At 38.0% G+C, this 129606-nt stretch overlaps 1 protein-coding gene across 2 annotated transcripts; it reads left to right on the top strand.

Annotated features, from left to right (window-relative positions):
- Positions 1-30729: 30729 nt before the first annotated feature.
- Positions 30730-104896, top strand: LOC105212196 (tyrosine-protein kinase RYK). 2 transcript variants are annotated; one of them, XM_054234194.1, is made up of 11 exons: positions 30730-32244; positions 55353-56995; positions 73320-73447; positions 73746-73944; positions 74095-74263; positions 74390-74550; positions 75086-75234; positions 98191-98585; positions 98653-98793; positions 98891-99187; positions 99700-104896. In XM_054234194.1, the coding sequence occupies exons 2-11, from the start codon at positions 56881-56883 to the stop codon at positions 99809-99811; spliced, it is 1866 nt and encodes a 621-aa protein (XP_054090169.1). In that variant the 5' UTR covers positions 30730-32244; positions 55353-56880; the 3' UTR covers positions 99812-104896. The 2 variants fall into 2 exon arrangements, with proteins under 2 accessions (XP_054090169.1, XP_054090168.1); XM_054234193.1 differs by having other exon boundaries at positions 30731-32244; positions 73707-73944.
- Positions 104897-129606: the final 24710 nt, after the last annotated feature.

Here is a 129606-nt window from a genome sequence, read left to right as displayed (position 1 = left end):
TTTCTTGTCTTTCGATTGAATTGTTATGAATTTTAAAATATATATATATATTTGAAATTGTTTTGGGGTTCTCATAAGTAGACTAGGATCCCTTTGTTCCAAGGCGGATAGGCAAAAAGAAATAACTATGAATTGAAAAAGTTGAAGCAGTTTCTGGCAAAGTGAGTTCCAAGTATTCAAAACCGTTAACAGTTTGAACTAATATGGAGTTGGTTAAAATTTATATAGTAACACTTTACTCCGTGGTATAAATACAGTACATCCAGACCTGAGTTCTGTTTGTATGGTTGTTGTGAAAAAGTGCAAAATATGGCATCAGTCAAAAGCTACCACAGCAGCCAACGGAAGTTGGAGCTGAGACATGAATGGAAGACTAACAACCACCACAGCAGCAGCAGCAGCAACAGCAACAGAACTTAAACGTGCGACGACCGAACGACAAGCTGAACCGCGCCGGAATGGTCTGTTGACTCGCCTGCTCAGCAACAGTGACGGCAAATAAATTGCATTTCTAGCAAATTCATCCAACATGTTGCTCGATCACATTTTAAAATGTGCAGCCGCTCTGCGCGCGTGCTTGTGTAGGTGCAAAGCAACAACAATCAAAACTACAACATTGATCATTCTGCTGACGGCAACTAGCTTTTTGCCGTTGCTCACGGGTTGCGGAATTAATATGGCGTGAATGCGGCGCAAAGTAGCTCACTTGGAAGTACATAAGTTAGGAACCGTAACAACAACAACAACATCCACACTGTGTGGGTAGTGGAGAGAGAGTTGTACGGCAACGCAACAAATGTTGTAGCGCAAAAATTAGCTATGTATTGTTGCACGCCGTAGGTGAAGCAACATTCTGCCACTCGCAATGCAACGTCAATGCCAAGCAGCAGGCGCGCAACTTTCAAACACTAACGGCAGGGAATTTCATAATATATTTTACCGTAATTCTAAATTTTGTTTTTTTTTTTGTATTTTCAGTTTTTGATGATGATGTTCTAAAATACGTGGTAATTTGAGGGAGCGTTAAAAGTTATTTTGAAGTTTTTCCGAAAGAGAATAATTGAGCTGCAGCATCGTGGCTGAACGGTGAGCGGCGATGAGGCGGAAAGTTGTTGAAACTACTCGCTTTTTTGTTTAACAAGCACACAGAGGCAACTAAAATAAGATTGGCTTAGGTAAACTAGGTCGCCATTAGCATTTTCATGAGTGGTGTTGAATGGGGGGACCAGGTGCGAGTGTGCGTATACCAAATGTTTCGCACTGTTTTTGCATTAAATTTCGTCGCTTTAAGAGAACGGTTGCAAGTTAAGTTGATGCAGGAAGTTGCCACCCATTGTAATTTTCGCTTTTATAAGGCTATGGCACTGAGATATCGGGTTAGGCTTGCTGTTTGGTTATAAGGATTTTTTATATACTTTCGTAGCACAACATTGAGTAGTATTTTGTGAAAATAGTTTCATTCCACATTGCGTAATACAAAGTGAAATAACTGTTTTACGAATGTTCCTAATCAATGTCAATACTTCGACAAGCCTGGTAGTGTTTAGATCCAAGACAAGTATTGTCAGATTCGTCGAACAATTTGAGAAGCTCTTTCTAGCTTCGAAAAATAGGTATCCGCATTTGAAGAGCCAATTCTTGAAAGGCTTTCAATTCTCTATAGAGCGACTAAAACTATGAGAAATTCGAATAGAACTCGAGTCCTTAACCCGGGTCTTATGTAGTAAGTAAATGTCATACAATCCCAATTTTGACGGTACAACTGAGAATAGCTGAGATTTATTCAAGGAGCTTATTTATAGTAATCAAAATCAAATATTTTTTAATATTTTTGTCTCATATATCCTTTTCATACTTAAGACACTGCTTAATTTGCCCTTATATTTACATAACATTGTTACAAGCTTTGCAGCAACACTCTAAGCCAATTAGAGCAATTCCTAGTAATAACTCGTTGTCATTCAGTTCAAGCATAAAATCTGTAGAACTCATCTCTGTAAGTACTTAGCTGAGATTGGATGTGTTGTTGCAATAAATAAAACGACTCACTTCTAGCTAATGTCATAACGCTTTCAAAGTAGTTGGAAACGACAAAAAAGAACAATAAAAGGGGCAAAATATAAATAGACACCAGGGGAATGGGGACCTCAGCAGACTGCCGAAGGAGTACACCGATGTGGAAATGCTATAAAAAGGCGCCACCACATCTACTATTTGTCGAGAAACGAATGAGTTATGCAAAAGGGACTCAATGTGTATGTATGGTTGTCGGCATAAGTTTGGGGCGATCTAATGGCGCTGCGAATAAAAATTGTAGTCTTCAACGTCAACACTTTCACCGCCTTTCCACTTTGCTTAATGTGCATTGGGGCACAAAAAAATGCAAATAACAAATAATAAAAACAAAAACCTGCAAACAAATGTACAAAATTAAGCGCCAGCAAACAGGCTAACTACGAACGTATGCAGCCATGCAGTGCATTTCAACCCTTCCGACGCACATACAAAGCCATCCATTAAAGGCGGCACGCAAACGTGCCCGAAACTTGCGCTGTCACTCGCCGTCGCACTAACTCACTTACTCGCTCGCTCAAAGGCGCGCTCAGTCCGTCGGTTACTCATATGAGCTCACTCACGAATTTCGTACAACCAAATTAAGTTGTTATACTCGGGAAAAAAATATGCAAATTGTTTTTGCTTCATGTCAGACATAAACTTTTTATGACCAAGTGACATGTAAGCCTGCGAAAGCATCACCAGGCAGCCGCCTTGCCATCGCCGACACCATCGCTGCCGTCGGCACAGCCAGCCATAACTATCGCACAGCCATCAGTGACTGTCCCAGCTTGTTGTTGTACATGGAGCGAACATCAGCGTGCACACACACATGCTGCTCCCTTCGAAAGCGCCAGTGTGTGCGCAGTAGTAAACGGCCTTTCTCCCTGCTGCGCTGCTTATTACCCTTTCTCTTGTTTTTAAGCGCTGCTTTACAACTCTGACTCCTGCCTGAACGTTTTTGCCATGGTTGCCCATGTCATTGTCGTTGTCGCCGGCACTTTGTCTGGCGCCAATCGTGTAAGTTCGTAGCACTTTGGAAGCTTGTGCCCCGCACGGCCAGTCAACAGTACATGATTTTCAAGCGCGCACAGTTGCATTTAAAGCGGGAGTTGCAACAATTTGTAATTTCGTTAGCTATGCTGTCCATTAAAACCGAAAGCCAAAAGCTTTTGGTGGGCAGTTTGACTGACAGGCCGCTATTGAGCGCATGGTAAGCAGCGCAAGGAGTGCGCGGCATGTGACACTTCACATGAAACACTTCAACGCGCCAACATTGACAACAACAACTGCGATACAGCGTTTGAGCGCGAAAAAGACGCTCGCGGGCGCTGTGGTGATTTTTGCACTTACATTAAGACATTTTATACGCTCTATCGCGCCACCAATTTTAGCGCTTGCCTGCCTGTTTGCTTGCTTTTAAACGCTTTGCGGCCCTCGCATGCGCTCGATTGACGCGCAACTCCTACGTGTACTTAAGTACAAGGTATGTGTCATATCATTATTTTTGTATACTGTTTTGTGGCTTTTTCGATTGTTGCGCGTCGGTTGGTTACGTTCGTGCGAAGCGCGTCCTGCGACGTACGATATTTCATATGCGCGACATGTGCGAAAATGTTAAAACACAAAATATAAATTAAGTTATTGAAGCAACGCTCACAATGCTCAAGCGCGAGTGCAACTAATAAATGGGGCCACATGCAATTCACTCTGCTCAATACGCTTTACTATATATTTAGTTAGTTGGCGTACATGAAATTGTTAGGCGCACACTCGTTCACACTCACTCACTCACACACACTCGCATTGTGGACGAGTGTATGCGGCAATTTCCTGTGCTGCTTTTTGTATGAGAACACGTAATCAAATTAAGCAATTATTACTGCTCCGTTTGTGCAGCGACTCTGTTAATGACTACATCAGCGACAACTAAAACAACAAGAACAACAACAGTAACAAACTACATATTGTACGCGAAAGTCAACACTGCAAACATTGTTGTCCTGCGGCGTTGAGACGTGCTCGCCACCATTCCAACCGGCGTTCAAACAACCACAGGCGATTTGAGGCGGCGTTGTATTGGCCAACAAACCGAATAACTGGCGGGCACAGAGGTGTTGAAAGCTCTTTGCCTATTGTTGTCGTTGTTGCAGTTGTAGTTTTAGTTGTTGTCGCGGTAGGCGGTCATCACCATTTCGAAATCAAAGCACTTGCTATTTAAAGTTACACTGTGTAACTAACTAAATTGACTCGACCGTCGTTGACGTCTGCGACGCTGTCGCCGTTGTCGTGATGTGAAATTGTGGAGGCGTGACCTGTGTGCTGCAACTACAATGCTTAAGCAAACACAATACTGCGAATGCACAAGTGGACGGACAAATATTCAAACTGGTCATGCATATGCATAGAACTGGACAGTGTTGGACAAGTAAATAGAACTCCCTCTTTGCAAGAATAGATGTCAGGGTTATGCGGGCGCCAGAGAGCTAATATAGATGAGTCCTTCGATTTCTGATCATTTTTTATGAAAAGGGTGGTTCAGAAATTATTCAGTTAAAACCAGTCCCGATGAGAGCTATGAATCTACAAGCTTGTGCAGCGACATGAGGCATGGAAAGATTGGACAACGAAAGATTAAAGTTCCAAGACACTTTTTGTTGAAAAAGTTGGTGATTAAATAAAAAATTTCACTAGTAAAACATTATTGGTAATAGTCTTCATAGATAGGCAATAGAAGGGAATTTAATTAACCAGAGTACTCAATTGAAGGAAATTGACTTTAGAATGGAACGTTCATTCAATAGTTTGTTGTTACAGTATGCTAGATATTAATCCAATTAATCCTCGAATATAATATCGTAAACCATCTAATGAGTACATAAGTTTTTGAACACTTCTGTAAAACGAAGAAGAGAGGAAAATATGTCCCCGTTTTGTTCAGATCCAAATATCTTAGTTCCATCTTACAATATCGGTTTCAAAATCACTAAACCCTTTAGAAACCCACAGTATTTGGATGCCCACCACTGTACAAATGTATGTACTGCACACAAACACAAGTTATTGCAACTTGTAGGCGCCCATAACGTAATGGGACACGCTCATCGGCTACAACGCTGACATCGCGTGCCGATTTGCTTGCAAATGACGTGTCGAGGTGGTATAAATGCAACTAGGGTGCGACATGCTCTTATTATTATGTAGAACAACGTTTTGTTGCTCTGTCACTCGTTTTTGTTGTTGCATCGCAATGCCTATTGTGTCCTGCACTCAATTCTATATTTTTTCATATCTGTCCTTTGTATTGTTACCGTTGTTTATTCTTTTTGTCGCGGCAGAGGTGTATGCATTTACAATTAGTGTCAGCAGCAGTCTCTTTGCAGTTTGATGACGAAGCGCGACGTGACTGCTGTGATTGTTGTAGAAATTGAGTGCTAGTTTCTGGTAACTACATTCAGTCGGACATGCAAAAACAAACAGTTCAATATATATTTATTTATATGTTTTTAGGAAACATTCAGTTTAAATATGACGCTAAAGAAAGTATTTAATAATTTCAAGTCTAGATTGTGAATTCCAGTCTTGATCACTCTTCGAATGTGCTGTGAAAACAATAATATCGATTTTAAGCACAAAGTCATCAAATAATATTTTTTTTGCGGATTTTCGAGGTTGACTCTCGCGTTATGAACTATAATCTGCCGTGATTGGTGTCATACTGCCATTCCTTCTTTCATTTAATGTCTCTTGACAATTAACTTTCACAAAGATCGCTTCAATATGATGTTACTGCTGTTGTAGCGGTATAAAATATTCCCCACATATATCTGAGTAATGCTGCCGGTTTAACAGTCCTTAGTTGGATAAGAATTCGGGTCCGTTTCTTTTACATAGAACTATGACAGTCGTGGGGTTTCAATATGATAAACATCGAGTTACTTCAGGATCACCATGAATTATGTTGTGATATAACATTTTTAGACTATTTTCTCTGGAGCTATTAAAGGTCTTTTTCGGCCCAACGTCATAACATTACTCATGTTTGAGTGTTTTGGATTTACTGTAGCTCTTTTAAGAAAACACTTCTCATAAGTGGCAAGGCCATTCAGAGGTGGCAAACAACTGCTAAAACTTCCAGTTAATACCTTAAAACTAAAGTACGTATTTCAGAAACAAGGAAGCACCTGGACAAAAACAAAATACTAAAAAATATAGTCCACATACATACGATATTCATATCCAATCTTTAATTCAGTGCGATAAATTATTTTCCGCTTATGCTGGAATATTTTCACACTAAACGCATGAAATCTCAGCACTTCGCCACACCCACGGGGACGCATTCATATTTTTTAACCACTTGCAACTTTAATTGTTCGTCCTGTATAACTAGTTCCCAGTTCCCAACTAAATGCATATGTAAGCTTCAATGTTAGTTGTACTAATGAAACAACAACAAATACTAGTACAATACTGTACAACATAGTGTTGAACCCGTTCAAAGTGGGAACTACAAAAATTTCAATTGTGTTAGGTTGGTTTGGAATGCGAGGAATTTCGGGTGAAATGAATCGGTGTAGAGAGTGGATTACGGCAACAAACAGAAACAAAACAACAGCAGCGCATAGCAATGACAATAACAAAATAAAATAACAACAACAATAGCGAAGAAAGAGCAGCAATGAATATCGCCAATGAAAACCACAAACAAATGTTTTGTCTTGTAAACAAGGAAAACAACGAAGGTTTTTCATTTCCGTTTTCATTTTTTGTTTATTTAGTTTGGGAGTCGTATTATTAGTGGGTCAGTCAGGTGTTGGTTGGGGGCGGAACAAACACTTTAATGCGTTCTCCAAACCAAAAAACCCCGAATTGGGTGCGTCCGGTGTGTGTTGGGGCAGGACGGACGGATGGTGCTGGCGCTGTTTTCTATGAATTAAACGCTGTGGCTATAAAATTTCCATAATGAACATTGACCACGCAGCTGAACGGTAAAACGGTTGACAATGACTTTCCCACTGACCTAATGAGCCATTAAGAAAATTCATTAGGGTTAATAGCCACCAGCGAACGCCAAGTGAACGAAAGTCCACAGTCGCTGCCGTCCAAACTGCTATGCCTTCTGCAAGCTTAGCAAAGCGACTACAACAAACACGATAAACCATTATTTATCGGCGAAGTTTAGTGGCGAATACAGCGCGCTAAGAAATAAATGATAATATTAATAACAACAACAATACAATTTGACACAATTCACAATCAATATATTAATATCCCTTATAGATTAGTGCTCCCATGTAGATGTTCGGTAATTTCCGCTGCGCCATTCGTCATTCGAGAACCTCTTAACTACTTGTTCCACGTCATGGCTCTCAATACAGGTGACACGCTACTCCTACGGCGCCCGACTCGTAAATTTCGCGTAACTGTAGCCTGTACCCATGCATCCTTTATGGCTTGCTTCCGTCTTTCTTTCCTTCCTTCTTTTCTGTTGCCCGCCAATACCCTTGATTCCGTCAATAAATTTCCTTTTTATGGCATCAGCATTATTTTTGACGTGTTTTATTTTCCATCGTCGAATATTTGATGTTCACGCAGACGGGCGTGTGTCCCTCTGCTATTCCGCTTGTTTTACATGCACCAAATCCACTTTGCGGTTGAAATCGCCAAGCGCATTTACAGTGGAGCTCAACTTAAGGCTCTGTTGTGCACGCACTCCCTCTGTGTTTCTGTTATTGTTGTACTTTTCACTATCCATTGCTGTTGTTGCGTTCGCAAAGCGCGTTAAACCGAACGCAACAGCCAGCGTGTTAATGTTCGCATACAATTTGGCGACAACGTTTTATCATTGTTGGTCGAAACGCTACGCTCGTTCATTATCACGTGGCTGGGCATGCCGCTGCAGCGACCTTTCCCAATTCGTGCTGGGATTACACCCTTATGCCAAAATGTTTTGGGGAATGTATGAAGTATGGAATACATGATATGTTGCCGCAAGACCTGTGTGAGGCACCCAGTGTAATATGCGCTGGAAAAGTTGTCGTTGTTAATAGCAATAAAAGTGTGTTACTATATGATCAAAGATGGTCAACATTTTCTATAGGTTAGGTTAGGTTATATGGTTGTTTCCCAGAGTCTTTTGTTTCCCTAGATAAAATATTAAAACTCCACTTATATATTCGCTAGTTCGCAGTTCGGTTGTTCTAGAAAGAGATATCCAACAAATCTTTGTCTTGATATCGCAAAGGCGGGACATTCCAAAAGAAAGTGATGAGATGATTCTACCTCGTCCTCTTCCAGGCAGCTTCTATAGAACAATCTAACAAAATCATGATCATAAAGGGTGATTTTTTAAGAGCTTGATAACTTTTTTTAAAAAAAAAACGCATAAAATCTCATCGGTTCTTTATTTGAAACGTTAGATTGGTTCATGACATTTACTTTTTGAAGATAATTTCATTTAAATGTTGACCGCGGCTGCGTCTTAGGTGGTCCATTCGGAAAGTCCAATTTTGGGCAACTTTTTCGAGCATTTCGGCCGGAATAGCCCGAATTTCTTCGGAAATGTTGTCTTCCAAAGCTGGAATAGTTGCTGGCTTATTTCTGTAGACTTTAGACTTGACGTAGCCCCACAAAAAATAGTCTAAAGGCGTTAAATCGCATGATCTTGGTGGCCAACTTACGGGTCCATTTCTTGAGATGAATTGTTCTCCGAAGTTTTCCCTCAAAATGGCCATAGAATCGCGAGCTGTGTGGCATGTAGCGCCATCTTGTTGAAACCACATGTCAACCAAGTTCAGTTCTTCCATTTTTGGCAACAAAAAGTTTGTTAGCATCGAACGATAGCGATCGCCATTCACCGTAACGTTGCGTCCAACAGCATCTTTGAAAAAATACGGTCCAATGATTCCACCAGCGTACAAACCACACCAAACAGTGCATTTTTCGGGATGCATGGGCAGTTCTTGAACGGCTTCTGGTTGCTCTTCACCCCAAATGCGGCAATTTTGCTTATTTACGTAGCCATTCAACCAGAAATGAGCCTCATCGCTGAACAAAATTTGTCGATAAAAAAGCGGATTTCACATTTCGAACCGAACACTGATTTTGGTAATAAAATTCAATGATTTGCAAGCGTTGCTCGTTAGTAAGTCTATTCATGATGAAATGTCAAAGCATACTGAGCATCTTTCTCTTTGACACCATGTCTGAAATCCCACGTGATCTGTCAAATACTAATGCATGAAAATCCTAACCTCAAAAAAATCACCCGTTATTACTGAGAGAGTTGCTCATATTTTAAATTTCTTCTAATGGCTGATGATCGCATAATCTCGATAATATATTATGTATTTCCAGTTTGGATAGAACTAAAAAGATTTTAGTATAAAGACCTGATATAGTTCGCTTACAAAATCAAAGCAAATTACGATATGCTAGTATTCGGTTCGTTATGGCAGCTTAAAACATGAAATAGTACTTCGCACTTAACTATCTAACGACCACGTACGACCCGAAATTCCTCACCAATGATCAGGGTTTTTTCATCAACAACAACTTGAGACGACTGCCTAGACCGAAATTATCGATCCTTTATCAAAGTTATCAATTTCATAGGTTTTAGAATTTACGGATATATATGTAAGCTTATTAAAGGTCAAATCTAAGTGATTTGAGATGTTTTAACGTTAGAATACAGGCCACAATTTGAAATATTAGAATGCGTTTCCAAATTGGTAATAGTTCTTCGATAAATACGACTAAAGCTCCGCGTATATTTGTGTAGGGTTCTATATTTTCGAATAACAGAAATACGATAAGTCACTTAACGAAACTCATTTCATACGAGAGCAATATTTTTTAGAGTTTTAGATGGCCTAATCCAATATGCCACTTTCAGTCTGATTATATAACTTCTTTAACAAATGTTGGCTACATTTTTGTGATCCATATCTTTTTTTCACAATATTATTTTATTCTCACATCCTTTAAATCAGCTACTGAGGACCTCAATATCAACCACAAAGCGGATTACCATACCGAAAAACGTTGTCCAACATCGAAGCACTCCAAACTTGAGCCAATCATACGCACACGACAAAATATATTGAACTGAAAGCCATATATTCACACTCGAACTGTACCACTACACCGGCAAGGCTATCAGGTCTCAGTGCAGCGACCCGTCAGGATGCTCCGGCAACACTGCCAGCGTTGGGAGACAGTTGAAGCACCTAGCTTTGGGTATCAATAACGTTATCAATAAAAAAACATGCACTACCCCATGGTGTACCTGTTGCTAGGTGGCCATGGCACTCACTGCCACTCGCGGCACCCATTCGACCGTTAACCCGCCTTTGTGACGTGAGGCATACACGTTTCCATTTCGGACGCACCCCCCTTGAAGGGAGTGTCAAGGATGTCGCTGTTCGACATATTTTTGTTATTCGATACTTGAGTTCGATTTGTTGCGGCAGTGACAAAATAGTGGCAAGAGAAGGAGGTATTGGTTGCATGTAGGTTGGAGTGGGACATGCGTGCAGTTGCGGATATGGGCATGTTGCTTATAGAGACGTGCTTGCCTGTTGTTGGCGTTGTTGCAGCACAAAATATTTATATCGACTACAGTTACATGACAAACCCACTTCCTACCTCTACGCTCCTTCACTTTTCTCACTTTTACTCATTGTTTTTTTATTGGTAGTTGTCTTAACTCGTCTCGATTTCGGCTAACAACCACTCAAATCACTCAGCATATGACATTTCAGCTATAATTTCGTAAGCTAGCATCAATGAAAACGACAACAGCAAATGAAACGGAAAGTCGGAAAAAATGTAATTTGGTTATAAATTCTACAAGGGGTGTTAGAGGAAGTGAATGGGTGGTCACCGTCCATCATACACACACACAAGCAAACAAATAAATACACTCTGACACGGGCGTTGTTGACAAATGTGGCGCAAGTTGCCGTTGAGTGACAAGCTATGTGCTTTTGCCCATGTGAGTGTGCTTACCTGTAAACACGTCCCGCACGTTCATCCATCTGGCGCTTCGTTAAGCCGAGCCCAATCTAATAGATTCGCCAGGCAATGCGATTTGGGGTCGAAATTCGTGCCGTCACTATCCCCAGCCCACACGCCTCGCACTTAAAGCGCAGCATTTTCTTTTCACTCTCAACAATATGCCTTCCGAAGTTTCCACACGTCCATGTCCATGCTGTGAGCCTGTGTGTCCATTTGACTGACTGATTGCCTGCCTGTGTGATTAACGCGAATATTGAACCCAGCGCAGTAAACCAACAAGGTAGACCGTTAACGGTGACCAGGTTGAAGTACAGTGTGGCGACTAGGGCTGACTTGTGGTTAAAAAATATGATTTAATGAATATACTGGTTTAATATTAGTGAACCATAGATGAATTTACTGTAGCCATTGACACCCCTGAACTTAACTCCAGAGGTCAAAATCTAACTCTAAAGTTCGGTATGCTCAAAGAAAATCCGACATCCGAGCATCTACTAAGCCACTTCATCAAGTTCATCAACTTTGCCACTACGTGATCCACCCAGGATTATAATCGTAAATAATTACGTTTTACTGATCGCTGGAATCAAGGTATAGATGTTTCTTGGCTTGGAACACTAGGTACTGGATGCAGTAATCTCCTCCTTTTTGAGTACATAAATAATTTTCTAATGCACTTTTTCGGGCAGTGTCACGAAAAGAAGAAAAATCGGTTATTTTAGTAACTGGACCCACTGTGTACGAACAAGCAATACAAAATACTCACTGCCTTAATTTCTGTTTGACGAAGGGCTACTTCAGATGCATTTTGTGCGACTTCTAGTAAATCGATTTATCATGTGCTCCCCAGAGAACCAGAAGAGTAAATCCATGTACAAATATAGCATGCAATATGATTGAAACTAAATGCGGTAAAGCACCAATAGCCGGTATTTAAGCCACTAACCAACTAACTAACTGACGCAGGCAGTAATACGACACTTGCTCCACCGCCTCATACCACCCAAAAGACGGAAACAGCCTACCGTGATAGGCTGGCTAAAACATTTAAAGCCGCTGGAGTACCGGTGTCTGACGGTTCGGTTGGGCCGATGAAAACCCATCAGTGGTGATTAGCCAACATTTTAGCATTTTCGATTACAGAATTTTTCCTTTTTCAATTTGTGTTTCATTTATATTTACTGCTTGTCGTGTGGAGACTCAACTCACTTTGTCACTTGGACACTCAATCTTCCATTCTTTTACTTTTTGCTGTCATAATTTTTTGCAATTTCCTGCTTGATATTTGTACTCTCTTCATTCTATTGCGTCATCGTGTTGTTGTTGTTGTTGTTGTGCTGTATTAAAAATAAAACCACAGACATATTTTCCAACTCATTTACTGCTCCTATGAAGCATCTAAAATGCAAATATCATTTTATTACCGAAGAGCTACCCACAGACACATCATCGCATAATAACAATGGTTGAAAGGAGGAACAGCAGCCGTAAAGAATGACTCTCGTTGTATTCGCTTGAGTGTGTGAGCGCTTAACGGGAAGGAAAGGATAATAAGCACGCATACAAACAATGTGAAAATGTGGGAAGACTGACAGCAGCCGCCGTGAGATAATTATTTGCTGCCACTGCTGAGTTGGCTGTGCATTGCAGCTGACTGCAGTGTGGTTGTTTGTGGCTGTGACGAACGGTGTGGGTGACAAGTGAAAACTGTGTGTGAAAAGTGTCACAGCGAAAACACAAAACCTTTTTAAGGATTAGTAGTTACACGCAGAAAAAATTTTGTAGTTGGCTTGGAAATTATGTGGAACTCTACTACTATGGGTATATTGAGGGATGTACGCTAGATAAGGGAATGAAAATAAGCACTTTGGAGATGCACTATATCCAAATAGCTATTCAGAGACAGTAGCATAGCGAGCCAGTTCTGTATAGCGGTTGGTTCTAAGATGATTCCAGAAAAATTAGCTCATATTTTTAATTTCTAAATTCTCAAAAGAGTTCCAAAAAACCGAGAGTTCTCCCAAATGGGTATTTCTGACCTACTCAATTACTATTTAATACTTCATAAAATATATGAGATTAGATTAAGTTCTAGTTGATGTTGGAATTTAATACTTCAGACACCATTAACTTAGAATTCCCTCCGAAAGAAATCTTCGAAAAGGGTAAAAAACTAATTTTCGATTATTCGAGGAAATATTGCTCCATTTTGAATGAAAAAATTAGAAAAGTTTTCACGTAATTAATCAATGCGCACATGTTTACAGTGAATATAATTAATCATCATTTCTCACAATTTCGCATTAGCAACATTATCAGCATCGTAGTTGGGTAGAATCTATGACAAAATATTTTTCGTTCAATGTATACTCGTATAATGCCTTAAAAGAATTATAACAATAAAGTATGCGAGCAGGGAATCCACAACTAGTGTGAGTATGAGTGTGTATGACGCTCGCCAACGAGAGTATATTAAGATCGAATGCTAATAAAGTTGTGTCGTCATCTCCCCGTCGCTAACCATTTCCACGCGGGATGGAAGTAAAAATTACTACACACACACGTGCATACGATAAAGAGATGATATAGTTCACTGTTCTACACTAACAATGTCTTTCTGTATATATAAGGTATCTCGTATGTTGGAAGTTGTTGGGGACTCTAACTCGTGAATTTATCAGTACTCGCATGCTTGACTATATGAGTGTGGGTTTGTGAGGGGGTGTGAGTGAGCAATGGGTGATATGGCGCCAACTTGCATAATTCAATTACATCCGATGTAGACTCATAAAACTAAATTAAAGGAAAACAAAGCGTCACGCTTCATTTATTTTTATGCGCCCGCAAAGCGAGCTTCCTATGTACTGCAGCCAGGCGACAGGCGGAGTCGGCATTGACAAATAGCAGCCAGCAGGCAGAAGCTAACCGGCCCCCTTGCTAGGAGCAGACGGCGCACCGACACACCCACACTCGCTCACAGATCAGGCATCAACGAAATTGACAGACACAGCAGAAACAGAAGCAGAAGCGGCGAAACTTATACATATATTATGGATGAGGAGCTGGAGGGCAAAGGACGAAGAGGAGGAGTGCCGTTTGTAAAGAAGGCGTCAGCCAGCCAACCAGCCAGACATCATGCCGGCGGAGCAATAGGAGTCAGCCAGCAGCTGCAATGTCTGAGGAAAAAAGTCAAATAATGGCAACGGAATAATAAACTGAAAACAAAAACAAACAGGACAAGGACCTAAGTGCAGCAGTTAAGGAGTACAACTCATATGTGAGTGTGAAAACACATATAACTATTAAATGAGTATGTTTGTGCGCGATATTGCGGGAGCGTGCCGTGAGCGTGCCAATACTCATACCTAACAGCCTCATTGCTGCCATTTGGGGCATTGAGTATGACATTCGATGGTGTCTTTATAAGTTAATAGGTTAGGCGATTGGGTGGAGTGAGATAAGATTACTCAAACTTTGGCAGTAAGTATCATTCTTGTTGACACCCGACGTTGCTGCTAAACATGAAACTCTCACACAGTCAGAACCACACACACAAGCATTACAAATGCATTGATATTGGCGAAAACAGAACGCGACACAACGCGACTTTCGATGTTTGGCAGTTTTGCCGCCGCATCGGCCTTAAATGGCTGACATTGACTGAGCCAACTGTGAGTACCCGAACTTCGGTCGTATTTTCGCACAAACCCACAGCATAGTTGCGGGAAAGAAGCGCATGGGTATGACGTTAAGTTGCCGCTTAAAAAGATTAAAAATTCGAAATTTATTTAAAAGCCAACAAGGGGCTGGAGCGGGGCAATTGCCGCGAAAGCAGCTTAATAAAAAAACCGCGAACGTCTCTGTTGCTGACGACGTTTGAAAATTGCAAAGTGACGCGAGTCGCGATAATAAAGCGGATTTTTATGTGGCTTCAAAAATTCTTCATTACAACAACGACTAAGGGGAATTATGAGTATATCTATAGAATATAGCTTACAACAACAAAATGTGCGAAAATGGTTTTATCGCCAACCCAAGAACAACAAAAAGTTTATATTTCAAATACATATCATTTTGGTTATAAGAATTATAAATCTAACCAATGGTACTTGAATTTCATCACAAAAAAACAAAAACCTCTTAGTTAAAACACAATCTCATGTCAGAGAGTGCCAGAAATATCACACAGTCACTCGTACATATAGTATGTGTACGAATACTAGTGGGCGACTATCTTAGAGTCCTACTCGTCCACACTTCCAGATGATTATCAAATTAAACCACATAGTGGGAGAAACTTAGTTCCTTTCTACTTCCAGATCACTGCATCGCCTATTCAATCAGAAATGTTAAACATAAAAAATCAGTAAATTTACCAATAGATAGATCTTTTATAGATATTGGATGAAACCATATGACGAGGTGAATTTATCTCACAATTTTCTCGTTAGGTTGCACATATGTATGTAGAAGACTCTAACTTCTTCAATTTACAATCATAAGAATCATAAAACCTATGGATATATGTTATGCAGATACGAAGGAGGAGGATTTGTAATCTTTGTAGATATCTCAGCCCTTTGCAAGTTTTACATATTCGCTATTCATTTCCTATTTGAGGCTTTTCATAATCTTAGCATTACTACAAACGATAGATCAGAGGAAGGTATTGATATATGTTCGTTGAAAATTTACCAAAATTGGAACAACACATACATACTTTACTTAGAACACAATCCTCCGAAAATCCTCTACTTCGATCCTTTCACAAAAATTTCAAAAATAACGGTAATTTACCATTTTTTAAATATTTATTCACGCAGCAGTCCCCATTCGACTGGCATGCTAGCGCTGTCGAAACACTTCCCAAACTCGATTTTTGTGAGCGTTTGACAAACGAAAATCGCCAAACTCATAACCTCGTCGAACCTTAGCGACGCCTACAGACAAAAAAAAACAATGTCAACATAATAAAAAAATATATTAAATTTTAGGGTTTCCGTTAACTCACCACGCCACTCACCAGATGGTAAGCGATACCTAGACCAAACGTATAAGCATAGAAACACTAGATGCATTTTCAAATCGATGAAACCAACAAAGTTTATAGAGGTCTGCTAACAGAAACTAAGCTAAGGGATCATATAAGCAGTCCATACCAGGTGAATTTATCATGTAATATTATTGCATTTGGTGATTTGAGGAATCTTTTCGGTTGGATATGCTGTACCAAGTCGAGTGAATCCAGTCGTGATGTAACGAAGCATGGACTGAGTTACCCATCCAACACTTACAAATAAACCTCTAGCAATAATAAGAAATAATAATTTATTACAAATGTTACAAATATTAGCTACCTGCTTTTACATCTTCTTCTCCACCAAAAAAATCTTGAGCAGTTAAAGAAAAAATATGCTACTTAACGGCTTTTGATGAGTTTCCTCCGAAGTTATGCGACGAAAGTTCCACGAGCGCGCACAAAAACTATTTAGAGACGCAACGCAGTAAAAGTTCAATTCAATTATGCATTATTTCCTTTTATGGGCACACATACTCGCCATAAACTCGAGAAGAAAATAATAAAAAATGCGCGTATGCGCTTTGTGAATGCTCAGTCAATAAAAACGAACGAGTTGACGACATATGACAAATGCCATTACTGGACAATGTGAGCAATTGAGTTGGGAAGCAATTGACGTCCGCCCACCGATACAATGGCGAATACCACCACAAGCATATGCGAGTATGTGCGCTCAAGCATTTCTGAAATTCTTAGATATTTGACTAGAAGTTATTAAAGTAGAAGCGCACTTGCAAACACACATTCATTTCGCGAACTCGAGTCTGTGTTTTGTGTGCGCGTTGTTGCCGCCATCAATGCGGATGCGATTTCTGCAAACTCATGCGCATTAAGTCGCAGATGACAAGGCGCGAAAAGTTGGCACATAAAGACGCCTACTAGAGAAACGGACTCGCTAACAGACTAAGAGACTAAAGGACGGACTGTCCGGCGGGCCGACGTACAATGACTGTCGACTCGCGGTCGGTTGTTGCGAGCGACGAATTTGAATGTATGCCAAGAGTAAAGTGTTGGCGCATTATTATCTTTAGAACTTCATAAGTCGGGGCGATGCTCCTTTACCAGAGATGCTGGCTCTACCAATCCGCAGACTTTGTCTACTCGACTACGATGCGACTTCGGCTAGCTGACAGGCCATAACAAGCGCGACAAGCTGTGCCAAACGGCAAGAGGCAAGCGTCAAGTAACAACAATAATAATAATAACAGTGAAGACACATACACACAGGCAGATGTGGCATACAACATCCAGAGTTGATTACACGCAAGCTGAGCGCAAAGAAAGCGAAAAGTAATATTGTTAGCGTGCGCACTTAAATAACGGTATAAAATTATAATTTGTGTAAAAAATGGAAAAATTCTTTCGCAGGCGATGGAAAGTTAATTTTGTGATATGCAATATGAGTTTTGGCTCATGCTCACGCTCACGAGAGCGTGCGTATGCGTGTGTGCTTGCACGCTTGTGTGGTGCTAAAATTTAATTTGTTTGTGCGTCGATTGTGCGTTTGTTCAAATGTGTGCGCTGCGCATGTTTGCCATATCATTTTTGGCTTTATCACGCTCTGGCACCATTGCCAGCAATTATAATTTTCAACAAGCGAACAACAACAACAATGATGGAGCGCGCCGCGATAATTGGAAAATCGTTGCTGCACCACCAACGAAGCAACTCATTTTGGCGCACCGCCAACAAACAAATAAAATTATCAACGAACTTGTGATAGCAGTCAGCGGGGTAAAGTATCTGCGCGGCAATTCAGCTGCGTGTGATCAATGTTCAACGAGTTAGTGTGACCCAAGGCGACAGTCATCTAGTCGTTGTAGGCAGGATAGAGCCACCGGAAACATACAACTGCCACTCATTCTTGTAAAAAGTCGGAGTACATAAATTCTATAAAATTAATGTTACAAGAATATCTATATATATGTATATGTGGCAATTATCAGTTGCATTTCTCAGCAGCCGTTGCCAAACTGTTGATGAACAACCAAAGACAGTGTCTGCCTAAGCAAGCCATAAACAGTTTTTCAACATGTGTGCGAAAATACCGTAATTAATGCTCACAAGTAGGAAGAAATTTGTAAGCAAGACATATATACATATGTACGAGGTGTGTTCAAAAAACAACGGGAATTTTCGTTAATTGAAAAAATTACAAATTTTGTCGCCTTCGAAATAGTCTCCTTTCGATATTTTGTTCTTATGCCAGCGCTTCTACCAATCGTCGCAACACTTTTCAAACTCATTATTCACTACAAATTTTGTAGATATTTCCGATTAAACATTCTTAGTAAGTGACAACCCTATTCGAAAATATTTAAATATTGCTCAGAGTTTGGCTTTGGCATCGTATATTCTACTCATTTTCTAATTGCCACAGAATTAACATCCAATACGAATACAACTATTGATCCCATACGTATACATATATTTATACCCTATACAAAAACATTCAAAAGTTTTACTCATTAATACTCATTGAAGTGAAAATAAATGTGTGTTCGTGTCAATTTTGCTAATTGTAATTGTTTTCTATTTTATTTCATTGGCATAGAAGCGAAATATTCAAAACATATTTTTGCTAACGCCCATTGTAATGACAGCGTCGCATTATGTAATCTCATTACAACAAAAACAAAAACGATAATTTCCAAAAATTCATATACTACTAATTATCACATGACATGGCTGCGCATAGCACTGCTTTATAATTAGTAAACATGTGTTTCTGCTATTCGAGTGAATAAGCAAATATGAAAAATGCAAAATGTGATTTTGTTGCAAATATAGACAATTCTACATTTTTGCGAAGCTCATACAATGTTTGGGTAATTAGTGAGTCTCTTTTTTTGTAGGGGAATGTCAAATGCAGATGCTCCGACAAAGAATGAAAACTATTAATTGACATTCACATTCAAGACGAGAGATAATCATAGTTGGAAGCTCAGTTATTACAAAAGAACACAACAAAAAAAAAATAAATTACAACAATGTGTGAATTTTAAGAAGGAGATTCCATAGCGGGCACACTCATTTCCTCGAATATTTTCCCTATAAGGCCGACATCTTAACACAAACCGTTTGCCTAAATATACCTCAAGCTTCTCAATAATTTGTTAATCAAAAATAAATGCAGATATCGGAATAAAATAAAAGTACAATTTGGTCGTGGTCAATGACCCTTGACAGGAGTTTCTTAACCTTTTGGCCGATGCCAAATACCCTTGACAGGAGTTTGTTTACCTTTTTGCCGAAGTCAATGACCTTTGGCCGGGGTTTGTTTAACTTTTAGGTGAGGTCAATGACCTTTGGATTGGGTTTTTTGACATTTTGGTCTAGGTTTATTATAATTATGGATTGTATATTGAATTGAATTGTTTAATTACTATTTCAATAGAGTTTTATATTTAAATATATTTGTGATAAAGGCTTTCTTTGGGGTAATTTCGATTTTTGTGCGAAGATAAGGAAATATTGGTGAACAGTTGGACTTTCGGGATCCCGAAATTTCGGGATTATGGTATGCCGATTGTTAAAAATGAAGAAAAGAAAAATATTTACTATTTAAGTGAGTAATTTCAATGTTTGTACGATGGTAAGAAACAGTTTTATTAACAGTAATATTTTTGGGATCCCGAAATTTCGGGATTATGAACTTCAAATGCATTCAATATATATTTCTACCATCAATTCCATCAAAATTTCTTATTTTCAGGCATATGTATGAAGAACAAAGTACATTTCTAAATTGCAGAAATGACAAACAGTGAACTTAAGCAACTGCGCATAAGTTAGAGATAAGTCTCTAATTTACTTCCATTTACAAGCAATCAAGATAACTTCAAACTCTACTCTCATCTCTAACATATGCGCACACATTAATGCCGTAAGTGCAGTTATTGTGATATTTTTTCACTTCAAACACAATTGCATTATCCTCGAAAGCCTTAAAGGCACTCAGGATTAAACGATTATGCTGCAGTATTTCACGGTTTTTCTGCATCCATACAACGCTACAAAGCAAACATTGGCCAGCAACGGAAAAAAGAGAGCAAGGCAAAGCAAAGATAAAGAGTATTCATTGAAAAAACATTTGCGAAATTAAGTAGACAAACGTTGGCTGTGAAAATCTCCGCAGGAAATGCACAAATGCCAAGTGAATGGTCCTGAAAGGACACAAACGCGCGCCGACATTTATTCCCGCAATCGCTTGAGCGTAAAAGACGTTGATATTACATAAGAAGTTATCGTACACAAAGAGAAAATCTCAAATTAATAATTCATAGTGTGTGCTTTGGGGCTGTGATTGTGTGTCCGTGGAGCAGCGCCACTCTACAATTATAAGTGCTCTATGCCGCTGAAAGGTTTTCTTTTGCGTCGCTGCTACTCTGCTTCCTCCCCTCCTTCCTCGGTGCGCCCTGCAAGCGGTCGAACGTTTTGGCCGTTATTGCAGTCGGAAATTATCACGCAGACACTGTTATTCCAACAAACAATGTTGCAGGCATATATGCGTGTATGTGTGAGTGTGTTTGTGTAGACGATGGAGCGCGCCAGCTGGCCGCCTCATTATAAGCATGTCCGAACAACTTGTAAGTGCTCGCCCCACACTCAACGCTCCCACCGCCGCTGTTAACTGTTGCTGCCGTTGTTATTTTGCCAGCATGATTGTCCTTCGTATTATGTTTTCGTTATTCTCTGTCTGTTGTGCACTTTTTTGTTGTCCTCTTTTATGTTCAGCTTTTTGTTGCATTCCACTTGTGTACGTACATATCTTGTTGTTGTTGTGCATGTATGTTGGGGAGCGTTTTGTTAACCAATGTCCATTGTTCTGTGTCGTTTTATAATGACGAAATATGGCAAGCTGTTGCCCTAGACTCCAATGTGTTTAACAGGGCAGCGCTTCAGTGGGCCAAGTGTGAAGTAAAATTATTCATGTAACGGTCAACCCTCAAAGCTCAGATTAAGATAAAATAATAAAGCTTATAGTTTAAAGAAATGTAGCTTTCCGGTTATACAACTGGAACGAAATACGAAGTTTTGCTCAAAAAATGTGAAAATCGAAAAAGACCGTACCAGCAAATTGAGCCTTTCTCTTGATGAATTAATTTTAATTTCCAATTTTAGGAGTTTTCTGGTTTGACAAATGATTGTCATTCCAAGTGTAACCTCTATATTAGAGATCTGCTATAGGACCTAACCTAATTATAACTTTCATATCAGATTACATAATTTGAAAAGGAAAACTAACATATTTTGTTGTGAAATACAGGAAGAGAAAAATAAAACCAGAATTTAAGTTACTAGTGTCCAATATCAACCGAAATTATTTGAGGAAAAATATTCGATAACATTAAGTGAAAGTGAAAGAACTAGACGAGCTTTTAAAATATAAGCTTGAGGACTTTTGATATATTTTTTTTAATAATTTGTTTTTTATAATTTACTATGAAATTTTTTAGCTTTATCCCACTGTATAACAAGGGAATGCTAACCCACGTTTCCAGACCTCCTCCGCGGTCAGTATCTAGTACAGTTATTTGGTTGGCCTGCTGCTACGTGTCGTGTCTGGCCAGCTTGGGCAATTTGTTTACCGGCTTCTGTTTTTCAACTTATCGCCGCTGCTCCCCGCCCGCCGCCATTGCACTTTCCGCACGTACATTTCTTCTATGTTTTCTTCTTTTTTCGGAGGCAAGGAACTGTGTTCTTTTACACACTTCTAAGGCTTGTGTGGACACCACTTGCAAGATAATAGCTCTACTTATAGGTTGTTCTATACAAATTCACATACAAAGAAGTGCTGTGAGTGCCCACTCAGCTACAAATAGAGCGAGATTTGGTCACGTGTCCGTTTTGTTTACATTGCGCATTAAAGGATTTCATTTCTTCTTCTGCCGGCGACGCCAATGTAAGTGTGATAGTGCGAAAAAGTGCGCACGGGGAATTGCAGATGTGACAACAATGCTTGGCATTATTTCGATTACAAATATGTAGGCTAAGTGTTCGCATTTACTTCTCCGTTTTCGTCGTATAGTCGGTAATACCCCGTGATTCTGATTGCATTGCGCGATTGTTGCAGTTAAGTGCATTTGAGGTATTACCAATAATTAGACATTGGTTCGAAACTCATTAATTTGAGTGGGGTACTGGACCCAATTTTTTCAGACTTGGAATTTGCAAGTTTTATAATTTTAATTAGTTTTGGAACACTTTTAAAAGTATTGCTTTTTGTTTTCATAAATATTCATTGTTGCCAACCCAAATATTTTACTTACAACTATAAGTAACAAGTTAGCTTTAATTCAACAATAGTGAAGCAATAGTTTATTAAAAATAAAAATAAAATAATGCGATTAAGGTTGCCGCTGTAGAAAAAATATTTGTTTTTTGGTGGATCTTAATAAATGTATCATTAACTTATTTATCCAAATTCCATCTGGTTTTAACTAGTTCCTAAGTAGCTACAAAATATACAGTAATAAAGTGGGTTTTATAAAATTTTCCAATTATTTTCCGCAGGACAAGAGTAAATATACATGCATGCACTTATAATAAAATATTTATTTTAAAGACGACAGGACAATGCTCTGGCTACCCTTTATTTTTTTTTTTTTGTGTTTTTTATAAGTCAACAAAATTTCAACCATCACAAGCGAATAAGCGGACGATGAGTTGTAGAATGTGCAGCATAGACATAGCGCGGATTCTTCGGGTATGGCTGGCGTAAGATTTGGTGTAAATTTTCACACTTGCGTGTCTTGCCGCCTGCCACACGAGCACACAAACGCCAGCCAATGCAGCGGAGACTCCTATTACTAGTTATACCCGAACTATGCAATGCAATCTGAGCCGCTGGCAGGCGTAAGCGTATGTGCAAACATAACAACTACAGCAACAATAACAATGACAAAGGCGTCAGCTTACAAATGCGAAAGTAAATAACAACAACGTGTCTACTTTCCATTAATATTTCCAAACACTTATTTGCACACCAACAAGAAAACGTAGATGGTTGGGAGAGGATGTGGCAATAGGTAGCAGCACGGGATGAGAAACAGGAGTTGCAGCGGTCAGGTGTTGTTGTTCTGACGCTTGATAAGCCTGCTGCACCGGAAGGGATCATTAAGTGGGTGTGAAAAGTGTACCGCATCACACGGCGCCCACACCACGGTCACATTGCATATATAACACTCGTGCCACAAATTTTCTCACTCATCGTCCATTTGTACTCGTTTTGCAGTTAATATGTTTGGGTGGCTGAGCGCAGATTAGTGGCCTGTTATCACGAAAAAAATGCACTGCCACATGGTTGCTGTTGTTGTTGTTGTATATGTTGTAAGTTCGCAAAAAGCATACACGGATTAACACATACATATATACACTCACTACTACCGCAGACTAACCCCAATCCACCCACAGTAGTTCATATTTGCTCAGAAGTATTTAATTTTTCACACCCTGTAATGGTTTGATAGAGTTGCTAGCAAGCTGCCACAGACAACTTGGCGATATGAGACGGGCAACTTGTTAGGGTTGCACTGCTGCACGTCATTGCGGCTGATTAGCAGCGACTAAGCAAGGCATCATCTCAAATACAGAGTGAGCGAGGCACGGTGGTTTATTTTGAAAGGTGAGATGGGGAAAATAATATTCGAACGAATTGTATAAATTTTGCCGAGTAGACTTGTGATTTTCAATGAGGCAATATTTTTTTAGGATTCGGTCTTTTCGGCAAAAAAGTAGCCGAAAATTGAGCATCTTATATATAACATAGCCTTACGCGCACTACAATTTGGTTTCGCGCCGAAATGTAGGCAACATTTTTCATTACATGCCATATATAATAGTACACTCTTCGACGTAAATACTAATTCCTTTGTTGTGTAGATGATTAGAGTAAACAAACGCGATCGTGTTCAGAAAGCAAAATTTATAATTTTTTTTCAATAGAATAGATTTTATAAAACTAATTACTTTCCTTCAAACACTGTAACCGAACATCAATAACTTAGTTTCGTGTGCTATCTCTAATATTCCTGCATATGCACGTAGCATTTACCGCCACTACTTGCATAATTGCCTTACTGTTGTTGTTGTAGTTGTTGCTATTGTTAGCAGATGACGACTTTCATTGATTGCACACGCGAGCAAATCGCAATTTTATCGCCACCAATTACCTCAGCGTGGGCGGATAACCCAACGACCCACAGACCCACTCACAGCATTAAACACACATACAAATTTGTTTAATACATATGTAAATAGTCGACATGATTATTCCATATTTAAATGTATGTACATATTTGCAATTCCTGCAACCGGCTAACACGTGCGTGAATTGTAAACAAAATACTTGGCAGTGCACAGCCCCCGGGCGCAATGGATATCCCCTGACACACATATATTCTTATCGCTCATTACATAGTTCAGCTTTATTTCCTGTAGTGTTTTCTATAGAAAAGTTCATATATTTTTCTGCTTTATCCTCACCTTATGCCTACCACCACTATTTTGTGCACAAATGGATTTTATATGATTGCAAATCTATACGATATATATTTTATAAATGCATATATGTCTGAGTGTATGAGTTCATGCGCCATTGTTTATTTGAACTGCACTTGTCGCACTTCTCACCCTCGTCATTGGCACACCACCACCATTCACAGAACAATCTGTTGATGTCAACATTGCAAAGCCCAATACTCAATCAAAATCTGTTCAACTACCGGCTCACCAATGATGAACATATTTGTATGTATGTTTGTATGTGTGTTTCCTTGTTCTTTTCATGTTGTTGCTGGTGTTGTTTATGCTGTGCGCAGTGCATGGCGTGAGTTTCAACGCCAAGTATATCATCGCCAGCAACCACCCCCTCCCACTTCGCAGTGTGACATCTGAAGTGCTTATGTACGCTCGGCTTTTCCGATTTATTGCGTGCAAATCAATAATGAAGCGGCAAGTAGATGAGCAAACAGCAACACGAGTAAATAGCGCTTAAGAAGTAAAAGGAATTGGTTCAGATTAAAAATATTTCACTCGGAAATTGAAAGTGTGAAATTACTTTCAAAGTGGATAAAGAAGGGATGTGGGTTAGTCGTAACTAGGCCAGTCGTGTGCTTTAATGTTCAATTTCCTGACGTGATTTCTGAAGTGGGTTTTTATTGTTTACGATATTTCTGCGAAGAGTTTTAGTGTTTTAATACTCTATAATTGACTGACTAATCTAAATAAGGCAATATCGAAATAGCGAGGGAAATTTTACCTCGAAAATACCTGGTTGTTGGCATATACATACATATTGTGTGTAGATCAGCTTTTCAAGACCTTGACTATGTGAGTACCATCGATGGTTGTTATACAAATTTGATTCTGACTAACTTAGTTAGTCGAGTTTCTTCTGGATTATGTGTAGAAAAAAATTAAAATTAAAATAATCGGGTTCCAAAGGTCTAATAGATCAAGTTTCTTCTGGTTTTTGTCGAGATGGAGAGTTCTACCAAAAATTTATCGGGTTCCAAAGGTCTGATAGATCAAGTTTCTTCTATTGGTTTTTAGGATGAGAGAGTTCCACCAAAAATGAATCGAGTCTCATTGGTCTGATAGATAAAGTCCCGTTTGGAGATTTGGAAATTATTACAATTTTATCGATTTCCGAATCAGTTTTAAAAACGCACTTAAGGATTGATAATTACAATTAATTATATACATAAATAAAATATATGTATTTAATATTTACAAATTAAATATTTAAAGCTGAAGTGTTTCACCGAAAAATTCACTTAGCTATCAAAGCTTTCCACTCAACTTTAGCGAATTAAAAACAATCGTTTTTATTACTTATCCCGTTAGTTTGCATAAACATGCTTTAATAAGTGAATGTTGGTATCTGAAAAATGTGCAAAAACTCACATTTCCATTTTTTATGGAATAAATTAATCGAAGCATACTGCTATGTCCATTATGATGACGCGGCAACAACTTTTGTGCATTTCACTCTTGCAAAAACAAAATGGCGAAAATATTAAACGTCATTCATAATAAAAATAATAATCTGCAGCATATTTTAATAATAGCTGCACTTTTGTTTAAAAAAAAAAACAATTGATCTTTAGCTATTAGCCTTAACCTATATTTATATATTTTTCATTTTTTTAATTTTGTTAGAATTGAATGTACACTATTATAGTACTGAGTATTCTCAAACATTATGAAACTATCGTTAGGACCTAGTTTCCTTTAAAGTTTCCTACTTAGTTTTATAAACTAGGAGTACTTTAAATAATCGATGTGGTGAGTAGGACAGCTGTAGACATCTGTTCAAAGTATTGTAATCTCTTGATGTAATATGGGTGTGATCTATATTGTGCTCTCTTAACCTCAACCTTAAAAAAAGACAAAACAAAATTTTAAATTATGTTTCAATATATTTTATTGAGAAAAGCTATTTAATATTGAAAACCATTTTCCAAACTTCAAAATCGATTAAAATACAATAATTATATTCTAGTCACAGTTTATACGAGAAGAAACTTAAAATAGATTTTAGCCAAAGTGTAATATTTATTTTCTACAAATCCGTATGCACAGTATGATTAGAAAGTTACACAAACCCTTGTCACAGAAAAAAAAATTCATTTATTACGGTCTTGTAATCCCTTGGAAAATACACTTGACGACTTATAAATACGCTTTTAATTTGGACGGCATAAATTTAAAATAAAAATAGCAAAAAAGAAAAATAGACCGTACAAATGAGCGCCAAACTGATTTACGAAGAGCCGAAAAAAGGTATTAAAAACCCAGCACGGATTTAACACATTCCAAATAATCAACCTTATTCGTTGCTATTTGCATTTTTTTTTGTTTTTACTTTCCGAAAAGCAAATTATAACAACTTCGGCGGACAACATGTCCGGCCGCTCATCTCAGCTGGTGTAGGCTGCTGCCTAATATGCGACAGATTTTAATTTTGCGGAGGAGGAGACAGGGTCAGATGTGGAGCAGATTTTATGCTCGAAGGAGCTGTTAGCAATGCTATTTGTTTTTACGCTCTATTGGTTTTATGCTATAACGGGTTTTTCTGAATTTTTGTTGTTTTTGTAGCACACACCAATCGACCGACCGACTGCTGCTTCTGCTGCTGACACGCTGCTAAATTAATTAAACTTCTTCAATTTTAATTTAGTACTTCTCGACACCGGTAACGCAGCAGCGCACCATACTGCCCACGGTAGCGGTGAGAGCAAAGCAACAACTACAACAACAGTAACATCATGCATACAAAAAAAAGTACAAAATAACGGTTGCTATAGCGCAAACTTAATGATAAGAACAACATGAGAATGTAACAGAAATTAAAAAGAGAAATAATCACTTAAGAAGTTAAAAGTGTTGATTGGAAACGAAGCGTGGAGAAGGCGACGGGGGCTAAATGCGTAGCACGCAAATGCAAAAAATGGAGTGAGCGATCGATGCGACGAGTTACAGCAGTAAACTTTTTTTTTTGGAACCCTGACCCTCATTGCCAATTTGCCCAGACCCCAACACACAGAATTCTGGCACCGAAGTTATTTCATTAAAATTTTAATTGACGGACATTTTCCGGCAAATCAACTCAAGCGAACGTGCGACAGTCGCAAAGGCGATAAGTGTGGTACAAGAGCTGCTGAAAGCCAGCCAGCCAATAGCAGTAGTGCAAAGAGAAAATTAGAGGCAATGGACGGTGGAAAAGTTTTCGTCACCAATTTTCAAGGAAATTGCCAGTTTTGATGTACTTTTTTTTCCTTTCAACTTGTTTCACTTTTTTTGTTTAGTGCATAATTTTTTATTTCGAATTACTCGCAGGGTTGTGCTGAAAAATTGTCACTAATAATATATGGTTTTGAAAAATTCACTAAAAAGTCAGCGGAGGCCGATGGGAAGGAAATGTAAAGTGCCAGCAGAAGAAAAGCAAAAGTGATTTAGATGAAATGAATGAATATTTACGAGCTCGCCGCGCTAAGAAAGTAGCTGACAGAGCAAAACGATTTCGTGTAGTTACAACCATTCGGAACTTAAAAGGCGGCATGCAAGCGTAGACAAGCTGATTAAAGAACTGAAGGACATTAACATGTGCAGGAGTGTCAACTGAGTCATTTAGCAGAAAACTGACTGAGGTGCGCTATGTAGCGCAGTAAGGAATAAAATAGTTTGAATATTGTTAGGGCGGCGGCATTAAGCAAACTTGCAACACGGTTGGTAAACACAAAGGTGGTGCGCTGCAGAGTAGAGTAGGTGTTTGACAAGACAGCAAGCAAGGAAATATCTGATAATAATATTGCGCGACCACAATGAACTCACAAAGACAGCTGCTAAAAAGCACATACGCGCCTTCCTCCGTGCACCAGAAATCTATAGACGACTGCATGACATAGCATTTGCGGAAAGTACTTAAAAATTACTTGCGGTTACTTGCCACCTGCAATAGTCAAGCGCCAAGTGCTATGCATTCGTCGCGCACAAAACTCTCACCATATAAAACCGTAAGAAGCACGCCTTTTACCGAGGCACGCACGCCAGTCCGCCGTCGGCAACGCGCCTTGCCCCAGGCACTCAAACTGGTCGCACTGCATAAATACAAAGCGAAGAAGCAACAGCAGCAACAATGAAGTCCCTCCGCGAACCCTCAATCCCTTAAAACACCTGCAACCCAATGGAATAATAAAAGCGAATGAAAAAAATCTCCGAGGAAAATCAACAAAAGCTCCAAACAATAGCAAAAAATGCGCAACAGTTGCATTTATGGAGCGTCAACAACAAAAGCAACAATAACCAGCAGCAGTTACGTCAACAGCGCTGCTACCAAGCTGAGTTCAGTACTCAACACAAGTTTGCTCAACTATCGGCGGATTCTTGCTGCTATTGTTGGGGTTTGTCGACAGCTGTAAATGTTGAACCGAAATGAGCAAAGTGAAAACCATGGAAGCGTAACGTTGCATTAGATTGGCTTATAAGTGTGTGTGTGAGTATGTAGCGATAAGAGTCACTGTGGAGCAAGGCAGTCTCTCCTATCAAGAGCATTGCCAGCTGTAACACTTGGTTGATAGCAACGCCAAACACCGCAAAGCTAACACAAACAAATTGTTAATTATGAGGTTAGACTGGATAGACTTATTGGGTTATCTAGTAATGAATAACCTCAGCTGAATTGTAAATGTTTCCTGCGTGTGATAGAGAGTATAATACTTTAGGCTTTTAAGTATTGTATAAATAGCTCATAAAGTGTCTTATCGGACAGCGATCCCACTAAATTAAGCCACTACATGTTAATTGATTCGAAGAACATCTCTCGAAGTTTTTACGAAACCAATAAATCCCAATAAAATCTTCCAAAACATGTGTTCAATAGTATGTTATAATATTCTACCAGAAGGCAGTGGTAACCCCTGATTTACTTTATTAAAACGAAATAAACGGCATGTGATTTTTATACATCCTTCTGTTATGAGTAGGAGTAAAAAGAGAAAATAATTGTTGTTTAAAGACAGATCTTCACAAAGAATAGAATTACAATGTCGCTTAAGGATAATCTCATCCCTGGGCTTTTTGAGCACTAAAAAACAACAGTATTTTTGAGAAGATTAACGAAATATCAATATCAATGTTTCGCATATTTAACTGTCTTCAGCAGAATTCATTTAAAAACAAAGAATTAGAAAGGACCACTCCAATCATTTCGAGGAAAAGATAAAGCAAACACCAAGAATATTGGTAAAGACTGAAGACGAAAATATAAGTACACTAGAATAAGATACAATATGAGAAACAGAAAAACCAACTACACAAGTGATAACACCGTAAGAATTAACACATTTACGTATTTAGTTTATGAATCCACAATAGTAGTCTCTCCACTGCCGACTTCTCGGAAGTCAACTGCAGCGCTGTGAAGCAGCAGGCATTCGACCACATTGCAGGCGTCAGATGCAACCCGAGAAAATAGTGGCAACAGCAGCTTCAGCAGCTTATATTGGTCAGCAAATGGGCACATGCTGACTGTCGGTGACGGCTCAACTGACTAGCCAACAGCATAACGCCGCCACAGACGTGCCAATTGACAACACTTTCGACCGAATGAGAGCTTTGCTGGCAGCAACAAACGAAGATTCGTAAGTATATATTAGTGTGCTTGTAAGGCCCATTAATGTCCTAGTGACATGCGTCCTGCAGTCGCCATATGCGCGTCGCACACTCTATGTCCGTGTGGGTGTACGAGCTGTTATAGATTCAAAGGAATGCCAAACAAATACTATGTGCTCTTTGTTGTCCTTTATGTTTAGCTCATTTGTATTGTGTGCTCTCGCCAAAATGGCAAACCGTGACTCTCTGTTTGTGCAGAGACCGGCGTGCGCGGCGCATGTGCCCACACGAGGCGCAGGAGAAATGTTATTAGTTTAGCGTCTACGCTTCCTGGGGTGTTAGAGAACGCGCGACGGGCGACGATACACTGTGGTGGCTTTCCTTATGTAAACAATTTGTGTGAAAGCCAAAACTCAACATTTTGTAAATGGATATCCTGTCGAGCTGTTAGCCTTCTCAGTTCGGTTTCAGTCGTTCTTTAGCAATCGCGTTGAGCGGTAGACGGTGCGCTGGTGAACCAAAAGCGCAACACGGTAGAAAGTAGCTAACCGCTAAAGCAAGCAAATGAACAAGAGGAAGAAAACGTTGTGTGTTTGTAACTGAGTGACAGAAAACGAAGAAGAATAAGAGAACGCAACAAAAGTGCCGATGTTTCCACAACTCCAAATATCAACACTCCACACTAATGTTACTATGCTGAATCTCTAACTTCATGCGCTGCTCTTTTCAGTCCGTAGATAATCTTCCCAGTCCTAAAACAAATTCTTTAATTTCCGGTCGCACGTTCGCCACTCGTCTCGAGGCGGTTTGAAGTGGACGCTGTAACAAACGCGTACATAGTCGGTGCGCGTGTGTGTTTTGTTTATCCGCGTCGCGTCGTGCCGCTCCCGCAAGCCTGCCTATTCAGCGGTTTCACTTAGTGACGTGTATTCTTCGCAACGCTGTTGCTGTCAGTGTCAGCATTGGTAAACCTTTGTGTACGCGTTGTGTTTTCAAAATCCTATTACAAAAACAAACAATCAACGGCTTAACGCAAAATAATAAAAAAGTGAGAATAAAAAGTAACAGCGAACGCTGGACGCGGATCCAACCTTGGTATCCTTAAGTCATACAAATTGCAATTAAACGGAGCAAAAAATTTAATCCTCTTAAAGTGTTTATGCTCAAGTTAAAGTATTATTGTAAAAAGTACAGATAAGTGTATATTCGTAGTCATTACGTAAAACGCATACGAAAAGCGCTGCGCTGTAATCAGAATCCGCGTTGCCGAACAAGTGCTTTGTAACTATACCTGTCCGAAAGTGTAGCCAACAAAGCGCGCTGCTATCACGCGAGCATATTAAGCAGTTGTCAAGCGCGCACACCATTACTAACACAAAAACTGCACAACAACAACGACAGTATACTACAAACCAATCTCACTAACTATTTTCTAACTAACGACGCGCAGGAATCCGCGTAAAGCGCGCGCCTTCATTAGCAACGCGCGACCGTGTTACGCGTAAGCAAAGTGGCGGAGGCGTCGCTGCTCACGCCTCATTAAAGTGTCATAAAAAGTTTCTGTTGTCATACTGTTACTGTGGTTTTAACCACAACAATAACAAAAGTGATAACAAATGCGCGAAGCAAGAAAAACGAAAAGTTGACGCCGCGCGCTAACAATAGTAGATTATTAAAAGGATTAGAAGAGTGCTGAAAGTCTGCGCGCACAATGCTTTGGTCGCGCGGCATGCAAAATGACACTAACAAGCAGCGGATGCCTTTGTTTCTACCAACTACGTTGAAATTGTACAATTGTGAGTGTGCGTGTTGATGGCGTCGCGCTAGAACAGGCGTCGGTCGCAACGCAAAGGAGCGTCGCTAAGGCTAGTTGAAATATTATCCTGTGCTAAAATGCTAAAAGTGCAAAATCACCGGGATAAGTGTGCTTAAGCGACAGCAACATTATAATAACAACAACAACAAAAGTGAGTAGATACAAAGTAAAAAAGAATTCCTTTAACTATATTGCGCGTACGTCGCTGCCTTAACTTAACCAAACCCCAAACGTGCAACTCTCAAGTCTTCATATCTTTTGTGTGTGCGCCTCCGCTTTCAACAGTTACTTTGTTACGTTAATCCTTAGGTCCCAGTTATACAGTTATTGTGTCTGTCTGTGCGCGCTGTGAACAAAAGAACGTAGCGCCACGCAGCCACATATACACATGTAAAAATCTACTAGAATTCAAGTGTGTGAAATCGTGCGCGTTTGATTTTGTAAGTGCGAATGTTTGTATGTGTATGTAGGTGTTGGTGATATATTGTGCATATATAATAAAATATTTGGTGCCGCACTTGGCCTTTGCGTGCGTAAGCCTATCCACGAACCAACTTGCCATCTCAGCCGCTTGGCTAGTGATACGTGTAAATTGTGAGCGTGTCAAATTACCAAAAAGGATATATACACATATTATTTATACAGTTATTTGCACATGTATGCGGTTTATGCGGAATGCTTTTGTCGCAAGATATCATTTCACACCAATTTCGGTCGAGAGCAGCTCTTCGGCGACGCGCCAACATCGCTTCAGTTAAATTATATTCAAGCGGGCGTCCACAGTAGAAGTTATCCGAATAGTACAGACCAAAACAGAAGGTTAGCGAGTCAAACGTGTCAACCAGGCAGTTAGCTAGTCTAGTGCGTAAGCTGCTCAGCCACCCAACGGTGCTCATGCTCGAGCTGGCGACCGCAACACCATTTAAGCTGATTGCATTTTGATAAGTAAGGATTTAATGTGTTTTTCATAAACAGCTTGCGCCAGTTTCACTTTTCCTTTTGATGTTACGTGTATACACTGTTATGTGTTGGTAGCGCCCTGCTTTGCATATATATTACCATACTCATTCTATGATATTCATACTTATATCAACAATATCTCATATAACTTAATGTATGTACCCAAAAGCGACTTAAATGTTCAACCCATCGGCATTAGTAACATTTGAGAACTTCCTTTATATGTTTTTATTTCTACTCCTTCATACCTTTAATAATCCTTTCCACTTTGAACTCCTCACACCATGTGAAATGTGACTCCTTGAAGTCGTCAGGTTAGATTAAAATTAAGAAGAATTACCGCTGAGCTTTTCAAATTGGATTTTGCCATTAAAAGGTATCTAGTTTTTTCCATTATTCTCTAAATTAAATAAGAGTGCTTCATAAGTAAGTTGACAAAGTAGGGTTATTGAATTAATCAGAAGTAATCAAGGTTTTATTATTTTAGAAGTTGATTAACCGGTTTATTCTATATAATTATTTACTTTTAGTAAGTTCTTCAAAACTGTCTCCTATTTTAAGAAAAAGAAGTTGTGGTATATGTGTTGTGGAATATTAAAAAAAAAATATTTTTATGTGTAATTTTATTTAGCAAAATGTGGTTTGTATTAATTTTTATGCATTAAGCATGGTCTATGAAAATTTGTATAAAGATTTTTGTATATAAAATGGAGTAAATAAAATTATCAGCACAAAAATAGACACAAAAATATGTATATGCTTTTCCTACTTAATGACAGCTTCGTGACTTTTCTAACAGAAAGAGTTATGATTTGTTTTTATTTGTATAAATCCATTTAAATCTACAAAATACATATGCACAGAAATACTTTTGATAGACACTTTGGCCTAGTTTCCTTTTACAAGTAATATATACAGTAGATTGAAGTATATTTACAAGAAGATCTCCCACTGACAAGAGTTTCAAGTTCATCTTCCAAAATTGAATGTTGCAATATTGGTTAAGCTTTTTCTTATAAAAATATATTTTATAATTTTTAACTATTTACTGAAAGCAAACTTTAATAGTAAATATCCAAGAGCAAAGAGGAATTGTTGAGGAATTATATAAAGGATACAGCGCTAAGTTGATATATCTTATCATATATTAAAATACAAATTGTTAAAAAAGCTCTGATTAAACCTAAACTCTCGATTTTGAAGATCTTTATCGTTACTTTCCATTCTGACGGCTTATTCATTGGTTATAAAAACCACAGCGCTGCTTGTCGCTCCATACTATATCTCGTGATTTAAAAATTCGATAAAAAACAAGAGCGAGTTTTTTAGATGGTTGCTCAGAAAACACACATATTCAATTTTGAATTCTTCTAAAATTAGTTATCATATTAGGGTGCCATAGATCTATACCTACAAGCCTAGATAGAGGTTTGCTTGTCAGTTATATTTATCATTCCGGCGTACATTGCTTTTGAAGAAGGAAAAAATTACACAAAAATTTTAAATTACTTTTCGAGCTAGGCTAGACCGGGCGCGAATGATTTGTGATAACTCGCAGGTTATACATAAAATGTAAAATAAATACTAGCAAAATAATTCGCTTAACTAAAATGCTCCCGAAATGCCTTTCACTTGAGAGTAATATTGCAATAATAATTTTGGTATTAGGTGGTAACTCTTCTGAAAATGCATCTATATATCTCGGGATACTGTAATATTTAATATATTTTATTAAACTAATTGAATTCAAAATGTTAAACAGGTGGCCACTATGCACAAACATATGCTCTAACTTTTATTTGCTTTGGTAATCTAAGCTCCGTTATTTATAGTTTTTTTTTACATATACTTATTTACAAAGGGGTGGCAATCCAGTGATTTTATTATTTAACAATTCTAGTATTACGCTAAACAATATGTGACGAAATTTTGTTCCGCTACACGATTTCGTTGCACTTAACTACAGCGCATTACATTAACACTTGATTTATGTCATAATACAGTATATAAGTATTAATGAAATGTCATGATACTATACTCATATACCACCACGCTTTATTAACCCGAAAATTAACTTAATTTACTTCCTTTCGATTTATTATCCTTTTACTTTTAATCTGCGACCTATTTATTTCACTGCCTTTGACCAGACGCTTGCTTAATGCAAACAACAACAACTGCGCTGCACTTCAGTCCATACCAAAAATGAGCCACAGAGATTTACATATTTATCTGCCTTTATTTACATAGATAAATATGTGCACAGACAGACAGAGGGGCAAACAAGCTTGTTTGCTTTAATGCTCGTATAACAATTTCAAAAACGCCTGCCGCCCCTTGAACCCACTGCAGCGTTATCAAATACTTTGCCAAGTATGTATAACTTAGAATGCTTCACACACACACAGATCCATAGGTATATGAGTATATATAAAACAGGCACTACGACATATGCGCTTACACGCTAAATGAGAGCGCCATTTTAATATACCTCGCCACACTCGAGCTGCGGCATTTACGCGCCGATAAATATGCTCGACCAAGCCACGCCACACCATGCTCAACTAGCACGCTTCACACGCTCGCTAACGAAGCGAGCACTAAGTAAATATTTCCTACAATAATGTCCTTTCACAGCATATTTACATTTGCGTGACTATACGCTAGCAGAAACACACAATATCTATGTGATTACGCGTGATTACGTCAATGTTAACTGTGTTTGATCGCCAAGCTTTCTCTAAAGTGAAATAAATTTCTCAGTTCCAAGAAAAAATGCGAACACGCGCGCCATCGCCACAAATGCTTCCTCCACTTCTCTGGCTTCTTCCGCACCGTTAGCGCTGAAAAGTGCGCCACTAATTGAAATCAGTGAATGGAACCAAAATGGACAAAAATTTAGATTTACGGTCGGTCACTTACGGCGCACTTATGGGCAAAACCGTTAAGGCGAACCGTAAAAAGTGTGGTGGGCAACAAAAACAAAAATGTGCTGATCCTGTCGACGTCAACGCGTCTAATAGCTAACAGCTGATATCAACTTGATGGACATCCCCCAAAAATATTTTAGCCAACATTTCAATGCTCACCAGCTCACTCACGCTCGTTGGCCATTTAAACCAGGCGAATACTCGTACATCAAATGGCCAAAACACAGCTACAACAAATACACTCTCTGTATATAAAGAACTGAACAGTCACCTCCCCCCTTCCCTTTTGTTGTCATACCATTCAGTGCATACGAGCGCTCATTTCCATTTGAACATAGTATTTAGTCATATCGCATAATTAAAACACAATCTTATCGCTGTTAGCACTCAGTGAGTGTGTCCGCAGGTCCACAGGTTTTCAGCTCTGTGCCAGGCCATTGCGTTGCGCTTGCGTGTAAAGGTGTGTGTGTGCTGGTTGAAAGCAAAACCATATAATTTTGTTTCACAATTAGAAGGTGGTTGGTCAAATGCACCGGAAAGTACAAACAAACATGCATATATACTCACTTTTATATAGTATATTAGAAGATTGCCATTAACAATAATAGTAATTGTAGTGCATTTTTACTAAGTTTAGACAATTATACTAAAAATCAATAACTGACTCTTCTTTGGTTTAAATTCTTCTAAGATTCATACTTTATTTGTCAACGACTTATTAAGCCACTGACTACTGAAGTTTTATTCACAGATTATGATTCTATCGTCTATGTTTAAGGAATTGAACTAAAATGTAACAGTAATTTACTACTATTTTATATATAAATGAAATGTGAAGAAAAACGCAATGTTAAATATTCTAACTATGTTTTCTGACATTCTGTAACACTTAACTCAATTTTCAATTCTATCTGGTAAAATAAAAAATTTCAAGACCCCAGATAGTGTGCCTCATACAGTAGAAAAAAGTAAAAAGTAAAGGCAAGATACTAAGTCGGTCACTGATTAAATTCAATAAAATGTTTCATAAAATATTTTTATAAAATGTTCTTAACATATATTATTTAAAGCAATCCTTATATACCATCCACACAAGCAATTTATATATGTAATATTTATTGCTAAGCTCACTTCCCATTGCTCTCCTTCATTAGAATAAGAATAGCTTTAGGAATATTCAAAGCAACAAACGACTTTAAACAATGGAGATTTCCGTCATAACTGCCTTACCCGTCATCATGCCAAGTGACAGCGTTGGCATATTTATTCGTTTATTCACTCCTCGTCGAAGATAAGGCCCATTCAAGAGCGCAGCCCAATCCCATTCGATGTGATTTATGTGGCCATAAACGAGTAAAATGAATAACAACAGTGGGCTCGTGAAGCATATTTAATAATATAAAATCTTTATCGTTGCTCGTGCTGGAAATCTGCTAAGTGAGTGTGTTTATAAAAACTTGAAGTGGCCACTAAAAATGAGTGGAAGTGTCCAAACTGGAGGACAACAAAAACTGCCACACCACGACCACCGAGTGCCATTGAGAAACCAGCTATGAAATAAAGCCATCCAAAACGCCTAAATGTATGCAACGCGTTGTCCACAATTTATATATTTGTATTCGCATTGTATATTTACCACGCACGTTTGTGTATGTGTCCTTGTGCGTGTTTGTCATTTATAAGGATCTATTTATTATTGTGTTCGTCCTGGCAGAGCACACTCATTCCGAAATTACGCCGATGGCGATGTTATCGACGACAACAAAAACGCTCCTACAATCAAAACAACAACAATGGCGTTGACAATTACTCACCCAGTCGCAATAACAAAGCCATTTATTTATTTCGCCTAACACAAATTTGCCATTATGATTATCATATCTCATCCACAAGCAGGCAGCGTGCAAGCCAGGCAGACAGCAGGAGCAGCAGTAAACGGGTCTAAAGAGCGCGAGGACTATGACACCCACCAATCAGGCTGGTAGGCAACCCATTTGTATAGGTGCACACACACTCACACGCACAGGCATCGATGGCAACACAGGCGTAATTCACATTTCCGCTTGTGGCATTGTTTTTGCAGCGAAATGGTGTTGTTTCAGCCGGAGCTTATGGAAAACAAAAAAAATCGCATGCGAGATGACTTTGAAAATATGGCCTCGTTATCAATGCGTTGCGTCTGCTCAGCAGTCGTTGGCAGCGAACGTGTTGTTTGTTATTGTTCATGTGGAACGTGATGTTTCCAAAACATCGGTGAGAGAGTGCGTGAGTGGGTGTATTTACCTGCGCTCTAGCGCTAGCAACTAGTAGTCTGAAGCAAATATTGAGGCAGCGTTGAGATTGTGAGTTGTTCAGGTGAAATAAATTTACATTTTTCAAGAGTTGTTTGTATGTATGTTTGTGCGTGCTTATAGAGGAGGCTGCAAGGATTTTATTACATTTTGTGCGTCTACTTTGCCTTTTACGCACGCACTTGCAGACAGGCAGACATAATGTGTATATTTAAGTATTCATAATTTTATTAAATCTTCCCTCTTCATCTGTGCCAATGAGGTACCGAAAGCGGTGCTTTAAAGAGACACCTACACTATAATGGATGTATGTATGTATATACATATAACAGTACTCAGTAGCTTGGAAAAGGATTAAGTGGAATATCATAAATAATTTATTTTGTATATTAAAAAACCGTTAGCGTGGAGATTCTAAATCGATTAAGTTTAGATTATAACACCTGTCTCATTGCATTATAAGTTTATTTGAATACTTAAGAGGCATGATCAAAACATGCAATAATCTTTTCGACGACAATTAGTTTCTCTTAACAAGAACAGATGTGGAATTATATCTGACTAAAGACTGTCAACGCGGTAATTTTCTCAATTATATATCACAACAATTTAAGCCAAGGATCGTGGGTTCAAATCTGTGCGGATGTAAGATCTTAAATTTTTTACTTTTTTTCACAAGAAAATATTATTATTTCATCACTAGACATTAAGCCGTTATCAATGAGGCACTTAGATTGGTTTGTCATTTCATAATGAACAGACTTACTTCGGAAAACCGTCTATTGCTTATATTCGGCCCCAATTGCTTGGGGCATCACGGCTGGAATTTATTCTCTTCATCTCTTGTTAACGTGTTAATAAAATGTTTCAAAACTAACCTAAAAGCTGTCTCGATAGTGAAAAATGATGTATTGAAAAAATTTAAATCTACAAGTAGACCATGTTCCCAACCTAACTAGTTATCATAATTCCGTACCTATACCACTCCTAACCTTCTTAAAATTACTTCCGAAAAGTTTCATTCAACCCACATTTGAAGAACTAGTATCATTATCAGTTTAATAGTGGTCCAAGAAACAAGTGTTCGAACAATACCCCAATGCTTCATTTCAATAAAAATAGGATACATCTCAAAAGAATAATGACGTCTCTTTTGGGAGTTTGGCGATACATACATTCCACAAACTCAAGTGTAGAGCGTATTCAACTTCGACGATTATAAAATGGTCAGAGAGATGATAATACAGCACAGCAAAGACATATACAGAAAACATACACATTTAATTACAATCTCTGTACGAAAAATGGCAACAAATCAACATTCATTACAGGCCTCGGTCGCCTACAATGACAATGATTATGGCCACCATATCGAATGGGTTATAAATTCGAAAGTATCACTTGTGCAATATCATTGTCATTACGAACGCCCCTACTGTCATATTACAACAGCATAACGGCACAACAGATAAATAATTTTAAACTGTCCTGCACAAAATTGTTTCGGACTTAAAATCTGTCTCCCACAACAGTTACAGCGCCGCGGGGCTGTCCATATCAGTTTCACATCAACTCCAATTTAAACATCAACATTGTTGCTCATACGACCCAACGTCCACTTGCAACAAAAATCGTTTCGTTACGAACTCAGCCAGCATGGACCGATGTGACCGCAGAAGCTTATGTACTTGCAGCAGTGATACACTTCCCTACCTGCTACATGGGAATACAGACACCCACACCGTACCGCCTACTGCACCGTTATGGAGTTGAAAGTTCAAATTTCATTTTAATAATAAACGCTATAAATTTCATATTATGGCGCATTGTTCTGTTATGTGCTCTGTTCATGTGACGCCGGTATCTCTCCAGCTTTCGCTGTTCGGTGCTCTGTCAGCAGTAGCCTGCATGCAGTCGAGACTACCGCTCCGTGCGGTTTTGTCGTGTGGCAAGTCACTGCCTCTTTCGTCGCCGCCGTAACCCCTGTCGGCCTTTACATTCGTAACGGTATAAAACTGAAAAATTGAAATTGTCGAATCTCAACTGCGTCGCAACGAAACGGCTTAACGCACTTTTGCCTAACGACCAACGGTGCTGAAATAACGGTATAACAGTGATCGGTAGGCAGCCCTCCCGCATGCTTTTCACTGTTACACACACCGAAGTTTAAAAAAATAAAATATCCTACCATGTAATATTCGGTCATTCCGCATTCCCGCACCGCGTAACCGGCTCCCTAATTCACCCATTCGTTCGTCGGTCGTTGATTCATTCATTCGTACGCTCCCCGCATTAATGTTTATGCTAATGGCGACAGGCAGTGTGCTCCGTGCATGCACCGTAATTGCTGCCGCCCCCTCGACGCGGTAGGAGTTCAGTGAATCTGTTTCTGCCAACTTTTTTCATGCGGCAAAAAGAACGTTTCAAATTGTTCCCTCTAAATGACAATTTACACCGCTGTGTTTCTAGTTTTTTGCGCCATTTCGTTTTTTCTGTTTAGCAAAACAATTTTGACGAAAGTTGAAGATTTATTATGTGCAAATATTTTCACAGTCATCACCTGCAGAGTGTGCTAGTGCTTATTAATTTCTTGATGCTGGTCGTTATCGCTATGCTGGCCGAGGGGAATGGTGATGGACATTCCGTAGGTCATTTTAGGGTCAATGCTATGTAGCATTAAGAAGCTTGTTGGCAGGGAGAGCGATAGCGAAAAAGATGAATGTAAACTTATTCATAGCACTTCAAACTAAATTTCCTTAAAATTAATTTATTTTATTTATTCAATGAGCTGAGATTTCAATTGTTTATGCCCTGAATGCAGTACAAGTACAAGGACAATAAATAGTTATGTTATGTACTAAAGCCACTTGGGTCAAACTTTATAGTTTCAAACGTTAAAAGTAAAGCAATAGTTAGACAATTTTGGGAAACTTTTTTTTGTTTTCTTAAAAATATTATATGTATATCTTTGTTTCTGAATAGATTGAATCCCAGTTAAAATAGTTTAACTGATCGAAAGAGTATCTCTTCATAAATTAGCAAATAGCTTGGAGTAATCTTCAATTTGTATGTAGTATATCATATATAGTAAGTAGCTTCCATGATAGATTGAAAGACCTCCTCCTTTAGTCATTTATATATTTTACAAGAATTCCGATCAAAATTCTGAAACAGCTTTATACACTTCTCTAAAGTAAACACTCACTCTCTCTCACTCCTACGTTCTATAAAGACTCTCTGGTTTCCTGATCCTGAAATGATGATATTGAGCTGAGTAAATGAAGCCTAATTAGATCGATATCTTTCTCGTTTACTTAAAACACTTAAACCTCTTCTTGAACATAGCATTCAGTTGAAAGGACTTCCGGGGCTAGTTACATGCTTGCTATCAATACGCTTTTGAGTTTATTCTGTATGTATGGTACAACGGATGCTCCTTATTTCATCTCAGCTACCTTTTAGTTTCACGAAAATGCAATACAATTTATTTCAATGAAGTTTGGAGAATTCTTAGTTTAAATTGCGCACTTAACATTCAATTTTCTGACTTTCTACTTAATACAATAAACGAAGGCACACACACATATGCGCCTGCAACATCGCCACAAGTTGGTCCCTTGTTGTTTGGTATATCATGCCATTCGCGCGGAATTCACTTTAGAACTACAATGCCATTATTTTCTGCAACAAAGTAGAGCACAACAACAACATGTTGCTATTGATTATTCTTATTCTTCAACTTCTTCCTCTTCTTTAGTTCCAACAGCGTTTATTACCAGGTGAAGGTGCTGGTGAAAATATCTTTTTGTTGTCCTTTCCTTTTTTGTAATATAAGGACTATTTATTGTTGTTGTTTTCTTGGTGGTGATCAATTGTCGCTGCTACTGTTTTCTCAGGCGATACAAAATGGCAAACGGAAACGAATGCCTTACTTTACAGTTTCTCAATGCCGCGACAATGTAGACTCCATTCAATGCGCTCCTTGCAACATGCGCCGCCACATTGCGGCCACCTGATAGAAGAACAAAACCCACGTAAACAAAAACAACAACAAGAAGCAACAAACTAGTTTCCATGCAACGCAACGAGTTGGCCTACAACATGCTCCCCCCGTCCGCCACACACACGGCTCTGCCAAGTTAAATTATTCATTTCTTCTTTGGAACAAAGTGTTCGATGCTCAAATGAATTTGTCATTTTAAATTTGCCGGCGAGCAGCGCTCCAACAACGGGGCTTGCAGCGGAAATGCTGGCGGAAGATCATACAAAGAATACAGCTCTGAAAACAACAAGGCATGGCAGGGGCAGCGACATTAAGTTACTGGGAGCAGTACAAAAAATTATGCACTCAAACCTGCTGCTGCTAAGTTGCGAGCGAAGCGACAAAAAACGGAAATGACAGGAAGTGCAAACGGAAGCACAAAAAAGTGTTCAACAACCCGGTGAACGAGCAATCGAACTGCCAGGCGACCCAGCGACCAACACAAAACGGGAGTACAAAGTGGAAGCATTGAGTCCTACAATGTGGTGTGAGCAAGAGCTGTGGGACAAGCTTATTCAACGCTTCCCATTTTCTACAGCATACTACTAGGGTCTGGTGCTATTTTTTTTTCCACAACACTCGACATGGACGCGCCTCACTTAGCTGGTTTCTGCCCAATATTTACAAATTTATTTCAACTCTTCTCTTTACGACCCTCTCGCGGTGAGTTCGTTTTCTATTTGTTTGGTGGCTGGACGCTGTGCTTTGCCCGCAAGCCTTAGCGTGTTATTGTTGGGCCAGCTGTTGCGAGCGCTGGTTAACCTAACGACAGATATCCACATACTGTGTACATAGCCACGTATTTATCTGCCTATCGGCTGCCAAACTCCATTTGTGCGCAATAATTTTATTGTGATTTTAAGGTTGGTGAGCGCAGTAAAAAACTCGAATCCATTTTAAATTTCGAGTTAACTGTAAAAATATACAATTTAAATATTGAGTTTAACCAGTTTTTTTAAGCGCGATCTGCTACATAATGGCATCAAAAACGATTTAATTATTGTAAAATATTTTCCAACGGTTATCGGCAATTTAGGGCACGTAAACGATATGAATACGGAATGTGTAATTTTTAAATTGAATCAAATTGGTGAGCTTTGTTATCGTCCAATAAGATGATATAGATGGATCTCGCTTCAAAAAAGTGGATAATCGAAGGCATAGGGTAGATCTCTATCATGTACCCTGATCTTTATATTTCCAATAGATATTCTGAATCCATACTGCATCTATCGAAATTCTTTAATTGAGATCCAAAAATAACGAGCTTTAAAAAATCGGGTCTTCATTCTAATTCCAAGCTAGTCTGATATTTGTCTCGTTTTCCGCTTCTATAATTCTCTAAATATAGGGTGCAATAGGTGTATTGGAAACACTCCTCAATCATGTTTTCATTCTCGGCAGATCATAAGCAACACTTGTTGTTGGATTCATGACATAAAACTGAACTCCTAAATAATCGAGAATCATCATAAATTTTGATCTAATATCTATACGATTCTTAAGTAAAGCAGAAGAAATTAGACGAACGGACGAACTCAAGGAATTCTTTCAAGGTCCTTGAATTCTTACAGATAAAATACTTGCATGGTAGAACCTAAACAAGAACTCGATGCTATGGGAGCTTAATTTGTGAAATACGTGCTCCTAAAAAATCAGGTCAACCTGTTTGAACGAGAAAAATTTTAGTAATAGAACAGCGAAAAAACTTTCTTTGACCCACTTAAATATGAAAGTGAAATATTACAACAACGTTTTTTTGTAGTTTTCATATATGCACACATACATAAACACAAACACTTCGTACAGTACTTTAATAAAATCCGTCACAATTCTACGGTTCTGAGCTAAATGGTGCCTACTTAGCGGCAAGCGCACACACTTACACCTACATACATGCACAACAACGGCTGGAGAAGTATAGTTATTTCTTAATATGAGCGGCGCTTTATAAATTCATATATTGTGTAGGCAACCTATTTACGCTTGCAGCCCTTGAATGTTTGTGTATGTGAATGAATGTTGCGCCAAGTTGCGGAAGTTGCAAGCAAAAGAAAACTTCAAGGAGCAACTTTTGCCTCACTAAAGTATATGTTTGTAGTTCCTAGTAGCGCTCAGCGTCCAGGAACCAGTGCTGCAATGCTATATCACACTCACACTAGTCTCGGCGCTCACACAGAACTTTTAAAATGGGGGTAAGAAGAGCATTTGTCCCAATAACACCCGAATTTTGGTCGTTCATTGTTCGCTGTTCGCTTTCATTATACTTTACTTGTGTTCTTCAAGTAACTTTTTGCGAATTTCTGTCACTTCCGTTACCACATCCTCTGTAACCATTTTGCAGCAACTTTGACTTTTCTATGCAACACTTTGCTACTTCATTCTTCTTACTTTTGCCGCCGCTGTAGGGCTTATTGCCTTCGCTTTTCGTATTCCGCCATCTCCTGCTTCGTCGTCTATTTCTTATTCTGCTGCTGCTGCAAAGCCTCCTTCAGCTTTGCTATTTGCTCGCAATTGAATTACTACGGCATGAAAGCCAATTTTATAATTGAAACGCTTTCATTGCTTTGGGGCAAAGTCTATTTTAATTTACTCTGCAACATTCCCCTCTCCTCCCTTTTAATGGCACTTACAAATACGCACACATATACATATATGTGTGTATGTATGCATATGCTACAAATTATTGTTTGAGTTGCAGGCATTTCGGAAATAAGTATGAACCGTTAGCAACATGTAGCGCTCGCATCCAAACACTTCGTACCACAGCAAAGCCAGTCGGCCTGTCAGCTTGCCGGCGCGCCAAGCAAGCACAGTATGTTGTCAGCAGCAGCAGTCAGCGTCAGCGTCAAAGTCATCGACATGTCTGCTGTCCCATCGTTAAATCGTAATCGTCATTCTCGGCAATCCAATACGAGTCACACACAAACAAGCCGACACACACATATTTCACAAAACCTCACTCTCACTCGAAATTTATTGAGTTTTTCTGTTGTCTCAAACTCACTTCCGTTCTGCTTCCGGCCTGCCCTTTGCTCTACCAGCTCTCACCCAACAGCATTAAATGTTTTGCTCATTTTTATTGGTTTCGAATTTTGGGTTCATCGAAAAAGTTCTAGGCACAAATCAATATTGGTGTGGGTGGGATAAAGCATAAACAGTAGTTGTTGTTGTAGCGCCTTTTGGCATCAGTTGAAATTAGCCGGATTGCCTGATAATTGTTGTTGTCCTTCGCATTGATGACGAAGAGCGGGTGCTGCATTACGCTGGTCGCCAAATCGTCGTCAATCGTTCGCTGCGAAATTATTATTCATCAGCCACGCCTCCTGCCATTACGCTCCCAACTTTCCGCGTCTTTCTTAGCTGCCTTTTCTCCCTCATCCATACCCTTTGGTGGACGCGCCGTTGGCCTTGTAATTGAAAATTTGCTTTGAATACATCAGCAGCAGCAGGAAATGCAGGGTGAGCGGCGGCTGTGTGGAACGTGGAACAGCAAAGTGCGGTTGATGACGCGCTGCCCCCTTCAATGCCTTCGAAAAGGATGCTCTTTGATGATGTTACTGCTGATGACTAATAAAAATTTTTAACTGTCACATTGAGCAATTCGTAGTCGTCGTACCTTCATTAGCCGAATAGTTGAGTCTGCCAATATTGGTTACAGTTTTCCATTGAGATTGATAGTCACTTTGATTACGCGGCGCACAAAGGCACGCATACACATCCCAGAAAATTGAAACAAATGCCGCTTCCTCCGTTTGAGTGCGCGAGTGTTTGCTTGGAATGGAGGCATGCAAGTGTGAGGAAAGCACAACTATTTGTAAAATGTTTGAAATTAAAAATCTTTTCGATCGTTTGAAAATTCATTCGCTATTGCCACATACTCTAGATTTAGGTAATATACTTACATATAAACATTAAGGTGGCACATGCTGTTGTTTATAAAGCGAATTAATTTGAAGTTTTTGGAATGTGCGAGCCACCTCACATCGATATACGATCAAATCTCTAGAAGTGTAAGCTATAAATGCCGAGATATTATTTTTCCAACCTTCAGTTCGAATCATCCTACAATTTTGGAGAAACCTTTTGCATTCAAGAGATCTCTTGAGTTCTACCCCAGGCCATAGGGATCTTACATCCATGCAAGTGCTTATAGTTTTCAAGTTTAGTGCTAGACCGCAAGAAGACAGCGTATTTCCGACCCGTTCCAAGTCCGAGACTGGACGATAGTATTCCTTAGTGACTTTGAAACCTCTAATGATTCTACTATCGCTAAAATATACAACAACCAAATATAGAATGTATACCGATTTTTTAAGTATATAAACATATATCAGATTATATCAGATTAGAAAGCAATTTAATAAGAAGGAAGATTTGTTTAAAAATCATTAAATTTAGATTTGCTTTGCAAATATTTAAGAAAATAATATATTTTACAAGAGTTCTCAAAACCTGCCAATTAAGTAACCCTAATCATAATTAAGGTAATTTCAAAACTGTGATTGTTATGGAGAAAGTTTCTTTAATTCGATATAAAATATTTTTTTTCAAACATTTCTTTTTTATTTTTAATAATTATTTCGTATAAATAAATCTTGAAAATTAGTTTTTTTTATAATACATCAAACAATAATTAATAAACAAATTTGATTTCTAGCTTGAACATATATCCCTAACATGTTGTGAAATTTGTTCAAAATACAAAATACCGATGCGTCATTCTCTTTGAAGACCACTAATCCCACATGCGCGAATTCTCTTGACACATTTCCATAAAATTATATGGCTATTTGCTGTTCCTGGTCTCTGTTTGAATGTGTGTGTGGCAGGTCTTTTCGTCACATAGTTAATGAACACAGCTGATGATGACGATGACATTATCTTTCTGCTAATACATATGTACATACACATATAGATTCCACTCCGACGTGGGGTATTTGTTGTTGTCATTGTGTTAATTTGTACTTATGTATGTACGAAAGTATGCATGTGTATATGCATTCAGTGAATACATACGTGTAGCAAATGCTGTTCGTTTACCAAATGGCATTGCGAAAGACGTATGTTAAACGTTGAAGCAGACATTGTCGGAAAATAAGTGAGCACCCAAAGCAACCATGTGTTGTAAACGAAAGTATTGTAGGACTGGTCCTTAACTAGTTCATGGTGATATAGTGATGGTCTCATTCATTCTATAAATAAACGTTATTTTTATTAACGTCGGGACTCTGAAACCTGAAAAACGAATCTTCTAAGCATCTTTGGAAACTTTTGTAAAATTTCTGAAGAACAGTTTTGGACAATTCTAGGTAATATAGACAGGCCAAAATGTTTTTGTAAGTATTTGTAGCACTGAAAGTGATTTGTAGAATCCATATGATATAAATAGACTCTGCTTGATATTGTATCAAACGTCTAGCCTTAACTAATATACAAGGTGCCCCATAACTACTTCTTATGCCCAGCATAAGACTAGGTTCCGCAAAACTAAACTCAAATTTATATCCCAAATACTTTAGGATTCATAAGCTTAAAGACTATGTGCATGTGAAAGCTATCATATTTGCGCTCAGGCATGTGTATTTATGAGTCAACTGTCGCCCGCTCGCTGCCCCAGTTACTGTCGCCCAGCAAGCGCCAACTACCCATTGAATTCATGTGAAATATGTCTTTTGAATTATTGATGAATGACGAACGTTGGTTACTGCGATGCGTTCCCCTACTCACATGCGACAAAAGCATTTACACTAAGTATAATTTGTATCCGAATGGATATTTGCCCGCACACACACACAGTGCTGAGTGGGAGCATGCACTTATGGGAGCGTACGTTTGTATGTAAACATAAAAGAATATCCAATATTTATTGAGAGATGTGTGTTCGTGGCTGTCTTTCATGGCGTTTGTGATGTTAATGCCTAGCAAACACACACACACAGGCACTCATACCATCAGCATAATTATACGCTTTCGCCGTTTCCGTTGCTTTGCTGACATCCAACGGATATTCCTGCGATCGCTGGGGTATTTAATTTTGTTCTGCGGTGACATACATACACATAAATGTTTGCTTGTGTATATTTCAAGGCTGGCAGTTACTTAATGTTTGCTTTTTAATTCATATTTTTTCTTTTTCCGCTATTTTTTGCTTTTAGCTATTTTTGTGCAAATATTCGTTTGTGTGTGTGGGTGTCTGCTCCCTTAGAAAGTTATGCGTTTCATATGTTAAGTACTTGCATATTGCATACTTCAAGGCTGCATACATCTGAATATAATTACAAATATACAGACATATGAATGTGTCACACGCTTCGTTGACTCTCTGCAGCCAGTTGCTTATTCGCCCAGTAATTCACTTTTGTTTCCTAAAGTGTATTTGCTTTGAATCAGAATTTATCATTGCCTTTTGCTTTCACCACACTGCTGCTGGCTTTATTCGACCTTATGAGATCATACTTTGCTAAATTTTTGGCTTATACATGACGAATGTGGGAGGTTTTTAAGGGTATATTTTCTTATTATTATTATTTTTTTGTTTTTAGTTTAATAATCTCTATTTTGTGTGTCTTTTATTTGGTTATCGGTATCTAATTATAATAAAGAAAGATAACTAGATCGTTGATATGCAATATATCAAGGTACGAATTTTCTAATTCCAATTAATTCTAATTCCGATGAGTCTAGATCGAGGAGACCATAATGAAGATGTCAACTTAATGATGGACATTGGTGAAAAAGTTCCATAGACAAAACAGACCCAAACAATCACCCTACGAGTAACCTCCAGGCTATACACTATAAAGTATTTCTCGAAAGATATCTACAGGACCACCCGTTGGAAAGGCGTCTACCACCAACAACTGTACAGGAGACCATGATCAGATTGTTGAGTCTACTCTAAAGCTCAACAAATACGATGTCGATGAAAACAATGTCGAACTAAAAAATAAATTGCAAATTTGTGACCTAATTCAGCGCAGCAAGGAAATTACTTATCTATTAAAACATGCTCTGTGTTTAAATGGCACTTTTAAAACTCTTTTTAAGCCACAATTAACTGCTCCAACACCAAATCACCTAGCCATCTCATCCATCTAACTATCAGATTCAAAATGCCTTGTTGTTGTTGTTTTATTTTTCGATGGTTTTTTGAATCATCCATGCCATTTGGTGAAACTCTGATTGTGATTCGAATTCGGATTTTCAAAAGCAAAATCCAAAAATTAGTGAATGTCAGCACACAGTGATGTGTACGAGCAAATTGCACAAATTGGTAGCAGTCAACCGACAGACAGACAGACAAACAGTATTGTGCTTGAAAATAATGAAAGCAGTAATTGGTCATTGAAGTATATACAGCTATCCAATTGCCGAGTATTAATGAGCGCAAATGTAAGCGTCATGCCACACACAGGTAAATTTTGAATGGAACTGTGTATGAGTGTTTGTTGTTATTGCTCTTGTACAGTGAAGACTCAGCATTGAAAATAGAAACGTAATTGGCCACAATGTTTCACAACTCGCTTGTCGGTTTAAATATCAATTGCAGCTGCTGCTCATGCATGCCAACACACTTACTCACGCATACACACACATCGCTGCTTTGTATTGTATGAGATAAAAAGCATTTGATTGTTGTTGTAGATATTCGAAATAGTAATCGCTGCATTGCCAACGGCAGATTTTTTTGTTGAACGCGCATTGATTGCACACTTCGGGTGCTAAATACTGACTTACATACATACAAACACGCGCACATGCACATGTTTATGGCTATGTAAATGATTAGAAACGTCTATGACTGCAATTCGCTTGGCATGTGTGAAAATATGCACAGTTATACCGTTATGTTTGGATGTAAAAGCTGCGCTATTTATAGTTAGAGCACGCTTGAAATCCGTGTTTAAGTGATGTTACATTTACATATACATATATATATATATATATACATAATTGTATATTGCATTACAAAAGAGCCGTCTCGATATAAAAAATAATAGTAAACTGTGTTATTTAAATAGTATACCAAAGGATGATCCATAACCATTTACATACGATTGCAGTCTGTGCCAGCAGATATAAAGAGCTACTGAATTTTGTTAAGATATGTGCAAATTTTAAACTAGATTATTGAAAAATAATATTAAAAGCAATTTTTAATGCCTTAATGAAGCCTTGAATTCAAAAGCTATCAAATTTTGTAATAAAAATAATTGCAAAGTTTTACAAATTCCAACAATACGAACTGCAAACACCCGCTCGACCAAGGTAAACAATTATTTCCCAAATATAAGTATTTTTTAGTTAAATTCCAATTTGGTGCTAGCGACAAGCTGTCAATCAGAGACAACTGCATGCATTCGAGTATACAATAAATAAATGTGCCTAACACTTAACAGTGATAACGGTACCACCATGGGTGGGAGCATATGTTACAACTCCGAAGCAAGGGCATCCATGGCATCCATTAGAAATGTGCAGAATATTCGTTAGTTACACATGCATGAGCCGATGAGACATGGACGGACGGGCGATGATGAAGCGGGCTGGCGACGGGGATTGGAAGATTTGAAAGAAGCTTGGCATTATTGTATCCATCACCAGTGAAATTGCTGGATAACACACGCACAGAAACACTCACATATACACACATATTTACGTAAGGGCTTGCTAGCATGCGAGCTGAGCTTGCTTGAGCTGGTGCGCCCTTGTTTGAATGGTTGTGTATGCGCCACATGCACATGTATGTATTTTGTGAACACGTTGCAATGAGTTTGCATTTGTGTTCGCATGCTTGCATTCCGACGACGCTTACGCGCGTCACTGGTTGAAGCTTTTATTGAAATTTATTTCTTGATTTTCTTCGTTTTTTTCTATTATTTTTCCTTTTTTTGGGGGGTTTTTGCAAAATGTGAAAAAATTTTGTTTTCAATTCTTTCTGCTTGCCTGCTTGAGAGTGCTACGAAATTACGGCTTGACGACTGGTGGTGGTTGGCGGTTGCCAGTTGCCGTTCGCCAGCATTCCGCCGTCTGCTATTGGTGCTTGATTGCTGACTGGCAGGCGGCAGGCAACCATGAGCGCACACACAGCCAAGTCCTATTGACGCTGGCTTCATCTCAACTCGGCTAGCATACATTTGAAAATGAAAAGTTTACTGCAGAGTCAGCGTAACGCGCGCATGCTGTCAAGGCAGTTTTACACAAATGCGCCGCCGCTCAGGCGGAAGTGCGCTACTGTTGCCATACGCCGTGGCGCTTCCGCACTTGTAGTCATTGCCATCTTTCTTGCAGAAGCTGCTCAGTGGCAGCGCTTCGACACTCCGCAGTCGTGGGTAGAAGTTTTCGCGAAATTTCGCTAAAGGACACGCGTACTTGCACACAAATATTAAATAAGGGTTGCGTGGCAACTCTGTTACCTAGCCGCGCTCAAAATCAACATGCTGAAATTGATGCTTGAGCGGGTTATTGTTGTTGAAATTGAGCGCTTGGCGCACGCTCCGGTCGTTGCGGTAACTGTGGAAAAGCAATAGCAAAGTTCACACATATATTAATGTATGCGTGTGTGTAAGCATATTAGGTCCGCGGTAGTGCGGTTGTGTGATGCATAAATGTATAGAACGCTTAGCGATAACAACAAGAGCCACCAAGCTGTTGTTGGCAAAAATTTCATTTTCGCAGCAACTGCTACAATTCAACAGTAGCAGCAGAACCGGCAAACGGGATGCCTGCAAAGCCAAAAACAAAAAAAAAAGCTGGTGGAAATTTTTGTATTTTTAAACTTTGCTGAAACTTTTCATACGCTTAAACAACAAACCGGCGATTCAACTACCAAGCTCATAAATAACAATTCATATATGCATGTATGTATGTGTATATGTATATGTGCATGTAACAAAATTTATGTAAGCTGCTTGAATTTCGTAAACACATGCTGACATAGGTATTGGCATGTTTTGAAGAAAAAAAGCTGCTGGGAACTCAAGCAATATTCACACAATTTAATTATGAAGAAATTTTATATTACATACACACATACATATATACAAACATAAAAAAACATACAATTTAATATATATCAACGAACATATCTAAAACTATATTTATATGCCTCTACGGTGCAGTCAACCAGCACAAAATGGCAACCAAGGCGCACCTAGGCAACACCAACATCAACAACAGAGCAACAACTGTCATAAAAAAGAATCTACCGTTAGTTAGCAACAAAAAACACACATTAATAATAGCAAATTTTAGCAAATCAAAACTAGAAAAACACCACTTAACACCAATTGCTTGGCCTCGCAGCAGAATAACTGTGCTATGCTATGCCAAGCGGCAGCAGTGGCTGATTGGCTTGAATTTTCTCATACTTAAGAATTTCTTTCGCTGAAGTGCTGCTCATATTTCCGCTCATAAGTGGGTGGGTGTAGAAAGAATTCACAAGTTACGTAAAAAAACTTTTGCTTAAAAAAATATGGGTCTTCGGTAGTTATAAAAATATAGGAGAAAATTTTAGTTGCGCATAAGGTTATTCAAAATAACTCGTTCATATGCATTTATATCTGAAATACGTTGCTCTATTTTTTATGTGAAGGTTTAAATTGATATTTTTCAAATAAAATATCCTAGCATAAATAAAATACTTTTATTTACGATTAAAATAATAAATAAAATAAAATTGGTTAAACGCAATTGAATCTTTCTGTTCAAAAGAACAAAAATTGTTCAAAATCGGTGATAATCATGTGTATATATTATTTCATTTTTTATAAAAGGTTTCTAAAAAAATAAACGATGAAGCCTACTCCAAATTTCCTATTAAATAAATGCAATAATTGCAATAATTTCTGTGTTATATTAGAAATTTCCCCAATGCTTTAAGTTCATTTTAAAGAACACATGCCAATCCTCTCACCCTCTCCATATTTATGTATTTGAAGAAGATTTACATTCAGATAATGTTTGCTGCATTTTCAACACCACCCTGAGATATACACTTTGTTCGAAAGGAACTTAATTAAATAATTGCACAGATTTATTTACTTTATTTGGCGACTACACTGCTGCTGCTTCTTCTTCTTCTTCTTCTTCTTCTTGATTTTGTAAAGTTTTGACCAGCCAAAATGTGCGCCACTTTACAGTTCTCCATGAAAGCTTAAATAAATCAGCAATCAAAGTCAACAGCAAAGGTGAGGCATTAAACACTGCAAATTTCCGAGCAACACACCGACAGCCATATGTACACTCTCACAGCAAATGTGTGAATCAGCTGCTAAGCAACACACGTAGACATAAGGTTGTGGTTGCGGATTGACATGAGTTTATGATATACTTTGTACGAGTATCCCCACAATGTTGGAGCATGTTGCCATGTTGCATGTACATATGAGCATGTGGCACGCGACGACACTCTTTGAATGAGCGAGCGAGTGAGGGAGAGTGTGAGCGACTCTTAATCTTTGCAACTTTTTAATTACTTTCTCAAGAAGTTTGTAACATTTAAAATTGTTTAGAAAACTTGGTGTGGTAGTCAAAAACAGAGCACACAAAAATAAAAATGAATTGAAATGCAGTTAAGCACACAAAAAGCAACACAATCAAAGAGCAAACAGCTAAAAATCAAAGCAATACAAAAATTGAGCGGAGAAACAAAAAAAAAAAATAAATGAACAGCAAACAACGAAAACCCCAAAAGGACGCGCTCGCAGACAGGTAAATAAACCAGCGGCACTCCAAGTGTGTGTGCGTTTGGTGTTTTTCGAGCTGAAAACAAGCCTTATGCCAAACTTGCGCCCCTACCAGTGTTGCCATGCTGGTATGTCTGGTATTTTGGGGCTCGGCTTAATCCGCTTGACTCGACCGCCTAAGCAACCAGCATGACAGCTGTGAAGCAGCGCAGACAATGTGACTCCAGCTCATGCCTCGGCTGCAAGCGCTATTTGTTGCTTAGGTTGCAAGAGGATTTATGTTCCCTTCAACGGTGCTATTTCGAGGTAGCTCTGTTTCTAAAATATCTCTACAGGGTTTTAGGTCTCTCATGTTTTTGATATTTTTAGATTTTTTTACCCAATTCGAAAAAGTCTAACGGTATTTCAGCAGTGATTTATGATATTAGGAGAGGTTTAACAACAGAACAGTAAGTGAGATGTTGTTGAATATAGAGCAAATATCGTCGAATTGTAGTTATTTCATCGTATTTCTATTTATTTGGTCCCAAACTGTCAAGAGCGAATACCATACTAAATCACGTATAACTTCTATATATAGAAAATTAGGATACTTCAAAATATGTTCCCTAGGTTCTCAAATCTTGTAAAACTATTACTAAAAGGATACTATTCCCTGTACATAATACCACCACGAAAAGAGATTGGTTCTGAAACTTTGATTTAGAGGGATCAAAATAACATGAAGAAACGAGATTGGTTCTGAAACTGTACTTCAGAGAGATCAGAGCTCTTGGAGAACAGAACAATATGCAGCAGAGTTTACTCAAGGCTCCCAGCAGTATTTCCAAACTATTAAAATAATACTAGGTCAAATCTCGCTAAAATAAATTTTTAGTGAGAAAGGGGAAATTATTAATATAACCTCAAATATAATAAAAATTAGTAGAATTACTTTATGGTACGTTCCATTATTGATAGCGCAGAATATAAAAGTTATGAAATTATTCATTTTACACAACTATTTAAAACATAATACTGTATATCCATTCAAGGTTATTGAAAATATTCCACATGCTAAACTTGCTAAAATATTTAGGTGACCTCTAAAAGTCAATATACATCTAAAGAAATGAGTGTGTATGAAAAAAATTGAGAGATGTTCGGTGCTTTCCAAATTTAAACTGTATTATTCAACGTCGTTGGCTTTTGGTTACGTTGCTTGCGGCGAAATCCAATTCTGTTCGCCTATTTTCTCATTTCCTAAACCATATGTGATCCGATTTCTATTTGGTATTTTTCGTTTTCTTCGCTCTTTTGCAACTCAGTCTTCTAATGTAATTTTTCATTCATTCTTCTCATTGCAGAAGGTGTCGCACAAATAAAGGTGAAAGGGTAGATAGTGACAGCGGAAAAGGGCCAAATTCAAGAACCCAAACAACCGAAGGGCATGTCAAGTACATATGTGAAAACCGAAACCATAACGGTATATGTCGGTATGTAAATGTACGTCGCCTAAAAAATACATAAAAAAGAATAACGAAAAACTGTCAAAAACGAAAGCTGACAAGAAAAGTGTAGGAAAATCACAGCTAAAACACTAAGGACACATATTAAAAAACAGAATCAGAAAACCGAAAAAGGGCGTTATAAAAAATTTAAACCGTTTAAGTTTGAAAGACATGTCGCAATAGCAACAACAACAAATACGAGCTTTATGCTTTCGCATGTTTATCTGATGACATAGAAATGGCAGCTGACGACTGTTGCTTGGCCGATGTGACGACAACCAAACAACTACAAAAACACTAGCAAAGAAAACACAAACTGTTGTACCTACAGAAACCACTTACAATCGCTCCTCCTATCCCAGTGTCTGCTGCGCGGCAGCTTGTCAACGTAACACAGCTGCGATTGCAACAACATCAAAACCAACAACAACTAGCAACATCAGTAACTGCAATAAACAGCAAACCAGAACACATTGAGCCGCATTAAACCGCACGACGACCGACGCCGTCCACACCACAGACACTGCCACAGGCGTTGCATACGTTAGGAACACAGACAGCAACACGAACGCAGACAAGTGTGCGGCTGGCGGCATTGCAATCACAGCTCGATACGGTTGTTGATTGTGTGGCGCTTTTGATGAAAGTGATGGTCAACGACCAACAAGCAGCTCAGCCAGAAAACAACAACAGCAACAACAATAACAGCTAGACGTGCACAGCAGCGAATAGCAGCGACGGTAGATGAAAGCAGAAAAAAAATAAACACGAAATTAAAAGTGCGAAAGAATCAAATCACAGTCCTTAGGCAGTACGAGGCGAATTGAAATTGCCATCGACTGTGCGACAGTCAGTGTGTTTGTTGGTGCAAACGCTGTTGCTGACACTGTTATTGCTGGCTTCTTTTTTCTTTGCGTACAGTCGCTGAACTCAGTTGTCCTTCGTAGCCGCCATCTTCTTGTGTGTGTGCTGCTGCGCCGAAAAGCGTACAACAAGCAGCGCGCTCTCCAACGCCTACAACAGCAGCGACAACTGGCACCGCACCACTGGATAATAGCCAGCAAAACGAGTCGACAAAAACGGCATTGAAAAAACGCGAAAAGCAAACAAAACAACGCAAATAACCAACCGTTGGCGTTTTCTACTTTTTCGCAATTCTCTTCAATTTTTATTGGCTCACTCTCTTTCGACGCTTTTAAATTGACTTTGGCACAGCATTCGCACACACCCAGAGCATACGTTTACGGAATCTCCTCTACATCCACTTCAGCCAGCCTTCTCCAGCCGTTGTCCGCTTTAATTGAGTTGACTACTCGTACGAAGCACAAAGCACAGCAGCGCCCTCCCACGCCAGCAGCCAGCAGTCAATCGGAGTATCATAGAGATGGCGTCAAAGTTTTGGTTGAATGTTTGGTGTGCGCTGGTCGGCTGGTTTCCGCTGCTTGCGAACGGTTACCTGAATGTCTTCATTAGCCATCGCGAAGTCATCAAATTGATGGGTGAGTACAAAGAGAATGAACAGATCAACAACAAATACAAACAGCTATTTTAAAGTTTAAAGTGCGAATGAGAAATTATTTGGGGAAAGTTTCTATGAGAGATATTAAAGCAAAAAAAAATTAGTTATGTTTTCTGTTTTTAAAATGCGAAATCTAAACACAAACGAATATTTATGGTCGAAATAAATTTTTAATTCAGTATGTTTTTATCTGTTACTCATACGCCATGTGTGATCCTTGTGAGTGTGTATATGCAAATATATCCAACAATATTTGCAAACATATGCTATGCTATATTCTGCTTTATTATTTCACAATTCTTTTAACGACAAATATTCGGTTATACATTTCATGCAACTGCAAAAAATTTGCACTTGCCACAGTGACACTGCGTATACGTAACATTTTTTATTTGAAATTTCCTGCCGCACCAATGCATTTTAGCAATAATCTTATTATGACTAATGCAGAAAGCATCGCATTTTTAAATATTGTGAATTTAATATGAGTGTAGATGTCATTATATCTCTGGACATCTATGCATTTTATGAGTTCTTTTTCACTTTGTTAGAATCCAGATGATATATTAAATTCACCAGAGGGATTTTTTCAAAACTAAGCGCGTCTCGCCCTTAAGTAAATTTTTTATTAATACGTACTTATAAAGTCTAAGAATTATTTCAATCACACTTGATGGAAACGTTTAACAAAAGGCATAGCCCAAGTTGTCTGTGAAATCTTACATCTCATAAGCTTCATAAGTGATTCCAACATAATTATTTTCCTAATATTCCAAGTACAAATACAAAATAATTTAATTTTAAGTCCCAGAGGCTGCATATTCGAAGTATGAGAGCTAACGTCCGACCTGTTGTTCTTATATCGAATATATTGATCTATAGAGAAGATATCTTAATGAAATTAATTAGATATTTTTGGTCTAGTGTAAAAGAAAGCGATTTGTTAACATTCTCTTTCCTAAATAAATAAAAAGTCAGTCAATCGCTAAATATTTCGTTTTATTATCACCACTACTTTTCAATATCCTAACCCTAACCCTTCCACCAAACTGCCCTCGTGAGTTTTAATCTATTACATGTAAAATTTTTGGCTTAATAGTATTAAATAGAAGCTATTGAAAGAACTAAAATTTTGCAAAACCAGAAAAAGTACTTCATTCGTGTTAAGTTCAAATAAGATTGCTAACAACGCACACAAGTACAAAAGTGCAACATCATATACAACTCTGATAAAATACTATTTGATTTGAGAGCAAAAATAGATCGGCGCATTGCCTCTTCGCACCAAACGCCACTGATACACTTTCCACTCTGACACACACACACTCTACAATAAATGAATGTGGACCACAACCGATTGACAGATTAATGGCAGCAGCCAAGGATCACTTTAATTCAGTTTTTCGCCCAAACACAAACACATTTGCTGCAACACTAAAAGCGTAGCTTTCAGAGCACGCAGCCATAAACAAAAAGTACACACAAATATTATACTCACAGTCATACAGAGTATTTGCTCAGTACAACAGCCAAATGGCGAATATTGGCGGTAGAGGGCACTTGAAGTCGAACAGAAAATAACAGCGAGCTCAGCAAAGGGAAAGCAAAACAAATAAAGTCGAGCGAATATGAAAGCATTAAGTGTTGCAAGCTGAAAAACTGAAAGCAAAGCAAAAGCTGATGTGGTTAACACAATCAGCGAGCGATTTGACGAATGGCGGGAGTTAAAAGCTAGTAAACGGGCGAAAATAACAAATTATCAGATGCTTGGGCATGCTTAAGTGCGTGCCAGGCGCTAAGTGGACAATAGCAACACGAGAAAACAGAAAGCGTTTACACGAATAACTGTTTCTTCGTTTGTACGTATGTATGTGAATAAACGTATTTGTTTTGCGCATGTGACAGGGAGGTGGGGCTTGAAGAGGCTTTCGAGCATATTTTCATATTTATAAAAGCGTCGCTTGAGTGTTTGACAAATAGCGCATAAGCGAAGCTTAACTTCGTAGACAGCGTTAGTGCTCAACTAGTTGTGATTTCACTTTGCTTTTGTCGCCGACAGCTTGTTATTACAAGGCGTCCACCTCTCAGCGCAGCGCTTAATCTCAATAAGCGAAGCGGAAATCGATTTCGAGCGCTCAAATCAACATCGTTATGCCGCGCACTTATTGTTGACAAGCAACACCCTACAACAGCAACAACAACAAAAACAAAATTAACAACAAAGCCCGCAAACAACAACAACAACACAAATACATTCATATGGCAAACAATAATAAAGTGGCGAAATACTTATAAATAGCTACAAATCGAAAAGCACATCAACAGCCAACCACAAACGGCGAATAACGTGACATCGGCAAACTCACCAAGAACCACCACCGCAACTGCCACCGGCATTCTTTTGCTTTATTCGGCGTAATATTAATGACACATTCAGGCGCTCTGGAAGTCGTAATGCATCATTTACGAGAACGCAATCACCGTCAGCATTTACTGTCGCTGGCAGCCGAGCGCAATGCGGTGAGCGGCGGTGGTCGCGCTAAACGACGTGTCTCAGCATTGGCCTCGACCTTGCCGTCGAGATTTGTGAGCGCGAAGCGTGCCGCAATCGTTGATGTTGCCGAAAATGTTTACTGAATCGCAAACAGGCAATCAGCAGCGACGAGGCACCGCCAAACACACACACACACAGAATAGAGACTTGCATACACACACAAGCATACGTTATAACTTTCCCTGCTCCGTTCGCCGTTCGTCGTATGCGCAATTGATTAATGATACTTCGGCAGTGGCTGCATGCCCTTTTTCTGTCAACCAACCACTTACCTAAACGCAATGGTGCTTATTATTATGATAGTTATCGTTGTTGTTGTTGCTGTTACTGTTGTCTAATAGTTATTGTCAAACCGGATTTTTTGTTAATGTGTTTTCCGTTTTCTTTTTTTGCCCATCTCTCCGAAGTTTTGTCGTCCTTTTAGGTTTCGTCACATTATATGCCACTTCAGTTAATAACAATAACAACAACAGCAAATAGCAAATATAAGGCAGAAAACCAAACCAAATAGACTCGTGTAACCGCAATGCAAACACGAGACAATGATTTTTTTTATTTTAACATTCTCCATGTATCTTGTGGGAATTTTCCTTTCCCTCAACACATTGTCCCTGCTCAACTTTGCGCTCATTGCTTAAGCATCAATTTGTAGGCGGCGCGTAGCACAGTAGTCTCGTGGAATGTGTCGAACTTGAGCCGCAAGGCAAGTTTTGAAAGTTAGTTGATAGTATGCGTATTTAATGGAGTTCAGATTTAGGAAATTTGAATTGTCCACAAAAAGTTTGTAGATTTTTCATTATTACTCTGCATATTATTTGTTGAAGGATTTTTGGGGAATGAGGTTTGATTAGTTCGCCGAATTGTTCTTTTCCTTTGCGGTTGTTACTACAGTAGACTTTATTTTAGCTTAGTCAATCTGGGGATCTCTTAAATAAGCCGCTTTTCGCTTATATAAATTAATGAATATTGCGCCTAAATGTAGGCAACGCTTCTGTTTTGGCACTATCTTAGTGACTGATAAAGTTCAACTGTATTCTGAGTCTGAGCTAATAATAATAGCTTAGCGTTCTACATCCAATCATTTCATAGTAAAAAAACATTTGCGAATACATTTTTTATATTTTTAATTAGCCTAAAAGAGCAGTTCGACATCTACTATAAACTTTATCTACCGTTATAAAGTAAAACAAAAGCATCGCACGCAGTCATTAAGAATCATAGTTGCTCACTAAAATCGCACACTTTGCAACTTTTAGTTTTACTTAATAGCAGAGTTTTGGCTTATTTCGGCAGCAGTATGCTCGCATTGTCACATAATCTTTGCGACTTGCAGAGAAAATAAATAAATCACTTGCAGATACACATACACCTACGAACAGTGGCAACTCTTAAGAATTAAAATAAATAGCATGGCGTAGTCACAAAGAGCATTAACTAATAAAGCCGTACCTGAGGTGCCCTAAGCCAGCCAGCTGAGTGTGACCTTTTTATACAAATGCTGCACTTTTTCAGTCACGACGCCAAGGCCTCGTGTGCACCTAATGCATTAAACCGGCACACACATGCAACAGCATAAATAATAAGCGGCATTGTCGTTGTAAATCAGCAGAGATAAAGAATAAAATGGCAAAGCGAATAAAGCAGACGTATACTCGTAAGAGGTATAAGGAATGCAAAGGTCTTTTAAAAATAATCCCATAGAGCACTTTGCATATGGCGCTTGGTGGTGGTGTGTTGCTGCTGGTTAAACAACAACAAAGGCAAACATATGTGCACACAAACAACTGCAATTACAACAATAAACAAGTTGCTACATTTCCGACTGCAATAACGGCACAACGCAAGAGTTGCATTGCATGCAGGCATTAAAGAGAACACACATACAAGTGCAAGCTCATGTGCGTGTGGCTGTGTGAAAATACTTGTACTTTCTTGTAGCTTCCCATAAATCCGAAGCATCTTAGAAAAGAAACTTTACACGCTTGTATGCATACTTAAGGTGAGGTGATGTGAGAGAGTGTTTGGATGCTTCCCCGTCTTCGTGTACTCATATGTCTCCTGCTGGGAAGGAAACCATATGGAGTACTACACTTGTTGTATGTGCAGGTGTATTATTCGTACCTTCCCAGCTATAGCTTTCTATTTTTAGGCTTATTTATATATGCAAGCAAGTTATTGTTGCGAAATACCCCAACACATGTATACATTCCACCTTTTTAATGGATAACTCGTGCAAGCAGCACACGGTGGCGCGTGTGTATTCGCACTTGCACTCGCGGTAATATATACTTTTCCCGCCTATCTAATGCAGTGCAGCCAAACATTTGTGCAGCAGGATCAGCTACGTGACCCAGACAACAGGAAAACTTAAGAACTTAAAGTTGCACATATTAACCCAGTGCGCTAAGCAAGAGGGTTTTGATTTAAAATAGCAGTTCACTTAGCTGCACTTGGTCATATATTTGATAAATAATGAAATCGATATGCACTAACGTAATTAAAAGGTTTAAATTTTGGGAAACAGTATCTTTCATTTTTTCACATTTCACTTTTGTTTCTTAAACAAAGTATTAAATTAATTTATTATATAGGCGAAAACATAATATATGAGAGTTTTGTGCCAAAAATAGTCCAAAAGGGTTCAAATGGACCTTATCGTGTATTATTTTTTCAATTTTAATTTAAAGGAAGCAAAAGATCTTCGAAGTGTTCCATAGAAATTTCGATAAATTGTACTATTTACTACCTACAAATTTTTATTTGTAAATATTTAATTGTGTTATTTCTTTCGAAATGTAGAGAGTCATGTTCTGGATTCACTCCGATATACATATTTACTTCCGTTAATCTCAGAACTAGTTATGGTACTCATCAACAAATGCAAATGTATTAGACACAAGCCCAGTAAATATTCTTGGTTTCTTGATATTCTTTATTTTTCAAATATCATACATAACACTTCACTCTTTAAATCGCTCCAATTATGCTACTGGGCCCTGGTGCACCGGAAAGATGTTCGGCAGACGCTACGAAGTAAACACAAATATAAATGTAATCTCTGGCTACCCATCAGCGTTTGTTTGCGTGGCTGTGAGTGTGAACTCGGTCTCACACGTAACAGCAAAAGACAAAGACAGCAATTTGCATAAAGTTGCAGCAGATAATTAGTGCCATTAACTCACTTTAGTTGCAAACTAACTTGGGAAAGTGCTTCTACCGACACCAACAACAACAGTAATAGCAACAACAGCGACGCTTACAAAGCCAAGCCACAAAGGCAGCGGTGACGCCGGCAAAAAGTGCTAACTGTAGTGGTAAATGTGGCGCTCGCAGTGCCCGCTACAAGTATTAGGGACGGCAGGGGGAGAGGGAATGTACAGCTGTAAGTACCCGAAAGCGCTGAAACAAAAATGGGACGAATGGAGCCTCAAATGTAGGAAGCAATCTTAGTGAGTGGTAAAGATGAGCCAGGAAAGTACCAACTAAGTTCAGTTGGCAACCATTTTTTATACCCTGCGAATGTATTTCTGAAATGAACTTTACAAATTTTTGCTAAAGTCGATGAAACTAACAGGTGTGTGAAGAACATATTCCATTCAAAATGGTTTTAAGATTTGAGAAGTGTAGAGCAAACTTTAATCTCGATCAAAATATGTAAGGTCAGGGGCTCAAGTTACCACTCACCAAGTAAATCCAAAACTCGACTATATTTTTGAAGAACTGAAGAGCAAAAGTGGAGCCAGAGTTTCTAATGCGTCCTAAATAAGTATGCTATTTTGGGTTGAGTAAATAGAATAAAATAAGAATAAAAATCGGTGACCTCATAAAAACATCCCTGCAAAAATATCATTTCACTATAGTAGCACCCCGGGCATAACTGTTTAAGAGAATATTTGAATAGAATGTAACTAATTTTAGACGAGTGGGCAAGGTAAAGTGTTAGCGGTGTAAAATCTTATGCTTTAAATTGCATTCACTCCTTTTGGCTTCCGTTCGCCGCTGTCGGTGGTGCGCACTCAATTATCAAAGCAGCTTGCCGGTTGCAGGTTGCATGTTGCACGTTGCACGTTCCCAACTTGCATAGATAGCAGGAGCAGATTTGCTGGAGGGATTAAGAATTACAACGAAGCCATGTGACCTAAAAAGCAAGTGTGACGAATGGAAGGGAGATGAAGAGCAGTGCAATACGAAAGTGAAGCGAAAATGCCAGGAGAACAAAGATTCAAAAACAAAAGGGGAAGAGGTATGATGAAAGACGAAGAAGAAGCAACGCGAATTAAAGTTGTTAAATTAGTAAAATGGTGGAGTCCCCAGGGAGTCACCACCTAATAATCGCTTGTCCGCCCACAAAAATAACTGCTGATACCCGCATGTTAAACCTTAAACCGGCACGTAGTGCAGCGCGTGCCAGGTGGATATGACCGGCAAAGACAATAAAGCGACAGAAATTGCGCATTGCACGCAGGCGGCGGGGAGAGGGGCTCGAAGAAAATGACTGCAACGTGCGCGGCAACGCAATGCAGCGTAAAACTGCGCGGTGCGCAATGAACGCGGAGGCGTCTCCAGGAGATACGCACGCACGACAGATTCAGAGAAGATTTGTGCTGATTCTTCTTGTTTTAGCGGTATCTACATTAAAATTGTTTTCTTAATACACTTTATTTCGCCATCAAAGCTGCACAGTACACCGTTGCGCCCTGTGGGTGTTGCTACAACTGCGCTGAGACTGCATGCCAGCACAAAGCGGAAAGCGGGTAGCAATGAAAGATTAAATGTTCCACGAAGAGTTAAATGGCAAGCCGTAAAGGAAATCAAGTAAATATGAGAAAATTGCAGGAACTTCCGAGAAATCGCAACAGCTTGTAAATAAATAATTATAGGAAAGTCGTTGAAAAAGTGTTTGCTTTCCACGGCGAATACATATATAAGCCAGACCCGCATGAAAATCAGGTACGGCAAACAACATTGCAAACTGCGGTCCTCACAGGACCTCTTATAATCGTTCGGACCGTTCAACCCATTGCCGAATTTGGTTTTATTCCGCTTCAATGATTCACACTCTCCCACAACATCTTCACATATGTACGAGTCCACACAAATTGCCGCTCTTCTCATATACAAAGCAAATTCGTTTAAGCAATGCCAAATAAAAATTCGTCTCCATTTCTCAGTTTCCTTTCTTTCATACTCAGACCTTGAGCGATTTCGCATCCTGCCTCTAGACGCTCTGCGTATGCGGCAGGCTACCGATATTCAAGAGCAATGTCAGTTTATTTATTTTCCGCATGAGTGAATCGCCAAGGAAACGCAACGCAACGCAAAGCAAACGTAATGTGTGCAAAGAGTGCAATACCATACCACCAACAGCAACAAAACTGTGGCGCTTAATAAGAGCAACAGTTCACTGAAATTAAGTTAAGTAGAGCTTGGCTGAGTTCAGTATAGTTCAGTTCCGTTTAGGTTCAGTTCATCCACATAGTCGTTGCAGCAGTTGCAACAGCTTGACCTTTGATTTTCACAATTGAGTTGGAACAGTGGGGCGATTGCCATGATGGGAAGGAGAAAATATGGTTTATTAAAAATAATTATTTATTGGAATTAAAGTGTGTATATAATAATCCACGATTATGTATCTGATTTATAACAAGAGTCTTCCGACTTTAAATTAATTTTCTTTTTCTATAAATAAGAGACAATTTGTTCTTGCCATTCTCTCATCATATTAGGCAATATTCGCCGTTCGGTTGACGTCACTTTAGCATATTGAAACAAATTTATCTAGGAACTAAGCTTATACGTAAGGACTCAATTTTAATACATTTCAATGGAATGGCTTAAGTACATAAAATCAGGATAATAAAAAGTTTCTCGTCCTTTGGGTGTCAAATAGATAATCCGTTAATACAACAATAACAATATGTACCTAGCTTTTTTCCCACAAAACCTCATTTTGTATTTTTATTTGAGTCTCAATTTAAAAACTAATAAAAATAATGTATATTTTCCTACCAGTACATTGCTCGTAAATATGAGCGTAATCGCTTATAATGTACTAAGGCATTTTTATCTCTGTTTACAGTATTAAAATGAAGATAGTATTTATTTCCGATTTCGTTATTATAACTGGATTAATCTTTCAAATATTCTGTATTAAATATGTATATATCAGAAGATCATTTTTTCGACAGTATCTCAAACCACAGGCTTGACAAGTAATCATAAAAACTCAACAAGCAGTTTAACAAATGTCTATCCTAATATATTTTTTATTTCTCGAAAATCGTGTTAAACTGTACACCAGTAACTCGACGGACGATGGAATGGGACACGCAAGATGCGGCACAAGTTTAAATTTGTTTGATTTCACAGCAGTCGCACTGCACACAACGCAACAAAACATAGCACAGCGGGGCCTATGCGTTTGACTTGCTTGATATTTGTGTTGTTATTATTGTTGTTGACGACGTTTAAATGAAACCTTTTTATATTTAATTTAACATTTTTCCGTTTACAACTTTTTTCTTCTGGGCTTTTGTTTCATTTACTTAAATTTGTACGACTGGGCACAAAGGAGACAGCACAAGTGAATGCGAAGCGACGATGAAGGAGGAGAGCGCGAAGTGGGGTATAACTGAATTGAGGCTGTAGTGAGACTGGGTGAGTGAGTGAACTGAACTGGCAGGCAGCCTGTTGATGTGCCTGATATATGCCTGCTTGTTAGCAGGGCTGCACTGTTACTTATACAAACAACAAGTATAGCATATATACTGTTGTATGGACCCGCTTGCTATGTTTCTAGGACACATGGCCTGGCTTGGCGACTTGTGGAAAAAAGCAATGCGGAAGGCTAACGCTAGGACGATTAAGTGTCGAAGGACGAATGCGAACGCTGAAACACAGTGCGGCTGAAGGAAATGGTTGGGGGTGCGGTTTTTGCACCCTTGCATGAGTTGTTGCTTTTGCTGTGAATGCTTGACTGCTTCATTTAAATTAATAATCAAAGGAATTGAAGAAAATTTCCTGGCAAATAATTTTTACTTTACTTCGTTAGCATTTAACAGCCATCAATGTATGTGCCTATATACATATATACATATATATATAACTATATATATCGAATGGTTGTAGCTGTTCGCTTGAATGTCCTTCGTTAACGCTTTCTACGCAAGCGAAGGCAGAAAGCAGGCAGGCATCTGGTTGGCGGTGAAACAGCGCGCAACAGTAAAAAGCACGCTCACGCAAAGGTCAAACGAAGGCAATTAGCGAAATTTGCGATTCAGCCAGTTATTGAATAAAAATAGGTGGTACGCTATAATGGCGGTGGGGTGTGCGGCTGATTTAAAGCATGAGCAATTACAAAGCAAGCACACACACGAAATGCATATGGCATCGAGTATTTGCGGATAAATATAATTATATATAGAAACATATGCAGTTGTCTGTATGTAATTAAAGCAACATGCCACACGCGAATAGTTGGCATAATTCGCATAGCCGCATACAAACAAACACACTCCGCCGGCGCCATCACCCACACACTCACGCAGCAAGCCTTTGAAAGAGCGACGCGCAAAACGAGGCCACATCGGAATTGGCTGGCTGGCACAGTGTTGCAAGCCGGCAGCGGTGACTGTAGCTGCCTCATTGAAGTATGACGGGGAGCCACACTTATTGGCTCAAACATGAAACAGTTCACAAGTGGCTAATAGCACTTGGACTTGGACTCGCATAAAGCCAGCGAACGTACAGTGCTGACAAAAAGTGTGACCCGCTGCTGCTCTCACCACCAGCCATGCATCACTCCTTAATAAAGCTACACCCTCTTGCTTATAGCGCATTTAAGCCGCATTTGGTTGCCTTAGGGCCTCAGCAACATGGCAAATATAGCCATATGCATGTCGCAAATTGACTCACCAGCCTACGCAGCACTTAATTCGGAGAGATTGGTCGAGTGCACTGCAAAAATATACTTTTTTGGGGTTATGAACGAACTGTATTCTTGACGACAACCACTTCATAAGGGTCCAGTTGTCTTTAGCGCACGAACAGAAAATGTTGTGAAAGGTTTTAAACTACTACGTTGGGGTTTTTGTGATATGTAAGCAACTTGGAACCATTACTAGGTTCATAAAAAGGTCGAACAAAGGCGCGTGCTATTTACCACAGCCCTAATCGAAGTGTTAAGAATGTCATTCATGAAAACTATTGTTCCAAATTGGTAGCCAATCCCTTAAGATATCTACAGAACCTCCCAGAGATCTTCTGCAGATGATATGTCTAAATGCCGTCCGTAATGTCTCAACTACAGTACAATATTGTTAAAGGCTCTAGGCCCTCACAACGATAGATCAGTTGAAAAGTGGCAGAGTGTACCAGTACTTTACTTTATTAAACCAGTTTGTGAACCCGAACAAAACCCGAAATAAGTTCAATGCATGTGTTCTAGTGATAGATTGCTTTTGGTTGTTGAAGTCGCCATGTCAGTCTATTTGTGCTCGAGATATCAGTCTCATCAGTGTGGCTGGCTTTTATCCGCTTTGAATTTTGCAAAAACGCAAACAACGACGATGAGCAAGGAGAATTCAATGGAGTGTACGAACAAATACATACCAGTAAAGCCGCTACGCCTACACAGCGGCATGGGAACAGGCCTTCAACAGCATATCCACTACTAACTAATATGGTAGACAAAAGGCTTCAATGAAGGCACCGAATCACACGCACCGCAGCCGCAATCAATAAAAAATGTAGGAAGGGAAAAATAGAAAGAAAAAAATTGGAAAGAAGCGCACAATTAGTATATATAGGAAAAACAGCACTCTTTGGGGCAAACAAGGAATTTGAGTTTGTTTCGATGTCCACAATCCACATCTACAAACCCTTGCAATTACAACGGCTGATGAGTTCTCAACCTGCCCCAAATGATGTGCCCGCCAATAATGTGGCCACCAAAGGCGCTCAGTGTCCATTTCAACACCAGTTCAACATGCGTTTCCTGCGATCCATACCCACAGCGAGTATGCCCAACAACTGGAGGTATGAGGCTTAGCTCCCATTTCACTTTTATCTTAGCATACAAACAGGGGTTCTGTGTGAGTCCACGGAATTTTTCTCGCTGCTCCTTTTATATTTTATTTCTTATTTTAATGTTTTCTTTTATTTATTTTGTATTCTCCGCTGCAAATGCTTTTCCTCTGTAGCGCGTAATTGGATTTAAAATTGTTGCGAAATCATTCGCCGTCGAAACAGTCGAATTGACTGCCTCCTCGACTGTTTGGTTGGTAGTTGGTTGCTCTCGCAGTTTTATTGGGTTTTCGGCTCTTTTTGTTGCATTTTAAATACATTTTTCGTTGCGTTCAAATGCAGCGCACATCCACCAACGGCACAGCATTTTTGGTGCGTCTCGCATAGTGCAACAAATTTTTAAATTTTTATCGCGGATTTTAGAAAACGCTATTGAAATCGGAAATAGGATTAATAATGGTTTTGCGGGATTTAAATGTACTTTTGTAGACTTTATTCCTCACATAAGTTTAATTAAACTCGCATACGTACATTTGTGGAACCTAAATGTATAAGCAGAGAGAGATAGAGTAATTTTATTTATTTACTGGAGAAATTTGATTTATTTAAAAGTTATTTTTCGATTATTTACAAACTCGACAAATTATAAACCTTTTACTTGTGCTCTAATAATTTAATAATAACGGATTTACGTAAGAATTTCACACTTTCCATTTCATCATTTCGATGATTCGTTATGCTGCAGACGTAGGTGGAGTTAGAGAGAGTTAAATCACAGAAAACAAATTAAAGGTAAACAGGTTTTTATGCTTAAAATGTCTAGGTGTGTCTAATGGACTCAACACGAGCAAATGCTTCCAAAATCCTATGAAAAATGCTTTCGAAAACTAAAAATTACTAAGTAGCCGGCCGTACATCACGTTTCTGACGAATGTTGTCAAAAGATCAGGAAGTCCGAATCCAAAAAATTGTCAATAGTATCTGCTATACGTATATGAAGACTGTGGAATTTAGTTGAAAAAGGTACAACTGTATCTTGCCGAGCAGAACTTGAAGTCAACATGCCTCCTATATAAAGATTTAACTCTGAACCCAAGGGGGAACAAAGAAGAGAGTAACTTTTGTAAGGGCTCATTGCCCAAATAGGCTTTAGACTCCAGATAAATTCCCAGTTCCATGAGTCTTCAGAATATCTCCAAGGATACTCAAATTTATATTTTCTCAATTGAAGGAACTTTTAATTTAATTTTTAATCTGATCTTTATTAACAATACATAACAGGATATCAAAGAATAGAGGAGAGTGGCAGTAAGTTCTCCTCCAATAGTTGTAATCGGAGAATATTACTAAAAGTATGTGATATATCTGCCAACATATCATATTATATTAGAGTAGTGGAATGTTTAACAATCTTAGAGCTAGCGCACACCCACATGACTCATAAACTACGAAACCGAAGAAGTTTCCAATTTACTAGCAACACGCGTATGCATTAGCACATGCAGTGGAATTCCTGCCAAACTGCCACTTCAGAAACGTCGTTGTGAAGTCAAGCAGCCGGAATGGAGTAGCGCAATAGATATAGTGTCAACTACACAAACCAAAGAACCAGCTAAAGGCGAGAAGTGTTCGCCGCTTGTTCACTATCTTTCGGCTGTACAAAGACTAAGAACGAGTTGACCGTCCGTCCGCATAAGCATCAAACCCATTACTTACTCCCACATCTCGCAAGGACTAAACGTATTTCAGGAAACTCGCATTTTACGCTTTTGAGTGTATTTACGCAATCGTTGCTGGTGTGAGCGGTTTGAGCTTTGATGTTGTGCACCAAGCCCGAATATCCTGTATGTCCCGTATGTCCCGTAGTCGTTTTCGTTTTCGTTGTCTTGTCGTTATCTTTGTCTATGTCGTCGTTTGAAAGACGCGTTTGTCAATTTCGAATAGCGAATGGATTAGCAATGATCCCAATGAGTGAATAATGCAGCAAAGATATTTAATTTCACGTCTTTTACTTTTAAGTGCACTACACCATAGACACAGCATCAGCTCCCCAAACGCTCGAAACCATCTTCGATCGCTACCGAACCACGATGCGACATAGAGCGACGTCTAGGAAGCAGCGAAGCAGCAGATGGACGGACGACGAACGAGTAAATATTGAAATTGAACATTGTTTGTTGTTTGCGTGTGTGCCTGAGTCTTTCTTTTCATTTCACCCACCGTTGAACCCCAGAAGAATGTCGGCACATCTAAAAGACACTTAAATGTTGCCAGCATCTGACAAAGACACAAAATGAGTTTTCTAAGCAGTTTTCATTTAAAAGATATTGCGAACATTTGACATCCACCCACATTCGTCGGCATTCATTATGCTCCCTAACTCACCGCCTCTTGCCAACGTCTCGATTGACGTTTGACGCTTTCATGCTCGGCCGCGTTCGCAGTGCACTTCTAGTTGGAGGGACGAGCGGATGGGTTATCCGTGGATTGAGCTGATGCGTACAATCACAGACAGTCCCTCTCATTTTGACACTTCGTATTCGCGGCCAATTTTATAGCGGTTAAGTGTATTTTAAGCATTGTTTAAATAGCCAATAAAATGACAGCGACACAAATACAACCCTACATCGTGATCGTAGCTGGTGAGAGGAAGACGTTTTTGTTGAATTGAATTCAAATGATGCGAATGGATTTAAGTTGACTATGACCTTTGAATGCGCAGTAAATGTGAATAAGACGCTACAATTCTTAGTGACTCAATTAAGCTGAAGTTTATTACGTCGTGAGTCGTTATGTTGGTACGAGCGCCAAATGAGTTGATTGGTCACAACATTGTAGTGTATCAAGTAGTATTCAAATATATTGTTTTCTTATCCTTATTTCTACAAAGGATTTATATAGGTATCAAATAAAGCATTGACCATCTTTAAGAAATTTTAAGACAAAACGAATTAGAACTTGATCTTAAAGTTAATAGGGGTAGTTTGGGTGGCTACTGCTCAGTAGGCTGTGGATTGGGAGAAACTGTATGACTGGAACTTCTATATTTAATAGTATTTTATTTTTATTTCTCTTACTTGAAAACCTTCAAACGTATGGAGGTAGTTCATTATAATGTCTTTGCTACGCGATTACTATTTGTTAGGCACAGGCTAGGTCGGATATTTAATGATCGACAGGTTACTAGATGAACTATATTCATAAAGAGTGAGTATCCTATATTTTTGCCGTCCACAAACGCAGTCTAATAATATTTCCTCTTTATGAAAAAGAGTGCCATATGCAGAACATTCAGTATACTTTCGGAGTTTGTCTTCATCATGACACAGAGATATATTGAATAATTTATTATTAATATATCTCTTTCACTAATTTATTACTCCACATGTTCTTAAATTTCATTACAATTACTTTAGTTACTAGTTCCGTTCAAATTTTCACCAAACCGCCTTATGGGTGGCCCGATAAAATAGGCAATAAACACACCTTTAAAACATAATTGAGGTGGTCAAAGGTACTCAATGAAAAACTGGAAATGATAAGTGACCACAATATTAAATGATGGCAAACACCTAAACACAAAGCCAGAAAGTGGAGTGATTGAGAAATCAGACTATACACTCAACTAAACATTTAATATCAATAGCTTTTTATTTAAAAAAAATAATAATGCGTACGTATATGTAAGTGTGACAGCAGTTTATCCCTTTCATATTTTACACATTCATGGCAATTTATTTCCATTTTCCCCTCGCTTTGAAGTGAAATCGCATTTTAATAGAACTACAAATGGGAGAACACGCCTTCGCGCACCTTTGTATGTGTGCTAGTGAGTGTTGTGTGTGTGTGCTTACATGCAATTCAGAGGCTTTTCACAAGAAATCGTTGCCTGAATAGAGTCATTCATACAGTTGGCATACAAAGTGAAAAGGCAGAAATAAACATTAAAGCGTTAGACAAGTCGGGGATAAAAATCATGAAGCAAGCTGCAGCACCCCTCATGCGCTGCTAAAACGTGCGTAAAAATGCGGCATATTTTTCCCGAATATTTTTTTATATACTCGTACGCTTACCGCTTGCTCTACAACCTCTACAACAAATAGAGCCACTACAACTATACTTGTACAAATAATAAATTGCAAAGTGTTTTCACCCCCTGAGATGAAGCGGTAATTTCGCGCTTGCTATGCGAGTGCGTCAATTTTCCCGTTATTCTTTTTATATAGTCCCGTTGCCAGAAATTCGTTTTCAAGTACAAAGCAATGAATTTTGATTGCGCGATGATGAAGGTGTCTCATTCAGCGAGTGTGGAATAAAAAAGTATTTTATTACTATTTTTTCAATTCTTTATTTTTCTTCTTTCGTTTTTTTTCGAAACGAATCGAAGAAGTACGCATTTTGTTTTTGCGCTATAACCAGCACAAGATCAAAGCCACAAAGGCCCTGTAGCAGAAGCGAAATTATGTACATTAGTTACTAGAGTTCGACAGTGTCAGGGGTTGCTAACGGTCCCTTGGTACACAAAACAAAGTACACAATTTCATTAGGAAAAAATAGAAAAATAACAAAAAGGGGAAAAGTGCTGAAAATTTCTTTGAAAATTGATACAATACTAAATTGCGTTTTAATACCCAACATACGAGCAAACATATTTCATATAACTGTATTTTTTCTATTTTTCACCACTTATTTCTTCCATTCCTCAATTCGCCAAATGCTTACGCAGGCTTGGAGGCGGACTTGTTCTATGTGCATGAGGGCGCCATCAACACATACGCCATGCATTTCACGGTTCCGGTGCCAGCAGATGTACATGATTTAGAGTTTTCATGGCAGAGTTTGACCACGTATCCGGTAAGTAAAAGAGCCATCATTCTGACTCACACCCTGTACATATTGCTACCAAACTCTGTGTGCGCGTAAGAGACGCAAGCCTGAATTTGACCCCACAGAGTTTGACAGAGCACCTCCACCCACACCACTTGTGTAGCACTCAAAATCTAATTTGCACTCCATTAACCTTCTTGCCAACAATACACTGATGAACAACAACAACACTACCCCAACAACCAACAACGAAATTATACTACCTGGCCGCACTGACTGCCCTCAGCTGCCCTACACCATTACCATCGACTATGAGCACGAGCAGAGCGCTTTGGCCGCGCCCACCCTCAGCATACCCGACAAAGGCTATGTGCCGCAGCAGATTGAGACATTTCTGGTGCATCTGCCGTGCACGGGGAACGGTAATAAGGAGGTGCCGCTTGTCGTCAATATGCTTGTGAGCGGCCCGCCGCGCACTAATGACACCAAATTGCATTTTAAACGGAATAAAATCTGTCTCAAAGGTAAGTCGCAACCAGTCCAACGTCTCTAATCCAGTTACCTACGTTCATCCGCTGCTCAGCGCATTTATTGCCTGTAGCGTCATTGCATTTTTACTCGCGCATTTGCAATTTTTCTCCTCTCATACCTTTCCCTTTTCTGGCTTCACTTAGGTTTATTTCCCGTTCCGAATCAATCAGCGGCACCCGCTCAGGCGCCGTCACCGGGTCACGCGTTGCTGGGTGCCGCCGCTTGTGCGCTCGGCTTGGTGCTGGTCGTCGGCTTGATTGCGTCAGCCATGTATGTGCGCGCACGCAAGCAAATACGCCAGGACTCGTTGCAGTAAGTATCGGGGTATGGAAGGGGGAACGCCGTGTGCGTATTTGATAAGCGCGCAAATGCATTTTTCATATGAAATTAAACGCATATTTTTTTATTTTCCGTTTTCCTTCCGCTTTGTTGTTGTAGTACCAGCTTTACTACTGCCGCTTATGGCAGCCATCAAAACGTTTTCATACGCCTAGATCCGTTGGGGCGTCCGCCCAGCGCGAACAGTGGTTCCTATGCGACTATCGCTAGCCTGAATAAGTACCCATCGGAGTCGAAGAAGTCTTGCAACATTTTTGACAGTAAGTACAATGCCTCTTGAATCACTAAGCTAAGCCGCACCCGATTCCAACTCGGCAGTTAAATGCGACGTTTAGAGCTATTTTCCTACAGCGCCATCTTTAGAGTTCTGAAGTTTTTCTCACTTATCTTGAGAAACCTTCAATTTGGAATTATAGTATCTGTGTTAGTTTCAGAAAACTTAGCAAGTTTCTTCAGAGATTCTCAGCGAATCGAGCAACACTCTTTCATTGCATTCTCCATTGCGCCAAAATGTAGGCAACATATTTGAACATTTGTGTGAAAAAACTAGAATTGCAAATTTAGGTATGAAAAACGCCACATATTTCAGCACGAATGTGTCACAGTTTCACTCACAAGAACTTGGCACCCTTCCAAGTGTAATAAATACTTAACTTTAAAATATCGATTACTCGCGCTCGCCGCATATCACGTATGAAATTGGGTCGTTTGCCATGTGCCAGCAAATCATAAATGCACATAACTAAGACGTAAAGAACATACTCAGATATTTTGCTTTTTTGCCACTCTTTGCAGGATTTCGCAGCTCGACGCCGACACCCTCACCCTACGCGACCGCGCTACTGCCCGTAGGCGGCGATCAGATCGGAGATACAATTTACTCCAAACCAGAGTCGATCTGTCCCTCGAGAATATCCTATTACGCGTCGTCGCAGCTAACACAGGTATGTGCTTAGAAACTAGAATAACCATATCAATAAGAACACACGATGCATCATTTTCCATAACAATAACAATAACAACATCGGAGTATCTGTGTTGACGGCGTAAAATCTTAGTTTTAATTTGAAATGTGTTTTTTTTTACTACCCAAACTCATGTTGTTATGTGCTTATGCGCCCCAGCAACCCCACAGCCAATTTATTTCAGCTAGTCTGTAACGTCGAAGGAGTGCGGCGACGTCTTCGGTAATTTCTTATTAGCGGCAAATCCTTCGAAACGCACTCCAAGCACGCAAAAACGCTTTACAGCTTTGAGCGAATTTTGTCGTTCTATGTCAGCAACACGTGTTCACATGATGACAACAAGTACAACAAAAGCAACAACAACAGCAGCCGACAATAAAAACAACAATTATTTGGCAGTGACGAATTCGAAGAACATCATTACTTTATCATTTTTTATTTCGCTTATTTGCTATGCAACACATTTGCAACAACAACAATGACAACAACATTCAATCATAACACGACAACCGCAAGCAATTGAACTTTCATGTGAATCCCAAATGAAATGCGTTCAAAAATGCAAAGTTAGCAGTTACCATCTCCCTTACATCCGGGTCCCCCTTAAATGGCATGAAATTGTAAAACCAAACTCAAGCGACATCATCTTTTGAGATAAAAAATTAAATTTGTGTATGCCGTCACTTTGATAAGCAGCCGAGCATTGTGGCACTTATGTGTAGAGGGTGTGTGAACTGTAAAAGGCATTAATAAATATGAACATTATCTTTGGCACATGCCAACCCCCATCCACCACAGTCGTTACGGCGCTTTAAAGCGAACTGGTAGCAACGTAACAAGGCGCCAAGTGCACAGTGGGACAAAAAGCAGGATTATGAAAATATGTTTAACGAAAAAATAGAATGTGGTTTAGTGAAGATATACTTTCATTCGAAGATCGCTGTAATTCTAATCCGACTTATAAAATCAATTTAAATAAAATTTCTTTTATTTAAATTATTCATTTTAATTTTCAATTTTTAAATTTACAATGAAATGGTGGTTGAATGTAAGGTGACAAAGAATAAGTAAAAGCTACATTTTTTGATTTCTTTTTCATAAAATGAGAAACAAACTTCGCAGAATGAGATGGTTGAAAATAAAAACTATCAAAATATTTTTTCCATCCAAATATTGATTAACTTGATCAAAACAAATGATGCATTTTTCTTTCTTTACCTACTCTAACTATTCGATATGAAATAATTAAAGGCGTGGAGCTTCTGGAAGCTCGAAAAAGCTCGTATAAGCGCTTTGATGCGCACATATTTAGCAACAGTTATAAAGGAAAAATTTTAATATATTCTAAGAAGTGTTATTTTCGTTTAGCATTTCATCCACTTCGTCCCACTGTACACCCACCATTGGAAAAACACACCCAAGGGAAACGTACAAATGTTAAACAGATGAAAAGCTTCTTTCACTACTGCCGCCGTATTACCTTTTCAACTTGATCAGCTGTTGGATGCCAGCTAAAAGGAGGACAACTAAACCGGCACTCATTTACATATCTGTACGCCTGTGGGACAGCCGGTGGAGGATGTGCTGGTGTTTGCGCCAGACTTCATGCGCCACCCACAAAAGGGGTGAACGGCGAGTGAATTATCGTGTGCCGGTTTGTACCGGTCGCATTTAGATAAGCCAGAGCGCAACACGGCAGCAAAAGGAAAAGCGAAAACGAAAAGCAAGAGCCGGCGTGGCAAGCAATGACGCTGACAGTAGCGGTGCCCAACCGCAAACAAGTACAGCGTGCCGATGCCAGCAACAGCAACATCGTGCCGCACTGGGAGCTGGCCTATTTAAGTGCAGGGACTAGTTCTAACTAAGGGCTTTGACGGGTGCTTACGGTTACCAAAATGGATTGCAGCAGAACGGGAAATGTCATTGCAGCTGCTGAAGCAAAGCAAGCATATACTGCAATTTGGGTTGTTGTTATTATTGTTACTGTTTTTTATATTTATTTTCCAGTTATATGCATGATGCAACTGTCACTGTCATTTTTGTGTTTTGTTTTTGGCCATAACGGTCGTTGGCAAACGTCATGACAAACTATGAGACGATTATATTTTTAATTTACATTGCAATGTGCCACAAAGCAGCCAACAACACAGCGACATACTTTGTAACCAATCAAGGAACACGACACAAACACACACATTCACTCAGTAATGTCTAAAGCATTTCCGTTAGATAGAATTACATGCACACCCACTTGTCTTTTGCCACAAACGACACATAAATGTTGTGGCAAGCATAAAGAGACGACGTTCTATTTGGGGCAAGCCAGCTAAGTGTCGTCGTGCAACATGTCGCTCTTGCCGTTGCTTTTGTTGCTGCGGTTAAGTTCACTGTTGATGTTGCTGCAAGTGAAAGTTGTTGCCGCAGCTGATAAGTCCCACAACAGGCAGTGAAACCCTTTCGTGACTCGTCCCTCCAAAAAAACCAACCACATACACAGACAGACATGGCAACACATGCAGCCCACATATTGCTCTCAACTATTGGAGCATAAACAAAAGTAGCTACAATTATGCGACACAAACACACCTATTGCATGGTTGGGTTGGAGTGAATTGCAGGCTGCATGTGATGTCCTTCGTGTTGCACGTACACAAAAACGAAACAAAACGCAGCATTTACAGATATTGCGATCGAGCATGCTGCAGCTGCCTGCTGCCGTTGCTGATGTTGCAACTTCTGTGTGGCACATACAAAGCATACAAAGTGGCTAAGATAATCGCTGAAATTTGTGTGTGGAAATTAGTTGGAATTGTGGATAACAGCACAGCAGCGTACATTGTGTGTGTTGCAAGGCTAAAAACGTAAATGAAATAGCTTAAAAACACACAAACAACAACACCAACAAGTGTGCAACACTTCTTGCTTAAGTCGTTTATTATAATAAATTCTGTCGCATGCCTTTGTGGCACAATAAGAATTAACTTTTTCAAAATAATTATTGTTGTTGTATAAGTAATGCATTTCCGTTTCGAGTTTACCGTAAAACTAATTGCTCTGTAGATTATTTAATATTTATGGACACTGGAACATCAATTGCAGTTATTTATGTATGCACACCTGTGCCCCATGTAATTAGCGCTTTAGCATTTGCTCTACCCCGACAACGGTGGAAGTAATTTTGCCAACCTAAATGCCTGCCTCTTCTTTCTTCAATTGAACTTTACCTGAAATCAAGTATAAATTAATAAAGCAGAGTCCATTAAAAGCGTTGTTGTTGGTTTTGTTTTTGCATTGAAAAATGTACATTTACATAATAAATGCGCCGGTGCTTAATTTGCAACAAAGTTTATTAATGTTTTTAGCAGCTCCATTCACCGTTTGATTTGTAACTTAAAGTTATTGACTCTTTCCCTTCAACACTTTGTAAGTCCTTGAATGAAATTTCAAATTTACAAAATTGCGAACCGTTACCAACAAAAATAATAATGGATGTCACACAGTTATGGTCGATAACTCCTAGCGTCACTTGGGGATCGTGGACTGACTCCATAATCATTTAAACTGTATCATCTTTGTCGCACAGTCGAAGGAATTAGGCCAAATACTTCGCCACTTAATCTTTTCATTCAGAGGAGATCTCATCTCTCCCATTTATTTACATATGTATATATATTTATAACAATAGTCTCTCTATACAATATTTATAATTTCAATTAAAAATCACAAATATAACTCTGTGCTGCTTATAAAGCTCAATATTTCGATCAGATGAATACATCCATATCCCTGCATTAATATTCGTAAGTAAAACTGACCTGCAGAGAAGAAAGGAGGAAAGAGAGAAAGTACAGATTTAAAAATGCATATTTCAATAATTTATATGTTCATTATTATGTATTAGGGGAGACATCACATCATTATCACCACAATAAATAACAACTATCGCATTTAAACACCCTGTGCATTAGCAAATTTACTTGAATTTTAATCGGCTTATTTCGGTGATTTAGAGAAAATGTGCAACAATACTCAGCATGTTGCTATTAAAATCGTTTTCAATTAGTGCAAACTCATTTCCATATTTCAACTATTTAACTGTGCGTCAGTGTGAGTGAGTGTGATTATCGCTTATCGCACGTCCAACATACACAGCGACTCACACACACAGTGTAATTAACACCGAGAGCAGTCTGCACATCCAGGCAATCAGACACATTTAAAAATCAAAGTTCGGCTTAAAATTAAACTTTTTGTTTGCCTTTGCTGCGTTCAATGGCAATCGCAAGCGACAGGCCGAAGGACAGTGGGGCGGTGCAGGGCTGTGTCGCAATGTTTAATTTGACATTTTGGAATTTGTTGCAGCTCATAAACTTACAGGATAATAACATGCCACACGGCTTTAGCTGCAACGGCAGACTAAATGCAGGAGAGCATGAGTGTGTGTTGGTATATATGATTGCAAAGAAGCTGAGGGGCGATGTAGCTGAAGTGGATGAGCGAGTTAATGAATGAGCTAGCCTGCATAACGGCACATAGCGACGTGTTTACTTAATGTTGTTTATATTTGTTTAGACTTCAATTTCAACCCTTGTTATTGTTGTCGAATGCCATGGCGAAAAAAAAAAAATACAACAAATTGTAAAGCCTGGTGGCAAGCCATTTGAATGCTCATCGCTGGTGCTATCTCTTAGCAACAGTAAATTTACAGGCTTCGGATAACAACAATAGCAATAATGGTAACAGCCGCAGCATCAAAGACAGTGTCAACCTGCCGCTGGCAGCTGGTGTATAGCGGTGTTGTCGGTGGTGGTAATGGTTTGCAGAGTGAGTGCGTGCCACAACAACAACGCAAACAACATAAGCTATCAGCAGTGTTATTGGCGACGGAGCATTGCACGTCGCTGCAAATCCGGGGGTTAGCTGCGACCCACTTAATATTGTTTGGCGAGTAAATCGAGCAACGGCGGCACAGTGTTTGGCATTCCGAAGCTGAACAACGCATGCAGACACATCTGTGTTTACAAACAAACATTCGAGCAGTCAGGCAGTCAGTCAGTCAGTCACTCTGGCGTGCGCGCTGGAACACTTGGTATTCAACCGGCCGGAAGGGAATTAAATGAATTTCAGCCGAAACCAGCAGAGAGTGTGTGTGGAGCCATTTCAGTTTGGCTGCGCACTGGAGTGCCTGATTCGAAATTAGTGAAAACAGTAATGTACTACATAATTGTTCTTTTTTGAATGGAACACACTACTGTAATCAGCCTGTCCATCACCCTGTTCGTAATTTTGATTCAAATCCACTCATTGTTGCAACGCGCGTTCGGCACTTGCTTGTTATACTCCCCATTAACCCACATCGTTTATTTTCTATTAAATCAGTCCATAAACGTTGGCAATTGCTTTAATGGCAGTTGGGAGTTTAACGCCGTGCACTGCGAGGCAACCAGCTGACAACGGGGGAAGCGAGGGAACGTCGAAACCATATGGAGCACAATGCGTAACTTAGCATACCCATAAAGCATAGCCGCATGGAGGGAATACCGTTAAATGAGTACAACAATCACATAGCCACATGCCAATGTGTCATTAGAAAGTACTTGTTCCGCTCTCTTTCACCCGCTTCCTTGCTCTGCAACAACTGTACTGTACTGTAAATGTGGACGCTCTAGTGCTCGTGTATTTGCGGCTCATTTAAAGATACCTGATAGTCGGAAAGGAACATACGCTCCAGATTACAAAGAAACAGGCAAATATGTACTTAACTGTAAGAACAATAGCAACAACAGCAACAAAAGCAAAAACAACAACATAGCCAACAATCCAAGCAATAATTGCCATACCATTCACATAGAAGAGCTAAATTGGCAGACAGGCATTGTTCGCGCAAATGATATTGATGCAATTTTGGTATATATCAGCAACAATGAAAGAATTGGGTATACCCATAGCAAATCAAAAACAAAAAAACATGGCTTTGTTGCAAGAAAGAAGCATATTGTAGCTGCAGTTGAAGAGAAAATGTGTTGGGCCACCATATACCGGTTGTTTGTTGATCTTTAAAATCGTGTATGTGCTTTGTTTGATTTGACGCTCCATCTGTCGGAACATGACTTTCAGCTTGTTGAAGAACACTTACAAGTGTGTTGCCACAAGTTACATAAGTTCGATATCGCAGACTGTAAACTGTAGTGTTGCCAACCGTTAAAGGTTGAACAGTACAACGCGACTCGTAACATCATCACCTCTATCAGCAAAGTGGTGCCAGGGTCATCCCCATCTTTTCTCTCAATACTTAACTCATACTTTTGATACGTTTTTCTTCGACAAATGCTACCCAAAAAGAAATAAATGAGCCAACAGTTCCAATTCCATAAATATAACAATTTTCATTGTAAGAGAACATTAGTATAGAAGAGAACAAACATGCTAGGTGACCACAAATTGCACCTCAGAGGGTGGCCTACACTTACTGTAAATAAAGTAATGTTGCTAAGTGTGTCATCGTATATGAAAGTATAGTACAATTGAAAATGTGTTACGAATAACTGTAATTCATGCATAAGGCTACATAATCTTTTAAGGATAGCAACACTTTGATGACACAAAATTAATGTGCGTTCTTGGTCGTATCGCAATTACCGTTGTGTATGTATGCCTGTGACATTTATTGCAGCGCCAGATATTCGACCGAAGAAACAGACACGTTGCCATACTAATGGCTTTCATTAACACAACAGCGATAGTTGGGGTTGGAGGTAGTCCGCTTTGAGGCAGAGCTACAACTACAAGTTGCAAATTAATTTTATGAGCCAACGAAACAACATGCTAACAGCAGCCACCCACCTGGCAAAAATGCTGGTAAAAGCAATGACAGTGCGTTAGAACACTTATGGAGGTCCTGTTGCCGCTTCTTCCAACCCATTAAGCGCGCCAAACATGCCCGCACTACTTCAGTTAAATGTCGAAGAAATAACAGGTGCGCTAATTAAAAATGTTGTCGCCTCATTAAAGAAATTTGTAAATCAAGCTGAATGTCGGTGAGACCTCGTCTACGAGTATATGGGGCTTGAGTGGCTACACGCTTTGCGAATCTGTGTAAGAATGTGAATGTAAAGCAGAGCGCATATTCAACATTAAACCAAGCATTAATATAATGAAATAACGGTACACAAGAAAATTCAGTCAATTTCTATACGAAATGAATGTTGGAGCAACATGCGCACCGAGAGCATGTAAAGCACTGAATTGTATTTTTGCTCTCCTCAGCGATGGCTCATATATATAGCAACCACCTCCTCACCAGCGCCAGGCGCGGTTGCTAAGCGACTTACGAGCAAACGAGTGAGTTAATTAAAATTCAAGAAAGTTGAGACATTGGCGCAACGAAGCGCCGCATTAATCATAGGCAGTGGGCGCAGGTGGCGCAGACACAACCTAAAACCCAACGACACACAATCGAACCGAAGCACACGAATGTTGGTGTAAGAGAGAAACCGACAGACAGACAGAGCTTTCCCATCATTCCCAGTGACATTGGCAGCAGCAGCAGCAGCCTGCAGTGATTGTAATTATACTTTAGGATTACTTTTCTATGAAGAATGAAGAATGTGCCCTGCCACATTGATATATTGTTCAATGACGCCGGCTTCCAACTGCAGGCAGCTACCATTTGCCCATTACCAAACACAATGGTTCGACCTCGGTATGTGGCATGGCTATCGTGGATGTATGTTTATACAGCTGCTGACCGAAGCCAAAGTTAACCACAAAATTGACAAATTGTATGCCACACCAAGCGAAAAGCCGACTCTTAGGCTAGGTGTAACAGATTTACCGACTCTCTATTTAACCACCAGCGACTGGCCAGTTTCTTGCCGCTCCGCTTTTAAAGCACTTCTTCTATTGCCATTTTGTCCCATTTGTGTCCATAATCGATTGTAAAACTTCATACATACCAACTTGGTTGAACTGCTCACCAAGTTCGTCCTGGCGCTCACCGTTACGCGTCCACCCATTTCGGCTACAATTCGCAATTGTTCCCATCGATAGTTTATGGCAGCGACCACTACATTGGCATTGGCGTTGGCGATAGTGGTTGCGGCGGATGCTAACCATTGTCCGGCGTGGTCACAACTATTGATTACTTCCTGTCAACCACAGACACAAAAACGGAAGAGCCCATAACGGATGTGATTTCATTTTCAATGCCCTGAAGTACATTCAGTCGAACAGTATTCGTAAGCTGGTCAAATTTGTGAGACACCGTAACGTAGAAGTCATGAATTTTTTCTATTGAATGTAGGGTAAGTGCTAATAACTTACTTTTAGGGAGGCAATTATATAGAAAATTTTATAATAATACTTTTCAGTGGTCTCCTTCCGAACTTCGCACAACCTTTAACCTTTTGAAGATGTAAAATTCTCACTCCATACTTTTGATAGCTAAAGAGTTCAACCAATTTATAACTTAGTATTCTCCCGCTTCGTAAGATCTTGAAAGCTTTTAATTCCTCTTTAATGGTTGTGTATTTCCCGAGAGAAATCTCTTCTCCCATAAGTCTAACTCGTGCCGAAGCCTAACAGAGGCTCCGAAAAGCAAATGCCATCCAGTTTACTGCCTCACATTATGATATTGTGGTGGGAAGAAACCATTATATGACGAACGGCGTAGAGGTTCATATTCAACCAGCAGTTCTCCCAAGTTCAACCAATTTATAACTTAGTCTTCTCCCGCTTCGTAAGATCTTGAAAGCTTTTAATTCCTCTTTAATGGTTGTGTATTTCCCGAGAGAAATCTCTTCTCCCATAAGTCTAACTCGTGCCGAAGCCTAACAGAGGCTCCGAAAAGCAAATACCATCCAGTTTACTGCCTCACATTATGATATTGTGGTGGGAAGAAACCATTATATAATGAACGTCGTAGAGGTTCATATTCAACCAGCAGTTCTAACGAAAGTATATTTTGTAAACAATATTTCCAAGCTTCCATGTGATAATTAAAAATGCAACAATTTCTCTCGCGATCCCACTGTGTCCTACGTACGTAGGTTTTTCTGCGGTTGTCTACGTTGATTGCGAAAGTGTTTGAATAACCTATCAGAGGCATGAAAAACTCTTCCGCTCTGTCAGTTGATGAGAAACACATAAGTAAGTACACGTCAAGCGGCAGCGAGCTGTTGTGGCGATGACCAAATGAGCTTAAAACACTGGATACTGGGAAATCAGCGTCACAGCGCCAACAAGCACAGAGCTCAGCCAACAAAGTGTAGCAGCGACACTGACACTGACTGTCCATTGAAGCACTTTATTCATTCCGTTTCGTGCGTTCCATTCCGTTCGTGCGATGGCAATGTTTGTGGTCTCCTTCGATGAGCGATGCTCATCATTGTTTCGGCTGGTTGGTAATACTGGCGTTGGTCCATTCAAAGCCAACAAATTAATGTTTGTCCGAATATTGACTTTATTGTGGCCGACTATGTTGGTTTAGCAAACTATTAATTTGTTTTGGTTAAAGTTACGGGAGCGTTACATATCTATTACATTATTCCGGATGGGAATTCTGTTTATGTTAGGGGTCAATTTTGATTGAGATAAACGAACTGTAGAAAAAGAACGGACGACTATTTTGAGATAAGAGGGCCGTGAATAATTATGGATGTAGAATAGAAGTTGGATATCCTCAATTTTTTTTAACAGTGCAGATCTCAAGTACCGAGAAATGATACCCAGAAAACGGCAAATTTAAGAAACTTAGCTGAAAGCAAGATAATGTACTATGTACAATGATTTTAAAGTAATTCGGAAAGGAGTTCTGAAATATTTGACAATGTCGAAATAACACGAATCATGTGGAAATGTTACCGTTACAAAGTAAAGTAAAAGCAAGGCAATAGGAAACAAAAGGAGTCCACTTTTGTGTAAAGAATACTAGTACTAACCAAGCAAACCATTTTGTTTTAGAACTATTACATTTCCATTTTATTCATTTCCTGCAGGGTTTCCTGTCAGAACTTCATTATACAATTACATTCGTATGTATATAAATCGTGCATAAAATAGGGTGTTGGATGGTTGATATTGTTGGAGTTTTGGTGGCCATTAAGTGGGCCGCCTAACCGCCACCAAACTGTCAAGCCGCAACCGGCCATCAGACCGCAGTGCCATAGGAGAAAAGCAAACAAACAAATACCAATAAAATTAATAACACACATACATATCTCAATTTGACTGGTGTAATATTGAAATAAAAATAAATATATGTAGATATATATGTATGTATGTGCGGTCAACGACAATATTTCTAATGTCAACATTGGATTGCATAAAAAAAATTGATTAGACTAAAATATGGAAAGTGTGTGGCTGAATTGGTGAGCGATGGAAAGCAAAAAAAACAGAAGAGAATAACATCAACAATTTGGCAAAAGCGGAAAAAGAAATTTTCGATATCAAAAGGCAGAAACCAACCAAAGTAAATACACGCAGAGAGTAGAATGAGCAGAGCAGAGGAATAGCAGCAATGTGAAAACAATAATAAAAGCGAAAAACTAGTAATGAATTAGGTCAACAAACAAATTCAATATTGAACAACAACAACATTAACAATTAGTGTTGTAGTGTTGGATATACACGGATAAGCTAAGCTGGAGGGATTTGTACACTTCTATATGGGGGGCGCTGGAAAATTATTGAGTGCTTCAACTTCATAAAATATTATTGACCATAACTAAGAAGCAGGGGGGCTCAGCAAGTTCACCGTAGCGCAGCAAATGAAATAAATACATATAGACCCGGAAATTTTCTACGAAAACAAAGTAGTGTTGCCACTTATTACCAATAATTGAGGTTCATTAAACTTAAAAAGCTAGCGCGCGGCCCTAACAGCCGCAACATTGATGGAGCGTTAGACTGTTCCATAATGATGATGCTGACTTTGATGATAGTTGAAGGTGTCATTAACGACACCGCTAATAACTGTAAGGCCTACCGCCACTTAACGCCCTCAACAAAATTGAATATACTTTAAAATAAATAAGTGAAGATCAGCGAATTTTATGCTAGGAAAATTAGGGGCTATCGTGCCACACCACGGCAGCCGTGTAAATTTATGTACTAACGTTCAATTAAGACACCATTGTGACGACCAAAAGCATAATCAAGACATCGATAATATTGTAGGCTGCGCTGCCGCCGACAGCCATATCAATGCAATTAAACCTAATTACGGTTAAGACATCTCTTGTATATGCATATATACATACCTACATTTCCTTCACCGGTACGTGTCCTTTGTTCGGCATACTTTACAGACACCTCTCCAATCCCAGACACGTCGTGCCTCTCTTTCTCTCTGCGTATGGAACTTCAAAGGCACGATTTACGGTAATTACTAGTTGGTTGCTAGTTCCAATTGCCGTTGACCCACCTCTGTCGACGTGGAGACGACAATTGCCCCGCAATCCCCCCTAGTCTACATCTATAATTGTACTTGCATTTCACATTCAACATTGACACTTTGACGCTCGTACCGTTACGAAGGCTTTTCAAACATTACAACACAGTCAATACCAATAATCGTCGTACCGATTTGCTGGCAGCGCTACAAAACGCACTGTCAACGCAATAAACTTAATTGAAGTGGTTGGGAGGGCAGCTTGTTGGTAGCCTCATTTTGTTGTTAGCTTGTGGCACGTCTTCAGTAACGTAACATTTCACATTTCCATAAATGACATCTACATATATTCCTTTATATACTTACAACCCAACCATCTTTTTATTTAAATGCTAACATAAAGTTATATTTAATTATCAAAAGTTCATCGAGAAGGAATTAGGGAAATTTATGAAGAAATAAAAGGTTTCTTGTACATTTTTAGCATTCAAAAGTATAACTATGAATATCCGGCCGACTACGTAGTAAAATATTAATATAAAGTCCACTTTAATTCTCAGGATAGAATTCACTTTACTTTCTTCTTTAATTCTCAACAGTTTCTCAACAATAAATTTTCAATACAAAAGTATTCGTCTAAAGATAGACTCACCATGTTAGAATTTACTTAAATTCAACTTTAATTTTCAACAGTTTCTTAACCAGAAAATCTCAACATTAAAGAATTCGTTTAAATACGGACTCCCACTAAAATTCACTAAACTTTGGTATTGATGTCAATACCGGTATTAAATATATTTCTAAACCCTCACACAATTGAATTCCCCATAATTTAACTATTATATCTCGACGACTGTAGTTTCTAAGGTGTACGCTTCTTAAGGCCACTCCTCCAGAGTACAAAATCTACATCATCCGAATGAAGACAAAGTCATCGTTAGACCACATGCCGCTACTCAACCTCAACTTCAAGGCAATTTCCCCATAACTTAACAACAATTTAAGAAGCGAAAAAATAATTTTTGATTCACTGGGTAGTCCAATGTAAATATATTTCTATGAAATTGACTATTTACTTCACTTATTAAACTTATTCATACATATACATACCTACAGATATCTACTCAGCTTGTGCCACTGTGCAAATTAATATTTGTTGAGCCTCACACATTAAGTTTGTATGTCTTTGCTTTCGCATTGGTGTGAGATCCTATAATTAGGTTTCGATTTTATCGTGTGACGTGACAAAACGTGACATTTAACCATTTGTCACTTACACTTCCAACACTTCTAATATTCTCTCATTGTTTTCTTGTAACATCACCCTTTCAGTGAGTGCGTCAGCCAACAGTGAACAAGTCAGTTGAACCCTGAAAATGTAAATTTAAACAAATCATATTTGCAGCATTGAAACTTATGCATTTTAAGCAATTTTATTTGTAAATCGTGTATAAAATGGAGAAAATTATCTCAAGAGACATTCGGAAGAAATGTGAGAGGGTGTTTATGACTAGAAATGGGGACTTATTATATTGAAGCATACACTTTTACGCCTCCACCTTCAAAAGTGACAGAGAGTTTAGTGATAATCCAATTCTAAAAGTTCCAAATGTTTTACAAGTCAAATTTGTAAATATCTTCGTGACATGTACTCAAGAGATCTTACATTAAAAAAAAGCAATGGTTGAGGGAACAGAAAGCTAATTCAATTCACCAGATGCTTAACTTCTACTGATAGAAGTCCTTACAGCGAATTAGCTATGTAGAAAATGCCATAATGAAATCATTCCGTTGAATATAACATATGAGTTCCAAAAGATATGGGCGATTTGTCAAAAAGAGATGATGTAACCTCCTTGAAAATCTGTGGTATACATTCTATCGAATATTTACTTCTTCTTTGAAGTGTCGTGAGTACGTAAACCATAACGATAGTTCTAAAAACTTAATTCAGTGTAAGGACCAACACTTCAAGTAGCTCAGTTGACTTCAAGCTAGAATTCATACTCGGTAACCTCTCGTGATTAATACGCCAGGGAGCGCGAGTCCCAACTTATATAAAATTTAACCTATGGTTTTAACCCATAAGTCATATTTTTAAAATCTTCCGGTCAGAATTATTTAAATATTCCCAAATTACTCCAGAAACTTTTACGTAACCAAAGTACAACTCGAACACCTCATTATATTAACTCACCGACAAAGTTTGACGTATTTCAACGAGTCGCTGATAATCAATTACAACTTACGAAATATGGTAATGATACTTTAATTACTTCAGGCATGCGAAACACGCCAACAATTGAAAGTTATAACAACCGAAAACTTTTTACCTGCAGTTCAAGAAGTTTGAATATAGATTTTTTCCTTTTTACTCTACGAATTTTTTTAATATTTATGTAAATGCGCTGCTAGTATTACATTATTAAAACGATATAATTATGGATCTTAAATAACCACGTAGATGTGCTCAAAGCAATTAATTATACATTTTTTATCGGCATTAAGGGCATTTAATTTCCTTCTACGAAAACTTTTGGTGCATACGACCACACAAAGAAGCTTACGCAAGCAAGCCAAATAAAGGTCTACACGTTAGCATCTTGCCGACATCTGCAAATCTCAAACATTTTACCACTTGCCGATGGGTTAAGTCCTCAACAAGCACTTTACGCACGTCAATTGCGCCACTCGAACACGGTAAATTGCTTACGTCCTACCTTTTGTTGTTACAGTTAACATTTCATGATCTTCATAATTTAAATTGTATAATTTACGCAATGCACAAAATGCTCATAATTCTAGCGGCGGCGGCGGAAAGAATGCTGAAAGTATGTATGCTCTGACATTACCTAAATGAAGTGTCTGATAAATATACTTGTGCAACTTACATAATTTTAGGCTTAAAACAGTAGGCTTCGGATACACCGTAAAATAACTTGTTCCACACAAAATTAACACCTCACCTGTATATGATGGCAGATTTACAACAGGAAACCCGAAGAATGGGCTCCTTGCTTATTACGAATGCCGTTGAAGGGTTCTTGCCGGCATTCGCATCTTCGCATAGATTTCATAGCTCAAATATGCTTGAGTGGCACGCTGTTGCTGGGTCGGATTGCAAACTCCATGCCAGCAAGCCGAGACCTCTAACCGGTTCGTTAGTTTTAGGCAAATTGAAATATAATTGGGAAGCTTTACAACTCTACGCACGACAGCGTTTCACGCACCGAAGAGAAGAGAGCGGAGTGGCGAAAATAAAATGGAAATGTAGCATAAAACAATTGGGGGCAGCTGAAAGCAGAAGGTAGAGAGGCAAGCAAGAAGAAGAGGCAGCAACACTGCAAGCGAAGCGTTCGTAATGAATGTGATGATGAAATGAAACGAGTAATGAAAAGCTGGCGCACACCATCAAGAGCTAAGCGCTGTTTAAGGCGCCTAGGCAACACCTGCCCAATTTCACCTTCATTAAGTGGGCTGCTTGACGGCAAGCGCCCATGAACACCTCATCCTCGCAGGACCCGGTGTTTATTTTTGTTATTTTTCAACTTCGCTGTGTTGGTGTGTGTATGTGGCAAATATTTTCACAGCTGACGCAACGGGTGGCATGCAACCAAATTATATGCACAGAGTTGGGGCTTTTGTCTTTGGAGGAATTTATATTTTGTGTAAACATGCAGCCGGGGTGTTTGAGCGGTATGCTGTGGCAGTTGTATGGTATCTCTGCATACCTCCACAGTCCATAAACAACGGTAGCCATTTATTCCACTTCTGATTTCGGAAAGCACATAATTACTTGTAATGTCAGGGTGACAAAACTGAAATTATTTGTTACGCATCGAGCATAGTGCAGCTGTGCTACAGCGTGTAACTGTAAAACGGACAACTGACACATAAACAATGAGACAACCCGCTCAACAATAAAGCGCCAACGGTCCATCGCTGTCACTGAATGATTTGCATTTTGACATTCACTCAACTGCATTTCTCGTGCGCGTTTACCCTGTCTCTCCCTCTCACCTCGCACTATTCATTTTGAAAGCGCTGCGCTGTGACAATCGCTTTGATTTTATGGTCTCAACAGCACATTAAAACACCGCCCGTTCTTTCAAATTTTCAAAATACACCACTGCTCTTATAATTACGTCGCAGAGTCGCATTGTGCCACATTACAATGTGGTATTAAATATATTCCCTTGGTGGCAGTGTGACGTTGGTTACATGCAGCATCCGTCAATCTGTTTTTGTAGTCACGCAAATTAGTACTCACGGAGTGCCTTCGAGCTGAAGAGCCAATAGCCTTTGTATTAACTGCGATTATGATAATTTAAGCTAAAGCATAGTGCTTAAAATCAGGATAATCGAATGGTATTCTTTTCAACAAGGATTTAAATAATATGAAACAAGATTAAACATTTTATTTATTCTTTTGCTCAATATTACGCCAGTTATTCAAACCATCCCTATATATGGTTACTTCGTTGAGTTCACCATATTGCACACTTGAATTGCTTCTTTTATAAATTTTATGATTACATTTGATCCCCACATCTCGATAAAAACTGATCCTAAATTATGAAAAACCAGAAAAGGCCAAAAAAGTTCGAGAGATCGATTTTGTCTCCAATCATGAATCACGTCTAGGACGAACTTTATAAATATTTTCAGTCTAGCGATGTTCCTTAGTTACGATATGGGCGTAATATAACAGTATAGGCATTCTCAAATGTTTCCAAAGAGCCGTTCCCAGCTGAGAACGTTATGAAAAATTGTAGGTTAAGTATAACAAATAATTTTCCCATTAATTACAATCAATTATGATCCAATGCTGCAATAGTTAATGACTATAATCAAATCTTTATATACCGATAACCGCCGAGAGTTTCAAAGTGCTTAACTTTTTAACAAAAAGTGAGCTCCTCAATTCCTTCACTCTTTACAAGTTCTGCCATTTGGTCACCATCCAGCACATGTCAAACCCACTTAACCTCGCCAGCATCTAGGTGCAACCATTAAGGATCGACACCTTGGACAGCAATTGAACTAATAAAACGAAACGTCAAACATGTTTTAAACTTTAACTGACAGGCGTGAGTGCGTACATAAATTGATTTAGACTGTCTATCAAGAATTTAACCACTCCTTCAAATCAACCCCTACCACAAGTAACGCACACTCAATGACTCTATATACACCAATGAATATATCTGTATGTGTTTGTGTTCCTCGAAGCATTTAAGCATTGAGCTATAGCTGTCACAGTCACCAACAATAAAGGCGTATGCATGAAAATGAAATGAGAGAATATGTGTGCCACCCACTTGAATGGTTGCGAGCCGCTTGTAAAGACGTGTCAGCTACTCCAATACATTTTGTTGGCCAACGCAGCACCCTCTTCAGCGGCAACAAGCGTTGGCAATAAGTGTCAGCTGCAGCATTGCAATTGGAACGTCCGGTTGAATGCATTAGACACACCAAATGTGAATAGATGTCACATAAAAGCAGAAAGCCATGTGAGGATGCCCGCTCAGGTATAGGCTCCGTTGGTTGTTTGTACTCATATGTAATGTGTCCATATCTGTGGTTGGGTTGATGGATTCGAATTTTGCTTGCAGCAACCGATAGAACCATTACAGTTTGTTAAATTGTAACTAGATAGGAGGGTCAGGAATCGATGAGTATTTTTTTATAAAAATTATGTTTAAATGTATAAAATAAAAAAGTCACGATTGATTAAACTTACCCGAATGTTTTCGAAAATGCTAATTTCGGATTTACGTTTCTTCAGTGTCTTCGATTCGCCAACGTTAGAGAGTAGCGAACAAACTATACCAACAATTCAAGGACACTAGCGGGACTTACGGTACAATCATTTGCTAATACGTCTATGAAAAATAAGCGCATGATTTTCTTCTATATTCTTGGAGAAGGAACTTTGGCGCGGAAAGGCCAAAAAATATTCCCCTCTCTTCCAGCAACGTCCATGTCAAAAGACAAAGCTATTCCGTATTTTCTGATTTTTAGAGTTGATTGCTTTATCAGAATTCTTGGAAGATTTCGTTTTTTATGCATGATTAGTTCATATCTCCCAAGATTCTTTATGAGGTCTTAGTAACACGTTGGCACGCTTATTCATCTTAGTAAAAATTACAAAGGAAACGAGAATTCCTAGGTTTTAAAGGCTTTTCTTTTCTGGGAATTTTTTTAAATACGGTACATCGGTCGATAATATCTCTAAAGGCATGAATTATTAATGTTAACTGGGTGACCTTATTACAATGTCGTTCGCTACTATACATCGTATAAATATACGATTTTGTATTATATAAATATGTGTTTAGAATGTATGCATTTGGCGTGTGTGGCTGCAACGAATGTAGCAAGAGTGACTGTTATTGCAACAGCCGGTACGCTTCGAAGGACCACTCCGGGGGGATGATATTGGATATGTCATTTCAAATGTCACAACAAACCCATCGAATATGTCAACTAAACTCTACTCAACTGAGTTATGCCCAGAGTCACCACGGCTGAGTCCTGCATTGCAGCGGTGAGTGGTGGTGTTGCATGTGAAGCGCTGATATCACCGACCGGATAAGCACAGTTGCATGCAGCCCTACATATATTATTCATTAATGGCAAGTACCGAAATCCCCATTGCCTTGAACGCCGCAGGGTGTTCCCTCGCTCAGCGGTGGCAATTGTCAAAATTTCTAATTTGCCCAATATGCAGGCAGCAGTTAGCAGATAAGTTTGCCAACAACAATAACAACAACACTAACAAGCGCAATTACTGTTCCCCATCGCCACGCTTACACTAATTACCAACTCGCACTAGTCGTAATCTGCAGGGCCTTGACTTTTGTTGACGCACCACCCCACCAACAGCAACACCAACAATCACCAGCCGTTCAACTTGCAACTTGTGCGCAGCTCTGTGCCGTCGGTCGGAATTGCTCATTAATTTTAAGTTCAGCTATGCTGATTTTTCTATTGCTCACAGTAATCGCTTTTTGACTCTATTAAACATTTCAGTTATGACATCGACATGGTGCAACAGTGGAGCATCGCGCCGCAGCTTCTGGCACAACTGTGGCAACAGCGGTAGCTACATTAGCATAGCAATAACAAACCAATGTCAACCGCAACTGCACAGCCGCTTGGCTGCCGCTCACACCCGCCTCATCTTCGCCGCTCGACACCCCGCCTTACTCCCAGACATCTATCTCGATAGTTGGCTCTCTTATTGCCACTTTTAGTGTGTCGGTAGGATCACTTCAGCTCGTTTGGTCGTTAGTCAAAGTTTTAATTACACTTTCACTGCGTTGTCGGGAGACGCCCAGCGCTCTCTCGCCGAAGCTTTCTTCTTTCACACTGCCTGCGCTGGTGGCGTATGTGTGCCTGTGCCGCGTTCGATGAGTGGGTGTTGCGGCCAGCCTCTTTCGCTGCTCCACCTCACCTTCAGTACGAAGCTGCGTATTGGTATTTATTCGGCGACAAAGATTTATCACCAAAGCGCTCCAATGACACTCCTATCGTCCGCCGAGCTCATCTTCATCCTCAACCTCGAAAAGAGTTTGCTTTTGTTTCTTTTTTTGTTTGGAACGTCGTTTTGTCGTTTGTCGCTGTGGCTTCGGGATGATAGAGTATACATTGTTTCGCTTTAATTGAAATTTCCCTTTTGTGTATATGCCGCACAGTTACATTTGTACATATATAATTTAGAAAATGTATGTATGTCTGTAGAGAAGCGAAAATATGATTTTGCTGGTGGTGAATATGTCATACGTCCCATAAACCAAATTTTTGTGGATGTGAAGACGAAAATCTTTGTAACCAATTTCAGTCCGCACTTTAGATAGGCAGAACCAGAAACTATCTCAGCCCTGCTGTTGTGTGGTGAGGTGCGTGGGACCTATGTAGAACTCTTCGTCATGATCCCAGCTTCCAACAAAAATTAAATAGACTTCTCTAAATTCTAATAACCATTCGAAGGCGGCTTAAAACTTGTAGATCGGATACAAGCAATATTTATCCTGCCACAGCTTTTAGAAAAGATATTAAGGTCAAGTATATACATATAGGTACACTTCGAAAGAAGTAAGTTCATTCGTCTTACTTCAGCGCAGCTATATTAAAGGTTTAGCTATCTCTGTAGTATAGTTAGTTGATCTATCTAAAGAAGAGGGATCAGACCAAACTTGCTTTCAAAAATTTAAGCTATAAATTTCTAATATTAAAAAATGTATGTTTGTTGTACAACAAACGAATAGAAAATTTTTTTGTGGAGCATATTGTTCGATGGGTACTTTTTACCGCAACAATCACCTGCTGAACCTACGGCTCGCACTTCATGCCGAACATGTCCAACATACCCGACATGGCACAACTTGGTGGTACAGCCATGTTGCCCATGACTTTTATGCCTTGACTGATGTTGTTGGTTTTGCTTTTAATATTGTGGCGCAATATTATTATTGTTGTTACAGGTACTTTTTTCTGGTCTACTTGTAGAAAGCTCGTTTATTTATGCTTTTTTCTCGTCGTCGCACTCATTATTGTAGTTGACTGGCGGCAGTAGACAACAAGCAATTGTTTTGTTGGCTGGCTAATTTCGGCAGTGCCATCATTGTCACCATTTAAGTTGCCACACCACAGTCACAGCCACATTGACGACAATTTGCGGCCGAACGCAAATAAATTTTCCTCATATTGCGGTTGTTCGTACGCTTTAATAAATGAAATTGTTGTCAATGTGTTCACCGTTTTCCGTTTTTTGCTCTTTTTTGTTGTGGTTGTCATGAAATGACTGGGACCGAGGTGGCGGCGGCGGTGACGTCTGCGGTTCGCCGTTGTTATGTTGCCATTATCGTATGTTACAATATTGTCATTTTGTTGCTTCTATTGTTGTTGTTGTTGCGAGCTGCTGGTGGTATCTTTAATTTTCACAATTTTCTTTTATTCCTGTATTTGTTGCATGCATCTGCTGTGCTGTAGGTTCCAATATTGTACTTGCAGTACAAGATATAATTAAGCCACAACTGCTACTTCCCGCGCGCCCTCCTCCACTCTGTTATCCGTCTGCTTCATTGTTTTTTCTTTATTATCTCTTTTTTATTGCCCTTCTGCTGTTGTTGTATTGGCATTGTTTTTCGAAAATTGCCATTTGCCACATTTGCAAAGCGGCAATGGTCGATCCCACGCGCGTGGTCCGAGCATGCCACGCGCTCCACAAAAAGCCGCACAATGCCAGCGGCACAGCGGAGCCTACAGCCGTTGCATGACAATCTGGCAATTGCTGCCGATGGCACCGTCAGTTGGCGGTTGGAAATTACGTAATTTTCGCTTGATGAAGATTTACGGCTTGCACAAGCCCAACCACTGGCTGGCAGGCTGACTGGCAAATTGAGGTGGGTGCCGCACGTTGGCAATAGTCGTCAGTCGTCCGCGCAGCTGCTAAAATAATAACACACGTATATACTCGCACATGCATCCATGCGCAATGTCGCTGGTCGCCGCCACCGCAATGAGATACGGTTAACTTTGGTTTCGGCTATTGGTTGTTAACCGCTGGCCTTATTGTCTCTGGTTTTTTGTGTGGCTATTGGCCTTTTCTATGGTTTTGCGCCGCGCTCAACAGTGACAACTCTATTTACCTATTCAAAGCTCGGTTAATGCCTTGCAACGACAACAACAATTAGATAAACAATAACATTCACTAAGTCAGAAGGACAAAACTTAATCTGGAAACATTTTTGTGTGTATGAAACACTTAAGCTCAGGCGCATTAATTGAAAAAAATCACAATGGAGACGAGAGTACGAATAAAGCCGAAGGAAATTAGTGATTGTGGTGGAAATTAAAATGAATTGGGTCAGTGGTTTTGTTGTTTGTGTCTATATGTTCGCCGCAAGCTCATTCCGTTGCTATCGACTTGTCGTGGCTGTTGTCTTTGCTCTTGCTCCTAATAAATTTGCCATTAAGACCTTTTGTCACTTAGCATAACTAAATATGGCGAATGGCTTAAGCTATATAAACTGAGAAAAAACGAACTGAAGAGTAAGATATTTGGGGTCAGATTTATTTTTGGGGATCTTAATATGATTTAACCAAAACTGCACGCTTACAGTAGATTTCAGATGATTATTTTTTGGATTCTAAAAATCGGAAGCATACAAGCTTTAGGAATATGCTTTTACTGGTGATACTCATATTTCGAAGCTATAATTGGTTTCCACTAGAAATGGTGTTGAACTGCAACAAACCCTACTCAAGTATTCTATTGGAAATCATCCAAATAATTCGGATACTTTTTCAACGATGATTTCATAGAAGATTAAGATAATAAAAGATCTGGCAAAATGCATAAATGTTTAGTTTATCTTTTCCAAAAGCTTATCGTCATCTCGAAATAAATTTTTGAGGTTGGAAATGATCGTCCAGAACGTTAGGACCCTCGTTAGAATATAGTTTTATATATTTTTGGCTTTCGACTTGTCAGAGATCGTAAGCTACAGCTCTCAACACTACGAAAGCCAAAAGCTTATCCTCATCTCGAAATAAATTTTTGAGATTGGAAATGATCGTCCAGAACGTTAGAACCCTCGTTAGAATAGAGTTTTATATATTTTTGGCATTCGACTTGACAGAGAACTTTTGAGTCTTTAAATACATAGTTAGTGTATTAATGGAAACTTTATTAATATTATATCTCTAGAACTCATCTTAATATCACGATTATTCTCTTATAAAACTTCGAAAATATTCTGGTAACAGAGCTCAGAACCCTATATTTACAGCTAACGCGATTATTCTTGTAATTGGTTAGTTCGTAGACGTCTTCAATTTATAAAAACACTTGGTTCTGCCAATATCCCACAATTATATTTATCCTTAATGCAACGTAACTTTACTAATAATTCTCGTAAATCCCTCAGCTTTACTCCACACTCCTGCCTATTTAATTGAATTTTCACATAATATAAATATCCACATAAGCTAGTGTGGTGTGTCAGAGTGTTTTCCTGATTGTCCATTGCTATTGATTGTTTAGATAGGCGTAACCACACTGCGTTTGATGTGTGTTCTTGCCACACTGTCCGCAACGCCACACTGATAATGAGGTTGGGCATTTGTTTAGTCGGTGGCTTACACAAATGCAAACGAAAACACTGAACGCCTCTTGCAGACTGAAGTACAAGTTCATTAACTCGACTATTAAACACACAAAGCCACACCACACAACTTTTCGAAGCAGATAATTATATATGCAGCGCACACATGCGAATGTTGTGTGCATGTGCGTGAGTGTGTATAGATTATAATGTATGAGTTTATATAATCCACACACTTGCGACAACAACTGCAACAAATTGATTATCTACTAAATATCGGCATATCAGCATGAAATCCGCACGTCACAATGAATAATGACTGAGTCATCACACACACACCCACAACGGCTGACACTTTAAGTGCTTGGCACACATACACGGCTTTACTTTCCTGTTTACTGTACTCCCCCTCACCTCTTCACCTTGCAGGTCTACAGCATGTCCACACCGAAGAGCAGTCGTGGCGGCGGCAACGGCAGCATTTTCGGTGGCGCCAGCTCCTCTGCCGGCAGTGGCAGTGATCCCAAAGAGAAGCTCCGTCGCATACCCAATGTACAGCCGGGCACTCTGATGTGCCAGCATCTCATAAAAGAGGGCACCTATGGTCGCATCTACGCGGGTAATCTCGGCGACTCTTGCGATGTTATCATCAAAACTGTCGTGGATGGCGCTTCGCTAACGCAGGTGGCCTGCCTGCTGCAAGAGGCCTCGACGCTAATCGGTGTGTGTCATCCGAACATATTGACGCCTTTGCTGGCGAACACCGAGCTACCGGGTCCACCCGAGATCGCCTATCCCTATCCGTCCAAAGGCAATCTGAAGATGTATGTAAACGAAAGATACTCCAATAGTAACGAAAAGTAATAACTAATAATAATATCTTCCTTACAGCTTCTTACAAAAGTCGCGTGAGCTCAACTCGCCGCTTAGCACCCGTCAACTGGTCGAGTTCGGTTTGCATGTGACCAAAGGCCTGGCGCATCTACACTCGTTGGGCATAATACATCGTGATGTTGCCACCCGCAATTGCTAGTGAGTGTTTATTGTAATTTTTTTTTGTGTTCTTAGTCCCGCTTTCTTTTAATACAATAAATTAATATTTCTTCTTCTTGCTTCTCACTCATTACAGTCTCGATATGGATTCCTATGTGAAAATTTGTGATAGCGCTCTGTCGCGTGATCTCTTTCCCGACGACTACCATTGCCTCGGTGACAACGAGAACCGTCCGCTTAAATGGATGGCTTTGGAATCTTTGCATAAAAAGTACTTCAACACTTATACCGATATTTGGACATTGGGTGTTCTCTTCTGGGAGTTGGCCACTTTGGCGCTCACGCCTTTCGAAGAGGTGGATATTTTCGAATTGAGCGCCTACCTCTCAGATGGCTTTCGCTTGGGTCAGCCGATCAACTGCCCCGATGAATTGTAAGTGGTTTCAAAAAACATTTTAAAATTTATGGTAGAGATATTAATTCTTAAAATGCAAATTTAAGTTGTACGTAAATATGACTTATGACTTCGTTTCAACCGATTATGATTTCGAAAACGAAAACCTATTCCAATTGAAATGTAAATTAGAGCTTGACTTCCATAAGGTACCTGAGACTACTACAAACTTCTCTTAAGGAATCGTGAAGTCAACCTTCGAGCACGATTTCCTATAAACAAATAAATACAGTAATCAGCTTCGAAGAACCAACTTATGTCTCCCGTATGTCTTATTATATCAATAAATCGATGTTACAAAGTTGGGTTAGGGAGAACCCAAACTCGAAGTAGATATTCAGTTGTTCGAATTTTGATATGAACTCTTCCCATGGTTCATTGCATAGAACAAACGTGCTGAAGTTCCTTAAATATAAGTTCTAATAAGACATCGATTTTACTTTCTTGTGTTGAACTAAACAAGTTCCATTTTTTTATTATCTACTCTTCAGCTTCACCGTGATGTCCTGTTGCTGGCTGGAAGATCCCAAGCAGAGACCTTCTTTTCCGCAACTGCTCGCTTACTTACAAGACTTTCACGAAGATCTGGGCAAGTATATATAAATCCATGCAAAGATCATGAACCTGATGAAGAGGGTGCGAGGAACCCAGGACAATGCCCTCGGCGCGTTTCAGATGTGTAAATAAATTGAAAAACCAGCTAATAAACCTATGAAATAGAAAAATCTATCAAATTAATTGGACATTTTACAGACAAATTAGTTAGTTATAAAATAAAAAAAAACAACAACAAAGTTATGCATGTGAATGTAAATAAAAGCACACACACTCACAAACAATTGCAATTGCAGCATACAATTATTGCAATGATTTAAAAAATAAAAATAAAAACACACTAATGCAACAAAAAACTCGGAAACTAAATGCATAGAAAACAGCAGAAAGAATGAAAAAATTGCAAGGTATTTTTAATAAAATTAATTAAATTGGGCTGCATAATTTTTTCCGATTTATTAAATGTGGTCGAATTGCGCGCAAAACTGCAAGCAACAACACACACATTTATTGTTATTGTATTGATTGTACTTATTATATATTAAACGAGTATTTAAACGTATTGTGGTATATATATATTTTAAAAATTTAAGCAAATACATACATATATGTATATGAAGCATATTTTTTACACACACATTTACTATGTAAGTATTAGAGCAAATGATGGACACTTTTAAATGGTGTAACGGTGAATAAGCAGTTACATAAGTATATACGAAATATGGCTGGAAAAAAGTGCGAGCAAACGAGCTGAACGAATAGTGAAATATGAAACTGCTAGTGAGCAACAACAACAGTGTGTATGTTTCAATATTTACATGAACCAATATAAAATATATATTATATACACGCGTATTACATGATATTTACAAAATAGCTATTTATCTATAGTTAATATTTAACACATCTGTTTCAGTGTACTACATATGTATATATGTGTAAATTGACACATCAATAAGCTGCACAACAACACAATAGCTGCAATTGTGCTGAAGTTGAAGTAAATTTAATAAATAAATTGTTGCCCAGAACAAAGGATCCAAAGAATCGTAAAGCATAATGACAAAACGATAACTTCGTTGTTCAAATTATTATAGTAATTGTATGATATTAACTCAATGCCATAGCGAAATTCACTTAATACATACACAAACTCATACACTTGCCAATAGCAACACCAACACCAATACACATATACATACACTGTTATACACCTACTGCCATTAATATAGTGAACAGAGTGCAATAAACAGCGTAAGGTCAAAAGTAAATGCAATTTCATGTTGATTGAATATTATTTTTATTACCGTATTTTACGTGTACTTTTGTACAAACCGTTACTTTTATTAGCAATTAATTTAGTAGCAATTTTTTTGTGCGCAGTTTTATTCACACAAAATTGTTACATATTGATATGTTTTACATAATATATGCATATCTAAATGCCCAGAAAAATTGCCTGATATACATATATGTGAAATAACATGAAATTCAATATAAAATATTTTCTATGCAATACAACTAAAAAAATTATTAAAATCAAACTTTAAAAGACTCTTAAAAACCGATTAGCCATTTTGTTGTTCAATACATTTCGTTTTTTCGGTTCGAAAGCCATAGCATCACAAGTACACTACGAACTGTTAACCAGTAAAATATTATCACTTGTCCATGAAATATCCGCCAGTTTGTTTTTGTTTGTTTTTTTAACATACTCATTAATTAATATGGACCAAGATTTCTTGCCACTGTGATGATATATTAGATTTGGTTAAAATCCTTACACTCAGATTAATCGCTCAGTTCTGGTTGGTTCGACTTACGAGCATCTAATAAATTGAGTATTCAATAAAAAAACCTAGAGTGGTCTTTTAATTAAGTAAATATAAAGAGTCAAATATATTAGACCTCGATGAGTTTAATTTCATGGATAAACTAACTGAATTCTATCCTCCGATGAATATTTCCTTGAGCAATACCTTAGCAGGAATTAGTTTAAATTTAGTCAATGGTTCGACGATTTTCTCAACTACATTAAAGAAACAGAAAACGTTAACCATAACTAAACCATTTTTGAAAGACATTTAAGCCCATAACAACTCGTAAGTATCCTTCATTAATCGATTTCGTGTGAGCTTTTATTTCAAATACTTTTAATGATCTTTCTCCATTTTCCTACCGGGTATGTAAAACTGAATGATCATGATACATATGAGGTGTGTTAAAAAAATAACGGGAATTTTTAAATTTCCAATTGTTCAAAAGTACAAAGTTTATATACATGCACTTGAAGTACTATAAAATTTTCATCTGTATTCATTACTTAATTTATTTATAGCAGTCGCTAAGGTTAGACGTGTTTTTATGAGCGATTTCCGTTTGTTAAAAGCTCACACTTTGTTGCTTGTTCGTGAATTCTTGAACAAAAAACAATATTGTAACGATGTCTTGTCCCAGACAGGACTCCGTGTGACTTTCTCCTCTCGTTTTACAAGCACACGAGAAATCACTGAAAGGATCAAAGGTTATCCCTAAATTCGATTTTGAAAAGTGTTTCGACGATTAGAAGAAGCGCTAGCAGAAGTGCATAACATCTAATGGGAACTATTTTGAAGGCAACATCATTAATGTTGTCGAACTGGAGAATCTCGTAATTTTTTGAACACACCTCGTACGTATGCACACGTACGCACACTACCACCTCGCCACCATTATCACACGAAGCGGTCAAACGCATTTTTATGCATTTCCAATTCACACAGCGATTTTATATATTTTTACACACAAACCTAGAAACATATTCAAATATAAAAGAACTATAATATCTATTCAATACAAGATGTAGATTGGAGTATACAAAACAAAGAACTTGAATGCAGTACACAGATAAAAAATACAATAGAAGTACACAAAATAATGAGAACAAATAAAACACAAATGTATGAATAAAAATGTAAGAAAAACACGCACCAAAATCGAACAACTGCCACGCCCATATCACACAGCACACACACACAAACCGAGCAAAAACAACAAAAAACAGCTTGTAATTGAAAATAAATTATAACAGATAAAGCAAAAAACGAAAGAAAAATGTATTAAGTGAAAATGAAAATAAAAAGCAAAAAAAAAAACCAAAATGATAATGGAAACGAAAACGATTTGTGATTGTGTCAATGTTACAACTAATTGTATTTTAATTAACTTAATAAAACATTAAAGTTGCAAACTAATAGGAAAATAATAATGCCACAAAGGCAAACTAACACAAAATAAAAACAAAAGGAAAAACAAAAAATCAACAAACAATGAAACCAATGAAAATAAGATAAATTCTACTCGTACTATTTGTATATTTGTATATGTCTTCGTTTCACTCTAAGTGTTCTTTGTCCACTTTTATATACACACAATGTATGACCAAGCCAGAAAACTACGGTACACACCTACATGTATACAAATAAATATACATACATACATACAAACACACACGAATTCAAAGCTAATAATTGTACTTGTATACGTAACTCTGTATTTGTATGTAACTGTATACGTAACTGTAACTGTAACTTTAATTGTAACTTTAACTATACTTGTAACTTGTATTTTGAAACTGTATATTTCAATAGTTCATCAAATCATCTCACTCAACTCAACCATCTCACTCACTAAATGGTCTCACTTATATAAAACACTTTACTTATGCAAGAGCAACCTGTGCAAAAAAAAATCGGTGCAAAAATACGAAAAATAAAATAACAAATAATTAATTAAATTATGCCGAAGTAAATATCAAGTCTAAATGTAATTTCAACTCTAAAAACCATTGTCGTCTTTAACAGTGTAAAACAAAAATAAAGAAAACTAAAATATTTCTGAAAAAATACTTTAAACTAAGCTGAAATTGTATGGACACGAACTACAAGTTCTTGAAACTACACACGCATACTACTAAAACACACAAGAAAACAAAAACAAACAACAAAACTACAGTATATGTTATTATTAAACTAAAATAAATTTCGAAAAAATACATCTGTGTGTCGCTATGTACTGAACTTAAGATGAGGATATGAAGAAGAATCTTTGGCTAAATTTGATTATCTGTAAATTCAATCACAACAATGTAAATTAAACCATGAAACACGATAAAAATATACACCAAATAGAAAGGTAGACAAACAACTTACATACATATGTATATAAATATACCAAAGATTTCGATTTTTGATATATCGAAAATTAAATATTCTCCAGAGAGCGATCTTATTTACAATTATTTTATCTTTTGTACAGGTTATGTTAGGTTAGGTTAAGGTGTAGGCCTCCGCGACTACAGAAAATCTCACATAGACAGCTCAAAACTGTCCTTTGTGGCACACGAATACTACTAACGAACCAAATAACAATTCCAGTCAATTCGCTAGGTCCGCCGATGGTGTGACTACCATGGAATTATAACCTCAGTCTGATGCTACACATTGGAGGAGAAAATATCTAGATGATTCATCCTCCCTTTCCTCCAAACAGCTTTTGCAACTTACATCTGGCAGATTCTTTGGTCTCACTGCATATATACTTATTAGACAGTATCCACTAATGGTGAAAAGACCGTTTTCGGTCCACCGTGAGTCAAAACTACAGCGAAAATAAACTGGACAACAACCATACGTCCAGTGTTTGGCGACTGTGTATAATCTTTAGGTAATTACTAAAAAATCAAATATCCATTAAACAATATTTGAAATATCACGGTGCTCCTATGTTTCATAAAATCTGAATCCTGGTTGTGCGTAGAATCCATTTAGACATGTAAAGTCTGAGAGGGAGATGACTAAAGAAGGAGTAGAATTAACAGATAATGTCAAATATCTGAAAGATCTTTGAACTTTGCACCAGACGGTTTTATTTGATTTCATTGTAGAATTCAGGACGACTTTTTGTTTACATGAACCGGTAAGGCAACAACAAGACCACATTGGAGTATTTTTTATATGAATTTTCCGAATTTTTATATTTATTTATATTCTGGCATTATTTCCATTTAAGGCATGTGATTAATTTTCTAAAGCTGTACCATTACAACTGACAGTTTTCAATTACTTTATCTCTAGTATAATTATTGTCAGCTACATCTCAAATGACTATATGTCACCCTAATTACGATTTTATTACAAAGTTTTTAGACAAAATAATTACACGAAATACCTGCTGTCCAGTAACTAACACACAAGCTTAGTTGCCGAACATTTAATTGTTTGACTTTTGTTGAAATTAAATTTCACACAACTTTCGTGCTAACAATTTATTGACTCACTAGTTAAATGGAAATTCAGAAAATAAATTTCAGCTGAAATTGAAAATATTGACAATTTGTTTCTATTTCCTGTATATATACATATGTACATATGTATGTTTGTGACACACTAAAACAAACACACAGAAACGCACACCGGCACATTTTCAAAAATCCAACATATTTGCAATTACCGTAATCGCATAAGAGAAGAATCAAATTAAATGAAAATAGAATCGAAAGCCGAAAATCAAAAATAACTCCTCTGCAAAATGCGTAAAGCAACTGTCCAAAATTGGAAGAAGCAAATAAAAAAAAAAGAATAGGCTAGAAAAAAAATGTGAAAAATATGAAGATAACAAATAAAAACGAACAGCAACAATGCATAAATAAATGAAAATTAAATGAAAAATGTTTGAATGTACGAAAATGAATAAACAATTGATATTTTGTTCCTTAACTGAAAATAATGAAAAACAGCATTTTTATTTGGAATTCAAAGCAAACGGCGGCCGATAGCTCCTAACTCCAACTCCAAATGTGTTGGAAAAGGTTAAGGCCGAAGCGCCCGCAAGCAAGTAAGTACTAAACGTATACAAGATACATCTACATCTAACTCTTAATATATATATTTGCGCTATCTTGGCAATGTAAGGAATAAATATTGTGAATATTTGTGTGTCTGTGCTTTTACAAATTGCATTGTTCCGGAAAAATATTTTCTTAATTATTTCAAAATATTAATCATCCGTACGGTCGGCAATTTATCAAACCAAAAAACCAAACAAACAACTGTGTATTTGTATATGGGTGTATTTTATTTTTGGCCGATAACCAGAAAATCAATTTACTTCATTTCTCTTAGTTGCTTCACTCCGTTTTACTTTAGGGAAAATACAGAGACACACACACATATAGGCTTGCTTGTAAATGTATTCGATGTCATAGCATTAGTCAGTCAAATAGTCACTTTACAGCCCTTTTTATTCACACACACACACACACACATCCCCATAAGCTCCGCTCTCACTTTCCAGAGCAGCCATTTTTTATTGTAACTGTAGATGTTTGTGTAGCGACTCAACAACATTTTTGCGCCTAAGTAAATGAAGTCGTTCAAAGTAAATATAATGAAGACAACAAATGCCCGCAAGGCTTAGCACATAAATCTCAGCAATTTGCCATTTATAAATGTAAACAAATTGTTTGTGTACATATCATATTGTATTGCCGAGTCCGTGCCTATGCTTGTAGTCGACTTTAAGGCGCACACAAAATGCGGAATTACTTTGGAAGGGCATAACTTTAAGGGCGCTAGCCAGAAAGTAAATCTTAAAAAAAAGCTTTAAAGGAGTTATGAATAAAGAGTAATATCATAGACTATAGTCTTAGGAGCTTTATAGTAATATACAATAGTCAAAATAGAAGAAAAGTGTCGAATTTATGTGGAATTAATGGCTGAGCCACTTGATTTGTTACAGTAAGACCGGAATAGTTCTATGAATTCTCTGTAGAAAACTGGCAAATAATCGAAAAATAATTCATCGACAAAATTTTCTTTAAATCACTAAAGCGTTATAAAAAGTCATGGATAGTACAGAACCTAACTCATAAATATCTACTAATTAGAAAACACAATGTTTTTTCAACAATCTAACCAAGTTGAAGTCTGTGAAACATAGAGAGTAGGGGTAAAATACAGATCAATCTAAAGACAGACCACTAGATTCAAAGTCATATTCGGGCAATTAGCGATAAATTTTATGGAAATGGAATCGAACTATACATTCAGCATCAAAAAGAATAATTGTGTTAAAAAAATAACAGGAATTTTCGTTTTTTGAAAAAATATTTATTCATTAGACCACAATATTGTTGTCGACTTCAAAATAATCCCCATTCGATAATATGCACTTATGCCAATACTTCTTTCAATAACCGTAAAACTTCCCAAACTCGATTTTTGCCTTTCAACGATTTCTAATATGCTTGTAAAACGAGAGCAGTCGCAAGGTTCTATTTCTTTTTGGAGATAGGAGAAATCACACGGATCCTGGGACTGTGGCATCGTTCGAATATTGTTTTTGGCCAAGAATTCACGAACAAACAACGAAGTTTGAAGCGAAGCTCATAAAAGCACATCTAATCTAAGCGACTGCAACAATTTCTCGTAATTTTTTTAACACATCAGATCAATACTGATACTGCTTCGCGAGGATGTACAAGTGAGATGTAAGAAATGATTGGATAGATCTCGCAAAGGCGGAGCATTCCTGAAGGAAATTTAGAGATTACATAGAAATTAGAGATTACATAATGAGATCGCAGGATACATTCTGGATCGAAACCAAGATAAAAGGAGATTCAGAACGGCATACATCATTTTCAGCAGCCGTTGCCCAACCATAGGATTCGGTGCAAGCGCTACGTACCATTTCTTTCATTAAATGTAACCTCAAATATTCAAAAAAAATACTAAATATATTTCCATTCCTCGACAATCTAGTTAAAAAATAACATACGATTTTCTTAACAATTTTTTTTTGTGACAAACCATAAACTAATCATAGACACTCAATCTACATATTTTCTGAAAAAAAACACAAAACAAAAACTGCTGTTTATTTCTAACTGAGAGGATTAATATGCATATGGTATGTACTCGTACATATTGCATACATTTGAGCTTTCTCTAGATATGCTTATATAAAGCTCAGACATAATTAACGCTCAACAGTGATACACAAAAAAATTTTATGAATTTTTGTATCATTCATATTTTTTTGCTTTGCTTCCAATGAAATTACAAAAATAAAATGAATAAAATTTTGCCAGAAAATGCACTAGAGGCTTTCCTATGAATGCAATCATATATTTCCAATACAAATTTATATGCGAATGAGTGTTTGAACGAGTGTGTGTGGCTACATATGCATACAATAAATATTTTGGATGATTGGCATGAATTTTCCATTTGATTAAACGCAAACATTGACATGACCAGCATAACAGGCCGTCGAGCAAATAACACGCCAGCAACAAGGATTGAAGTAGAATGAGAGTGAACGGGAGTGCAGTGCAACTTAGGCATCGAGGGTGTGGGTAATGAACTAGGCAGAATGTACTCGAAATCACAGCAGAAGCAGGCCAAAAATGCAACGAAGCGCAATGAATTGAAAACGAGTGTAACGAACATTTGTCGATGCGAAGTCGAGAGCAATGCGGCTGGAATGAAAAATTAGTGGACAGTAACTAAAGCGTAAGTAAGTAAATTTCGGAAAGTTTAAAAAGTTTGTCGAATTGCAATTGAGAGTTCCACAATGTGCTTTGTTTCGAGTGCTGCAGGTTACACCACCGACAAACAGGACCGGACCGGAAGGCGCCAAACGTAATGGAATAATTAAAAATGTACGCCAAGTTAGAGACAGAATAAAACGACAATGGAGCCCGAGGAAGGAAGGGGAAGAAGAAGGAGATGAGGAGCCAGAGTTGAGTTGAGTTGCGAAGAACAAAAGTGCTTAAGTAGCAAATCACAGCGGGTAGCGAGCGTGAGGCGGCGACGATAACGTTGGCAACGCAGCAGGTAAACAAATTGGAACAGATGGTAGGAGGAAGGGGGAGAAAGCTGGAGCGCAATAGCGACGAAGATGAAAAGAATGCTAGTGTTGACAAGCGTTGACCGAAGACCGGCAAAAAAGTAAGAAAAAAGCAAAGTAAATTAAATAAAAAGAAGAAGGCAAAGAAAGCGCCAGCTGAAATAGGAAAACTTAAAAAGTAAATTGGTATTTAAAGAACAACAAAATCAGACGAAGAACAACAAAGAAGTTTCGCTGGAATTTTTCCACAAACTTACGACTAAGCAAGCGTAACTAACAGCGGCGAATAGCCAACGCGAACATCAAGTATAGAAAAAATAAAGGGGAGGGGCGACGCGCAATATGCTCAAGTCAATGCGTTGGAAAATGGCGCTGAGCAGCAGCGAGGGGCGCACAAAACAAAAACAAAAGCACACACACACATATGAACTCTGCAACGCATACAAGCCTCGTTGATGGCTGGCGTGTGCAAAAAGTGTAAACAAAAACAAATAAATTAAGTGTAACAACAACAAGAACAGCAATATCGCTCTGAAAAGCAATAAAGCAGCAGTGGCAACAACAAATCACCAACATTAGAGGGTTGAAAGCAACAGCCAACGGAGAGCCACACACAGCAGGACTTAAGGACAACACATCCACGCTGCGGAAATGGTGCGATTTAATTAAACGGCCATTAAATCAGCAATTAACAGCAACATAAACAACAACAACAAAAATTAAAGCAAATCTGTGTGTTGTTGTTGTGTGTGTGCGACATTGACATTAAACGTACAACGCGTCATTAGTTGACGGCGACGCCAATGACAGCAACAACAACAAAGATGAAAACAAACAACAACTTAGTATATATTGTGCTGCGGGCAATGTTACCATTATTGCTGTTGAGACATTTGTCGTAGTCGCCGTCGCCATAACTCACAGTATGTACATATGTTTACGCAGCTTGTTGCTGCTGCTATTGCCATTGCTGCCAGGCAGTTATTGCTCTCATGTCGCCAACACATGTCATTTGTGTTGTGTGCCCCCTCCGCGCTCCACTCTCGGCATGTTTACTACTTAGTCTGCTGCGCTGTTATTCCGCCAGCGCATTTCGCCTTTTCGTCCGCACAGCAACTTAAGTGAACTCCAAAGGAATTTGTAGCTCTCAAAGCGAAAGGCGCGATAGCAATAATAACAACACTGATTGCACAACAATCCGCAATAAGTTGCTGGTGACGGCACATCGCAAGCTTGAGGATAGCAGCCAATACACAGTGAAATTATGGAAGGAATATCTATCGTAAGAAACAATAAAAAAGTCGAGCTCAGTTCAGTGGAAGATCTAATTTAGAGAAATTTCGACTTCAAAATATTGATACTTTGTACTTTTATAAGTATTTTATTTAAACGACTTACTTTAGACTTTAATTCATATTAAGCCGTATATTTTATAGATATTATTAATATCGATAATTTCGATAACTTTTTCCGATAATTAATAAAAACTCTCAAGCAACATGAGTCTTAAAATCGTTAATTTTGGTATCGTCATCGATAGTTAATGAAATCTGTCAAATATCGTTCGACTTAAAATCGATATTTTCGATATCATTATCGATAAATCATCACAAAAAATCTATCGATGGCGCTATTTCACTAGTTTTACTTATTTGTAACAGTAGTCATATGTAGAAGTTCACGTAAGTGAGGAAAGTTTCTGACTGCCATTCACTTGGGAGTGGCCAGGAACGATTCTTTTACATGTGGCTCAAGCAGCTCACAACTTCCGGTCTTAGACCAAGTATCCTCTGGGTAGCCAACAGACATCCGTCTGGAAGCGAGCTAAAGTGAGAAGGCGAATCCCGCTTATGCGGTTGTGCGTAGGGCTTGGGACCCACCACATAAAAACGAATAACCAGTGAATAAGAAACACAGGCCTCGGATGAGAAACCCCCCTTTAAAGTCCTCTCTCGACGAACAAAAACTAAACTCTACAAGTCCCTCATTATTCCCGTCCTACTTTATGGTGCAGAAGCGTGGACGGTGTCAACATCCGATGAGACGGCACTAGGAGTTTTCGAGAGAAAGGTTTTGCGGAAGATTTACGGTCCCTTAAACATTGGCAACGGCGAATACCGCAGAAGATGGAATGATGAGCTGTATGTGTTGTTCGACGACATAGACATAGTCCAGCGAATAAAAAGACAGCGGCTACGCTGGCTGGGTCATGTTGTTCGAATGGATGAAAGTGCCCCAGCTCTGAAAGTTTTCGATGCAGTACCCGCTGGTGGAAGCCGAGGAAGAGGGAGACCTCCACTCCGTTGGAAGGACCAGGTGGAGAAGGACCTGTCTTCACTTGGTATTACCAATTGGCGCCAAACCGCCAAAAGGAGAGATGCGTGGCGCACTGTTGTGGACTCGGCTATAACCGCGTAAGCGGTTTCTACGCCAGTTAAGAAGAAGAAGAAGATTGATTCGAGGTCTTAAATCACGCAAAAAATTCGATGAAAGCCTATGAACATAAGAAGCACATACGAGATAAAACACATATGTACTAAACCAAATTCGTTGTTATTATTTATTTTATACCTTCTTTCATGAATTTTTTTGGAAAAAAATTAGTGCTGTAGGTTTATTTTACTTATTATTATATGAAAGTACAACATTTGAAGGATACTTAAAAAAAGTTTTATCGAAAAATAGTGAGGAATTTAAGTTTTAACGGATTAAGTTTAAAATAATTTTTTGTGCGGTGGCCAGCCTACAGCATCACTTGATCATCCGAAACCAAAAAATCAAAATGCTTTCTTTAGTTTATTAGTTTATCTTTCAATTGACGACGAGTTTTTTTTTAATTTTTCAATTTTTGGTACCATTTTTAAGCCAAAATAACGATTGTAGACGAAAAAATCGAGCTATTTGTTATTGTAAAATTGTTAGTTGTTAGTAATTAAATATGTAGAATATTTGTTCAAAATTTCAAAACGATCGATGCAGTAGTTTTTTCTGTAGGCTGGTCACCGACTTTAAAAATGACATATTTAGGAAAATCGATTCAAAGTTTTGTACACTCAGCGCTAGTAGCTGGAGGTACCGTTATTCAACCTGCTGTAACTTCGTTAGTTTTTCTCCGAATGGCCTAAAACTTTAACACAATGTGAATATTTTGATATGTTGATGGTTCACAAAAAAAATAAAAAAATTAAAAAAAAAGTTGTCAAACCTTAACAACCCCCCCCCCCATTAATGTAGTTGCTATCGTAGCCGATATATCGATTATAGAGATATTTTTCGATAAAATAATTGTGAAAATCGTATACACGTCTTTCTACGGAGCATTTTCTGGAAATCATAAAACCATATAAAGTCGCTTAAGTCTGACCGAGGGAAAATGGACGATATCTCCAATACGTTCTTAACTTTTCAGAAAACCCGTTAAGCCGATGATTGAGGCTATACTTCAACCATATTGGGTAAGGCAGTGGATGGAAATTAAGAGATTTCGTTGAAACTTTTTTTTATCTTTTGAAACTGAATTCTAAAAGCATGCATTTCCAGTAAGATGAGGTAGAACCGCTCGAGTTAAACTCTACACTCTCTACTAAGCTACAGTATCTAATTATTTTACAAGTTGCAAGATTAATCTGTATTTCGAATTAACTTAAAAAATCTCTCACTGTAAACTCGAGAACGAAACTAAACATATTCACCTAGTATATATATGTATGTGCTATGAACAAAATAATTTAACTAAGTAGTCTCAGCTTCGTTGAGCTCATGTTGAGCGACGAAATTGCAACTTCCGTTGGCGCACGCCCGACACCCAACACCCGCGACGGCATCCACTTCCGTGCAATGTCCGCGCTATTTTGCGAGCTGTCAGACTGTTGAGTGCATGCAAGAGGCAGGCAACAAACGGCAAACAGCGAAGGCAATGGCTGGCTGTCACTCAATGGCAAGCTGCAGAGGCGTCGAAGACAGCAGCAACAGTAGCAAAACAAGCGGCGGAAACAAAGCGGGCGCCATTTTTTTCTTTTTAATTTTCTTTGTAGTTTTTCTTAGTTTAAATTTTTCGAATTTTTTGTTGTTGCCGCCTGTGACAGCGCGCGTCGCACCCACTGCGCGACTCGGCAACTAGCAGCAACCAGCTGGTAGCAAGCAAAACAACAGCTGTTGGTGAAGGCTGCGGGGGATAAATTGAAAAAATTATAAAAAAATGAAATATAAAATAAAGGAACAAAGCGCTGAATAAAACTGTAAATCCTGAAGTGATTTTATCTCAGTATGTATGTGTTGTTGTCTATTTTCAATTTGCGACTAACTGCTGATTCCATGTATTTATTTTTATAAAAAATACTTACAAATGAAAACATTTGTCGCAGCCTTTTTCAGCTTTTTTCGGTGAATCGTCATTTTTTGCTCAGTTGTAAATCGCTTGTGCTCAAAAGCTTTTTGTCGTCACACACACACACCAATGCATATATCTCTTTGTGCCTTTTTGATTACCCAATTTCACATGTACGCTAATTTTGTATTTGTTGTTGTTGTTTTGCAATTTCCAGTTTGCTACAAATTATCGAAATAGCGCGCTCTACCCGGCCACCCGCTGTGCAATCATGCAACAATGCGCAATGTATATATATATATATTTGTATGCATGTGTATTTCCATACCTTTCATACAGTTCACATACTTTCAAAGTGAAGTGAAAGTGCAAAGGCCATTGCAGTAAAATATTGTATCAATGAGCCTGACTGATCGCCCGCGTTGAAAATCGATATATTGAAATTGAATTGCCAACAACAACAAAAAAATAAGCGATTGCCAGCAGGCATTCAAGTCGGTATTTTTTCACTTTTCCCCTTTTCTGTCGCACACATTTCGGTGGGGTGAATGCATGACACAAGGTAATAAAAAACTGTCAAAATTGCACATTGTTGCCGTCAAGTGACGAGTTTCGACCTATTGTTGTAAATATACATACATATTTATTTATAAATATACTCGTATGAAATATAGCTTTGGAAACACCCAGCGAAGCGAAAACCAAAATATTTGAAAATTCAAAATTTTATTGTCAAACGCAAGCTTTTAAGGATATTAATATATATACATACATATATAAAGGAATTAATATATTATCGGGTACTTAGGACGTAAAATCAGTCTGGCTAGAGTTACAACAAGGACATGTATATCACCTACTTGTATGGGTGGTTCATATATATTTTTATCTTTTTTTTTAAGATACAACACTCTTTTTCATTCACAGGCCTGGTTCAGCACATAAAGGCTCTGAATCTTTAACGAATCTTTCTCATAAACTTGGTGTATCGATGAAAATCTGATGATCTCAAACTAGTGCTCCAAAACAGCAAATTTATAGAATCGGTAACTCTGACCACAAGGCCACCCGCCATACTGAGATCTTTGTGGTTTTCTCCACACCAAATAAACCTGTTCCAATATCTTATTTAAAAAAGATTGCAAAATTGTGCAACATTGTTAAAATAAATTACGAAAACAATAAGAGAAGTGTTCAACGGGAATTTTCGTATTCTTAATATATATTCGTTCATTAACATTAATGTTGTCGTCTTCAAGATAGTCTTCATACGCTATTATGCACTTATGCCAGCGCTTTTCCTAATCGTGGAAACAATTCTCAAACTCTATTTTTGGTATAGCCTTTGGCTCTTTCAACGAATTTTCGTATGCATGTAAAACGACAGCTCTTTCCCTAATGAAAATTTTAAAATTCCCATTATTTTTTCCTAAACGGGTATACTCCACTTATATTATATTTGGTAAGAGAAACTTAGAAAACTTCAATAGATTCCTTAAGATAGCAAAAGTAAATTGACCAAGAAAAAACGTTAACTTCGGCTGTACCGAAGCTAATATACCCTTCACAGGTGCATTTCTTTTAGCAATTTTTTCGGAGTTTAAATTATTATTTCTATGAACAATAACTCATACCAAATTTCGTGAAGATATGTAGTAAAATGCGGAAGTTTTCCATACAAGCCCTTGATTCCGATCGTTCAGCTATATGATATAGTGGTCCGATATCCGACAAATGAGCAGCTTCTTGAAGAGAAAATAACATCTGCAAAATTTCAAAACGATATCTTAAAAACTGAAGGACTAGTTCGTATATATACAGACAGACAGACGGACATGGCTAAATCGACTCAGTTCAACATACTGATCATTTATATAAATACTTTATAGGGCCTTCGACTCTTCCTTCTGGGTGTTACAAACTCCGTGACAAACTTACTATACCCTGTTCAGGGTATAAAAATCTACCAAACTCCAAACAATTTATATGATATGGTCGGATATGGTATATGTGGAACAGAATTGCTGCTATGTGCTTTGAAGGATCTCAGTACTTATTAAAAGACTTTCGATATTATTTAAACCTTTTGCTTACTGGGTAAAAGAAATATATCTGCATTTGTTTGTGTTTGTAATGTAAAGTATGCTTTATGTATAATATATACATATGCATGAATGTATGTGTGTGTATTTGCGAACAGACTGGTTGTAAAGCATTTCATGCAGTTAACGCGTTGCCGCCCCTTAGCTACTCATGCCGTGCCTGACATTCTCACTTGCCCGCCGCACAACTGATGCAACGTATTGTTGTGATTATTGTGCATTCCTGCAGTCCCCCACACCTCGCATGGCAAAGGCGGCCTGCTTCATGCCCCCAAAAATATGGCCGCCGCCTGTGAATCAATGATTGCCGATACAGCCAACGAATTGCTGCAACAAAGCACTTTTCGTTAGTTGCTTGCCAAGTGGGTGTGTTTTTGTGTGTGCGACGGGTGACACGCGCCGCTCATGCCACACATGCCACTCAAACCCAACAACAAGCCGCCCGCCGTATGCACGCTCGTCATTGTGCCACTTGTGTTGCTATGCTTTATTGCTTTTAAATTTGCTAAATTTGCCGAATTTCATCAATACCAGCAGCAGTCAGTCAGTGAGCAAATTTTAATCTACAAGCATATTGGCACCCTTACTTGACACCAACACATACACACTTTGAATTATTTTTCTATATTTTGTTGATAGTCTTTTTGGCCTGCAGGCAAATTTTATGTTTGTGCGCACTGACTGAGGCACTCGCTTTACCGTCAATGTGTGCTGCACTGAGCTACAGATGTGCATACTTCGAAGTCATTTAATTCACCAATTTGCTCGTTAGTCTTTGCTGACGGCACACCAACACACACAGACGCCCCACTCACCCACACCCCCTCCGATGTTCATTCACATGTGTTCGTGTTCGTAGATTTTATTAGTTGTGTGTCGGTGTTTGTGTGCCTTTGATTTGATTAGCATAATTTGAAAAACTAAATGCACACTTCTCTAACCCCGAGGCGGTTTGAGCGACCCCCAGCCCACATAACCACACGCAACCACACAACCCGAAGCACCCTTGGAAGACAAGCTATTTCACAGTTAATCTATTTGTTTGTCGCCTGCTGCAGCCATCTTTTTCACTGCTGCATTAAAGGAAGCGGGTGAGAGAGGAGGGAGAGCAACAAGAATTTATTTAAATCATATAAAATTCCCATTTGTGTGAGTTCACTGAATTTGCGCATTTCCATTGCGTTGCAAATTAGTTGGGGCACCCGCTTTGACCTCAACCAGGCGGCGGCGCCACACACATACTCTCACACAAACACACATATGCCCTGCGGCGTGCATGCGTTCGCAAGCCATTTCGTTTCGGCGCTGCGGGTGTTAAAACTAACTTTTCTTCTTTTTACTTTTTTTGGTATTTTGCTGACTGCGCAAAATGTCAATTTCCACTGTTATTGCCAACATATTGCGAATTTTTTTCAAACACATATTATTTTCAACCGTCACTCAGCTACTAGAAACCGAAAACGAAAGAGAAAAAATGCACAAAATGATGGAAAACCCCGCCGCTAGCCGTCCATTCCATAAGCCTAAAAAAACATATGACACCGCAGCACTCTTCTTACATTTCACTATCCCTTTTTCTTCTGTCGAAAGGCCGAAGCGCACCCGCTGCTTCATAACTTTTACCGTTATGCAAAAATGTGGCAGTCGAAAATAAAAAAAGCCTAAATATGCACGAAACTAGGCCAACGGTCAAGTGACAAAAGATACAGAAGCCCACACACACCCGCAAATTCCCAAATCTACAAAAATACAAAAGTGTTCGCTACAAAGTTAAAATGTCTGACCGCCCAGCGACTTTAATGGCAAAGCTAAGCTAACGGCACATTTGAAAAGAAAACTATCCGAAAGTAAGAAATGAAAATTCACTCAAAATCATTGATGTGATAAAATGTGGCAATGCCCAAAGCAAATGTGTAATGAAACAGAAGAAAGAACACATGTTAGGCAGCAAAAAAAATTATTAATTGTAGAAAATATGTAAATGTTTTTTGTAATGTTGAGATACAGTAACATTTGTAAGAAATTGTGTAGACATCATTTATGGAGAATAAAATTTATTGCGCAAAATAGTAATTCAACAATTTTAGAGAATATTTTCCGCTTATTTTACTAAAAGAGAAAAGGAAGAAAGAATGAGTGATGTTTCAGAAAAATAAATCATCAGCATATTATATTATACTAGTTCGACAATTCGAAAGTTATATAATATACATATGTGGTAGCAAACCACTGTATATCGAAAATCGTCTAAGCAGATCCAATCTGTTAAAATATACCACATATGAAAGCATTGTTTCTGTATCATCCTTAAAACTGTTTATAGAAGTAATTTCTAAAGGATTGTTTCCTACTTTCTTCTCTTGAAAATCGAGGGATTCTTTAAAGTCAAACTAGAGTGTATACTCCTTTAATATGGACGAGGAATCTCATATTCAAGTCTCCTACTCAGATAAGTGTGGTATTAGGTTAGAGTAGATCAAGCCAACTTAAGCTGTTTTGGTTTCTAGTAGAAATAGTGAATATGAATATTATTATATATTACTTGGTCAATATGTTTCCAAAGTATAAGACAATGTCGAGTCTTGAATAAATTGATTAGAACCACTTTAATATTTTCTTATGCTTAAATCTTCTCGCAAATAGCGGTCGGTCTTTAATCAACTTCCGAAACAGTAATTTCACATGACTGTACAACATCTTAAAGCTATTTTTCGTTAGCGACATTTCGATCAATTTCATGATCCCAAAAACCTGTTCACAAGACTATGTTGATACAGTGACTTTATGTGTGTTCTGAGTAGGGATGCAAACATCGTGAAATGAAACATCGATGGTTCGATGTATCGATATTTCTTCAAAACCCATCGAAATCAAAAACATCGGCCATTAAAACATCGATGTATTTTTGAACTTGTTTAACTTATTTTAAATTAAGTGTGAAAAGCTAAGGGATACAGAAGCAGAAGCATAACTAAATGAAATGTAGTACGTCTTAAGTTGATACATTTTATTTCACCTAGCATTATATGTCTGTTAAAGTTTTTTCTCAATAAATAACAGAATTTCAAAACAACGACATGGAAAGTTTTTTCACTGTCATTTCTTTTCGATTTTACCTCTGCTTGATAGTTGACCTGAGTTTAGAAATCGGTCGTGGCCACTGAAGTGGGCACAATGTGTAAATATTAATAAGCCTATTTATGCAACTCCGGAAACACAGTATTCATGTCAACCCAAACTCTATTGGCTTCTGATTGGTAGGGGTAACAGCCGATTTACATTTTCTCTTCAACCTTCCGTCCCTGTAATTGTAGATAAATTTGACAGCTTACATTTCACCTTTTGGTGGACCAAATGTTTATTCTGGTTCCAAATATCAAACGAGTATTCTGTTTCACACTCATCCGAAGATTCCGCTGTATCAGCGCGATTCTTTGAATTTTTTATGAAACAAAAAAAGTATTTCCTTTAGCCATAGCATCTTTAAAATGCAGTAATTCGAATCTCTGATCTAACACAGTAGCCTACGCCAGAATTAAATTGTATAAATAAATCATAAAAGTAACCGCAGTATTGTCCAAGCGCACATTCCCTTAACGAATTCTCTGTATTTTACAAAAATCGAATTCCAATGTAATAAAGCGTATCCAAATAGAGGGTTTCGAGTTAATACCCCAAAAAGTGTGAAGGTGTGAAGTCAATTTTTTATATAAAACATCGACATAAAACATCGTTAAAAGTGACATCGATGCATCGATGTTTTTAGACTTTTTGACGAAAACATCGATGTTTCAAAAACATCGTTTGCATCCCTAGTTCTGAGCTGTGTTAAAAAAATAACGGGAATTTGTCCAAAAGACTGTCGTTTGCAAGGATGGATGAAATGCCGTAAAACCTATTGTCAATATGCTTCGACCAATGAAAGAAGCACTGGCATAAGTGTGTAATATCGAAGTGACTTTTTTGAAGGCGACAACATTTATGTGGGCGAGTTAATAACTTTTTTTCGAGAAAACCAAAATTCCCGTTATATTTTGAACACACCTGTCAAGAATAATTTATATGGAAAAGTGATTATGTCGACTTCTTGGTTGCTATTTGATATACCCTCGGGGATACGTAGCGTAGAGCTCTCATAAAACTATCTGAACCTTACCAGATTTTATTCGAAGCGAAATTTAAATTTTATTTCTGATGTATAATTCAATTGAATGTGTAAGTAATAAAATTCCAATTTTTTCCCAAATTTCGCAAGTCACTAACTTATGTAGCTTTGATAAAGTTGAATTTATCATGAAATTCGATCGATTCTGCGACTAATTTGAGGCCTTGTTAAATTATTCATAATAAACAATTTATAACTATATGAAATCTATTTTTGTCATTTTACATATCAATAGCCTTGCAAATACAGATATATAGATATGTATATAATATACATATATAATGTTTATTCGTGCAACGAACTAAATATTTAATTAATATTGCAAAATTTTTTAAATTTCTGACACACTCGAAATGTAATAAAAACTATCGAAAATCCATTATTATTAAATGCATAATATTAAATGATGCTAAATGCACTGCAGCTGACAGCAGATTGATGAAGTAAAAAATGAAAAACGAAAAACCAAAATAAAAACAAATTTTTCCTAATCATTTCAATTAAAATTCACCGCATTTTTCAAACAATTTATAAACGAAAACAAATACGCTGCAAATAAACATTTTATACAAAATGTGTGTGCGAAAATTGCGAAGAAAAAATGTAATTATTGAACATTTTCCAATACAGCACGTTGTCGACCACAAAAACGTGGCTAAATTTCTGCCAATTAAGGACATGTTAAAAACCACAAGCAAAATACGCAAAACCACAGTATGTAAAAAGCTCGAATACAAAGCGAAGCGAAGCCAAGTGAATTGGCAGAGCTGGGCCGAAGGAGTAGAAAGCAAAGCTGTATGCCTGTGTGTGTGGGATGTGTGCTACTGAAATGTACACAAAAGGCGTGCAGAAAAACTAGAAATACCTCCAAGCAAGTGCTAATAAAAACTTCGTAAGCCTAGCACGCACACACACACATACAAACATATTGAAAATAAACTTTATAAATATGCCCCCCTAACCCACACACACACACCCATACTCACTATTCATACACAAGTAGAAATCCACATGAAGTTCAACGTAGGCGACTCCATTGTGGTGATTCTAGCAGCGAGCGTTTTTCGCTGCTAAGCAGCAGTGTTCCGCTGAATTGTGAGTTTTTCAGCTTTTTTCTCAACGTTCATTCATTTTTTGTGATTTACTTTTTATTTGCGTCATTTCTTTCGCATTTTCATTTTCCTTTTGCTTTTATTTATTAAATGCTGCCACTAAATGCTCATAGCCTGTGGCGCAGCAATAGTACCCAACAATTGCCAGGATATGGCAGTGAATTCATAGAATACAAAATTCGTGCGTGTTGTTGTTGCTTGTATATTGGGTAGTTGAAAGAGCGTGTGGACCTCGCTGCTACGCTTACAAACGGAAACCGGAAACAGGAAGTTCAAAAAATGTGAGTGAAAAAATTGTACGTGAACTCCCGCTAATATACTTAGGTACCTTATATACCGTTAGAGGAGACAAGGCAGCAATTGCTGGCGCAAAGGCGCGTCTCTCAAGGAGCTTAGTTGCAGCAGCACAAAATTTTAAATTGAAGTTGAAGTATAAAAATTATATTGAATTAAAGAGAGAGTTTAGATTAAGGCACACAGGCTATCTTGGGCCTAATCGTACATATTCGTATATTTAAATGCTTGTGAATTTGTTACGAAGAATTGAATAGGAAGCGATGCCTTTTAGACGAGTATGAATTTATTTAAATTTAATTTTTTTTTCGAAAGAATATTAAGCCGAGTAAATATGACTACAGATCTTCTCGAATTTATGCTTGAATACATACTAAACAATTTCTCTCTTTTTTAATTAATTGAAAAAATATTAACATCGCAATTCAAATATCTGGTGATTGGAGAACAGGGCAATAAATAGAACTTTCCAAAACAAATTAGTGTTGTTGGAGATTCAAGAATTTTTGAGGTTGGACTTTAAATGACCTTTGCAAAATAGGGAGCTCCCGAGGTTAAGAGTTCCAATAAACTCTACGTACTCAATAAAAATCCACCCTGCCATAGTTGAAGGGGTTCTAATTGATGACCTCTGTCCGATCGGATTGCACACAGTATGATATAATATTTTATAGGATGCTGATAAAACAGTAAGAATTCCTTAGAAGAAGACGAGTTAAAATCAGCTCAACATTTCATAATTGAATGTCCCTTTATTGGGTGATAAGGGTTAAAATATCTTGGATCTCAAATCTTTAGACACCCACATGAATTAGTGGAATTGAACGCCTAAGCATTTTTATGACAGATTCAAGACACTTTGAGATACTACAGAAGTTCTTCTTTTTTCACAAAGAACTGTCATAAAGTGTCCAAGTGAGATCGTGCCGCCTTGCAGATCAGCCATAGAATCTAACCTAACACTGGAGAGTTAACATCGATCATCTTGAGGTTTTTATTTTCTAAGTGAATTCTGTCAATGTTTTCTTTTATTTCTTGTATAAACACGTTTCTGTCGATTCCATAAAGACGGTACTTCTGCTGAGAAATAATGTTTTCTAAAATCAGCTACAGTATAAAGGTCAAAACCTATGAAAAATCACATTTTTTTGCTTTGCTTCGGAAACTTAATAGATTTTTTCCCAAACAAATTATGCGAAATCTTTCCAGGATTTTAAATTTGCTAAATGAAGACACTAATTGTGATGTGATGTCATATCATGTGATGAAATGTGTTGCTATGATGTTGCGATATGATGTGACATACTTTATTGATATCATTTGATATGTTGTGTGATATGTAGTGTAAAGTAAAGCACTGCTGTGATTTATGTTATTGTTTCATTAAAACATTGAAAATTCCCTAGTCAATTGTATATGAATATACATGACACATAAATAAGTAAACAATGCTACATATATACATTTATATAACACATACATACCCAAACAGATATATGACAAAAACAGATATATGATAACAAAAACATTAACACAACAAACGTACGTGTACATTTTATGATTACGTTCACTAGTAATTGTTGCTTCTCTCCTCCGAATAAAGCCTAAATTTCAATTCCAATCGAAATCGAGACTACTAAACTCGAGAACATAAACTATTATTTGTTGCCATTGATGTTGCAAAATCCTTGGAACTCATTGCTTTCGCTTTTGTTGTTGCTTTGCCAATTGCCAGCATTGTGTTGCTTGTGTTGTTTGTGTTTGTGTCGCTACGGATGTTGCTTGCTGCTGGCCAGAGGCGTCAACGAGCCTTTAAAAGCAAACACAGAAACGAAACAAAATAAACAAATATTTATCTAGGCTACCTTTCATTTAACCCAGCGGGCGTGTATGTAGGCCATAAAGGATGGATGGATGGCGTGAAGGAGGGAGGGGCTGAATGCCGGTTGATCAAGTCGACAACACGCAACAGACACTTGACCATTCGATAAACAACAAAATCAAACATACTTGCAACTACTTACATACTTTATATACATATGTAGCTCCAATATGTGTGAGTGTGTTTGATGTGATGTGTGTTGAAAACACCGAAGTACCATTCAACAATCAAAATCTTACATGCACAACGGTCGCAGAGCGGCTCTAGCTATTGGGAGATATGCAAAGATTGTGTAGATATGTCACTGACACAAACAGGCCGTCGTCGACAAAAGTGATGTGGAAACAGTAACAATAAAACGGCAACAACAATAGCAAAATGCTAGAGGGAAAAACTGTAACAATAACATGAGATTGCATATGGGTATTTGTTAGTTTAAAAGTGCCGTTATGTGTGACATAGCTTTACAAGTGTTAGTCAACTACAGCTTTACAACATATATGTAAGTGTCACAGTACACGCCACAAATCCCTAAACACGCCTCACCAATACAACATAGCCTCTCCTTCCACCTTTTATTTGTTGTTTTCCAAGTTGCTCCTGCCTCTCAACTCCCCCAACGCCCCCCACACACATTCGTCTGTATGTATGTACATATGTATTTATTTGCCTCTGGCAAAGGATCACAATTTGTTTTACAATTTTTTGATAGACTCGTGTGTGTATGCCTTTGTGTGTGTGTGTGACATTTTAATGAGTATTGAACGATCGAGGGCAAGGGGCGCATTTTGTTTTCGGTCGCCATGCAGGCTCATCCGTAATAATATGTATGTGTGTTATAAACTAGAGCAGTGAAATTTTAGCTTTTACACACACATACTTTACAGTTATTGGGCATATGTGAATGTGTGTGTGTGTGGTTGGATTTATTGGCATTAATTCACAATTTATTCCATCACGTCAAATTTAAATGATAACGGTAACAATAAAGCGTGAAAATTTTGAGCGGTTACAATAAATAATTATTATAATTAAAATCAATATTGTGTGCAGCTATCGCGGCATTTCATCGTGATGAAAACAATTTCGGCGTGATTTAAAGGCATACAAATTTGTGTGTAAAATTGAATAAAGCAATAATTTGGATTATTATAATTTTTTTTTTGGGTTCGGATTTGAAATGTTGTCATGTTGGGTGTTGCGATTTAATAATTAGGATATTATTTGAATCGATTGATTTTAGTATAGCTTTTGGTTTAGCGGGAAAATAGAAATCAATTAGGGCAGTTCTGATTATTACCTTTACTGATTACTCCTGTTGTTTTGAAATTAATGGTTTGTATTGATGTTCAAAGACCTCTGAAAAATTCGTTCGCTAACAATACTGCAATGGAAATGGATGGAACAAAAATATAATTTTTATATAGTCCTTCTTCTTCCTTCGGATCTTAGAAAACAAAATCTAGAGAATATATACTCATAGTTAAGCCTATATAACCAATTTTTTATATAAATGTATCTGAAATTCGGTTCAAATACAAATGTGTATGTAAATCAGAGATCCACTCAAATACTAAAATTTTAATTTATCATATTTCATTGCTTAAACAAAATCAATTAGCCCATTTGAATTGTGCAATTTTAACGTATAAAAGATAATTACAGACAACCGAGCGTCGTTATGTATGAAATTGTATGCACTCATAGAATGCATGCTGTCAAATGCACACAAATATTTTCCAATGTGGACAAAAATCAAAATTATCAATAATCATTTGCATAATAAAAACCTTTAAAATTCATTGTGCTTGTGCGGCTTTATAGAAAAAAATATGTACATACATTCATATATATGTATATATATATGTATATATATGAATTTGAATATATATATATACATATGTACTCGTATGTGTATAACCCCACACGTTTGTGACTGGTCAACAATTCCATTGACCCTCTACCGCTGATTCTATCGTTGAACCGCATTTAATTTTCATTTTTTAATTGCTTTTCAATTATGACAAAAAGACAGGCGACAGCAAAAACAACAAGAACACAATTTCAATTGTAGCATAAAACAGAAACAGGGCTAACGAAAACACACAACTTTTATACACATTCATATCAAATACAAGGACCGTTATGTCGCCCCCTTTCACAGTTTAGGCATATTAACTTGTATGTTACACGTTTGCGGTGACGCGGAATATGGCGCGTGTTGCGTGAATCAAGCACAGGAGGTGGAGGGGTGTAGTTCCGCTTCTGGTGTGACAGTCACTGGTTATTACCAGCCAATAAGTTTACAAACTGAGAGGGTCAATAACGCCGCCCTATTGATGATTACACGGCCATTTTATTGGAATATAACGGTATATTAAAAGTTTCACATTTATGTATATTGTATGTGTGTAAGTACTTACAAATTCATTTTAATTAAACCAATTTGTATAAATAATAGTAATTAAAGTGAAATCGTGAATATTAAAAAATTAATGAAATCCATATATGTATGTATCTATCTAATAACTCGCATGAACACTAGGGGAAATTTTAAATTTTCCTGTAATACATGGATGCAAACATTACATTATGTTTAGTGCCTTTGATCTTAAAGCACATTGTGAATTTGTTGTTTACTATGTTATATTATTAAATATAATTTTAACAAAAAAATTGAAATATTGAAAATATTATTAATAGATGATGAAGATTTAAATATGCATGCACATCAATAACTGATTTGAAAACCTTTTTTTTCAGTTAAATATCTGTTCCCATTTCCCACTTCCGAAATATCGCAGTGTACTCTTTGTGGGTGCAAAAATTGGCTAAATTTGTTATTTGTTACCTTGAGCGACATCTGCTGCGTATTTAGTAAATACACAAACCATTGAGACTTCAATCACCGGTGCCACCTCGTGGTGTTATATTGGAAGTATATTGCATGTTTATTTCTAATGATGTCGCACAGTGCTAATTAGCGTTGCCATCGGTGCAAAAATTAAGTTATATAATTAAAAATTTAATAAATTTTTGAATATTTACTACTTGATAAAATAAATGTATACATATGTGCTTGTATGTATATTATATATATATATTATATTTAAAATTGAATGCGAAATATATAAATCGATTTTGTAATAGAAAATTTATAGTTCGCAAATAATTTTGTTACATCACATTACACGCGTGAAGATTATCGAAAGAGACGTACGTGTATGGAAAGCACAAAATTGATTTATTCTAACATTAGTGGTATAAATATCATTACATTCTGCAATACTTAACTGCTCACCAGATTTATAACTATTTTTCAAGAAGCCTATTATTTAATTTTGGCTTTAATGCACATGAAGACACGACGAAATATGAGCTCATTACCGTTTAAGAAGAAAATATTTTCGTTAGTATTCACTAATTTAAAAAACGCATGGTTTCTGCAAAGTAAACGAACTACAGGTCAAGTATTTCAGTAGAAATGGATATAATTTAAATTAAGGGGCTGAAAACAAGGGTATTTTAATTTGTTTTTTAATAAATAAAAACATATTCAGTTGAACTTCCCTTACTCGAATCACCATAAAACTTCGAGTTGGACAGACATCCGGAATATATGTAATTTGTATGAAATTTGACTTCTATTGGCAATTCAAGGGTTCGAGTTCAACTGTATTTCATTTAATCAATTCAGCATATCAAAGATAGGATTTAAATACTATTTTGTGAAATTTTTATTTAAAAAATCCGAAAACTCAGTCGTTGGTACCTCATCTTCCATAAAGTGTTCTAAAAATAAAAGGTCTTGCCGTGGACATCATACCTCATTATTGGTTGATTTAAAATCAATAAACCAAAAATATTTTAATAGTGAATGGATAAATCTATTTAAGGAACGAGGGAAAACAGAAAATATTAAAATGTGTATTTTTGACAGATTTTTAACAAAAAACACACTTTTTCGTTCATTAACTAGACAATATTGTTCCAAAGATGTTTGCGAGATATCGTGGTCACCGGCTTATTCATTCATTCCACATATTGAAATTTTGAAACCCACCTAACTCCTTAAGTCCTTATTATCTTCCAAACGCATTGTATTATTATGAAGAGGCTAATAGCTTAGAAGAGAAACTCAACCGAACGAAAACACAATAATCATTTCAACAAAAAATAGATTTCACGAATTCTTACAACATTTAATAACTGCATTTTCATAATTACGCATTCTTGATTTTTTTTGAAAATGTAACACTTAAGTTAAATAAATAAACGATCAAATCTTCATGAGCTAAAGAAACTACAACATTTATACATAAAAATTAAACAATCTGGCAACAGAACTTTTCTAATAGGGGTTGTTTTGAATGCGCAGAAACCCACCCTTCCAGTGCCACAACCATGGCGAAAATGAACATATGTCAAAGGCATTGGAATTAATATGACTTCCAGTCCTCAAACAATTTATGGATACATACAACATTATGAAAATATTCGGCGAAAATAATAGAAAATTTAATTAAAAAATCAATATTTATGTATAACGTTAATTACAGTTTAATGCAGGGGAAATTAATATCACTAACTTCAATATTCAGATATTATTATGATTTTGGGACTTTTTGTTAGTATAGGGATGCTTGTTTTTAATTCGGAATAAATAGTAATAACCAATTTATTTGTATATGTCAATAGTGAAATTATTATAAAAGAGTAAAAGGGGCAAAATAATTAATAATTTATAGCATTATATATTTACAGCAAAGAATGCATACATATATCATATTGGAAAAAATTGTCTGCATAAAAAAAAGGATCGTATGTATTTTATATTTTTTATTTTATTGTGTACATACGCATATATATGTAAAGTGGGCTAATATGGACCACCAATCTTTTTTTTTGTATATAGTTCAAATACATGCAATAATAAAATCAACAATAACTCCAAATGCAAAATATATTATTAACTGAAAAAACATAAAAATACCCAGAAAAATACCCTTCCTTTCCAATACTTGTTAAATCAACATTAAAACCATTGTTGGCTGAATAATTAAAATGGTCCATTTCATTTCCAGGTATACCAAAAAATGTATTCACAAAATATTTTGTGAAACCTCGTGCGGAACGCTAAATTGGATCTTCTTTAAAAAAAAACACATCCAATGGGTACATAATATTATTTTTTAAGCCAGTTGATAGGCTAAGTACTTAATATCTACAAGTCCATATTAGCCTATACCGTGGTAGTCCATATTACACTGAACATGTGCTGGAGATATAACTGAGTTTAATTCCATTCTAGGAATGGAAACTATGGGTGCATTCTTTTCGGATAAAGTTATGTAGTCGTAAGACATCCCATATGCAAATGTGAAGTCCATTGTAAAATCAGACCACACATTTTAAACGATAATTCTAAATAGATATTAAATATTTACTATCGAATGTCTTCCATTTTAAGAACAATTACTTACAAGGTCTTCCCACTTTTAACATTATTTTATTAGGTCTTTTAATTCAAATCGTTATGATGAAAAAATCAATATTTTAATATACGGGATTATAATCCTCGCTTTAAGACATTTTCAGACTAAAAATCATTTTCCAACATACTTAGATATGTACATATGTACATACATTTGATCGAATTATTATAATGAAAACAAAGAAGACACCATTTTATAACTGATCAGAATTGATCTGGAAAATTTTTTAATTAATAATTTCCAATCTAAGTATACATACCTATATACATATGTTAATTAACCGTTGGTAATAATTATTATTTTTGAACTCATTCCTCATTCATTTTGAACTCATTATTTTATTTATTAAATAATATAAACCCACATGCATAAATAGAAACAAAATGTCCATCTACTCTTTCTCAAGAACTAACGTACGCATAGCCTGCACATACGCATATAAACTTTATACATCAATCATATCTGTTCTTATGTACCTGGGGTGGCAACAGTGCAATCCACACAACAACTCGACTGCCAAGCGAAAAACTCCACCACTGCGAGTTTTCGACAGCGAAAACCACTCCTGCAAGCCAATCATTGAAGCGCTGAACAACTTCGGGCACAGCCGAACAGCAAAGCCGATCTATTGGCCAATCGTGGCGATCGGCTGTGCACGAGTTGCGTCTGCACAGCACGCCCTTGTCGACATGGGGCAGCATAACTGCAACAAGAAACAACAAAGTGAAGCAGTCTTCGAGCAGTCAGTTGGAGTTAGCAAAAGTACAGTAAACCAGGCAGAAGTTAGTGCTGAACGCGCGTTGGTTGCCGACACATCAATGCGTGTTGCGGACTGGCGCATTTTGTGTGGCGGACCGCACCAACTGGTGTTCAGCCGACGGCCGTTTGCTGCGTAGGGCGTTGGCATTGAGTGGCTGTCTTATATGCATTGACTGGTCGGCGTTGTTCACTGGTGTGACGTCAGCGTGTACACCATTTTTATGTGTGTTCCCTTTTGAAAGCATTCCCTGTTTGATGTTAGCTTTGTTCTTTTTTCGTTTATACATATGTATGCTTGTTTATCAAAATGAAACTCAATGAACAATAAAAATGGCTTTTGCTATGGAAAAGGCATAAATAAAAGTCACGGACACAGTTGGTCGGGAAGTAGGAATTTTTAATTAAAAGTGGTGCGCTATACACTTCTATACGTAAATCCTCATGAAATATAATATTAGAGTAGGAAAAGTTATTACAAAGAATTCAATGGAATTTATTTAGATTGGAACTTCTCTAACTCGAATCACCATAATCCACAAAAAAACTTCGTGTTAGAGAGACTTCGAGTTATAGAAATTTTCATTAAAACATAATTTTTTCAAAAGCTCAGTTTTAATTATTTAATTCCCAAAAAGTTATATTAATATAATAATATAATTATATTATTAAAAAGTTATTATATATTTTTAATGTATTTAAAAGATGTTTTCTGTCATTTTGTTTGTTGTATTTTGCAATTGTTTGGCTCTTGTGTCTTGAGTAATGTCATAGTTTTTGTTCGCCTCCATACGAATATAGGTATTACTTTAAAA

This window comes from Zeugodacus cucurbitae, chromosome 6, assembly GCF_028554725.1.
Source record: "Zeugodacus cucurbitae isolate PBARC_wt_2022May chromosome 6, idZeuCucr1.2, whole genome shotgun sequence".
NCBI lineage: Eukaryota > Metazoa > Arthropoda > Insecta > Diptera > Tephritidae > Zeugodacus > Zeugodacus cucurbitae.
Note: the sequence above shows the minus strand (reverse complement) of the source record. Positions and strands in the feature narration are given on the sequence as shown.

Coding starts and splice junctions, on each gene's coding strand:
- LOC105212196 (XM_054234193.1), top strand. CDS start 56,881: ATGGCGTCAAAGTTTTGGTTGAATGTTTGGTGTGCGCTGGTCGGCTGG. Junction 75,235..98,190: donor CGTCGTCGCAGCTAACACAG/GTATGTGCTTAG, acceptor TTCACCTTGCAG/GTCTACAGCATGTCCACACC. Junction 98,794..98,890: donor GTTGCCACCCGCAATTGCTA/GTGAGTGTTTAT, acceptor CACTCATTACAG/TCTCGATATGGATTCCTATG.